The 104,235-nt window shown below is 42.9% G+C and overlaps 2 protein-coding genes and 2 pseudogenes across 3 annotated transcripts; 1 reads left to right on the plus strand and 3 right to left on the minus strand.

The window, feature by feature from the left end:
* Window positions 1-2,092: 2,092 nt before the first annotated feature.
* LOC148151832 (28S ribosomal RNA) lies at window positions 2,093-11,313 on the minus strand (annotated as a pseudogene).
* Window positions 11,314-12,120: 807 nt separating this feature from the next.
* LOC122539701 (5.8S ribosomal RNA) lies at window positions 12,121-12,266 on the minus strand (annotated as a pseudogene).
* Window positions 12,267-27,457: 15,191 nt separating this feature from the next.
* LOC122539500 (ciliary microtubule inner protein 2B-like) lies at window positions 27,458-39,276 on the plus strand. Its single transcript, XM_043674431.2, has 5 exons — window positions 27,458-27,591; window positions 29,578-29,810; window positions 32,586-32,767; window positions 32,852-33,044; window positions 35,951-39,276. The coding sequence occupies exons 1-5, from the start codon at window positions 27,524-27,526 to the stop codon at window positions 36,043-36,045; spliced, it is 771 nt and encodes a 256-aa protein (XP_043530366.1). The 5' UTR covers window positions 27,458-27,523; the 3' UTR covers window positions 36,046-39,276.
* Window positions 39,277-39,382: 106 nt separating this feature from the next.
* LOC122565145 (coiled-coil domain-containing protein 17-like) lies at window positions 39,383-94,604 on the minus strand. Of its 2 annotated transcripts, XM_043720821.2 has the most exons (13): window positions 94,467-94,604; window positions 90,658-90,810; window positions 79,729-79,858; window positions 77,474-77,627; window positions 71,024-71,149; window positions 66,330-66,469; window positions 60,611-60,778; window positions 59,383-59,567; window positions 54,426-54,511; window positions 49,862-50,077; window positions 47,475-47,697; window positions 45,553-45,663; window positions 39,383-41,855 (listed from the first exon to the last, which is right to left on the minus strand). In XM_043720821.2, exons 1-13 carry the CDS (start codon window positions 94,602-94,604, stop codon window positions 41,682-41,684), a joined length of 2,004 nt encoding a protein of 667 aa, XP_043576756.1. In that variant the 3' UTR covers window positions 39,383-41,681. The 2 variants fall into 2 exon arrangements, with proteins under 2 accessions (XP_043576756.1, XP_087851325.1); XM_087995199.1 differs by lacking the exons at window positions 79,729-79,858; window positions 90,658-90,810; window positions 94,467-94,604 and adding an exon at window positions 78,405-78,838 and having other exon boundaries at window positions 77,474-77,606.
* Between the last annotated feature and the right edge of the window lie 9,631 nt (window positions 94,605-104,235).

The raw sequence follows: 104,235 nt of genomic DNA on the forward strand, positions 1-104,235 counted from the left end.
TCTGTGTGAAAAAGTCACCCCTTAGGTCCTTTTTAAATCTTTTCTCTCTCACCTTAAACCTCTGCCCTCTGGTTTAGGACTCTCCTAATCCGGGGAAAAGAGCTTGGCTATTCACCCTATCTATGCCCATCAACGTTTTATAAACCTATACAAGGTCAACCCTCAGCCTCCGATGTTCCAATAAAAATAGTCCCAGCCTATTCAGCTTTTCCCTATTGCTCAACCCCTCCAACCGTGGTAACATCCTTGTAAATCTTTTCTGTACTCTTTCAAGTTTGGCAACATCTTTCCTATAGAAGGGAAACCAGGATTGAATGCAGTTTTCCAAATGTGGCCTAGCCAATATCCTGTGACTCCACCTTGAAGGAACTATGAACCTGCACCCCAAGATCCTTTTGTTGGCAACACTCCCCAGGACCCAGCATTAAGTGTATAAGTCCTACCCTGAATTGCCGAGTACAGAACAAACTCGATTATCCGAATGAGACGGGTGGGAGGTATTTTGTTCGGATAACTGATCAACAGCCAGCATTTTTGTGTTCAGTGTCATCCTGCCTTCAAGACTAATCAAGTATTTTCCCTCCCTCTTCAGCAACCACCCACTCCTTGAAGAGAGAGAGGGAGAGAGTGAAAAAGAGAGAGAGGTGCAAAATACAGAGCCACCTCGATTATCCGAAGGACTCGGGCGGGGAGTATTTCATTCGGTTAATCGAATGATGGATGCCAAGCATCGGGACCTTGCAATTTTGCCAGACAATCTGAAATTCAGATAATTGAATGCCGGATAATCGAGGTTCCTCTGTTCGGGGGGGGGGGGGGGGGGGCACGAGAGAGAAAATAATTTTTCACTGATTTCAGTTTCTGTCCTGTCATCAGTTTTTTTTCAGGGGGTTAATGTTTTCCTCGTGTTTCCTTCCGTCAAGCTTTCCTCCTGTTTATCTCCACGTGTGCTAACTCACTACCATTTGCTCTACCCCATCAAAAAATAGTTACACTGAATTTTCTTTTCAGCTGGAAGATATTGAACTACTTTTTGTTTGGAAAACAAAGAGTCATCATGGGATAACAGGAGAAAGAAGCAAGAAGTGCATTTTTGACAACTCTCTGGAGAATGAGCTGAGGAAAAAAAATTGTTGGGTTTGCAAAATGGAGTGAGTCAATGTTGAGAGGGAATCTGCTGTTAGAGCACACAGCAGAGGCTTGCACATATATTGTTCTTGTGTGTTCACAGTCATAAACCTTTGTCCTCGGGGAGAATAAGTATCAGAGAGCCTTTTTATAAAAAGTATAGGACTTAAATCTAACGTCATGTCTCGAGAATATATTTGAACTTAATTATTCATTAAAGCATACTTGCATCTATATTCCTGTTCAAATTTAGAAAACTATGCATTAAATGGATGAGGAATAGAGTTTTCCTACTTCAATTGAAAACATGCACTTGATTACAGATTTCTAAGTGTCAGCGGTTACTGATTTGCGCTAACCAGAAAATTTGTTGAAATGTCCGTGGTAATTGATTTGTGCTGACCTGAAAATTTTCTAAGTGTCAACAGTGTTCTGAGGGAACTCAGTAACATACTTTCTTCAAAAAGTGGAGAGGGAAGATGGGGAGGAAATGAGTATGCTGCCATGGCTTTGCAGGCACTCGCATTCCTCCTGCTGCATGCCGTGCACCCATGGCCACCTCCGCATACCGGTCTGGTGGCATCGCGTGACTGCTCCTGGCTAGGGAGCCACATGGACAACCGTCAGGTGCTGGCGTGTTGAGGTGGTGTGATGAGAAAGAGTTTTGGAAGACCTCCAACCTCCGTGTGTGTCTCTCTATCCGTCCTGCCGCCCCCCCACCAACACACACGCAGAGCTGCCGCCCTTGATTCCGCACGTCCCATTTCATCCCAAGCCTGACTGCCGTTGCTGCCACTCCCGGGCAGGTACACGCACGAACACCCCCTGGGGCGAGGTGGTGCACCAGTGGGCATGGAACGGTAGGCAAGGCATTGGGTTCGATGTGGGGCCCGAGCAAAAGCCGAGGTAAGGGACCGGTGCGTATGAACGTGCATGGGAGTAAAAGTTTGTGCACACGGTACTGAGAAAAGGTTGGCTCGAGGGATGATTTCTAATAGATTGCAGCGAGGTAGCTGCTTTGCTACTTACAAACCCCTGAGCCAGAATCAGGTCGTCTACAAATGATTTAGCACCAGGTTCCCCATGAACATGATGTGCGATTAAAAGGGAGAGGCGGCACCCATACGGCCGTGCTCCAGACCAGAATCGAACGGCTCTACCCACCAACCGGAATTGGTTATCCCAGGCCAACCAGTGATCCGCGGCACTAGGGAATCATTACATTTAGGCAGGATTCTGATTTAGAGGCATTCAGTCATAATCCCACAGATGGTAGCTTCACACCACTGGCTCCTCAGCGAAGCACATCGAGCAAATGTCTGAATCTGTGATTTCTCTCGTACTGAGCAGGATTACTATTGCAACAACACAACATCAGTCGGTAAAACTAACCGCCACAAGCCAGTTACCCCTGTGGTAACTTTTCTGACGCCTCCTGCTTAAAACCCGAGAGGTCAGAAGGATCACAGTCTGTACTGGAACTGAAAATCAGCATCAAGCGAGCTTTTGCCCTTCTGCTCCATGGGAGGTTTCTGTCATTCCTGAGCTCGCCTTAGGACACCTGCATTACGGTGTGACAGGTGTACCCCCCCCAGTCAAACACCCCACCTGCCACTGTCCCCAGAGCGGGTCGCACCCGGCCGCCCGGGCGCTTCCGACCAGAAGCGACAGTCCCTCAGGGCTCGCCTCCCCCCCTCACCGGGTAAGTGAAAAAACGATAAGAGTAGTGGTATTTCACCGACGGCCAAATCCTCTCACTTATTCTACACCTCTCATGTGTCTTCACAGTGCCAGGTTAGAGTCAAGCTCAACAGGTCTTCTTTCCCCGCAAATTCTGCCAAGCCCGTTCCCTTGGCTGTGGTTTCGCTAGGTAGTAGGTAGGGACAGTGGGATTCTCGTTCATCCATTCATACGTATCACTAATTAGATGACAGGGCATTTGGCTAATTTTGAACACTCAACATCAATTGCATGATTGAGTGTCTATTTCGAGTTTTTACCGTCGCTCGCCAATGAAGAGTAAACCACCATAAAGCTGAAGCAGTCAGATGTTATAGGGACGGGTCATCGTTATTGAGCTTAGCACCAAGCGAGGAGGTGAGCTTAAGTTATGAGACCAACAGGCTAGTTACCTAACTTTGCATCATTTGTGTGTCTTAGTGAAATTTTATTTTATCACTCATTTACCCATCACCTTTACTGTGCATTAAAATTAACACTTTATTACTAAAATTATAAAATATCAATTAGATTTTAAAACATATTATGAGATTGTTAAAAACTAATTTCTAAAAATACTTAGATTTAACTCTGCATATGCTAAAACTTATAATTATAAAAGCTATAACAATAAAACTATGAGAGTTTTTAGGAAGTCCATTATGGATCCATAAACGTTCGAAGAAATTCTAATGTAAGGGAAATTACGAGGTTAGAGGTATCTCGGGCAAATGTCTTAAAATTCAGTACGCCCAAGGATTTCGTCAGCAAATTGTTCTTTTCATATCATTTACCTCTAGCCCCCATTACGAAGCTAAAAAAGGATGCACATGTACCTTGAGTGAGATCCAAAATTTCCTTCTTCAGATGCTAATATTTCAGTTCCTTTTCCATCCAGGCCTGTTCTAACGAATCGTTCTCATTTTCGAAGCGCACTGTAATATCCACCAGCAATGCTTGACCATTCTTAAACAAAATTAAGTCGGGTACCCAGAGGTTCGCATCGGTATCCTTTAGTCGGGGTTCAACGTAAGTAGGCGAAAGTGAGGACTTTCCAGATGCTGGAGATTAGAGTGAAGATTCGAGTGGAAAAGCACAGCAGGTCAGGCGTCATCCGAGGAGCAGGAAAATGACATTTCGGGCAGGAGCCCTTCATCAAGAATCATATAAGTAGTCCTTCCATAATTATTTACAAGTTTAGACAATTTTTCCACTATTCTATTGTGCCTTTTGACTCTCATGTTTTTAACAGAGGGGCACCATCCTGATATATGAGGATTGTTTTGATTGTCATATCGTATCTCTGACATTTTTTATTATTCAAAGGTCTTCCATGAGTCAGAATTGATCTTGTGGGATAAAGATTTGTTTGTAACAGAATTATATTTATAGCTCTAGCTGTTTTCGTATATTAGACGCCTTTCATCCAAGCATTTAAATTTTATCGTTTTAAAGTAATGAATTCCCAATCCTTGGCAAGGTAGTGCCATCCATTTTTTGTAATTCTATATCCCTCCAATTTTTATAATTAATACTTCTATCTTCCAACATTTCCCTTGGGTCACTGTTATCTGGCTGTCTGGAGCTCCCACTGGAGGATTCCGAATTTATGTGAGGATTCCAAATTTCCTGCATATTTTTCCACTGGCTGAATTCGATCAACTTCTCCGAAGTTCCAGAGTTATTAAAAGAAAATGAGGCTTATAAAATTTCATCAGGAGCTTTTTAAAATGCCTCATGCTTATACATGTCGGCAATTGTTATCATGGTAGATAGTTTATTTATTCATAATCCTCCATCACTATAACGTGCTTACAAGATGCCATTGGTTAAAAAATGTCGCAAATGCAGTACCTCTTTTATAAAACCCTTAATTATTAGGTCTAATCTATTTGAATAATTCTGGGCTGCTTCTAAAATAGTGAGGTAATAATAAAGTTTCAAAATAAAATAAGTTTTAAAGAGTTCTACCTTTTGCGTTGGTTGTAATAACGATATTTTTAAATTAACAATCTGATCTCCTAACACCTCTTCCCAGTTGGACATTCCTTCAATATTTCTAGGGTCTCTGTATTGGATCTCATTATTGCTCAGATTCCATTTTTTATTGCACTTATAGATGAATGTTTTATTTTTGTATATAAAATAGATTCCTTTTGTTTTTCTTATGTTTATTTCACAGAATTTCTGTACTATCTTTAAATTATAGGTCATTTTTTCATAAGACCTATTTACTAGGGCAATGTCATCTGCGAAGACTAATGATGCACAATATTTAGTTTCCTGTTCTGGATCCAGATAACTCCCTCTATTACTCTTCTCCAAAGTACTAATGAGGGGATCTCGTGCTATATTAAACAAAATAGGTGACAAGGAATCACCTTGTTTCACCCCTCTTAAAATTTTCATTTTATTTGTTTTACATATATAGCTTTTGATACAGGTACTATTCTCTGAGTATAAATTTGCGATTAATCTAATAAATTCCACTGGAAGAGATAATCTACTCAAAGCTTTAATGATTTGGAGATGCTGGTGTTGGACTGGGGTGTACAAAGTTAAAAATCACACAACACCAGGTTATAGTCTAACAGGTTTAATTGGAAGCACACTAGCCTTCGGAGTGACGCTCCTTCATCAGGTGATAGTGGAGGGCTTGATCGTAACACAGAATTTATAGCAAAAATTTACAGTGTGATGTAACTGATATTATACATTGAAAAATAGATTGTCTGTTAAGCCTTTCATCTGTTAGAATACAATGATAGTTTCACTTCTTTCATGTGTAAATCACAAAACCTTTTTTTTAAAGTTGCATTCTTGGGTTAGCTGTTAACAATGGTGATAGCTAGACAATATGTTGAAGGTGTTGGCCCCCTGTGTTCTTGTCTATGCCATGATGTTTAGATTGATTCTAATCTAAAAAGTGAGATGACAGAGTTTTACATAAATTCATGCAGTTTTTGAGCTCAGAATTCGACATGAATGTATGCAGTTTTTGAGCAAAGTACAATGTAACTCTGCAAGTACAAATTCACCCCACAAAATATATGTGTGCATGTGGGTCTTTGTCTGTCTGTGTGTGTGTCTATCTGGGGTGGGGGTTGTGAGTATGAAAAAGTGTGTGTGCGTGTGTGTAGTGAGTGTAGAGTGTCTTAAGTCTGTGAGGGGGTGCATGTGTGAGTGTGGGAGTGTGTGTGTCTATAAGGATGTGTGTGGATATCTGTGTGCACGTCTGTGTGTACCTGTGTCCGTGTGTATGTGAGAGTGTGTGTGTGTAGGAATATCTGTGTGTGTGTAGTGCAATGGTGATCACCTGTAATGTGACATGAACCCAAGGTCCCGGTTGAGGCCCTCCCTATGGGTACCGAACTTAGCTATCAGCCTCTGCTCGGCCACTTTCCTCTGCTGCCTGTCCCAAAGTCCACCTTGGAGGATGGTCACCCGAAGGTCTGAGGCTGAATGTCCTGGACCACTGAAGTGTTCCCCAACTGGGAGGGAACCCTCCTGTCTGTTGATTGTTGTGCGGTGCCCATTCATCCGTTGTCGTAGCCTTTGCTCGGTTTCCCCAATGTACCATGCCTCCGAGCATCCTTGCCTTCAAAGTATAAGATAGACAACGTTGGCTGAGTCACATGAGTACCTGCTTTAATAATATGTTTGTGACCTACAGAGTTGAATGCTTTCGCTAAATCGATGAATACTATAGCTAATTCTTGTTTTTTTTTTGGATCCTTATAATATTACTTAAAATCTTTATATTCTGGTCACACCCTGAGACTCCAGCAAGGAATCCCTTTTGACGTTTATTTAACTCTAAAACTTCTCTAAGTCTTTTAGCTATTATTTTAGTCAAAATCCTCAATAATATTGGTCCAATTATTATAGGTCTCCAGTTATCAATCTGTTTAATTCCTCAATATCATTTGTTTTGGGTATTAAAGTTGTTTTACTTGTTTTAAGGCAATCGGAGATATTTCCAGTTTTTATCCAGATAGAAAATAATCTTGGAAGTTTCTTATTGTCCACATTATAGATGGCTGTGAGTGTTTTCACGTCCATACCATCTGGTCCGCTGCAGTCTTTGGATTGATCGCCCTTAGGGCTTGATCTACCTCCTCCACAGTTATTGACTGGATTATGGATTGTCTTAGTTGCTTAACTGAACTTGTATACTTTGCAAATTTTGTTATATTGGCTTTATCATTTCAGACAGATAGTTTTTTGGAGAAGAACTCTTGGAGTTCTTTTTTTAAAGTGGACACATACTATTTACCAGTGCGCCCATTATTTCTCGTGCTAGATATTGTTGTTAATTTTAAATAGCATTTGCATTTCTCTAAATTTATTTTTCCTGTGAAAATACCTTTTTCTTGCATTATTAATTGGGGAGCTATTATTCCTTCTTTTTTTTCTAGATTTATCTTCCTTTTCTGATTCTTTTGTTTAGTATTTAGCATATGTGTAGTAATTTCTGCCATTATTTTAATATTTCCAATTCCACTATTTTGTTTACTCTTTACAATATTATCCTTTATGTGATCCAATAGACCCAAGCTTTGTAGCACTGTAACTTCTTCACTGGACTGCACTCCTTGCTTATATTTAGTCTGATCATTTACTTTCTTATTTGTTTTTTGACTTCTCTTTATATTTCTTAAGGTGGTGTATTGTCATGCTTCCCTCGGCCTATTGGCAGTGGAAAGTTTTAAGGGGCAATTTTTGCATTGGAACATCTCATTTAATTCAATTTCTTTCTTTCCTTTGCATTTTGGATAATGACAGGCTACAGCATGGTAGCTACTCTCCCATTCGCATTTACTATACTTTGCCCTAACTGATTTTATACCTCCACAACCAGTTACACATTTTCAAAAATGCCCGAATGTATTGAAAATACTTTGACAATAGTCACAGTTAAACTTATCTAAAGGATATTTTATAATTCAATTAAATTTAGTTTTGGTCTGTTCAGTTGAAGTTGTAACTAACTGCTTTGCTGGGATGGTCACCTCTTTCTCGCTTCCAAGCTTTCGGTATTAGTTTAAAAGGCCCTTCAAAATTAGAATTGAAAAAGGTCTTAGTTTTTAAAAGAACAGGTCTGAGAGGGGCCCTCTCCTTAGACTGTACCAATTCTTTGACTAGATTCTCAACCTCATTTAAATTGAGTTCCCCGTGCTTGGTCTGAGGAACTCTATTGGGAGAATATTGGGAGAATACAGTTCTCTTCTGTCTGGGTGTAGATGGACGACTGAGTCACATTGTGGCCAATACATTTAGCACACGCAGCCACCACTAGCATGTGAGTGGAGCAGTTATTTTCCTCATTGTCCACCAAACTGGAAATGGGAAAGATTGGCGCGAGGGCCATTCTACCCCTTTTTCCTTGTGACTATCCTAAGATAAATGACCCCCGTGGGTCAACATCCATCTCATATTCCTTCTGCGGGCGTATTAGCCGGCCTGGATTGAGTAATGCTCGTGCAATGGCCCAAGAACAAGTTAAAACCATCCCAAGCTGAATAAAATCCAATCAACGGATAAAATCAGCATTAAAACAATTAAACCAGCCATAAACCGTCTAGTTGAGCTTCCTCTACCGGGTCGTTACCAGGGGAACCATATGGAGGTTCGACCGACTCTACAGGCGACAGAATATGTAAGAGCACTGTAGAGGTGACTATGCAAGCAAGCCTTTGGGAGACCCAACCAAATCAATTGTAGTCACATCAACCCCTCATTAGGGAATCATAGTTATTCCTGCTGTTACCCACGCATCATTGAATTTCTTTACTTTGATTTTCAGAGCACTGGGCAGAAATCACACCGCATCTTCACTGACCTGCCGCCTTGGCAATGCTTCGTTTTGATTAAACAGTCGGATTCCCCTAGTCCGCACTAGTTCTAAGTCAGCTGCTAGGCACTGGCCAAGGCCACCCGCTTACCATGGAAGGATGGTGGGCACCGCAGCTTGGGCGATCCACAGGAAGGGCCCAGCACGCGTCCAGAGTCGCCACCAGCTCCCAGGAGGAGTGGCGCCATGTCCAGCCGCGGCGTGTGCCCAGCCCCACTTCGCACCCCAGCCCGACCGATTGACCCAGCCCTTAGAGCCAATCCCTCTCCTGAAGTTACGGATCTGACTTGCCGACTTCCCTTACCTACATTGTTCTAACATGCCAGAGGCTGTTCACCTTGGAGACCTGCTGCGAATATGGGTATGGCCCGACGCGAGATTTACACCATCTCCCTGGATTTTCAAGGGCCAGCGAGAGCTCACTGAACGCCGCCGGAACCGCGACACTTACCAAGGCATGGACCCCTCTCTCGGGTCGAACCCATTCCAGTGTGCCCTGCCCTTCACAAAGATAGGAGAACTCTCCCCAGGGCTCTCACTGGCTTCTCCGGAATCGTTTGCATTACCGCACTGCACGCCGTGAGGCGCCCTTCTCTGCCACTCCAGATCCGGGGATCTGAACCTGACTCCCTTTCAATCAGCTGAGGGCAACGAAGACCAATGCCATGTCCCTCTGGAATGGCACTCGCCTATCTCTGAGGACTGACTGACCCATGTTCAACTGCTGTTCACATGGAACCTGGATCCTTTCTCCACTTTTGCCTTCCAAGTTCTCGTTTGAATATTTGCAACTACCACCAAGATCTGCACCTGCAGCGGCTCCACCTGGGCCCACGCCCTAGGCTTCCATGCTCACCGCAGCAGTCCTCCTACTCGTCGCGACTTAGCCCCCGCGGGCTCTGCATTGCCAGCGACGGCCGGGTATGTGCCCGACGCTCCAGCGCCATCCATTTTCAGGGCTAGTTGATTCGGCAGGTGAGTTGTTACACACTCCTTAGTGGATTCCGACTTCCATGGCCACCGTCCTGCTGTCTATATCAACCAACACCTTTTGTGGGGTCTGATGAGTGTCGGCATCGGGCGCCTTAACCCAGAGTTCCATTCATCCCGCAGCGCCAGTTCTGCTTACCAAAAGTGGGCCACTGGGCACTCACATTCCATGCCTGGCTACACGCCAGCGAGTTGGGCTTCTTATTCATTTAAAGTTTGAGAATAGGTTGAGATCGTTTCAGCCCTAAGACCTCTAATCATTCGCTTTACCGGGTAAAACTGCATGTGGAACGAGCACCAGCTATCCTGAGGGAAACTTCGGAGGGAACCAGCTACTAGATGGTTCGATTAGTCTTTCGCCACTATACCAAGGTCGGGCAACCGATTTGCACGTCAGGACCTCCACCAGAGTTTCCTCTGGCTTTGTCCCTGCCCAGGCATAGTTCACCATCTTTAGGATCCTAACACATGCGCTTGTGCTCCACCTCCCTGATGGTGCGGGTGATACGGGCCCGGGGTAGAAAGGTTCCATGTGAACAGCAGTTGAGCATGGGTCAGTCGGTCCTTAGTGATAGGCGAGTGCCATTCCGAAGGGACGGACGATGGCCTCCGTTGCCCTCAGCTGATCGAACAGGATTCAGGTTCAGATCCCACCTTGGTCGGGTTTCACCATCGGGTTTCGTGAACGCCCTTTGACTCACGCACTCCTTGGTCCGTATTTCAAGACGGGTCGGAAGGGTGACCGACATCGCCGCAAGCCTCTGGACTCTGCTAGGCGTGGCTCGGCCCAACTCGGCAGCAGGACGTGGTTGGGGTGCACTGAGGACAGTTCACCTTGTTTGACAGTCCCACTGGGAGCACGGTGATCTCACTCGCAGTTCCACGCACACCGCTGGGGGGGGCCATGGAGGGAGGGCGTGGCAGCGGTCGCTTCCCTCAACTCCGGGGCCACAGCAAAGGATGGTGCTGGGGGGGGGGCTATAACACTCGCCGCACGGATTGGCGATACATCTTCCAAAGCCACCGGCCTTCCCAGCCAACCTGAAGCTGGTCATGGCGCACCACCAGCAGAGGAAATGCGCCCGGCGACAGCCATCCCTGCGCGGGGAGCGGTTCCAGCAGAGGAGATCCACCAGACCCCGATGCAACTGGCCGGAGCTACCGAGTTGAATCCTCCAGGCGGACTGTGTGGACCCGTTAATGGTTACCTCTTAATGGTTTCACGCCCTCTTAAAGTCTCTCTTCAAAGTTCTTTTTAACTTTCCCTGATGGTACTTGTTGACTATTGGTCCCATGCCAGTATTTAGCCTTAGATGGAGTTTACCACACGCTTTGGGCTGCATTCACAAGCAACCCGACTCCAAGAAGGCACAGTCCCAACAAGCCGTGTGCCACCACCGGCCTCACACCGTCCTTGGGCTAGGCCTCGATCAGGAGGACTTGGGCATCTTGGCATCGTAAGAGAAAGGACTTCTATACGCCACATTTCCCATCAGATGAATCGGCGCTGGGCTCTTCCCTGTTCATTCACAGTTACTAAGGGAACCCTAGACCCAATGGTGGCTTTCTGGCGACTTGTCCACAGCTGACATTCAACCATCCGCCCAATGGTGAGGAGCCCAGGGTGGGGAGAGGATGGTGATGTGGCAGATGTGCCTTTACGACACAAAAGTATGCACCACGCCAGCCCCTCAGTGTCTCCAGGACCAAGGGCAGGCCCGAGTAGAAACATGCGGACTGAACAGGAGAGCCAAAGCCAGTGATCCATGTGGATGCGACCAGCGAAGTCACTGCGTTCGACGAATCCACACCCCTCAGGTAGGCACTCAGCACCAGCAGAGAAGACAGGATCAAACGCCCCACCGGTCACTCAAGGCCAAAGATGAACCACGAGACGGGTGGCGCCCTGCAGCTCCCAGACGCAGTCTGTGCCTCTCAACTCTCTCAATCAATCGATAATCAGTCAGGTCAGCGTGTCGAACCAGCAAGCTCCATGGCGAGGCCGATGGCGCACCAGCCCGGACCTCTGCAACTCCCTTCGCTCCTTCCACTACCGGCTAACCGAAAGACTAACCCGTGTGGACGTGCTGAGCGAAGACAGGCCCCAGGGCGGGGCTCAACACTTCGAGGCAGCAACGTGTCCCAACAACGAGGTGGTCAACATCACCATGTAATCCACCGACAGCCGTGCTGGGACTGGTGACAGCCGTGCTGGCCCCACTGCCACGACACAAATGGATGCCACGCCGAACCCCAGCGGGGGGGGAGGGCGTCGAGCCTGTCGTATGGAATGTGCAGGGTGCGGGGAAGGCCAAGCGCTCTGATGCCGGAGGGGTCCGGAGTCTGAACTTCGGGGGACAAAGAGGATGGGTGCTCTGCGACTCCCCAGCCGTGTTTGCGAGCCAAGATGAGCATGATTGATTACCAAGCGACCCTCAGACAGGCGGGAAGAACCCGGAGCCACAAAGTGTGTTCAAAGTGTCGATGATCAATGTGTCCTGCAATTCACACTAATTCTCGCAGTTAGCTGCATTCTTCATCGACGCACGAGCCAAGTGAACCACCGTTAAGAGTAGCCTAAGTTTTCGGTCTCTCCCTCGCCAGAGGCAAGTGACCCAGAACACACTTACACTCCCCACCAACACAACACCTACCTGCCTGCCCGCAGCGACCAGGCTTTGGCGTGAAGAAAGGAAACATTGATCTTTGAAAAAAAATCAGGGTGCCTGTGAGGCAGCGCATGCCGGGCTCTCGAATCACCGGAGCCTGTAGCCGTGCCGGCACGCACCACAGCAGCAGAGGCAGGATCTCAGCCACCATGTCACCCACTGAGAGTCACGAAACATGCAGCAGCTTGCTCAAGGAAAAGCCGAGGCGGAAACGGACCAGCAATCGGTTCGGCAGCTTCACTGACACGTGCACGTGGTGGAGACTTAGTGAGCGGACGTCTGCAAGGAGTCAGGGACCAGACTGGCCAGAGCGACGGCCACCTGGCCCGCCCACCGCCGAGGTGGACTGGTAACCACGGTAACGGTTTATCCCCCCTGCCCTTCCTCACGACGCAACTTGCCCACAAGCACCCGACCACCGATCGACACCAGGTGCCCCGACCGAGAACATGATCACTCGTTAACCCTCCTGGAAGTTCGCTTGGATGACTCCCTAGGCCTGTGCCCCACAACCTGAGCCAACTCTGGAATTTTAATTTTGTCCCCTTTTAGGGACATAAAACGGTGGGCCCTGTACAGACCGCTGCTGCACACCATCCACCTATTCACCGTCATCCACCACACGGACACACCTTCGCATGCCCATTTACAACCGGGCAGTGGGATCCCCCAGTGGAGGGCTCTCTAAGCGCGGGTCCTCCCCCTTTCTTTCGGGGATCTGGGGTGGAAAGTGTTGCACGCGTCATGTCCCCTGCAATGGCTGATTGCGGTGGTTTATAGACTCCCAGCGCAACTGCTTGTTCTGTAGCACTGTGGAGTCCATGGACCATTTATATATTTGAGATTAGATTACATTACATTACAGCGTGGAAGCAGGCCCTTCGGCCCAACAAGTCCACACCGACCCGCCGAAGCGAAACCCACCCATACCCCTACATTTACCCCTTACCTAACACTACGGGCAATTTAGCGTGGCCAATTCACCTGGCCCTGCACATCTTTGGACTGTGGGAGGAAACCGGAGCACCCGGAGGAAACCCACGCAGACACGGGGAGAACGTGCAAACTCCACACAGTCAGTCGCCTGAGGCGGGAATTGAACCCAGGTCTCTGGCGCTGTGAGGCAGCAGTGCTAACCACTGTGCCACCATGCCGCCCACCATTGGGTGTGGCGCTTGCACTCCCTTTTTAGTTTTCTAGAGAACCTTCTTCTCTGTTTTTGGTTGCATTCAATTCCCACGCTCCTGATCTTTGGGCACCTACTACGGAGGGGGGAGGGCAGGTCTGAAGACCTCCTCATGGGTCTGCTCCTGGGCCTGGCCAAACTGGCCATAAACAGGTCCAGGCAGCGGGCTATGGAGGTGGTCGTTAGGGCCAACTGCCTGCCCCTCTTCAGCGGTTACGTTAGAGCCCGAATGTCTCTGGAAAAGGAGCATGCGGTATCCACCGATACCCTGGAGCTGTTCAGGGAGAGGTGGGCACCACAGGGAATGGAGTGCTTCATTTTCTCCTCCAACTCTAATTTGATTTAAGCCCTGCCCTTCCCTTCACTTTTTTAATCATGCAGCATTGCCCTTTGAGGAAGGCACTGCTTATCACTGGCCACTCGGGTGTTTCCTTTCTTTCTGGTGGTGGGAAATGAAATAAAAACCAGGGTCCTATTCCATTATTCCTAGCTGGAGTACTCAGGCGACCAGTTTGCTTTGAACACTCTAATTTTTTCAAACTAGACATTTCGGACCCCCAGGACAGTGAGCTAAAAGCATCAAGGGAGCGCCGAGAGGCAGGGGCTGAGACAGGCGGACCGCCAGCCCCATCCCAAGATCCAACTACGAGCTTTTTAAATGCAGCAGCATTAATATACGCGACTGGAGCTGGAATTACCGCAGCTGCTGGCACTAGACGTGCCCTCCAATAGATCTTCGTTAAAGGATTTAAAATGTACTCAGTCCATTTACAGGCCTCGAAAGAGTCCTGCATTGTTATTTATCGTCATTACCTCCCTGAGTCGGGAGTGGGTAATTTGTGCATCTGCCATTTTCCTTGGATGTGGTAGCCGTTTCTCAGGCTCCCTCTCCGGAATCGAACCCTGATTCCCCATTACCCGTGGTCATCGTGGTCGGCACAGGAAATACCATCAAAAGTTGTTAGGGCAGACATTCGAATGAACGGTCACTGTCACGAGGACTTGCAATCTGCCCGAGGTTATCTAGATTCACCAAAGCTGCTGGGAAGTACCAAATTGGTCTTGATCTGATAAATGCATGCATCCCCGCGTGGGTCAGTGCTCATTTGCATGTATTAGTCCAGAATTACCACAGTTATCCAAGTAATGTTTGGAGCAATTAAAGGAATCATAACTGATTTAATGAGCCATTCGCAGTTTCACTGTACTGGCCGTGAGTACTTAGACACGCATGGCTTAATCTTTGAGACAGGCATATGCTACTGGCAGGATCCGCCAGGTAGCCCAACCGGCAAACTCTTGCCTGAGCTTCCCCACGGAGGTCATCCTGGTACTGGGTTCAACTCTTTCAAAAGGTAGCCTCTCGCCTGACCCAAAGGTGAGACACCCTGGGACCAACGGTTCAGATGGAGCATCACCCTTGCAGGAGAAAGGCTGAGCACACACAGTTGAGGGGGTTCAAAACATGTGTGTGAGCGCAGAGAGAGAATGGGAGCTGCCTCCCTGGCTCCTTTCCCCGGCTCCTGTCTACCACAGTGCTGAGAGAAATGTAATTCTGAGGGTCGAGACACAAGGAAAACAGAGAGACAGCAAGAGCCCCCGTACCTATGCCTCACTCGAGAAGCAAGGACAGTTCATGGGCAACACATTACTGAAACCACTGGCTCTGCAAACTGTGGCTTCTCGGCCTCACCAGACCACAGGAGAGTCCGTAGCGGAGGCAGAGGGACTGCTGTGGGATTTTGACCCTTTCAAAACAAAAGCAGTTGTCCAGCTGCCAGCGAGGGAGGGAGTGCCGGGGAGGAGCCACTCAGCCTGAAGCACAGGCCCCTAATAGCAAAGCCAGCCCGCCAAGGGTCCTCCCACACCGGACGGGCAGTGCCAGATTGATCGAGGAGAACCGCAGCTAAGTCACCACTTGCAGATCTGGGCGGAAACCTGGGTGACGAGCACCACAGGACGGCAGAGCCATTGCACGGCCAATTAGCAGTGGGTGCCATGAAGACTGGAGGACAGCCACCCACTACCAGAGCCGGTGATGCGCTAAGCGTTCAACAGTTCTGGGCGAACACAGGCAAGGATCAGCCCGCTACTTTCCTTGAAACACCCAAGGGAGCCAGGCAACTTGAACTCTGTCTTTTAATTTTAAAGTGCCTATGGAGGAATGGCTGGAGTTAAAGTTGGTTGCCCGCTGTCCAGAGGTGTCTAGATACCTTCACACAGGCCCCTGTCCAACCTTTGAAACAGACAGAAAGATTTGGGGAAGTCTGACAAAAATTTGACAAAGTATCAAAAATTAGACTTCCGAGAGCTCTTCGGCATGCAGCCAGACCTGCCATTCAAGTGCTCTGCCCAGGGAACCACTTTTCAGATGCCTTTCAAAGTGGTTCCGCGCCATCATGTTGATCTATAAAATTTTGTTCCCGAAAATCTCTGGGTACCCCGTCAACCTGACCATCGGCCAAACCCGATTAGCTCTGAATGGTTCAGGATTCCACATTTGAGTGCTTCGGGCTGGAACTCGATCCTCGCAAAACTGTTTAGATTTTTCCACAGCCAGACTTCAGCTACTAGAGAGAGTTTAAGTTTTCAGGCGACGGACACTTAGCGATGGCAGGACAATGGCTGGACTGAATTCCCTCCGAGTCATGCAGCACCTCGGAACACATTTTCTGAATGAGTTTACAGATTTTTTCGCTGGTAGGGATTTTCCTCCAGTGTTACTTAAAATTTTCACTCTTTTTGGTAAGTTTTCTAAGATTATTTTCCTGGTTACTACTTGACATTTTTAAAACATCTCTCGACGATTTTCAAAACTTCCAAGCTGCCTTTGGGCGCACATTTTCGAGCATTCTTTCCAAGTTTTCCTCACTGTTCCTCGGACATTTTGTCACTAAGTTTGCATGAGTTCCCGAATTCACTCCCTTCCAAAAAAATGAATACTTCCCACCTTTGAAAATCACTCAAACTCAGTCGGAAGTCGGCCTGCACTCTGCCCCAAAAGGGCGCACTGTTTGCAGATCATGCAGACCAAATCCAGTGGTGGTACCCAGCCTTGAAGTATCCAAGTTGGTATGACACCAAGTATTCATTCCCTTCACAAAATGCAGCACTTCCCACCATGAAAAATCGCTCAAACTCAGTCAGAATCCAGACCGCACTCTGCCCCAGAAGGACGCATTGATTTCAGATCCTCCTGATGGAATCTGGCAGTGTTACCCAACCTCGAAGACTGAAAGTCGGTACGAACACATGGATTCACTCCCTTCCCAGATACAGGGCAACCTTGATTATCAGAATGACATGGGCATGGAGTATTTTGTTTGAATAATCCAAAATTCGGAAAATTGATGTTCAGATAACCGAGGTTGTTCTGTGTTCCTAAACCATTTCAATTTCTGGTCAATGGAAACCCCAATGTGGCGGGGGTGGAGTCCATAGAAAGTCAGGATGGAACAGTTACACTCCCTCCTCTTGGGGATGGTCATTGCCTGATACTCCATCTGGCCACTTGTCAGCACAAACTTTGATACTGTCCAGGTTTTGATGCATTTGGCCTTTGACAGCTTCAGTATCTGAGAAATTGTGAATAATATTGAACATTGTTCAGTCATCAGTGAACTGTCCCACTCTGACATTATCATGAAGAGACGGTCATTTATGAGTAATTGAAGATGGTTGGGCCTAAGCCACTACCTTAAGAAATTTCTGCAGAGATTTGAGAAATTGACCTTCAATCACTACAACTATCCTTTTTTGCACCAGGTGTTCCTTCAACTACCAGAGAGTTTGCCACCTGATTCCCATTGATTCCAGTTATGATAGTGCTCCTGGATGCCACAATCGGCCAAATGCAGACTTAACATCAAAGCCTGTCAATTTTACCTCCCTTTTGGAATTCAGCTTTTTTGTCCATTTTTGAACCGAGGCTGTAATGAGGTCAGGAGCTAAGTGGCCCTGGTGGAACCCAAACTCATAATCCGTAATTTGGTTATAGCTGAGTATGTGCTGCTTGATAGCACTGTTGATGACACCTTCCATCACTTCACTGATGATCGACAGTAGATTGATGGGGCAAAAATTGGCCAGGTTGGATTTGTCCTGCTTTTTGTGTACAGGACATACCTGGGCAATTTTCCATATTGATGAGTAGATGCCAATGTTATAGTGGCACAATACTGGTTCTGTTACAGGTCACTATGTTCTCTAGTTTTATTTTCAGAGAAGGGTTATTTGGCCAGGCTCCATCATGTCTGATGTTTGAATAGTTCATTGGGGCTTTCTGTTTATCCTAACCAATAATACCTCCAGTCTAAGACTTTCATGTTTTTTAGAAAAACAGTACAGCAAAGGGGCATGGCCAGCTCTTTAGTTGTGCAGTGCAGTTCCATTTAGAACTTTAGTCAGTTCAGTTGCAGCAGAGGATGTATGAAACCAGGCAGCTGGTCTCTCTCTCTCTCTCTCTCTCTCTCTTTAACTTCAAGTCTGTAAGCTCTAGTTTGTTTCATTTTTACTGTTTGTGCTAAGAGATGTATGTATTGCAGCTTTTGCAAGTATTTTCAGAACAGCATCATTACTTTGGGTTTGGATAGGATAAGTTATCGGTATTCTGTTTTCTCTTCTTTTTGTTTCATTCCATAATTTGGTAAATGAAATTGATTTGCTTAAAACTTAGCAGACAACCCAGCTAATTTATTCCAGGAATATTCACTATGCACATGGCTAAAACAGGTCTGGGCTACCTGCTTAAAAATGTTTTGAGGGGTCTGGCCTAGTCCATAACAATAGCTTTACTGGAAAAGCTTGGCTAAGGCTGTGGCAAATTCTGGAGCACAAGTCTTTAGTATTGTTACCAGAATGTTATCAGGGCCAAAGCCTATGCAGCATCCAGTGCTTCTGACAGTTTGACATGTGTGGTGAAATAATTTGGCTGAAGATTTGTATCCATGATGCTGGGGATCTATGGAAGAGGAGGAGATGGGTCATCCTCTTGACACTTCTGGCTGGAGGTTGTTGCGAATGCCTCAGCCTTATCTTTTGCACAGATGTGCTGGGCTCCCCTACCATTGAGGATGGGGATATTTGTGAGGCTTCCTCCTCCAGTGAGTTGTTCAATTTTCCACCACCATTCACAATTAGATGTCATAGAATCCCTTCAGTGTGGAAACAGGTCTTCGGCACAACACCGACCCTCCGAAGAGTATCCCGCCCAAACCCATTCCCCATTCCTCTATATTTACCCTGATTAATGCACCTAACCTACACATTCCTGAACACTGTGGGTTATTTAGCATGGCCAACTCACCTAACCTGAGCATTTTTTGGATTGTGGGAGTAAACCGGAGCACCCGGAAGAAACCCATGCAGGCAGGGGGACAAGGTGCAAACTCCAATCAGGCAGTTGCCCAAGGGTGGAATCAAACTCTGGTCCCTGGTGCTGTGAGGCAGCAGTGCTAACCACTGAGCTTCCTCCTCCGGTAAGTTGTTTAATTTTCTACTTAGGCAATGGATTGTCTCAATCCATGTTAAGCTTGTCTGCACCTGCAGGGGATTGACAGAGAGAACCTGATTGCTTTTTCTTCGCTTAACAAACAAAAAATCAACTTTAAGAACACTGCCGCACAACAAACACTTTTTGTGCAAAAGTGCAGAAATTTATAAAAGAACAGATTTGCCTTCACTCTAAATCGCAAGGTTGGATTATGTACAGCACCGAAACCAAAGTGTGTTGTCCTAGCAACAGGAAAAAACAGCAAGGGTGAATCTAACAACTGAAATAAGGGAGTGTTTATATAAGTTCTGCTGTGAAAGTTGAAACGTTGAAGTTGTAAATTTGATATAGCTGCAAAAAATGCTGGTAAAGCTCAGCAGGTCTGGCAACATAATTGGAGACAAAAACTAAATCCGTTCCAAAGAATTCTATTCAACTCGAAGCACTAGTTCTCTTTCTCTAGTTCCTGGTGTTTTCTGATTTATATTAAGCATATTCACTGTTGCTTCCAGCTAGTGAATGGCTTGATAAATGCCAATAATGCTGCGCTTGGCTTGTGAGAAAAACGCAGTAAATAGCTATGATTCCTCTTCTACTGACAGCCAAGCTGGTTATTTTAATAAAAGCTGAAAGAACTGCAGATGCTGGAAATCAGAAACAAAAACAGAAATTGCTGGAAAAGCTCAGCAGGTCTGGCTGCATCTATGGAGAACAATCAGAGTTAATGCTTCAGGTCCAGTGACCCTTCATCAGAACTGATGGTAGTTAGAAAAATGTTGTTTTTTATAGGGGGAAGTGGTGGGGAGTAGATGGAGATAGAGCCCAAAGAGATTGAAGAAGAGTTGGACAGACAAAAGAGTGGATAACGATCAGTTTAGGAGAATGCATAGCTACTAATGGGTACAATTAGTGAGTAACGATGGGTTTTGTGGAATAGTAGACTATGTGATAACAAAGTAGACAGGCAGGAGGCTGGAAGAACACAACAAGCCAGGCAGCATCAGGAGGCAGAGAAGTCGAGCCTCCTGCTTGTCGACTTTGGATTCCAGTATCTGCAGTTTTTTTGTCCCTAATCATGTGGTAACAAGGTCTGGTGTGTACGGACATGGGAGAAGGTGCCCCAGGCCCTAAAATTGTTGAAATTGATACAGGGCAACCTTGATTATCCAAACGACACGGCGGGGAGTATTTTGTTTGGATAACTGATCAGGCTCCCTTCGCCACCCCCCCCCCCCCCCCCCCGCTACAAGGTGCCTTACTCCCTTCAGCATGTCACTCACACATTCCCACCAGGGCCTCTGTGCAATTGCAGGCTGCCGGTGGCGGTTTAAAGATCAGGCTCTCGGTTGGGATGCCTGGCATTGATTGGTGGGTCAGTGGCTTGTGGGCAGGCTGCTTTGTTAGGAAGGCAGGAGGGGCAAACTGTTCCTGAGGTCCCCAACCCGCCAGAGCCATGGGTAGGTCGGCCGACCGACCATAGCTTAGGCCAGTGTGGTGCCTGTCACCCTGACTCCTCGCAGACATCTTCTCACGATCTTTCCGCCATGTGTCTGTGATGGGTCAGTGTCGGGGGTTTCAAGTGGCGGGAAGCAGATGCAGGCTGAGCTGTGACTCGATTTGTGCGATTTCCCAAAGGTTCGAATCCGGGACTTCACACCGCATGGGTGACCTCCAAGCCGGCTGGCAACACTGGATTCAGTCCAGTCGTTGATCAAACAGTGTGCCTGAAAGGGACCTTGAGATCGTGTTCCGATAATCCGAAATTCGGATAATTGATGTTCGGATAACCGAGGTTGCCCTTCATTGAGTCCAGAAGGATGGACACTAAGCAGAAAATGAGGTGCTGTTCTTCCAGATTGCACTGAGCTTCACTGGAGCACTGCAGCAGGGCTAAGACAGAGATATTGGTCAGGGACCATGGTGGTGTGTTGAAGTGGCAGGCAACTGGAAGTTCAGGGTCTTTTTCGTGGACAGATGTAGATGTTCTGTGAAGCAGTCGCCCAGTCTACACTTTGTTTCCCTAATGTAGAGGAGGCCACATTGTGAGCAGCGAATGCAGAAGACTAGATTGAGTGACGTGCAGGTAAAGTGCTGCTTCACCTGGAAGGTTTTTTCTCGGGCCCCTAGATACTGAGGAGGGAGGAAGTAAACGGGCAGGTGTAACACCTTCTGTGGTTGCAGGGGAAGGTGCCATGGGGCAGTTGGAGAATGAGTGGGTGTTAGGAGTGAAGAACTATTGGACCAGCATGCCCCAGAGGGAACAGTCTTACAGAAGGCTGACAAGGGTGGGGAGTGGAATATGTGTCTGGTGGTGGTATTCCACTGGAGGCGGTAGACATGGCGGTAGATGCTGGTGGGATGGTAGGTGAGGACAACCCATCATTGTTGTGAAAGCAAAGTGAAGGGTTGAGGACGGAAGTGCAGGAAATAGGTCAGACCTGTTTGAGGGCCCTGTCAATTACAGTGCTAGGGAATCCTCAGTTGAGAAAGAAGGTGGACATTTCAGAACATATACGACAGAGTCAGAGAAACTGGGAGAATGGAATAAAGTCTTTACAGAAAGCAGGAAGCGAGGATGCATAGTCAACATTACTGTGGGAGACAGTGAGTTTGCAGTGGAGATTGATGGCCAGCCTATCCCCAGAAATGGAAACAGAGATGTCGAGAGAGCGGAGGGAGGAGTCAGAAATGGACCAGGTGAAGGTGAGAACGGAGTGGAAATTAGAAGCAAAATTAATCAACTTTTCCAGTTGCGAACGAGAGAGGGAGGCAGCAGTGATGACATCATCAATATACCGGAGAAAGAGTTGTAGGTGGGGATCGGAACATGCAATGTTTCACATACCCCACGAAGAAATAGGCATGACTGGGGCCCATGAGGGTACCCATGGCCACTCCTCTGGCCTGAAGAAAGTGGGAACAGTTAAAACAGAAGTTGTTCAGGGTGAGGATGGGTTCGGCCAGCCAGAGGAGGGTGGTAGTGAATTGGAACAGTTCAGGCCTTTTTTCTAGGAAGAAGCAGAGTGCCCTGAGACCGTCCTAATCGGGGATGGATGTACAAAGGGATTGCACATCCATGGTAAAGAGGAGGTGACTGAAGCCCACGAACTGGAAATTCTGAAACTGACTTAAAGCATCAGAGGAACCACGGATGTAAGCGGGAAGGGACTGGACCAGGGGAGAAAAGACCAAGTCAAGGTAGAAAGAGACGTGTTCTGTGGGGTAGGAGCAGGCAGAAGCAATGGGTCTGTCCGGGCTGTCCTGTTTGTGGATTTTGGGAAGGAGTTAGAAGTGAGCTGTGCAGGGGTTGGGAGACAATCAGCTTCTAGCAGTTGGGGGAGAGATCACCAGATGAAATGAGATTAGCAACCGTGGTGTACACAATGCCCTGATGTTTCATGGTAGAGTCATGGTCCGGAATTGGGGGGGTGAGGTAGGGATTGGAAGGGGGGAGATAGGAAGATATAGCTGAGAGCTAGCACTTAGCCTCTGCAATGTACAGGTCAGTCTGCCAGACAACAACAGCATCACCCTTGTTTGCCAGCTCAATAATCAAGTCAGGGTTGAATCTGACAGCATGGATTGCAGTCAGTTCACAGGGAGATTTGTTGGAATGGATGAGAGGGGACAAAGAAATTGAGGTGACCAATGGCAGGTTGACAGTTCTCAATGAACAAGTCAAGTGTATGTAAAAGGCCAGGGGTCGAGATGGAGGGAGAGTGTTGGAGGTGAGCGAAGGGGTCTGTGAGATTCATGTCCAGATAAATGGGCATGGACACGAAAGCAATGGAGGAAGAGGCCAATGTCACATCCCAACTGAAATTCATTAAGGTGGGATGCAGAGGAATAAAATGGAGACCTTTGCTGAATACAGAACATTCAGCGTTAGAGAGTGGAAGGTCAGGGGGGATAGTGAATACACGACAGGAGGTGGGATTGGGAGAGGGGATGGAGTCAGAGGGAAGGGGAGGGCCATAGATATCTCTGAGTTGTTGCATTTTGTATTCCTTGAGCCTGAAAGGAAAAAGAAACACTTTCATGTTCACAAGTCAAACCAACAGGAAGATGAAGTAGATCTGGAGAGCAGTGCAGCTCTGAGCCAGCGTGAAGTGCTGTTGGAGAGGGAGATCGGGAGTGTGCACATAGTATCATACAGTTATACAGCATGGAAACAGACCTTTCGGTGAAGCCAATCCATGCCAAACATAATCCCAAACTAGTCCCACCTGCCTGGCTCTGGCCTATATCTCTCCAAACCATTCCTATGCATGTACCTATCTAAATGTCCTTTAAATGCTGTAATTGTACCTGCAACCACCACTTATTCAGGAAGTTCATTCCACATGCAAACCACCCTCTGTGTAAAAGATCTGCCTCATGTTTTCTTTAAATCTCTCTCCTCTCACTATAAAAAATGTGCCCCTAGTCTTGAAATCCCTATCCTAGGGAAAAGACAACCACCATTAACTCTATCTATATCTCTCATTATTTTATAAACTTCTATCAGATCGCCTCTCGACTTCCTAAAGAAGCCCCAGCCTATCCAGCATTTCTTTATAACTCAAACATGTTGACACATGCACGGAGTAGATCTCAGGGTGTGGTGAGAGCAGATGTCTAAGAAACATTGAACATTATGGAGGTACCTATAATCCTGGATGGATTCAAAATACACAGGGCAAACCTTGAATTGAAATCGACCATGGGTGCGAGTCTGAGCCAAAGGCAATTACTGAGGAATGTGGTATGGCTGTGGAAACAGGTTTTAGCAAATACCATGTCAAACATCAGGAGCAACAGCAAAATTAATAATGGTGGACAAGAAGACATATTCGAATTGAACATCTATCAGACAGAGGAGCAGAACTTCTTCAAGGTGAACATGGCTAGAAGAGACGTGGCTGTGAGTTAAATAATAAATAAAGACTGAAAGAATTGCAGATACTGGAAATCAGAAACAAAAATAAAAATTGCTGGAAAAGCTCAGCAGGTCTGGCATCATCTGTGGAGAGAAATCAAGAGTTAATGTTTCAGGTCCAGTGACCCTTCCTCAGAACTGATGACAACTACGAAAAAGTAGTTTTTTAGGCAGACGATAGGGTGGGCAGAGGGGGTAAGAAGTAAATGATAGGTGAAGATAGAGCCCAAAGACAGAGAAGAACGGTGGCTCAGTGGTTATCACTATTACCTCACAGCGCTAATTCCAGCCTTGGGCAACTGTCTGCATGGAGTTTGCACTATCTCCCCATGTCTGCATGGGTTTCCTCCGGGTGCTCCCGTTTCCTCTTACAATCCAAAACAAAATGTGCAGGTCAGGTGAATTGGCCATGCTAAATTGCCCAGTGATAGCTGTATTAGTTAGGGGTAAATATAGGGTAGGTGAATGGGTCTGGGTGGGTTACTCTTCAGAGGGTCGATGTGGACATGTTGGGCCAAATGGCCTGTTTCCACACTGTAGGGAATCTACTCTAATCTAACCTAAATCCCACATAGTGTTTAGAGATGTGTAGGTTAGGGGTAAATGTAGAGTAATAGAGTAAGGTAGGTTACTGTTCAGAGGATCAGTGTGGACTTGTTGGGCCAAATGGCTTGTTTCCACAATGTAGGCATTCTATGGTAAGAACAGTTGCACAGTCAAAGGAGTGAATAGTGATCGGTTTGGGAGAATGAATAATTGCTAAGGGGACTATTAGTGGCTAACAATAGCAGATATATGATAACAGTATGGCCTGATGTGTGGGGGTTGGACTAAGGGCATGGGAGAAGGTGACTGAAGCCCTAAAACTGTTGAACTTGGTATTGAGTTCAGAAGGCTGCAGGGTCCGCAAGTTGCAAATGAGGTGCTGTTCTTTCCTGATTGACAGCTTATACTCGAGACATCGATTCACCTGCTCCTCGGATACTGCCTGACTGGCTTTGCTTTTCTAGTACCACACTCTTCGACTGCTGTTGTTTCAGCTTGCACTGAGCTTTGCTGGAGCACCACAACAAACCTCAGTCAGCGATGTTGGCCAGCAAACAGGGTGGGATGTTGAAATGGCAGGCAACTGGAAGCACAGGAATGTAAGTGTTTTGCAAAGAAGTCACTCAGGCTACACTTTGTAGTTCCTCAATGTAGAGAAGGCCAATTGTGAGCAGTGAATGCAGTAAACTAGATAGAGTGAAGTTCAGGTAAAGTGCTGCTTCACCTGGAAGTGTGTTCAGGCCCTTGGATACTGAGGAGGCTTGAGGTAAATGGGCATGTTACCCCTTCTGCAGTAGCATGGGTAGGTGCATGATATCGCAGAGGGGTTTTGGGAATGAAGGGGGAGTGGACCAGGGTGTCCTGGAGGGAATAGTCTTTGCAGAAGGCAGATAAGGAAGGGGAGGAGAAAATGTGACTGATAGTGATAGCTAACTGAAATTGACAGAAATGGCATAGAATGTTCCTCTGGATGTGGATACTGGTGGGATGGTAGGGGAGAAAAGGGGGACCCTATTGTAGTTCTGGGAAGGAAGAGAGGGGATGAAGGCTGAAGTGTGGGAGATGGGTGAGACTCGGCTGAGGGCCCTGCCAACAACGGTGCTGGGGTAATTTTGGTTGAGGAAGAAGGTGAACATTTCGGTGACCCCTTGTTGAAATTGGCATCATCAGAACATATGTGACAGAGATGGAGGAACTGGGAGAATGGGACAGAATCTTTACAGGATGCAGATGTGAGGATGTAAAGATTAGATTACATTACAGTGTGGAAACAGGCCCTTTGGCCCAACAAGTCCACACTGACCCACCGAAGCGCAACCCACCCATACCCTTACATTTACCCCTTACCTAACACTACGGGCAATTTAGCATGGCCATTTCACCTAACCTGCACATCTTTGGATTGTGGGAGGAAACTGGAGCACCCGGAGGAAACCCACGCAAACACAGGGAGAATGTGCAAACTCCACACAGTCAATCGCCTGAGGCGGGAATTGAACCCGGGTCTCTGGCGCTGTGAGGCAACAGTGCTAACCACTGTGCCACCGTGCCGCCCACAACGTCAAGTCAAGTTAATTGTGAGAATTGTTTGGTTTGTAATGGATGTCTCTGGCCTGTCTGTGCCCAGAAATGGAAACAGAGATGTCAAAGAAGTGAAAGGAGGGTCAGAGTTGGACCAGCTGAAGGTCAGAATGAGGTGAAAATTGGAAGTGAAATTGATTGACTTTTCCAATTCTAGGTGAGACAGGGAACCAATGCCAATGATAACATCGATAGACCGGAGAAAGAGTTGTGGGTGGGGGTGGTGGGGACAGAATAGGAATGGAACAAGGAATGTTCCATATACCCTACAAAGAGACAGGCACAAATGGGGCCCATGCTGGTATCCATGGCCACTCCTCTGACCTGAAGGTGAGAGGAGTTAAAAGAGAAGTTGTTCAGGGTAGCCAGGCGGAGGAAGGCAATGGTGAAAGACGATGATTCAGACCTTTATTCCAGGAAGAAACAGAGAGCCCTGAGTCCATCCTGAACGAGGATGGACATGTAAAGGGATTGCATGTCCACGGTGAGCAGGATCAGGTGAAGGTGAGAATAGAGTGGAAACTGGAAGAAAAATCGATCAATGTTTCCAATTCCGGGTGCGACAAAGAAGTAGCACCAATGATACCGTTGATATAGCAGGAGGTGAAAGAGAACTGGAACAAGCAAAGGTAAAGCTGTACTACAGTAAATCTCAGCACAAGCTGGAAGAACAGTACCTCATTTTTCACTTGAGGACTCAATCTCGACCAACCATTTTAGGGCTTGATACACCTTCTCCCATGTCCTTACCCCAATCCCCACACACCAGACCATTACATGGTCTGTTATTACCTAGCGTTAGCCACTAACTCTCCCCATTAGTAGCTATTCATTCTCCTAAGCTGACCTCGTTATCCACTCCTTTGTCACACTGTTCTTTCTATTTGGGCCCTATCTCTTACCTGCCCTTTACTCGTTAATCCCTTTGTCGAGAGTGTGGTGCTGGAAAAGTACAACAGGCCAGGCAGCATCTCAGGAGCAGGAGAACCCGACGTATCGGGTATAAACCCTCCTTCATGGCTTATGCCCAAAAAGTTGATTCACCTGCTTCTGTGATGCTACCCAGCACCACACTCTCGACTCTGAGCTCCAGCATCTGCAGTCCTCACTTCCTCCTCCTTCACCCCTTTTCCCTACCCTATCTTCTGCAACAAAAACAACGTTTTCCCAGCCACCATCAGCTCTGAGGAAGGGTGACTCTGAGTTCTCCCCAGGGATGCTGGCGAACCTGCTGAACCTTTCCGGCGTCTGGTCATTTTAATGTCCTTTTAGCGACAGCGCCTCTGTTGCAGGCTCCCAGTAGGTTTGTGACCAGTCACATGACGCTGATGTTAAAGTAACATTATTCCTCTCCCTGGTTACTGCTACTGTACAACCCAAGGTGCAGATCAAACAGCGGCCGGCGGCTACACCATTATCGCCCAGGATAGGTTGACTTGAAATGCCGTTTACACTACCCCTCAAAACAGAGGATGTATTTAGTACGTTTGATCCGAACTTCATGCCCGGGTAAGATCCAGGAAAAGTTAAATGTGGGAATTCTGTGTTTTGTTGTGATATTAGCATAGGTCTAGCTGACGATGTGTATCTCCCCAGAGGAAACACGGTGTCCAAACCAGCAGCAGTGATGAGCACGGAGTGCTGGAAAAACCAGGGATTTGGGAACACTGAATCCCAGCTCATCCTATTGACTGGCTGGACGATATGCGCTGGCACACGGAACAGAAGGCAAACACAAAAACCCTTCTAAAATGGGAAAATGAGCTATCGAATGCAAGTTCATTTCCCCAAGGTGATTCAGTGACGGTGGTCAGCTCCGGTTTGACCACGAGCTGACCCTTGCTGCAGTGTTGAGGCGGTGCTGAACTGTCCCCAGGGGGAGTTCTAACCGGGCCAAGCCGTCATCATCCCCTCTCCCATTCCCTTGCTGCTTCCCACAGAGCCATCTCCAAGAGCTACAGCAGAACTTAGAGGCATAAGGCATACAGAGAGTCGGTGTGGAGTTGTTGGGCCGAAGGGCCTGTTTCCACACTGTAGGGAATCTAATGTAATCAGATCTACAGCACAGAAAAAATACCCGTTGAGTCCAAACACAACCACCTAACTATTCTACTCCCAGTTTCAGCACTTGACCCATAGCCTTGACGCCTTGATATCACAACAGTATATGAAAATATTGCTCAAATGCTGGGGGCTTAAATCCAGAATGTCAGGTCCTTCTCACTTTACTCCTCTATGCACCTGACCCCACCCTCTGTTCTCCCATGCATCCCTCTTTCACTCCTCCCTGCACCTGACTCCACACTACATCAATGACTAATCTGTGCTGGTCCTCAGTCTCCCTGTTCTCCTGTACCCTAACCCCCTCCCCTTTTTTTCACTATATAGTTAAATAAAGAAAACCGTGAACTGTACACAAAGCTGCCTGGCACATACCCACTTTAAACAAATAGCAAACAAATTGCTGAAGAAACTCAATTGGTCTGGCAGCATCTGTGGAGAGGAAAGCAAGAATAATGTTTCAACTCCATCCTTCATCAGGACTGAAAGCAGCTGGGAAACCGTGGTATTTATGCTGATGGTGGAGGATGGAGTGGGAGGTGGGGTGGAGGGCGAGAAGTCCACTCTGTCTCTCTCCTATCCTCTCAATCTTGCAGAGTTCTCAAGTTAGAAACTGTTCCTGCCACCTCCACCCACAAAGTTAGTGCAAAAGGAGTCAGAAAGTATTTTTATTATTGAATTGAACAGTTGCCTTCAGTAGTGTGCTATTCTATGATTCTATCGATAAGTGAATTTGTACCAGAATGAGTTTGAGCTAAGTTGTGAGCAGATGGTAAGTACAAAGCGTTTGGATTTTCTGAATTAGAGTTGGGGTAATTTATACACAGAAGGAAAATTATATATTTTGCTGAAGTTCAGGGGTAGACTTTTGCATGAGAGAAATCATACTTATGTATAAACAATAATTTTTTTTACTATGAAATGTATATATATGAACGTGAGAAGATCTAAGTGGAACATTAGATATGTTTCTTTCAGAAAATGGGATACAGTATATGGGTAATTTAGGACAGGACATGTGGTAAATGTAGAAAATATGGAAGGAATGGGTGCCTTTTGATCTATTTTTCCAAAAGCTTTCTACTTTTAGGGATTTGTTGTCTCTGGATCCATTGTGATTGACAGAAACTGATTGCTATTAACAATGTTGTGGCATATAACTATGATTGATCAATTTTTATTGATGGAGAGCATTAAGGGTTACAGAAACAAATTGAGTGTGTGGTGTTAAGATACAGATCAGCCATGATCAAATTGAATGGTAGAAGATAATACGCGGAGCAGTTCCTGTACCAGAATAGCAGAAGATTAATTAAGTAGCCATGGTCATTTCCTACAGTAATTCCTATGCCTTGTATCAATTCCCTGTCATATGTTAGAGCTGAAATACCTACATTAAAAAAAGTACAAAAACTCTTTTTGTTCATTTTGTAGGTACGGAGGGTACATTCCAAAGTTAAAAAGCCGGTTAGGAGAGACCTACGGCAATGCTACTCTTGGACTCCTGTCATATGAACCTGGACAGCCCAAGTCACCACGTTTAACTCTGACTCAAACAAAAGCATTGTACAATCCCCAGGTGCCAAGGCATCTGTTGAATAGGACCTATGGTCATCCAGAAATTACCACATATGCGGGGCAGGTGCAGAATACAAACATTAAAAACGGTGATGTTGATTAAGTCTTTGTGATTTGTTGAGGCTTAGAGTCATAGAGTTGTACAGAATAGAAACAGGCCCTTCATTCTAATTTATCCATGCTGACTAGATATCCTAAGTTAATCTAGACTCTTCTGCCAGCGCTTCGCCCATATCCCTCTAAACCCTTTCTATTCATATACTCATCCAGTTGCCTTTTAAATGTTATAGTTGTACCAACCTCCACCACTTCTTCATTCCATAAATGCACCACCCTTTGCGTGAAAAAGTTACCCCATAGGTCCCTCTTAAGTCTTTCCCCACTCACCCTAAACCTATGCCCTCTAGTTCTGGACTCTCCCACTCCGGGGAAAGACCTTGTTGATTTACCCTATCCATGCCCCTTATGATTTTATAAACCTCTAGAAGGTTATCCTTCAGTCTCTGATGCTCCAGGGAAAACAGCCCCAGCCTATTTGGCCTCTCCCTATAGCTGAAACCTTCCAAACCTAGCAATATCCTTATGTCTTTTTTGCACCCTTTCAGGTTTAATAATATCTTTCCTACAGCAGAGAGACCAGAATTGAACACAGTATTCCAAAAGTGGCCTAATCAATGTCCTGTACAGCCACAACATGACATCCCAACTGATATACTCAATGTACTGACCAATAAAGGCAAGAGTACCAAATGCCTTCTTCACTACCCTGCCTACGTGCAATACCCACCTTCAAGAAACTAGGAGCTTGTTTTGTGATAACTCATTGAACCTACCGGATGAATAAAATGTATAATGTTTTGTTCTATGTTTACCCATTTTATGGTATAAAAGAAATAATGTTACAAAAAGATCATAAAATGATGTTGTTTTACCAATTCTAGGAAGAAAATAACTCTGAAACTGATCTCTTATTATGAAAAAAAAATCTTTTTGCTTGCATATACTTGCACGTAATCAGGAGAGGAGTTGAATGTTTTTAGAAATAATACTTGAGATAGAGACATTGCTGACAAGGTCAGCATTTACTGCAGCTGTAGCTTATAGCTGCCTAATCCATTATAAAGATTGTTCTAAAATACTAATGAAGATGTTGTAAAATATTCCTTGAGTTCATAATTGTATAAATATGAGTACTAAAATCTATCAACTACACAAAATATCATATTTGATATTGGTTTTAAAAGGACATTACACGCTGCAGAGTCATCTGCTTCATTTCTGGGTTTTTTTGGGGATTTATTTAAAATTCTCATTCCATGTTCAAATTCTCATGTGCTTTCCTACATTGTAAACTTCTCCAATCATCCAGTCTCCTGCCCTGAACTTTCTATTTATCTGACTTGGAATTCCTATCGATATGTCTCCTTACACTTCCATTACTCCACCATTATCCATTTTTATGGCTCTTCAGTAAACCTACTTCTTTAGTCACATTTTTTTCCCAACCCTGCAGTTATCTCCTTTCATATCATGTCCATTTTTGCTCACTATGTTGTAGTCAATCACCTTAGCAGAAGTTTGTAATTCCAAGTTATACTTTTGATCAATCTGTAAACGACTGAATTTTGTATAAAGGCTGACATGATTCCATGAGTGCCTCACTGGACAAATGGACTGTGTTGTGTGGCACATAAAAATCAGGGAAGGTTTCAGGTTGTATTCCCTGTCAAGGTGATGGATTTACGACAACAGCTGAGGACATTGCTAGACGAGGCAAGAGAGGAAAAAGGAGGAAGGAACATATTTATATAGTCAAAGAGTGTGGTACTGGAAAAGCACAGCTGGTCAGGCAGCATTTGAGGAGCCAGAGAGTTGACGTTTTGAGCATAAGCTATTCATCAGGAATATATAAATGTGTGTGTGTGTTGCCGGGTGGACAGGACTGAGAAATAAATGTGAGGGGGTTGTGGGTGAGGGGAAGGTTGCTGGGAATGCGATAGTTGGATGAAGGTGGGGGGTGATTGTGATAGTCAGGCCCCATCCAACATTCCCAATGAAGATCTTATACTCAAAATGTCAATTGTCTTGATCCTCGGATGCGGCCTGACTGGCTGTGCTTTTCTAGTGCCACACTCTTTCACTCTGGTCTCTAGCATCTGCAGTCCTCATTTTCTCCACTTATGTTATATAGCCTTCTTTTTTAACCTCAGGCTGTCCTGAATTGCTTTATAACCAATGAAGTAATTCTGAGTGAAATCATCATTCGAAAGTAAGCAGCATCAGCAAATTTGAGTGCAGCTAGGTGCCATAAACTGCAATGAGATAATAATATCATCTGTTTCTGTAACTGTGGATGAGGACAAATGTTGGCCAGGCCAAAAGGAGAACTCCATTCTCTGAATAATGGCATGGGCTAGTTAATGTCCATCTAAAAGGGGGCAAACTGAGTCTTGTGAGATAATTTAACGTAGGTGAAAGTCAGCACAGCCTGTAACACTCCTTCACTGAAGTATCAGCCCAGGCTCAGGACTCCAGTCCATGGAGTGAAACATCAACCATGATCTTGGGTATGTTACCATTGAGCCCCAATCAAGCTAATGGTTTTACTGAAACTCTGCTTTTATATTAATGATTATCTAACAATATATGCAAGATGAAATTTGGCTACCAGGGCACAATTAACTACGTGGCAACATAATTATTGTTCAACAGACTGCAGTGGCCTCACAGTTGATGGTACAGTCTTACTGTGTAGTAAGCAATTATTTCCATCTTCCCTTCCCATTGTAAGTTGAGTGAAGAAAGCTTACATATTTTCTCCATACAGTATAAACGACACTAACTGTGTCACTTTTAAATTGCAGGTTACTTCTATCCGAGAGATGGCAAATATCATTTTGCTCTGAAGAGTTGTGTATACGACAACAATCCTGAAGCAACATCTGCCATTCAAACTATAGAAGAATTGAAACAACGCGAAATGATGAAGTGTAACAGGAGTGACCTCATTGCACCAAATATGTCATCAAGGCCTAAATCTGCATTTGTAAGATTCTGAGAATTTTTTTGTGATACTTAGACCTGATATTTGGACTGGTACACAAATCAATTTCATGTTTTATTTCCTCAGGCACCAGATGAAATTAAACCACCAGACAGTTGTGCTTTCATCCCCATGGTTTATGAGCCATTTATTGACCCTTGTCGCCCAAGGCAAATGGATATACCCCCAACACCAGATCAAAAGCCAGTGGAGCAGCATAGCAGGATAATTTATAGACATGATTCTTCACTTCATCCCACCTATAATGGTTTTGTTCCAGGTATGACTATTCTCCCTGTGGCTCTTTTTCTCCCTCTCATATTGATTTGCTTCTTGCAATCCTTGACCAACCTGTATTTTATACATTGTAACTATAAAATTAGTAAGTACAGTACATGTTTGTTGGTAACATTTCCAGAAAAACATATTTATTTTTCAAAGTAAATCTCATAGCATTCCTTATCCGAGAAACATACCTCAGTTAAGCTCTATGTGTTTAAAATTGTACATTTCAGTCTTTATTCCCTTACCTTTTAGGAGTGCACATATACCATTTGATGGAAGAGATTCTGTTTCTTATGAGGTTTTGGCTTGCATTATCTGATAGTGTGATGTGTACTAAGGTTCTTATTCTCTCCCCACTATTCAACGACTGATACTATTAACATCCATTAATAGTTATGAAATCTTAATTACGAGGTAGAAGGTGAGAGGAGAAAAAAATTAAAAGGGACCAAAGGGGCAATCTTTTCACACAGAGGATCGTGTGAGTATAGAATGAATTGCCAGAGAAAGTGGTGGAGGCTGGTACAATTACAACATTTAGGTAAAAATCAACCGACCTTAAATTTACCTGGACCATCTCTGACACCTCCCTCCCCTTCCTAGACCTCTCCATCTCCATTAATGATGACCGACTTGACACTGACATTTTTTACAACCCACCGACTCCCACAGCTACCTGGATTACACATCTTCCCACCCTACCTCTTGCAAAAATGCCATCCCGTATTCCCAATTCCTCCGCCTCCGCTGGATCTGCTCCCAGGAGGACCAGTTCCACCACAGAATACACCAGATGGCCTCCTTCTTTAGAGACCGCAATTTCCCTTCCCACGTGGGTAAAGATGCCCTCCAACCCATCTCATCCACATCCTGCACCTCCACCCTCAGACCCCACCCCTCCAACCGTAACAAGGACAGAACGCCTCTGGTGCTCACCTTCCACCCTACCAACCTTCGCATAAACCAAATCATCTGCCAACATTTCCGCCACCTCCAAAAAGACCCCACCACAAGGGATATATTTCCCTCCCCTTGCTGCCTTCTGCAAAGACCATTTCCTCCGTGACTACCTGGTCAGGTCCACGCCCCCCCTACAACCCATCCTTCCATCCTTGCACCATCCCCTGCCACCGCAGGAAATGCAAAACCTGTGCCCACACCTCCTCCCTCACCTCCATCCAAAGCCCTAAAGGAGCCTTCCACATCCATCAAAGTTTTACCTGCACATCCACCAATATCATTTATTGTATCCATTGCTCCCAATGCGGTCTCCTCTACATTGGAGAGACTGGACACCTCCTAGCGGAGTGTTTAGGGAACATCTCCTAGACACCCGCACCAATCAACCACACCGCTCTTTGGCCCAACATTTCAACTCCCCCTCCCACTCTGCCGAGGACATGGAGGTCCTGGGCCTCCTTCACCGTCGCTCCCTCACCACCAGACGCCTGGAGGAAGAACGCCTCATCTTCCGCCTTGGAACACTTCAACCCCAGGGCATCAATGTGGACTTCAACAGTTTCCTCATTTCCCCTTCCCCCACCTCACCCCAGTTCCAAACTTCCAGCTCAGCACTGTCCCCATGGCTTGTCCTACCTGCTTATCGCCTTTTCCACCTATCCACTCCACCCTCCTCCCTGACCTATCACCTTCATCCCCTCCCCCACTCACCTATTGTACTCTATGCTACTTTCTCCCCACCCCCACCCTCCGCTAGCTTATCTCTCCACGCTTCAGGCTCTCTGCCTTTATTCCTGATGAAGGCTTTTGCCCGAAACGTCGATTTTACTGCTCCTCAGATGCTGCCTGAACTGCTGTGCTCTTCCAGCACCACTAATCCAATTACAACATTTAACAGGCATCTGGATGGGTATATGAATAGGAAGGGTTTAGAGGGATATGGGTCAAATGCTGGCAATTGCAATTAGATTAATTGAGGATATCTGGTCAGCAGAGTTGGACTGAACGGTTTGTTTCTAGGCTGTATAGCCCTGTGACACTATGAGGCCCTACATTTTACAAGGTTTCCTACTTGAAGCTATCAACAGTCCAAATTGTTTTAGTATAGAATTCCCATGGAGTAAAATTTGGGAATTGCTGGGTTTTGATGAAGGTCTCCTCAGTGGCACAATTGCCCTCTTCCTTAACTCTCACCATTTTGCAGTGTGAGAAAATTCCCTAAATCGATCACCATGGGTCCTCAAAAAGCTGCTGCTCAGCACTAAATCCCTTCAAAAACCCACTCGTTAAGGTTCTGTCTTAGTACTAAACCCCTTTAAAAAATACTGGTACCTTATCAATAAGTGTCCACTTCAACAATAGAACTACTTAAGGTGCCTTCCCCTCATAACCAAACCTTCTCAAAAATTACCTACTTCAGCAATAAATCCCTCCCCCTCCATTCCACAAGTGCTCTTCCCCCTAATACTTCAGTAAAAGTCTAAACCAAACAATAATAATTGTTAAGCAGGACCTCAAAGATGATAATCTCATGATTACTCTCAGTGTCACACACTGGTGAGTACAAGGATTGGAGAATTGCTATGATGTGAAATCCTGGATAAAGTGTTGGAGGGTGCCAATCATAAAACTAGAGATATTCAAGGAACAACCTTAATGCAAGAAGGTAGTGGATATCTGTAACTCTGTCTCTCTCCCAAAAGGCTGTAGTTGCTAGAACCTTGACAATTTAAAGGTTACGACAGTATTTTATTCATTAATAATATTGACGATTGTTAGAGATAACGTGCATAAATGAACTGATGTACAGGTCAGGCTAAGATCAAAATGAATTGTGGAATAGCCTACATATCCCTAATTTCCCTCACGGATTCATTTGTTATCAGTTAATTCCAGTTGTTATGATTTACAAACCAACATATTATCTTTATTACCTTACAGGTCAGCAGTTTAAGATCGGAAAGAACTGGGGACACAGTACTTTCAACGCACGGGGCATAGGTGAGGAGAAATCACAGCCACCGTGTCCCACTTGATTTGGGAAAAGCCTTCTCGAAAGCTGAATTCAGGGCTGTATTGCCTTTAGTTAGAATGTCAATAAATTTGAGAGTGTAGACGGAGAATCTGATTGTCCTACAATCAAAGCAATTGTTAAGTTGACTATGTTTGCTGAATGCCAAAAAATCAAAGTTGGAATTCACTCTTTAACACAATAAATGATGTGTACAAAACAATCAAAAAGACTGCAGTTACATGACAGCATTTGAAAAATCAGAATTTATTATCTAGAGAGTATAATATTTTACAAGGTTCATATAATTATTTCTCATCTCTCAATTTTGGAGGATGAGACATTCGATATAAAACTGGTATGTGCAAAAAGCTGGTACATTTGCAGAAATCTGGATGAGATGGTATTAGTTTGAGGAATAACAGTAATCCCAGTATTCAGGTAAACATTTATACCAACAACGTAACCCAACAACTGATCATTTTGCTCTGAAGAGTTGTGTATATGACAATAATCCTGAAGCAACATCTGCCAACAACTGATCAGGATCTGGATTACCTCCACAAGAGCTCTTCCAAAAACAATAGCTAACATTCAGCGGTTGTTGATCAAGTATTCACATCCCAATCAGCGCAGATTCATGTCGCTGGCGGAGCATGGGACACAGGCAGCTCAGTCAGGAATGTTCGAACTGACGGGTGGGCAGACTGGATATCTCCACATGATCTGGTATGACCCATCAATTGGCTCTTGGTCAATACAATAGAAATACTCCAAATGGATCCAAGTGTACTTGTTGTAGCACGATGGCATGATTCAGTGGAGTGCTCCTAACTGGGTAATTCCCAGTTTGGGACAAACTTCTCATTGTTGCCAGCTTTTGAAAGCTCTCAAGGGAGCTGGTAACTCACAAATTGCAAAGACTACCTTTCCCCCCGAACACAGTCATTCCATTTTGCATGGAGGGGTTTCTTATGTATGCTGCTCTTACACATCTGCCACTTCGTCAGCCTTACCTGCCATTTGGACATACTGTGGTACTGAGAGCTCTCCAAATAGGAACCTTCCTTTGACAAGGAGAGTATTGCATGGGGCAGTCAGTGAATGTGACCGATTGTTCAGACTGTTCCCAGATTGTTTAGGCAACCTGTAATTTTTGTGGCCTACAGGGGTTTTGTTTCATACTCATGTGAGAGGTTTGCAGTACCTCTTCCATCCTGGTCACACTTCACATTCTGGCTGCACTAGTCACTCACTCTGTACTTTTAGCTGACCATCACAGAGGGGAGCAGGCAGATTGGAAGGTCTATCTATAGGAGTGTTGCCTAGTTTGGCCGAGGCAGACATGTTCAGGTACAGGTGATGGATGTTCAAGGGGATCATTTGTTGTGGCTGCCTGCCTCCATTCTACAGCTCTCTTCAACACTAGTTATCGCATGAGAGTGAGCTTTTCATATCTACTAGTGGTCAATGAAGGATCTGGGATACATCATCAACTATGGAAATGTCATGAAATAAACTCTCCCAATTATTTTTGTATCTTCTGCAAATTTGACTATCGTATCTTCCAGCTCTGTATCAAATTCATTAATACAAATTATAAACAGTTAGGAGACAAAGACCAAACCCTGTGGCACATCCCACTAAACAGAAACACAACTAATTTATCTCTGCTTTTTGTTGGTTAGCCATTCCTCTATCCATAAATTACCCCAAATCACATGTGCCCTTACCTTCTGTATTAACCTTTTTTTGCAGCACCTTATCAAATGCCTTCTGGAAGTCCAGATATACATCTATGAGATTCTAATTATCCACATAGCTTGTTACATCTTCGAAGAACTCCAGCAAATTAGTCAAACACAATTTATCCTTCATAAAACAATACTGACTCTGATGGATAGCATTTTGACTTTTCAAATGTCCTGTTATTACTGCCCTAATAATGAATTCTGACATTTTCCCAAAAACAGATGTTAAACTAATCAGTCAATAGTTTCCTACTTTTCACTTCCCATTCTTTTTGAATAAGGATGTTACTTTGCATTTTTCCAATCGACTGGATCCTTCCCCGCATCCAGGGAATTTTGGGATATTGTAACCAGTGGTTCCACCATCTTTGCTACCATTTCCTTTAACAGACTAGGATCTATGTCATCAGGCCCTGGGGACCTGATGATTCGAATAGTTTGCTCAGTACTTTTTCCCTAGTGATGATGATTGTTCAAAGTTCCACCTTTTCTAAAGCCTCTGCAATACCAATTAATATTGGGATGGTACTAGTGTCCTCCACTATCAAAACTGAGGCAAAATATTGATTTAGTGTTTCTGACATTTCTGTGTACCCCACTATTACCTCTCTAGTTCACCCTCCAATAGACCAACATTTACTTTAGATACTCTTTTCCCTTTTATATGCATATGGCTGCTTTTGCTATATGTTTTTATATTTTGGGCTAGTTTTCTTTTGTAATTTACTTTTGCTCTTTGTATTACTTTTTAAATAATCCTTTGTTGATCTTTAAACTTTTTCCAGCCTGTCACTGGCCTTTGTACTATGCCTTAGTTTTTGTCTTTATTTTATCTTTATCTTCCTTGCTTAGCCATTGGTGTTTATGCGCCCTTTTCAATTTTTCTTCCTCCCTGGAATATATTTAATCTGACTATATCCTCATAAAACATTCAAAACACACAATCCGCTCCTTGGCTCAGTCAACAATGCCTGTTGAATTAAATCCATTAGTAAGCTTGGGAATTCAGTCATGTAGATAATAGAATGACATTGTTCAGTGGAATAAATAAACTCTACAGATCTCAATACAAGTCTGACCGGACGCCCAACCACTTACTCCCATTTTTTCAAAAGCTCAAATGATTATCAAAGTCTAGCATCTATAGTTTTGTTTAATGTCTCTGCAGATCTCTGGACTTGACTGTAAAGTCCAAATTACTGTGTCCACATACCCATTTATATCAGAATCCCAAAACAGTTGAATATATAAGTAGTCTATAAGTATATGTACATTTACAGGAAACATTGTTGATCAACTTAATGGCCACCTACCATTAAAGACAGAACTGCATACATAATCAATGCATTTAGAACATTCTTCATGATCATACAACAGTTCATTACAATATTTAAAGCTGGCAAGACTTTAAGACTTATTTAGGAGAAAGTGTGGATTGCAGATGCTGGAGATCAGAGTCAACAGCATGGTGCTGGAAAAGCACAGCAGGTCAGGCAGCATCTGAGTAGGAGAATTGACATTTCTGACATAAACCCTTCATCAGGGCTGATGAAGGGCTTATGCCCAAAACGTCGATTCTCCTGCTCTTCGAATGCTGCCTGACCTGCTGTGCTTTTCCAGCACCATGCTCTCAACTTTACGACTTATTTTTCAACTCTGATTCCACAACAGGTTCCCCCAAGACTCATGAATTAACTGACTGAGCAAGTTTCCACAGTCTTCAGAAACCCATTCATTTCATTGAAAATACCAAGTCATGGAAAATTGCATTTACACCATTTAAATGGCAGCGCCAGTTTTGACTTGGGCATCAGGTGACCTGTCACATTTCGTGCCCCAGAGAAGGTGGTATCTGTTGGGAATGGCCAGGTCAAGTTAGAATTTGCAGGCCCAGACACTATCAGTTTGGGGCTTCTGACATGGGTCTGATCAATGTCAGAAACAGAAAATCCAGCTCGTTGTCTTTTATTTGTGATATCAAATGAAGGCCTTTTTGGCTGAACACAAAGGATCCTGTCGCAATATTCAAAGATGGGAAAAGGCACAGTGCCAAGTATTTTCATCAATATTTTATCTTTAACCAGTACAAAAAGATGATATGCCTTTTATGACATTTTGAGAGATCTTACTGAGCTACTGCAGAGTGACTACTCTTCAAAAGTATTGCTTTGGGATTTTCTAAGGTTATGAATGTTGTTACATAAATTAACAAAACCATTCACTATGTCTTATTCCTATCAACTGGCCCACTGTCCAGCATTTCTGACATTTTAACATTCTAACAAGATATACCACAAACCTAACAGGAATCTACTTTAAAAACTACTGCAGCTATGTACTCCCATTGATGACCATCAGTAGAGTAACTATTTAAGTAAATCTTGGAAATCTATTTAAGATGTTCAGAAAAAAATTGCAACAATTTTGCCAGAGTTGGAGGATTTGAGCTATAGAGAGCACTGAACAGGCTGGGGCTGTTTTCCCTGGAGCATTGCAGGCTATTGGATAAACTTGTAGAGGTCTATAAGATCATGAGGGGAATAAATAGGGTAAATAGATATGGTCTTTTCCTTGGGGTGAGGATTCCAGAACTAGACAGCATAGGTTTAAGGTGAGAGGGGAAAGATTTAAAAGGGACCAAAGGTGCACGTTTTCACACAGAGAGTGGTGCATGTATGGAATGAGCTGCCATAGGAAGTAGTGGAGGCTGGTACAATTACAACATTTAAAAGGCATCTGGATGGGTAAACGAATAGGAAGCATTTACAGGGATATGGGCCAAGTGCTGATAAATGGGACTAGATTAACTTAGGATATCTGGTCGACATGGATGAGTTGGACCAAAGGGTCTGTTCCTGTGCTATACATCTCTATGACTCTACGTATTGCTTTAATCCAATTTTCATCTATTGTCCCCTGTTGCAGTTCATTTTCTCTCATTAATAGGGTTATAATAATTCATATGTCCTGATTTTGATTGGAATGAAACAAAATGCAATATTGTTTGACATTTTACTATTTTAAAGATGTTTTTAACATACATCAAAACTTGAGGGTATTGGTTTAAGGTGAGAGGGGAAGAATGTAAAAAGTAACTGAGGGGTAACCTTTTCAACCAGAAAGTGGTGCATGTATGGAACAAGCTGCCAGAGTTGGTGGTGGAGACGGGTACAATTACAACATTTAAAAGGCATCTGATATATGAATGGGAAGTGTTTATAGGGATATGGGCCAAGTGCTGGCAAATGGAGTTAGGTTTGGTTGGCGCAGAGGAGTTGGACTGAAGGATCTGTTTCTGTACTGTATGACTCTATGACTCTCCTACAGAATGTGACAATTTTCTTTTCAATGGGGTCACACTCTGTGATATCTATTGCAAATGACCATTCAACACACAGCAGTTTGGGTTACCAGTTTTGTGCCCTGGTCAGCTGTTCAGATTGCAGTTAATGAGGCAGGTTTTATCATGCAGAATCCACATATCTGCAGTTTCAATGAATTGGTCACATTGGATGAGATCCTGTTGCAAGATTATCTACATAGGTTCACTTATTTTCTTTTAATATGAGTATTTTGGCTTAAGTACAGAACTGTATTGGTGGGGACAGAAGATCCAACTCTAATTGGTCTATAAGATGTTATATTGAACACATGCACATTAATTACTTTAAAAGCCCTGTGTGTAGCACATTTCTTGCAAATATTCCATTTCTTATCAAAGTTTTGACATCACACTTCTACAAAATCTCTGACTAGTCATGAGCATTGCCCCAGAACCTCTTACTAGCATCACCAATGGAAGTTCTGTACAGTTTTCACAATTTTTGCTGTTTAATATCATTCAACAGTGGAATACTGTTTTGCATTATGAATTTTGCTTTGTCTTGGGGCTGGTGAGTTTGAATCATGGTTATTGAGTTCTGGCTGAGGGAGAACACTGAAGTACCATCATATCAGCAGAAGGAGGTGGAGGGTCCACAGTCTCACCAAAAGAGGGTTGGACCATTTGCACGGTTGGGTAATGGTAAGACGAACAATAAGACGAGAGTGGAGCATCAATGGGAATAGTAGTGCGTACTGATGCCTGAAACAAAACAGGATAATATTTAATCCAAGTAATTAATAACTTCCTTATACCATCCTGACTTCAATTCAGACCACTTATGCTGTATATTAGATTAGATTCTCTGCAGTATGGAAACAGGCCCTATGGCCCAACAAGTCCACACCGCCCCTCTGAAGAGAAACCCACCCAAACCCTTTCCCCTACCCTATATTTACCCCTGACTAATGCACCTAACGGAAACAATTTCCTAGCATCCACCCTTTCCAAGCCATGTATTATCTTGTAAGTTTCTATTAGATCTCCCCTTAATCTTCTAAACTCCAATGAATACAATCCCAGGATCCTCAGCCGTTCCTCATATGTTAGACCTACCATTCCAGGGATCATCCGTGTGAATCTCCGCTGGATACGCTCCAGTGCCAGTATGTCCTTCCTGAGGCGTGGGGACTAAAACTGGACACAGTACTCCAAATGGGGCCTAACCAGAGCTTTATAAAGTCTCAGTAGCACAACAGTACTTTTATATTCCAACCCCCTTGAGATAATTGACAACATTGCATTCGCTTTCTTAATCACGGACTCAACCTGCATGTTTACCTTTACAGAATCCTCAACTAGCACTCCCAGATCCCTCTGTACTTTGGCTTTACGAATTTTCTCACCGTTTAGAAAGTAATCCATACTTCTATTCTTTTTCCCAAAGTGCAAGACCTCGCATTTGCTCACATTGAATTCCATCAACCATTTCCTGGACCACTCCTCCAAACTGTCTAGATCCTTCTGCAGCCTCCCCATTTCCTCAGTACTACCTGCCTGTCCACCTAACTTTGTATCGTTGGCAAACTTCGCTAGAATGCCCCCAGTCCCTTCATCCAGATCATTAATATATAATGTGAACAGCTGCGGCCCCAACACTGAACCCTGCGGGACACCGCTTGTCACCGGCTGTCATTCCGAAAAAGAACCTTTTATCCCAACTCTCTGCCTCCTGTCAGACAACCAATCCTCTATCCATACCAGTAGCTCACCTCGAACACCATGGGCCCTCACCTTGCTCAGCAGCCTCCCATGTGGTACCTTATCAAAGGCCTTTTGGAAGTCTAGGTAGATGACATCCACTGGGTTTCCCCGGTCTAACCTACTTGTCACCTCTTCAAAAAACTCCAACAGGTTTGTCAGGCACATGCTCCCTTTACTAAATCCATGTTGACATGTTCTAATCCGACCCTGCTCTTCCAAGAATTTAGAAACCTCATCCTTAATGATGGATTCTAGAATTTTACCAACAACCGAGGTTAGGCTAATTGGCCTATAATTTTCCATCTTTTGCCTTGATCCTTTCTTGAACAAGGGGGTTACAACAGCGATCTTCCAATCATCTGGGACTTTCCCGGACTCCAGTGACTTTTGAAAGATCTCAACCAACGCCTCTGCTATTTCCTCAGCCACCTCCCTCAGAACTCTAGGATGTATCCCATCAGGGCCAGTTGATTTATCAATTTTAAGATCTTTTAGTTTTTCTAGCACTTTCTCTTTTGTAATGGCAACCATACTCAACTCAGCCCCCTGACTCCCTTTAATTGTTGGGATATTACTCATGTCTTCCACTGTGAAAACTGATGCAAAGTACTTATTAAGTTCTCCTGCTATTTCCTTATCTCCCATCACTAGGCTTCCAGCATCAGTTTGAAGTGGCCCAATGTCTACTCTTGCCTGTCGTTTGTTTCTTATGTATTGAAAGAAACTTTTACTATCATTTCTAATATTACTGGCTAGCGTACCTTCATATTTGATCCTCTCCTTCCTTATTTCTCTCTTTGTTATCCTCTGTTTGTTTTTGTAGCCTTCCCAATCTTCTGATTTCCCAGTGCTCTTGGCCACTTTATAGTGGAAATTTTATTTTCTTGACAATGTGTTTCGTGAATACATACACAAATACCAAATCACAAGCTGTGAGGTAGTGCGAACTTGTCCCGAATAGTCTTTGTCAGAACCTGCAGTTCTGCAGGTAAAACATCTAATAGTAAAACATCCCAAGGCAGTCATGCATTCAAATTGGAACAGAGCCAAGGACAGCTGACAAAAGCTTTATTATCGAGATAGGTTATGAGGGACTCCTTAAATTACAATATAAAGAGAGGCAGAGAGGTTTGTTAATATCATTCAAGATGAATGGAGCTATACACTCCATGCAGCTGGAGGCATGTGAGTCATGTTGAACAGTGTGTACCTCTGTGGGCTTCACGCAAATTTGGATTTGCCTTGAATGCTCACTGCAGGTTCTGACAAAGACTATTCGGGACAAGCTCGCCTTGATATGGGCTTCCACACTGTCGGGATTCTAAGTGCAAATTTGTGTTGCTGTGAGCATTTGCACAATGATCAGGATTGTTTCTTCTTTCGAGGCAGAAGGGAATTCATATCAAACTGAAGCTGAGATCAATCACTATTTACAGTCTGAATTTGGCACATTTATGATCAATAAGCTCAATTCAACACTGGCAATGTACTCCAAATAAGCCACTAAAGAATGCTGCCTTTAGTCAAAAGGTCTTCAGCCTGAAAGAATACTTTATATTCCTCTTTCCACAGACGCTGCCTCCCAGTTGGGAATTTCTAACATTTTGAGTTGTTACTTTGGATTTGAGTAATATTCAGGTCCGATTTATTTTTCACCTATTTAATGTATTCCATTTCTCTCTGAATAGAATAGAACATGACCATCTCTCTGAAGAAAACAAACAGTCCTGTCTTAGATATAATGCAATCAATATGAATTTACAGAGAACTGGGACTGGTGCCTTCAAATACAAATGGGACAGACTTCCTCTAGAAGATAATACTTTAGAATGAAAGGTTGGGTAGGCTGGGACTTTTTTCATTGAGCCGTAGAAGGTTGAGAGACAAGCTGATGGAAGTTTATAAAACATTAAGAGGTATTGATACAGTTAATGGAAGTTGTCTTTTCCCTAGGATAGGGATTTCAAGATTATGGAGCACATTTTTAAGAGGAGAGGAACGAGATTTAAAAAAGACATGAGGGGCAATTTTGTTTTTTTACAGAGGGTGATTCATGTGTGGATATAAACTTCCTGACCAAGTGGTAAATGTAAGTACTATTACAAAGTTTAAAAGACATTTGGATAGATATCCCAAATAGGAAATGATTTGGAGATGCCAGTGTTGGACTGGGGTGTACAAAGTTAAAAATCACCTGGTGTTGTGTAATTTTTACCCAATAGGAAAGGTTTGGAGGAATATGGGCCGGGAGCAGGCAGGTGGGACTAGTTTAGTTTGGGATTATGTTTGGCACGGAATGGTTAGGCCTAAGTGCCTGTTTCCGTGCTCTATGACTCCAAGACTCTATTAGAGCATATGACTAATTTGACAAAGGACATGTACTAAGTGTAGCATGCTAAGGAAGAACAATTGATTTTGAACCCAGAATCCAAAATGTTCCATCAATGGAGTTTTATATTTATCATGTCCAGTGCTTTTTGCACCGAATTAATACAGATTGATTGCAATGATTATTCAACAATTCTATTATCATAGTATCATGTTGCTTACTAAGATGGTCAAAGATGAATCAGATGAGACTTGGTCCTCTCTATGGCCACAATTCCTATGTTTCCATGCACTGCAAAGACTGGTGTTTATGTACGCATGGAAGTGAACAGACTAACATTTAAAATTGCGAAGAAACCTTACGTACCAGTGGTGGATATTTATACAAGCTCGCATTATTGCAATCAATGGCCGCAGTTGTCTGGACACTTGCATCTCTTGCATTGACTAAACGAAGGTATAATTCCACATTTTCCAACTACAAAGAAAAGACAAAATAAACTGGCAGCAAATTAATTTATCACATTGTAATTTTGATTTATACATTCCGAGATAATCTTAATAATCCTCTGAAGAAAGGTCACTGGACCTGAAACATTAACTCAGCTTTCTCTCCACAGTTGCTGCATTTCTCTAGCAATTTCCAACAGTGGCAGTTCTTTGGTTTTCTTATTTTCTTAGTTAATGAAGTTGACTATAACATCATACACCTCCTTAAACAAAAGTTCCTCTGAATTCACAATTGGTGCATTGGAATTATTATGATTCAGTGGCACGAGAGAACCCTATCTCCTGTGCCATTTTATACTCTTTTAGTTCAACTACAGTACGTCATTTGATCTACAGAACAATTCAAAGCATTTTTGAACACAAACAATTTTAAATTAACAGTGATGGACTACTTAACAACATCAGCAATTACGTAGTGCCTTTAAGGTAGATAAGGTTCACACAATTCTTCACTGATATGCAACCAGACCAACATGGTGGTATATAAACAGAAACTGCTGTAAAAGCTCAGCAGATCTGGCAGCATCTGAGGAGAGAAATCAGAGTTAACGATTCTGAGGAAGGGTCACTAGACATGAAACGTTAACTCTGATTTCTCTCCACAGATGCTGCCAGACCTGCTGAGCTTTTTCAGCAATTTCTGTCTTTGTTTCCGACTTGCAGCATCCGCAGTTCTTTTGGTTTTTACATGGTGACAATACGAGAAACAGCAGTTAATAGAAGCTTTTTTTTTAAAAAAAAATTAATATTAATGTTGTGGGATGTGGGCATTTCTGACTGGGTGGCACTTAATTGCATGTTGCTGATTGTCTTTGAGAGAATAGTGCCAAGCTGCCCGAAGCCTCCTCTTTCTTAATGACTTCCAGTACTTATTAAGGAGACCTTGTGAAGCATTCATTATCTGTTTTCAATGTTAACAACAGCAAAAAAGAACAAACAAAATGTACACAACTGCATTTGGACACTAGGAGAAAGTGGGGACTGCAGATGCTAGAGATCAGAGTCGAGAATGTGGTGCTGAAAAAAGCACAGCAGGTCAGGCAGCATCCAAGGAGCAGGAGAATCGACGTTTTGGGCATAAGGTTGATGAAGGGCTTATGCCCGAAATGTCAATTTTCCTGCTCCTCGGATGCTGCCTGACCTGCTGTGCTTTCCCAGCACCACACACTCGACTCCACACTTGGACACTGCTGTGGTAATTGTGACTAGTCTACCAGACCTGATACAAACACAGGTGGGTTTCTTTCATGTGATTGATTGTAGCAGCTTGACTAATACATGAATATAAGAAAAAATGAAGTGGTAACAAAAAAAAAATGTGAAGACAACTAAGCAATAGTTAATCCATGGAGAATGCTTAAACACGGTGAGAAAAAGAGGGTGATCAATTCATGAACTCCACTTCTGGTTCCCCAGGGCAAATAAATATGATTCCAGCAGATGGTGGGATCTAAAATTTACTCATATTCACAGCTAACTTGTAACAGTATAACTGAAGTGTCCTCTCCTCTCAGGAGATTGTCAGCCCCCTTTTAAAGGACCCCAGTAACTCCTTCCTGCAGCACTTCAAACTCAGCTTCTCTGCATCTACTCTTGTCAAGTCCTTCTATCATTCTAAACAACACATTTGGGTATTTTCATTAACTTACTAAAATCACATATTTGATGCAAAGTACTAACCCTGTCAATGATTTTCATCATCAGTCAGCTTAAACACAGTTCAATTTAAATTCTCACCTAAATCATCAATGACTTTCACCATTATCCAAACTATTTTACCTGAGGTACTCCATTCAATTCACCGGTAGTCATGGATGGTTTAACTGGTAGAACTCGAACTGGAACTTTCCATCGGCCACTGATCACACGATTCTGGGAGTCAAAAGTATCAATCTTGATCCAGCCTCGTGAAATGAGACGGTTGATGTCTTGCCCATAAGGATCAAAGCCCCCAGAAGCTTGTAGCTCGATTATAAGACTAATTCCTGGAGATGGACGGACCCTGACATTTAACAAACCAATTAAATTAAATACATGGAATAAGATGACTGTTTTAATATGCTCAAATCATGCAATATTAGCACCTACTTTTCCATTATCTTCTTTTATTTTCTGGTCTCTAATGTTGTTATCTGATGGAATGGCTTGGCACACACTCATAGACCTCAACTTAAGACACAGTTTTATAGGTTCTTGTCCTTGGCTCAGTGCTAATATTCATACTTTTCATTTAGAAGATTGCACATTCAAACACCAGTCTTGAGACTTGAGCACATAATCTAGGTTGACATTCCAGTGCAGTACTGAGGGAGCTTGGACTATCAAAAATGCTACGGGCAAAAGCCTTTCATTAGGAAAGTCCTTCCTGATGAAGGGCTTTTGCCTGAAACGTTGATTTTCCTGCTCCTCGGATGCTGCCTGACCTGCTGTGCTTTTCCAACACCACTCTAATCTAGACTCTGGTTTCCAGCATCTGCAGTCCTCACTTTTGCCTATCAAAAATGCTACTTGTACTGAGCATTAAACCAGGAGTCCATCTGCCCTTTCAGATGGTTGCAAAAACATTCCATAGCACTACTTAAAGAGGAGTGGACTTATCCCAATGTCCTGACTAACTTTTGGTCGCCAACTAACTTAATGAAAACAATGATTATTTGATCATTTATCTCATTTCTGTTAATGGGACCTTGTTTTATGTAAATTGACTGTGACAGTTTTACATTACAGGAGTGACTACATGTCAAAAAGATTTCATTGGTTGTAAAGTACTTTGGAATCCCATGAAGTCATGCAAGGAATTTAAATGCTTTCTTTTTCATTTCTGTGTTATTCTACTCCCATAAATAAGAGCAAACGAGGTGCTGAATTGATCCACAGTGCTGCTGTTGAGGTCCCCGAGTTCAAAAGGCAGTTCAGCAGTCTCATCTTCCTTTGAAAACGATGGATGGCTTTTGGGGAAAAAATTGGTTAAAAAGCTTCATGTTTTATGGGAAAAAGAAACCAAAATGCACTGTTTGCAGGACCATTGTGACGGGAAAATCTTTTGACTATTTCTGCAATTGCCTAGTAGGATTATTTGTAAAGCACTGTTGCATCCATATTAAAAGGTTTCAAAAGTACGGACTTGTAAAAGTTTTATTTATTCTTATTTTAGTGTGCACCCATGCCCATTACTTTCCATTATTTTCATGATAACGAAATGCAATTAACCAATCAGCAATCGCCAGTCAACTAGTAAAACCTCTAACCTGCCTGCCCCTCTTCCGCGGTTACGTTAGAGCCCGGGTGTCCTTGGAGAAGGAGCACGCGGTGTCGACCAACACCCTGGAGTTGTTCAGGGAGAGGTGGGCGCCGCAGGGAGTGGAGTGCATTATTTCTCCCTCCAATTCTATTTTGATTTAGTCCCTACCCTCCCCTTCACTGTTTTGATCACACAGCACTGCCCTTTGATGTGAAGGGCAGTGCTTGTCACTGGCCACCCGGGTGTTTTCCTATCTTCCTGGTGGTGGAATTTGAATAAAGATTGGTGCACTTTGTGTCTTCCACTGTGTCTCACACGTATACACACACACCATGGGTGCTGGGGGAAAAATTAAGCACTACCGCACTTAGGTGGTAGTGTGGGGGTTAAAAGAACAAAAAAAAAGAAAGAAGAGGAAAAAAAAACAGGAGTATCATTGCCCTTTGATGTGAAGGGCAGTGTTTGTCACTGGCCACCCGGGTGTTTGCCTAATTTGAGTGTATGTGCAAGGACTCTCCTTGAAGGCGACTATCCCTAGACCAGCTGCCAAAAAAGAAAAAAAAAACACCTCTAACCAGCCAGCCAACAATATGACCAACCATAAGCTCAAAACACACAGAAGAATTAGGCCATTCAACCCATCAGATCAGCTCTGCTATTTGATCATGGTTGATATGTTTCTCTCCTGCATTCTCTTGCCTTTTCTCTGTAGACCCAGTTTACCAGTCTTCTATCAGCTAACCACACAAATACCTTAAACAGTTGATGAAGCATTATTTCATTACTGCAGTGAGAATTGAAATTTGATCCTTTCCTAACTACAAAAAGTAAGTTTTAAATGGCAGGCTGTCTAATAGAATAGTTCATTTATGATGCATTATTTATAAACTAAATAGGTGACTTGTTATGTCGAAATAATAAGCACCTCGGCACAACTTGCTTGACTGCCAGGATTGCTCTGTTGCCTCCACCAGATTCTGGAAAATAGTTTGGTAAGTTGTCAATATCGCAGTAGACAGCTGGAAGTGGAGAGGGATCACCCATTTCCTGCCCGCCATGGTAAAGGCCCACCACCAGGCGGCAAACCCGGTACGTAGCATCCAATCCCAGGAGAAAATCATAGAAAACCACAAAACCAGCTCTGAAAGGAAATCAGTCAAGGTGTGGTTAGAACTTTACAACTTTAACATCTTGTCCAAAATATCAAAATTTAGCACAATATCACATTCTTAAAGTCTACTTTTCACAGAAAGTTCTGAGGCTGAATTCCCACCGTCCAACTTCACTGGGACTGTGGAAGTATACATGTCAATAACGAAAGGGGCAGTACTCCATTAGGAGGACATAGAAAGCTTTTTCTGACATTGGAATGTTATTGGAATAAACTATTTCTATTACTTGCACAAGTTGTTATTATCATTAATTTCATTGGACAGTTCTAGTCTAAACCTTGTTGCAGCCACCATTATGGAATCAAGACAAAAATTGTCCATGATGCTGCTATGTAACTAATTTATAACTGAAATATTCAACATCCAACTTCAATATAATTCTAAATTCCTGAAATAGTATTTCTATTGTTACATATACAGAGTGTAAATAGCTATTAATGAATGTACAGTTTCTTGAGACATCACTTTAGCACGTTACCTTAACTTTTACACTGATATATTTGTCAAGTATATAGGTCATTCAGTCCCTCAAGTCTGCTTTGCCATTCAATTAGATCAGGGCTGATTTGTAACTCAACCCCATTCACCTTTGATCTGCAGTCCTTGACTTCATTATTATGAAATATCTCATTCTTGTGAATTCCAATTGATCCATCATCCACAGCCTTTTTTACAAACTTTTATATATTTCCAGACTCCCCCCACCATAAGATATTGTTTCTGTCCAACTATCTTTAACCAAAGTAGTTTAAAATATTAAACATCTCAATTATTAATAACATTCCAATTGCTGTAACAGTAAGAGAACAAATACAAAGGAGATCTAGAGACATTAAATAAAATGAATAGTTCATCCAAATATACGATCTAAAAAATGAAATGTTATCTTCGGTTTATGGATGAGCAATTGGAATCTTGAAATTGTTGCATTTCCTGCATCATGTGGATTGCAGGATACCTCTTGTTTGATTGGGGATCACTTGTTTAGGAAGCAATCAGGATTTCAAAGGTTGGCGGTGGTGGGGGTGGGGGTAGAGCCGAAGTCACTGCAGTGCATAAGAACTCCTAAATCATCCAATCCAGGAGCTGCTACCTTCACTGGCAGGGAGAGTTCAGGCAAGCAGATGGATGGCCATCAGGTAGAGGAGGAAGCAGGTGCAAGTGCAGGAGTCGGCTAGATGTTTGCCACTCTCAAACCTGTACTCGGCACAGGAGGGTTTGCATGATGACAGACCTGCTGAGTTTCTCCAGCATTCTCAGTTTTTATTTAACACTGGAGACTGCTGGGATGGAGGAAACTTTGAAGACATGCTATATGGGGCACAAACAGCCAAGGGGCTGCACAGTGCGGAACTGCAAAGAGTAGAGATACAGCCATTACAAGACATTCCATAAGTCAGAGGCTCACTTCCCTCTAAGTTGGGTGCCTGCATGGTCACATACTTGAATATTAAGACTGCTTGCAAGGCAAGTGGACAGTATTCTGCTGTCTTGTCAATCAATGCTTCATGAGATTGTGAAGCCACACAGGATTGGATTTCCACTGGGGGCTCATCCTGCTTGATGTAGTCAGCCAGGCCACAAGGAAACAGTTGATTAACTGGAAGCTTTCCCAATGCAGTGAGAGGAAGGAATGAGCCTATTCCAGAAGGAAGAGATGCTGAAGGAAAGGAAACTCCATTTGTGGAGTCTGTCTGACTTGCTGCAAACAGGTGAGCGAGTGGCTTCCAAATGACTGAGAGCTCTGTGGGCACAGATGTTTCAGAGGAGAAATCTTTAGTTTGATTGGCGTTATCCAAGCAAAGCAGCAATGACTCACATTGACAGGTACGGATCCAGTGTGGACCAGCAGCGCAAGGATTTACAGAAGCGATTGTGCTCAGGAGAGGCGACAAGTGGGAGGTGTCAGGAGGGAAATGACGATTCAGGAGAGACAGTAAGTGAAAGCAGGGTAAGAGTTAGTAACAGGCACTAAGAGTTATGCAGAGGACTTGTGCATCAGTTAATTTCAAGGCAGCCAATATTAAAAATACAGCTCAAGGTTGTAGTTGATCCTTATCAATGTTTTATCATGTGAAAATGATTTCCAATTAGCACGCTACTTTTTAAGACTCATATCAGAAGTGCAAAAGAGAGGGATGGTTATGCCTCACTAATTTTGAGGCACCTTGGGACATCCTGAGATGGTGAAAGACAGAGTTTAAATTTAAGCTTTTTCCTTACATCGATTCTCTGGAAATGCTCATATCTTCAAAACACTTCAGTAGATTTGTACTAATTAACGTGCTGGCTGACAAAAATTAAAAGTGCTAGATATTCTCAGCAGCTCAGGCAGCATCTGTGGAGTGGATCAATGTTAACTTTTCAGATTAATGATCTTTCATCAGAACAAAGAAAAAAAATGTGAGCTTTTATGCCAGTGGAAGAGGCAATGGGTCACTAGAACAGAGGGAGGATCTGCAATAGGGTGGAGGGCTTGGGAGGTAAAACAGGATGAAGATTTCAGGGAGGCAAGCTTGTTCATTAGTGTGGCAAAGACACAGATGAGTCAGTGAGGGGTGAATGGCTGTGGAGATTTCTGACTGTGACATGAAGGCATAAAGAATGAAACAAGATAAGTTTATAAGTTTTTTTTATTTCACTGTTGGTGTAAATCCAAACTTGGCGTTGATGCTGTTCATGGAACAAAAAACACCTCACATGTGGATGGGAAAGAATTAGAAAGAACATTATTCAAGGAGTCAGACAGTCATTTCCATAACTGTCATCACAATTCCGGTGTGGTATGTTGCCTCTTTGGGGATTACAGTGAGGGTGCAGGAGGAAGGAAGTTATCTAGAAGTTGTATATACATTATAAAGAGAAAGGGCAGGCACTGGGGTCCTACAGTCTGATTTTCAAGAGCTGGGGAGGAAGTAGGACTTCACAGTTAGTAATCTGATATCACAAGCTACTAAGAGAAGAAATGGAAAGGTAGGAAAGGGCAAAATGAGGAGCAAGGCATGTTACAGGAAGGAGGACTGCAGATCTTTGGGAGAATGGGATCTTTGGGAGAATGGTGAAGGAAGCAAGTATTCAAAAAGGGACAGTTTGCACATCAACAGGATCAGATCCAATAGACTTGCAGGGAATTCATTAATGGAATTAGGAACTTCTCAACTAAATTAACAGAGGGGTGAGCACCAATATGTCAAAATAGAAAACTGGAATAAGCTGCTTAAAGGAATGAGTGACAGATAGTTTGAGAGAAAGAAAGAGAGCCATATGATACAGGACTGGCTGCTTGTAAGAACTACAGATTGGTGCTATTGGGGGACTTTAATTACCCTAATATTGTGGGGATGATGTAGGGTAAGGAGGGGCAGAAATATCTGAAGAGCGTTTTCTTGCTCAGTATTTCTCTGCCCAACTAGAGAGGAGGCATTGCTGGATTTCATACTAGGGAATTAAATCGGGCTAAGAGTTTTCAGGGATAACTTGGATAAGACTGATCATGGGATCTTGGCTTTGATTAGTATTGGAGAAGATTAAAGAACAAACAAAAGTAGATTTAACCCTCTAAACCAGAATAGGGATAATTTCAATATGATAAGATTCGATCTAGGCAGTAAAATTGAATCAAGTTTGACAGGAAAAACAGTAATAGAACCATGGTTGATCTTTATGTAAGAGTTGGATCAGCTACAGCTGTGTACATTCTAATGAGGCTGAGAGGGAAGAAAAACCTCATTCAAACTGGAAACAAAGAGAAATAGAATGTGATGACAAAATGTTGTATGATGCACGGAATATCTTCTTGTGAGTAACAGGCTATAGTTAATAAGTTGTGAGGGGAAATTAAGAGAAAAATGTGACTGACAAAGCAAAATTAAAATGCAAGTTACTATCAATGTAAACTGTATGTGGATAGCAAGAGGTGAATTGGGGCCCAATAGTGAGAAATGATAGAGACAACAGAAACAAAAACAAAAACAGAAGTTGCTGGAAAAGCTCAGCAGGTCTGAGGAAGGGTCACCGGATCTGAAACGTTAACACTGACTTTCTTTACAAATGCTGCCTGTCGAGCTTTTCCAGCAACTTCTGTTTTTGTTTCTGATTCACAGCACCTGCAGCGTTTCCTTTCAATAGAAACGTACATAATTCAAGACTTTTTTTAATGAAAATACCCAATAGAATATTCTACCAAAAAATAAACCAGAATTCCCACCTACAATCAACTTGTTTGTTAAACATATTAAAAGGAAGAATTTGCAGTCAATTAATTTTGTTTGATTATATTGTTTTGTGACACTTTAAGATCCCACTGAATGGACTCACACTGGATCATAGGGTGCAGGTCCCAAGCCCTCACTGGAATCTAGAAAATGTTTAGCAAGAGTTGGAGTTTGAGGTCTGGCATCCTCCTAAATCAACGAAATACAAAACAGAGGGTTTAACTGTTTGACTTACCAAATACATGCTATACATTCAGAACACATGCAACTTCAATGTAATATACTGTAACATCGAATTCTGTATTGTTGTAGATGATTTTTCTTTATCTTTATAGAAAAGCCATGCACCCATTCGGACATGTGAAATATTTAGCACTTAGTAAATCTGATTTTCTATTTGCAAACACTCTTCACTGTTCCTTACAAAAAATCCTTTTACTCTTGGTTAGGTCAGGCTCCGAATGGTCAAGGACCTAAATCAAATTGCTGAAATTCATTTGGAACTTGGAGGGCAAATTTACTTCATTGCTTAAATGATTTTTGATGCCCAACATATAAATATCCACTCCAGCAGTGACACTGTCTGAGATTGGGATGCCCTGTGTCAGTGTCTACACTGGTGCTGTTCACAATTGTTTTGTCCAGAAATTGGTGAACTCACCACAAAACTTGGGCTCAGTTAAACCAGCTACCTAATATATTTTCAACTCTGGCTTATACACTAAGATTCATTGGATCTTAGTGTATAAGCCATGATAAAGTAACAATGACATTGATCACTCTTCCATGATGTCACAATCTACCCACTTTTATCCCAAATGAGCATAAAGTATGATGTTAGATGTTGACTTGCTCCATAGCACAATACCATGGTTAAATATGGACTTGGTCCAACTTCACTCGCAGAAGATTAGTCAGACCATTTTTTTTTGTCATTATTAGTACTCAAATTAAAGCTCTCAAATCTTATTTTACTGTCCTTCCCCCTTATTTTAAATACTAACTCATTCCTTCTAAATAATGTTTATGCTTGCTTCGCCATGGATGCTAACTGATTCAATGTTCTCGTATCCTTGTGAATAAAATATTCTGTGGATTCTTCCATCAATTGTCCTGAGTTTAAAGGTTGTACTTTATCTCTCATGAAAGAAAAGATTGAGGGATGAGCCAACAGAGATCTTCATTATGAAAGATTTGGATAGCGTGGATTCATTGAGAACACATCCACTTGGAGGAAGAGTGTAACTCGAGGCCTTCACAATAGGATTGTCACCAAGAAATCCAATATGGCAATCAGTAAAAAAATTCTCGCTCACTGGTTTAAGGGAGGCTGAACAAACATACAAGGCAGAAGAGAATAGTCAGTTACCATTGCAGATTTAGATGAGAAATAAAGGAAGAAAACTCAAGTGGAGCGTAAACATCTGTAAAGACAACTTGAGTTGAATACTCAGTTTCTCGCCATTTTAATACTGTATATCCTATTTAATGTTCACTCAATGATGAAATAGTGAAACAAAGTCACTATTAACACTCTTTTAAGCCAAATATTTCTATTAGGTGTTTTCTAAATCTTCCTGACCTTTCAGTGAAAAAGTTCTTGCATATAGTCCAGAACTTAGTTCAATATTCCAAGTGTGCTATGTCTGATGATTTCTTTTGAAAAGGCTTCATTATAAAAGTTGCATTGCTCCTGGAATTCTATTGATCTGGGACTGATGTGCCATTTTCTTTCTATTTTCTTTCATTTTAATGAGCTGTAGATACTTGAAAATATAATCTCAGCTGACATTTGGTGTAGTATTGCACGGAGTTGCCATCTTTCAGGAGAGATGTTAAGCCGAGGTCCCTTTTGTTGTCTCAAGTGGTTGTAAAAGTCCTCACTGATCTATTTTGAAGGGAAGAGGAGTACTTGCCTATACTTATCCAATATTCCTAAAAGAGAGTTTAACATCTGTTTAACACTTGTGGGCCCTTGCTGCAACCAAATTAGCTACAGTTTGTCATATATTATAACAAAGGCTCTACTAAAAGTGTATTTTATTGCCTGTAGAATGCTTCAGGATATTTCAAGATTGTGAACGGTGCTGTATAAACGCAAATATTTTCTTTCATTCCAAAACTGTTTCTGTTCTACCCCAATTGCAACCTTGGAGCAGCAGCCCTGCTATACCAGTCCAATTGATCATCCTTCAGAATGAGGTTAGTAAGTAGCCAGCTTTGTGCTGTGGGCCTGTACTCAACAGGAGCTGAGCTGAGAAGTATTCATTCTCATGGGATTCCAGAGTATTAGGTGCAGTTTTGGGCCCCATATCTCAGGAACGATGTACTGGCCCTGCAGCGTGTTCAGAGGAGGTTCTCAAGAATGGTCCCAGGAATGAAAAGCTTACCATATGAGGAATGTCTGAGGACTTTGGGTCTATACTCGAAGTTTAAAAGGATGAGGGGGATTGAACTGAAACATACAGATTACTGAATGGCCTGGACATAGTAAATGTCGGGAAGATGTTTTCATTGGTAGGACAGACTAGGACTCGAGGTCACAGCCTTAGGGTAAAGAGAAGACCCTTTTAGAACGGACATAGGGAGAAACTTCTTCAGCCAGAGAATGGTGAATCTATGGAATTCCCTGCCACAGAAGGCTGTGGAGGCCAGATCTTACATTGAGTATATTCAAGATCGAGATAGATAAGTTCTTGATTGTCAAGGGGATTAAGGGTTACTGAGAGAAAGTGGAAGAATAAGGTTGAGAAACTAATCAGCCATGATGGAATGGCGGAGCAGACTTGGTGGGCCGAATGGCCTAATTTCTGCTCCTTTGTCTTATGGCCTTATGGAGAAGGAACAGAATTCCATTCCGTTAGTCTCATGTTAGAAGTGGAAATAGGATGTTAAGCCTTATGTTTGACTCCACGATCAATTTTCAACCATTTAAAGCCCAACCTCATCTCCTCCTCTTTCCATCAATTTCACCAATGAATGACCCATTTTGATGTAAAGTTAAACATCAGCAACAGGCAAATCGCCATTCTTCATGTTTGAATAATGAAGGCATTTAATAAGATCCCCCATGGTAGGCTTGTTCAGCAGGTCAGGAGGAATGGGATACAGGGAAATTTAGCTGTCGGGATACAGGGAAATTTAGCTGTCTGGATACAGAATTCGCTGGTCGGCAGAAGACAGTGAGTGGTAGCGGAAGGAAAGTATTCTGCCTGGAGGTCAGTGGTGAGTGATGTTCCACAGGGCTCTGTTCTTGGGCCTCTACTCTTTGTAATTTTTATTAATGACTTGGGTGAGGAGATTGAAGGATGTGTTAGCAAGTTTGCAGACGACACAAAGGTTGGAGGTGTTGTTGACAGTATAGAGGACTGTTGTAGGCTGCAGCGTGACATTGACAGGATACAGAGATGGGCTGAGAGGTGGCAGATGGAGCTCAACCTGGATAAATGCGAAGTGATGCATTTTGGAAGGTCAAACTTGAAAGTTGAGTACAAGATTAAAGACAGGATTCTTGGCAGTGTGGAGGAACAGTGGGGTTTTGGTGTGCAGATACATAGATCCCTTAAAATTGCCACCCAAGTGGACAGGGTTGTTAAGAAAGCATATGGTGTTTTGGTTTTCATTAACAGGGGGATTGAGTTTAAGAGCTGTGAGATCTTGTTGCAGCTCTATAAAACTTTGGTTAGACTGCACTTGGAATACTGTGTCCAGTTCTGGTCGCCCTATTATAGGAAAGATGTGGATGCTTTGGAGAGGGTTCAGAGGAGATTTACCAGGATGTTGCCTGGAATGGAGGGCTTATCTTACGAAGAGAGGTTGACTGAGCTCGGACTTTTGTCATTGGAAAAAAGGAAGAGAGAGGACCTAAATGAGGTGTACAAGATAATGAGAGGCATAGATAGAGTTGATAACCAGAGACTTTTTCCCAGGGCAGAAATTGTTAACACGAGGGGTGATAGTTTTAAGCTATTTGGCGGAAAGTATAGAGGAGATGTCAGAGGCAGGTTCTTTACGCAGAGAGTTGAGAGAGCATGGAATGCGTTGCCAGCAGCAGTTGTGGAAGCGAGGTCATTGGAGATATTTAAGAGACTGCTGGACATGTATATGGTCACAGAAATTTGAGGGTTCGTACATTAGGTTTACCTTGCATGAGGATCAATGGTCGGCACAACATTGTGGGTTGAAGGGCCTGTTCTGTGCTGTACTGTTCTATGTTCTATTTGCTATGAAAGTTGGCAGGTTAACCTGCCCATGGAGACATCATATCCGAACCTCTACTCTCCCTCCCTGTCCACAAACATTTACTATCCTTTAAAACACAAAAATCTGTAAAGTATATATGAAAGCTGAATAGGAATATATAGATATACAACATATGAACACGCCATTCAGCCAAGTCAGCCTGTGTCTGCATTTCCTCTCCAGATACGAACAGTCCGAATGACTAATATCCACTCTGTTCCTATCTAGCCAGTTGATTTGATAATAAAAGACATTATTTTTGCCTAAACGGCTAATCCTGGAAATGAATTCCACAGCTTCACATCTTTTTGTTACTTCACCTTGTATCTATGTGTCCTTGATATAAATCCAAATTCTTCCTAATTAGGGCAGCCCAGTGGCTCAGTGGTTAGCACTGTTGCCTCACAGCACCAGGGACCTGAATTTGAATCCAGCCTCAGGTTACTGCCTGTGTGGACTCTGCATGTTCTCCCCATGTCTGTATGGGTTTCCTCTGGGTGCTCCAGTTTCCTCCCACAGTCCAATTATGTGCAGGTTAGGTGGATTAGCCATGCTGAGTTGCCCATAGTGTCTAGGGATGTGCAGGCTAGGTGGGTTAGCCATGGGCAACGCAGGGTCACAGGGATGGGGTTGGTCTGGGTGGCATGCCCTTCGAAGGGTCGGTGTGGACTCAATGAGCGGAATGGCCTGCTTCCACACTGCAGGGATTCTACGATTCTAGTGGAAACCATCTTCGTCAATCCATATGTCTTTCATGTTCTGAACCATTCAAGTGAGTAAATCCTTTTGATGCCCAAATATGCAACAGTTTCTCTTACCATTGGCAGAAATGAAGAAGTTCGCTCAGTAACATTGGGAAGGTCCCTGGTCTTTGAGTTCCTCATGTGACGCTGAAGGCGCTGGATCTCCACTTCTTGTTTCAAGAGATCAATCTCTGTCTTCAGAGCCCTCATTTTCTGGTAACTATCTTTCCTGATCAGTTGATCACTTTCATCTCCATATACTGGAAATGAAATTTTAATCATTAATTAGGATGTTTTTTCCCTGTCTTGAAACAAAGTGTGTTAGTGTTTGGGAACAGAAGCCTTTTATCATAAATATCAGTGTGGAACATTTGGCAATCAATGTAAAGTTCCCTCTTCTCTGCCTCAATAATATGGTTCAACCGCAATGTTCACTAACCTGCACATCTTGCAACAATGTGGAACTTAACTTGCTGCATCAGATAATCTAGAATCTTCTTAAATACCTAGCTGTAAGAGCAAGTCCATTCATTATTCAACTGTAGCTCAGCAACTGGCACTCTCACCTGAGTCAGACGACTGCGTGTGGAAGTCCCATTAGAGGACTTGAATAGACGAGTAAAGGCTAACACTTTCATGAGGCACTGAGGGAGTGCCACACTGTGGAAAGTTCAGTTGAGGTGTTAAATGGAAGCACCACATGCCCTCTCAGGGGTACAAGTGAATTTCACAGCACTGAACAAGAACTGTGGCATTCTCACTGGGGTCCCACTACCAACAGCACAATAAAAATTGACAATGTCGTATCACAGTTTATTGGTTTTGGCTGCATGTTGGCACCACGCTTTCCACATAATGACAGTGACTACATTTCAAAAGTATTCATTAGCTACAAAGCACTTTGCTACATCCCAAGATTGTGAAATGTGGAATACAAGTGCAAGTTCTTTGTTTAAAAATACAAAGTAGAATGCTATTTGTTCATTTTTAAATTAAAAATCCAATCAAATAAAATCAAGAGCATATCCTCACAACATTATGGTACACCTAATAACAGTAAAGGATTTTAAAGAACAGTCATATTGAACTCAAAATATTAATGCCATTTCTCTCTCCACAGATTTGCTGAGTTTCTCCAACATTCTGTTGTTATTGATAACACACCTGTATACAGATATCAATGCTAAAGACAAGTTAGATTTGTTGTCTGTCTTGCTCTGTTGCAAATACAGAACTGTATTGTACATGGTTGTTAGAATCCAGTAAGGGGAATGAAGGCTGATGAATACTTTGAGAAGCTTACGTGATAACGTTAGCCTTTGACCAATGGAAGTCTTCAGTGCTTTTTGACTTTTGCGATTCCTTTGTTGCTTGAGCTGCAGTTTGAGAATTTCCTCTTCGAGTTGCTGATTTTCCACCTCCAGAGAGATCAGCTCTGAATCCAAATTGCGTTTGGATGTTTCATGTTCCCCTGTTAATCAAGATGGAATCTATTCAAATACATGTTTCAATAAATGTTATTTAAATATACAAGCTGGGCTTCTCCCACTTAGGGTAAAGGTGGAAGATTGTAAGCATACAATTTAGAAACCCTGGGAATGTGGAAGTCCTACCAAATATAAGGTCAGGACCCTCAACATAGTTTGTTGTACAGTCAGAAAGGGTAGTCATAGAAGATGCAATCCAAAATGATTATGAATACATGACAATGTGAATATTAGGAGTAGGTGCTACCACTCAGGCCCCTCAAGCCTGCTCTGCCATTCTCTCAATTCAGGGTGGCATGGTGCCTCTGTGGTTAGCACTACGGCCTCACAGCAGCAGGGACCTGGGTTTGATTCCACCCCTGGGTGACTGTCCATGTATAGTTTGCACATTCTCCCCATGTCTGCGTGGGTTTCCTCCCACAGCCCAAAAATGTGCAGGTTGAGTGAATTGGCCATGCTAAATTTCCCAAAGTGTGTAGGTTTGGTGCATTAGGCAGAAGTGGGTACTGCAGATGCTGGAAATTAGAGTCTAGATTAGAGTGGTGCTGGAAAAGCACGACAGGTCAGGCAGCATCCAAGGAGCAGGAAAATCGATGTTTCAGAAGAGCTTTTGGCTGAAATGTCGATTTTCCTGCTGTTCGGATGTTGCCTGACCTGCTGTGCTTTTCCAGCACCACTCTAATCTAGGTTAGGTGCATTAGTCAGGGGAAATATACAGTAATAGGGTAGGGGAGCAAGCTTGGGTGGGTTTCTCTTTGGAGGGTCAGTGTTGACTTATTGGACCAGATGGCATGTTTCTGCACTGTAGCGATTCTATGATTCTACGGCTGATCTGATTTCTCCAGATTCCCACCTATCCCTAATGATCTTTCACGCCATTGCTTATTAGGAATCTACCTACCTCTGTCTTCAACATATTGGAAGACTCTGTTTCCACTAGACTTTGATGAAAGAATCAAAAATTCATGACTGTCTGTAAGAAAACTATTGTCCTATCTTTGTCTTATTTTTTATGAAGTAATTCTCAGTTTTAGATACTGCGACAAATGAAAACATCCTCTGCACATCCACCCTATCAAATATTTCAATTAAGCTGCATCATACTCTTCTAAACTTCAGCAGTTACAAGCCTAGCCGGTTCAACCTTACCTCATTAGACAAGCCACCCATTCCTGGTATTAGTCTAGCACACTTCTCCAAATTGTCTTCGCCCAAAGGTGTGGTCTCACCAATGTCCTATTTAACTGAAGCATAACCCTCTTTATAACCTCCCTCCCCCAATACTTTTATATTCAATTCCCCTTGCAATAAATGATACCAGATTCTGAATTAGTGGTGCTGGAAGAGCACAGCAGTTCAGGTAGCATCCAAGGAGCAGTGAAATCGACATTTCGTGCAAAAGCCCTTTATTTATTCCTGATGAATGGCTTTTGCCTGAAGCGTCGATTTCACTGCTCCTTGGATGCTGCCTGAACTGCTGTGCTCTTCTAGCACCACTAATCCAGAATCTGGTTTCCAACATCTGCAGTCACCGTTTTTACCTACCTAATAAATGATACCATTATATTAGCTTTCTGAATTGCTGTCCCTGCATATTAACCTTCTGCAATTCACACTCACGGACGCAGATCTCAATGTATCTCAGTGCTCAATGATCTCTCACTATTTAGAAAACACCTTTTTTATTCTTCTTGCCAACATGGTTTCAGATTTTCCCACATTATACTCCAGTTGCCAGACTTTTGACAACTAACCAAACCTGTGTTTCTTTGTAGCATCCTTATGCCTTTTTCACAACGTAACTTTCCAATATAGTTTTGGGTCATCAGTAAATTTGTCAATCATACCTTTTTTGCGCCTTTATTTAAGTCTTCTCTATAAATTATAAAAGGTTGAGGCACGAGCACTGAATCCTGTACCAAACCATTTTTTACAACTGTTGTCAACCAGAAAATAATAAATGTATGCCTATTCTGTTTCTTGTCAGCTAACCAAACTTTTAATCCATGCCAATATGATACTCCCCATACTATGAGGCTTAATTTTCTGCAATTTCCTTTGATGTTACACCTTATCAAATGACTTCTGGAAATCTAACTGCAGTACATTTACCAATGCATAGAAAGTGAGGACTGCAGATGCTGGAGATCAGAGTCAAAGAGTGTGGTGCTGGAAAAGCACAGGAGGTCAGGCAGCATCTGAGGAGCAGGAGAATCGACATTTCAGGCATAAGCCTGAATGAAGGGCTTATGCCTGAAACGTCGATTCTCCTGCTCCTTGGATGCTGCCTGACCGGCTGTGCTTTTCCAGCACCACACTCTTCAACAATTATCAATGCTCCTTTTTCCACTGCAGCATATGTTACATCCTCAAAAGAACTTTAAAAAGTTGTTTAAACTTGCTTTCCCTTTCACAAAACTATGTCGGCCCTGTCTGAATACCTGGTTATATTTTTCTATCATCTTCCCGAATACAGAACAACTGACCTGTAGTTTCCTGCTTTCCTCTATTTTCCTTTTTGAATATCAAGTTAGATTTATTAATTTTCAAACTAATGGAACTGCCCTGAATCTAGGGAAATTTGGACAAACTGAAATCAAGGCATCAGTTATCTTGCTAGTCACTTCTTTTCAGATTATATAATTAAAACCATCAGATTCCGTCAGCTCTAATAAGGTTGCTCAATACCACATCGCTGATGATTGTGATTTTCCTGAGCTCCTCCATTTCTTCACATTTCCTGATCTACAACTATTTTTGCAATGTTGATCGTACATTCCGAAATGAAAACTGATGCAACATCACCGTTCAAATCATCCACCAGCCCTTATTTTCCATTACTAATTCTCCAGATTTACTTTCCACATAATCAATACTCTCAAAGTTTTTTTTTAACATCTACAGAAAGCCCTTACGATATATTTACATCATTTATCACTAGCTTTCTTCCATACTGTAGTATTTCTTTTTTAATATTTTTGTCATTCTTTGCTGTTTTTAGTCTTCTGATCTCACCAATTTTAGTATGTTTATATGCTCTCACTTTACTTTTGATGCTAACATAGCTTTTTTTAGTTAACCACAAATAGTAAGTCCACCCTTTGGAATTTTGTTTTTTATTGGAATGTATTCTGTTCTAAAATATAACCTTAAACATCTGCTCCTGGGTCTCTATCGGACTATCCCTTTATCTTGTTTGCCAGTTTGCTTTTGCTTGCTCTAGGAATTGTTTGCTAGTAATTGTTTACTTCTATTTGTATTGTCAATTCATCTGCTTTCTTTCCAAATGCTACATGTATTTAGATACAGGGTCTTTCGTTTGTTAATCCACACATTCATAAAAATGATCTTGGGTTTGCATGGGACATAGGGAACACAGTGACAATTGAGAGAGACTAATCACAGGGTGAAGAGGGCTGAGTGGTGGATTGCAAGGCGGGCAGACTGGGACTGTGGGCTGGTGGTGGAAGGTAATCAAATCACAGCTCGGAAGAAAGGCAAAGGTTTTGCTCTGGAGTTGATGGTGGGGACCATAAACGAGGTTCTGTAAATCACCTACATCTATAGGCAACTGCTCCCTTCTTCATTATCCATGGAGTCCTGGGAGACATAGCCACTGTTACATTTAAACTAAGCTCCCAAATGTACTGCACAATCCGAATGATTGGCTTGCTTAGGGTTAACCATATTTATGGGAGTCTGGTGTCACGTGTACTTTCCCAGCTATTTCGTGCTGCGAAAGACAAAAGACTGCAGATGCTGGAATCTAAAGTAGACAAGCAGGAAGCTGGAAGAAGGCTTATACCTGAAACACTGACATCTCCAACTCCTGATGCTGCCTGGTTTGCTGTGTTCTTCCAGCCTCCTGCTTGTCTAGTCTTGTGCTGTGAAGCAGCTTCTATATTGCAGTATCCAACAGTGAGCTTGCATTAAAGGATCATTTGTAGCTGAACAATGTACCTTCCTCTGTTTTCTGATGCAGATGTCTGATGCCTAGGTTAAAATTATTTTTCTTTCATATTCAACTCACTTCTGTCTGCGCGTGAGGAGAACAAATTGAGAAAGGGCAATAAGGAAAAGAAAGGGCCGAATGATGATCTAAAAATAATAGCCTGTTGTTTTTCGGTTGTTTGGACCTCGGTGTTGATCGGATGTGGTTACACATTGACTGATGTAGAGAGGAATCTCAATTATCTGAATGAGATGGGCGGGCACTATTTCTTTCGGATAATTGATTATTCGGTTAATTGATTTCCTCTGGGGCTCAGAGTTTTCTGTGATGTCCACACCCCGTTCAGGAGACTAGGCAGCAGCACATCATGAGTGAGCCCCCGACCCCTGCCCGCCCTCAATCCAGACAACGTTGCCCCCCCACAACCCGTCCCCCCACAACTATGCCCCCCCGCCTAGCCCCAAACCCGCCCACACCCACCCTCGCCTGCCCCCTAACCTCCCCCTAACCAACGCAGCCCTACCCACCTGCCCCCTTGCCCGCCACCCCCCCAACCCCGTCCAATACAGCCCCTCTGCCCACACCTACCCCTAAGCCCAGCCTACACCACCCCTCTGTCCACACCCACTCCTGCCCCCACCCACCCAACTCCGTCCAACACCTCCCCCGCCTACCCCTCAACCCTCTCCAACACCACCCCTGCCCACCCCAACACCTATCCATCCAGCCCGCCCCACAACCCCATCCGACACGGCCCTCTACCCACACCCCACTTCCCCGCCCGCCCCCACCCCAACTCCAACCCTGTTACACACACACGCAACTTTTTGACAGGTTCTACCTTTGCCCTATACAGGACGATGTTGGAGAGATTATCTGGGTAGGGGGATTTAGGGTACACCCCTGTGTAGAATTCCAGGGAAAATGTGTGTGTGGGGGGGTGGGGGGGGGGGGGGGGGGGGAGAAGAGAGTGAGAGAGAGAGAGCGGGAGGTCAGTCATTTGGAGGCGGTGCCTGGGCTCCCATCAGTCCAGGACTGTTCTCGGCAGCACTTCAGGAAGCGGAGTTCACTTTGAATCACTGTAAACAGCAGACGCGTTCAGCGTCTGACACACAACTTTGACATAATGTTTCTGTTGGGACCTTGAGATCTCCTTTGGAGAATCTGATCTTCGGATAATCGAAGTTCCTCTGTGGGCAGCACGGTGGCACAGTGGTTAGCACTGCTGCCTCACAGCGCCAGAGACCCAGGTTCAATTCCCACCTCAGGCGACTGACTGTGTGGAGTTTACACATTCTCCCTGTGTCTGCGTGGGTTTCCTCCGGGTGTTCCGGTTTCCTCCCACAATCCAAAAATGTGCAGGTTAGGTGAATTGGTCATGCTAAATTGTCCGTAGTGTTAGGTAAGGGGTAAATGTAGGGGCATGGGTGGTTTGCGCTTCGGCGGGTCGGTGTGGACTTGTTGGGCCGAAGGGCCTGTTTCCACACTGTAAAGTAATCTAATCTTAGCACAACAAACTGGCTACGTTCCTCACAAATTTGAATGCCTTTCCTATCACTAAACAAACTTCTACACAACCATACTGTAGCTCCTCTCCTTCCGTTGAGTTTTTGGTTGCTTCACCCTCTGTTCCAGTTGCATAGCTTCAGCCAAGAGGTCGTGCAGCTGGATGAGGATCAATTGATCATTGCCGCCATTCTGTAGGTAGGAAAGTCGCAAGGCACTGCAGAAGAAATTCAGTTACAATTAATCATTCAAATAAATCACATAGGGAGTATAATTAATCAAATCTGCTGAAAAATAGTCTGAACAACTTTTGCCTGCTATTCCCAACACCACACACTTGCCAACTCTGGATAAGCAGAGCAGGAAAATCAGAGAGACAATGGTAACATGCCTGAATTGGAAACCTAGGGGTTCTGCCAACCAGATTTCAAATCTTGCGGTAACTTATGGAATCTAATTTCAGTTAAGATATCTGGAATTAAAAGCTAAGATCTGGATCATTGTTAAAAGCCCATACATTACACTAATGCCTTTAGGGAAGAAAGTCTGCCAACCTTTTCTGTTCTGGTCCACGAGTGATTCCAGACACACAGCAGCATAGGTAACGCTTAAATGGCTGAGCAAGATATTCTGATGTATCAAGTCCTGACTAAAGCTGGATGGTCAACTCAACATTGACCTCAGCACCAAAAGCAGTAATGGACACTTTGCCCAGTTGATGGAGCAAACTGTACAGTCAGGTGGGTGATGCCTCCTGCCAACTCTTTTATTCCCCCATCAGTAGCTCCCTGCAGGAAATACAGCAGCTTCTAGTGGATGCTGATGGCTTGGGTCTCTCAGAACTTGTATCACTGGAACAATATCCTCCACGGTGGAACAGCCCTTAGCATTTATTCAGAATGGAACACCTCAACTTTAACCAAACCTAATGAGTACCCAATCCAGCCTTATCTTTACTGGAGAATTTCCAAAATCTTGGGATAGTTCTTCAGTATGCATTTAATTTTAAATGACTACCAAAATTTTGGATTCCTGATGAAGGGATTTTGCCCGAAACGTCGATTTTCCTGCTCCTCGGATGCTGCCTGAACTGCTGTGCTTTTCCAGCTCCACTCTGATCTAAACTACCAAACTTTTGTGCCAGACAACCTGTTTAGACTTATAGACTCAGCTGCTAAATCAGAATTAACAGAGGCTCAGCCCAGTTACAATCAGGTTTTGCATATTTGTTGATTTCACCTCCAAACCCTGAAACCTCTTTTGCGATTTAATTAAATTCCAGCTGATCTCCAGTTAATTCGCCAATCCAACTCCATATCCATGATGCCTTTGCCAAGCAAAACTTTTGTCTTATTCTTGAGAGCTCCATTTGTTCCAACACGCACAAATATTTAAGGGAGAAAATTTCAGATTTCACCCATTATTTGCTTTGAAGAACTGCTTCCTTATTCCTTCCTGAATGGTCTAACTCTAAGAGCAGGGGAGTTATTCCTGGTGTTCGGGATATTATCTATCTCTCAGTCAGCACCATTAAAAAAAATGAGATTTTCCGGGCATTATTATATTGTTGTTTGTGGAACTTTGCTGAGCTCAAGCAGCTGCAGTGTTCTTAGGTTAGAAAAGTGACTGCACTTCAAAAATATTTCATTGGATGTCTTAAAACACTTTATAACCAATGATCATAAGAAATGATAAATAAATGCAAGTCTATTTTTGTTCCTAATCTAACCCCCCGGAGAAAAAGGACATATTTGTCTTTTCATCTTCTACTAGTTTTAAATGATTTATGTACTTGGAGTTCCAAATAACTTTGTTCGTTTCTACATTCTTCATCACTTAGAAAGTGATCCAGTTTAATATTTTAGGTCTGAAGTAAATAACGTTAAATTCCATCTGCCCCAAATTATCGACTGACTTAATGTTAATAAAAAAAGTCAAAATATCAGAGGCTTATGGGACTGTCCATCAAGAACAACAGCATGAGAGGTCAGAGGTGTGACATTGAAAAGTTGCTGCTGTGGATTACTGCTCCACCATTAGTTTTGTGAAAACTCCATCCCTACAATCTGGATTTTCATTCAAATATTGCTGCACAGCATGAAGATCCTGTGCCCATGCAGTAGATACAAAGGTAAACTAATGTGGTTAAAATGATCATTTCAAGGCTAATCCTTATTTAAATGATGCGGTACATGTTAATAGCTACCAGTCAACCCCTTTGATACTGAAAATTAATTATAACAAGTATGAAATCTCGTTCCTTTCGCTGCTCATGAAAATTCTGCTTTAAAGATTGAAGGCAATGTTTACTTTCTCTTTCAGTCCCCTTTCTTTCTGTCTCTAAATCCAGTCTTTCTTTCTTTAATGAGTGCGCTTTTGGATTTACTTTGAATTCACCAATTAATTATATTTGGTAGGTGTCTTTTCACCAGGATGGAGGATTTTAAGATTAAATATGCCCTTTAATTGCACAGTGGCTCAGTGGTTAGCAGTGCTGCCTCACAGTGTCAGGGACCTGGGTTTGATTCCACTGTCTGTGTGGAGTTTACACTTTCTCCCGGTGTCTGCGTGGGTTTCCTCTGGTGCTCCAATTTCCTCCCACAGTCCAAAGATATGCAGGTTAGCTGAATTGGTCATGCTAAGTGGCCTGCAGTGTTCAGGGATGTGTAGGTTAGGTGCATTAGTCAGGGGTAAATATAAGGTAGGGGGAAATGGGTCTGAGTGGGTTACTCTTTGGAGGGTCGGTATGGACACATTGGGCTGAAGGGCCTGTTTCCATACTGCAGTGTTCTATGATTAATTCTATCTAATTCAAGAATCAGATTTTTTAAGAAGGTACAGAGTTGCTTGCCTTGTTTACTCAGACCGCAAACTTTTGCCTGACACTTCCAGCAACTTGTAGAGCAAAATATTGTTGGCAGTAAACAGATAAGGGCAAATTTAAGTAATAGTTGTTGTTCTATCACAGCAACATTCAGGCCAATTAATCTCTTTGCATCATGGGACAATTGAAAAGAACAGACACCTTTGAGCTCACTGCTGTAAAATTTACATACATTGGCAAGCCTCTGTGTTTCTTCATTGAAATAGAGTCCAATTTCCCTGCAAGTACAGGGAACGGTTTACTCACCTCACAGGGTGTGAAATCCTTGCCTTCCCAATTCTGCATATTTCCCAGTACCTCCCTTTACAGGTACCTCACTACACCAGGTACCCCTGCAGTTTGAATTTCTATTTTCTGTTTTGATTTCTTTTTCAGTTATCATTGCTGTTCAAAAGTAGAGCCCAACTAACTCAAAACCTTTTTATCGCCCCATTGGTTGCCAGTGCCAAGATATTGTATACATCCCAACTCAAAAAAATTAATAACAGAAAGATAATGGGCAGAATCTTATAGCAGCGTGTATGATGTGGGCTATGGTGAGAAATGTGCTAGAATCCCATGAGAAATCTAGCGAGATCTTGACAATGAGGGCAATGTGCTACATTTTTTATTACGTTTTGGGTACCTAAGCAGATTCACATTAGGTAGTGCCAGGTTTCTGATTATAGGGGATTATTGCAAGTTAACCACATTATTAACTGCACGTCTTAGCTCATTCATATGCAGCTTCCTATCCTACCATCTGCCATGAGGAAACTATATTCTCAACATGGAAGTCAGAACAGGAACCTGGTGACTTCAGCTGGCTTCAAAAAGCCTCCATGTTGCTCAGCATGCAACAGCGTCTCAGGGCATGATCCATAAGCATCAGCTATATGCATTCACTGACCTTAGCACCTGATAATCACCTACATTTCAGGGTCCTTAAGACACCTCTCTATTCCACTTGCAAGACGCTTAGGAAGTACAGACCTGAATTTCAGGACACACCAGCAACAAGCATTGCAAAGACAATGTGCGCAGATGTAAGCACCTAGCTGATAGATTGGACCATGTTCTATCTTAGGGTTGTTCACCTGCTCACTTAGTGTTTGCTCACTCAGCACCTACCCGCATGCTCATTGTATCCATTCCTTGCCATGCCTGTTATCAAGTGGGAACTTCAGCAAGAGCTTATTGGATATCAAAGCTGCCTATTGACATGTTCTCTTGCACAGCTTCCCTTTACTACATCAAATTCAACCCTGCATTAACTCAGGCTCATCCAAAACTTTCCTAAAATCCCATTCATCAATCGCCATCATACTCACTGATTAATGCTGTCTTCTAGTTTTTTTAAAACTTTTTAATGAGATGCGAGCATCACTAAGAAGGTCAGCATTTGTTGCCTGGCTCTAACTGCTCTTGAGGAAGTAATGGTGTGCCACTTCCCTTATCTGCTGCTGTTCATTTGGCACCCAGCTACCTGAATCCCTAATGCCTCAGTAATAATGCTATCCTTGCATTTGAATCCTTTCCCGGTCTTGTCTTCCCTCATCTTTGTAAACTCCTCCAGTCCTGCAACTTGGAAAACCTCACCATGCCTTCAACGCTGTCCTCTTGATGGACCCTATGCCCTGTGCTGTACGATTGCAGCCACACCTTCAGAAGGAGGTGTTGGCTTTGTAATTCCCTCCATGACCCTCTCCATGTTCTCCATCCTCCATTTGGACTCTTGATTAAACCCATTTCTTTGAACAAAGTCATGGTCACCCATTCCAATTTGATCAGCATCGAGTAAAAGGCATAACATGACAATTATCAATGGGAGCTGTGTTTAAAAGCTTTGCTTAAACTCTGTCATATCACAGTCCATCATTAACTGGATTTAGTTCGAGAAAGAATTACCTGATTTCAGATGACAGGCTTCCTCCACCATAGAAAGGAAGAAATGTCTGCAGCTGCTGAACCTTCTCCTTTTTCTTTGATAAATGTGACTGTGAAGTATGGTGTCTGCTTGCAACCTTGTTTTGTCTATATTAATAAGAGTGTAAGAATTATTCTTTCCAAACTCCTTGCTAACGGCTTTTTTCTGACATTTGAAAACCTTCCCAATAATTAGCCCTATCCCTCATGGCTTTTAAAGAGTAATTAACAATGTCACTTCAGCAGCATTATTGAGAAGAAACCTTGAATGAACTTTGTCAATAAAGATTTGTTTGCACTAAGGTATAATGTGATGTGCACAATCTGCCAACAACACTTCAGCATCATTATTGGAAAGAAACTCTGAATGAAATTTGTCTATAAAGACTTGTTTGCACGATAGCATGAAGTGAAGTGCACAAATCTCCAAACAATAGGGTAGATGGACAGTCTACTTGTATTCCAAAATCAAATATATGCAGAATAAGCAGGCATTAACTACTCTCTTGAAATGCAGTAGTAGTGTCCATGCCCTGGACTAGGAGGCTGGGGTTCAGGTTCCATCTGCTCCAGTGGTGTGTAATAACATCTCTGAACAGGTTGATTAGAAAGATAGATTACATAAAAAAGAATAAAATAAACAGATATTGGAAATTGAAAAAAATACAATAGTCCATCTAATTAATCTATCATCCTGCTAGCCACATGATAATTGGCAATTCTAATTCGTTTGTCAGCATATCTCTTTGCACACACAGAATTATTGCATCAACGTTGCCCAATTGCAGAGTCCTACCTAATGTTAGACATTGTGTTATAAGCTTTGAAAGCACAGACTGCTTAGATGTTGTCAGTACCTTAATTGTGATGAACAGGAGAAGGGATATGCCATCTGAGATGATCTGCCAGTCTATGGGGCATACAGCTTATATAATTTACAACGTACCTGCACTGAAATTCAGATACCACTTTACTCATTTGTTTTAGGTACACTTGCAAAACTCACAGCACAGAATCTAACATGAGATGCAATTCTGCAATTGGACATTTGCTAAATAATCCTCAGCACAAGAGTTATGTAAATTAGGAGGTCATTTAGACTGACAATGTGACAAATGGTACGTATAGCATGTTGCATCCATACAGCCTGTTCTTTGGAGTCAGAAGTAACACGCACACCTCTTTCAACTCAACAAAAAAGGTGACAGCCATTCTCTGATTCATTTCACTGAACAATGCCTAGATTTGAATTTAAACAAAGATCAGCAGTTAACTCTCAGTCATCATTAACTGGTTCATTCTTCATGTCAGAGTTGACCTGCCAAAAAATCAGCAATCTCCTCTCATATAATATGAATGTTATCTTCCCATTAAATTGGCAATCTTGTAAATTGTCCTGATGAACAACAAGACAAAAGCTTTGACAAACTATTTATTTTGTTCAGCACTGTAAGGGCAGATCCAGCATAAAGCAATGAAGTAGTAAAGTAGTAAAGACCTTTGGAAACGCAGCTAATTCTCTGCTTTCTTTTTGTCTTCTCTTGAACAAATAAGTGACTCGAGGCTGCTCAAGAACTTAATCTCAATTCCATGCACTATGTTAACAAATTAGCTGCACTCGAGCTGAATGACTTTTAGAGTGAGTCTAGTATTTATTTCCAACAGCTGGGCAAAGGAGCTGGGAAGACAGCAACTCAATTAGATCCAGGCAGTGAAGCAAGGGTCTCTTTAGTCTTGACTGCTTCCAGCATTTTCTATTCATAAAAGAACATATGAATTAGGAGTTGGCGATTCAGCCAGCCGAGCCTGCTCCACCATTCAATACGATCATGGTTGATCTCATCTTTACTCATCTCCACTTCCTTCCAGTCTCCATAACCCATCCACTCATTTCTCAACTAAAATCTGCCTACCTCCTCTTTAAATGTAATCAATGCGCCAGCATCCACCACATAGGAATGGGTTGCTCTTCGGAGGGTCGGTATAGACTTGTTGGACCGAAGGGCCTGTTTCCATGCTGTAAGTAATCTAATCTAATCTAATCCTGGTGCAGCGAATTCCACAGATTTGCAACACTTTCAGAGAAGTAATTTTTCTGATCTCTGTTTTAAATCTGGTACCCACTAACCTAAAGATGTGCCGTCTCATTCTAGATTGCCCCACATGGAGAAACATGCTCTCTATGTCTACTTTGTCAATCCCCTTTAGCATTTTATATAACTCAATTAGATCGCCTCTCATTCTTCTAAACTCCACAGAATATAGACCTAAGCTGTTCAATCTCCCTTCCCAAACACCCAACCTATCCCTATCCATTTGTGAATTCCTTATTTCTTTGTTGCAACTTACTCTCTCATCTGTAATGTCATATGCAAATTTGAGTTTAGTACTTTCTATCCCACATTCAAATCATTAAGACAGATTGTAAGTTGTTGATTTGATTCTAGTGATCATTGAAAATTTGTAGCTCGACTGATTTAAATCTTCCACCCTGGTGCAAGGTTATAAATTCTTTGCACACTGGGATGAGAGTATTTTAAGGATAGTCAGTCAGCTGTCCGAGCAAGAGTGGGAATAAAGTAGCAGTGGGAAGCTGGGGGGAATGAGAGAGCACTGCAAGAACAACAGGAGTAAAGTAACAGCTGAAAGAGAGAGAACAATGTGAGGCTAGTAAGGGTGTTTGGCACATAAATGAACTATTTGTGATCTATCACCAAACTGAGAGACTGACTCCACTTAGAGAGAATAAATTGTGAATAATGATACAGGTGAAGGAGTTACGCGAGTATATTCGTAAACATTTAACCTTACCTAAATTGAATAACCACAGAGTAAAACTAGACTGATTAATTAGTATAAAAACTAAAATAAGACTGCTAATTATCAGCAGTGCTAAATTGGGATGGAGATAGTAGTGCAGTGGTAATGTCACTGGACTAGTGATTCAGAGGCGTAGGTTAATGCTGTAGGAATGTAGGTTCAAATGGCAACTGGTGGAATTGAAATTCAAATAATAAAATTTGGAGTTAAATATTAGTCATAGTAATGGTGACTATGTCACCATGAACTGTTGCAGAATACACCTGGTACATGTGACTTTGGACCTACAGTAATGTGATAGACTCTTGATTACCCTTTGAAATGGCCTAGCAAGTCATTCAGTTCAAGGGCCTTAGGGTTGGACAACAAATGCTAGCCTGGCTGGAGATGCCAATCTCACAAAACAATAAATGAAATAAATGCAAAGCTAAGGGATTCAAAAAATGTAGCAAGGAACAGTCATACTAAAGAGGTCTGAATATTGCAGTTAATTAAAATCTGAGGTGCATCAGTAATAGGAATTAAGCAAAACATTTACAATAACTTTCAATATGATAAATTATCATCAATACAGGAGAAGGAGCTGATTGGTGAGTTGCTGGCTCTTAATTCATTTAAGTATTAAGTTTAAACATTTAATTAATGCAGATATGGCAGGTCAGCATTAACACGTGGAGTGAGAATCCTGTCCCATGAGGGGATTCGAGGGTGCTTCATATGTCCACAGATGCCGAAAGTCCTGTCAGCTGTAGCAGCTCAAGCTCTGGGTTTTGGGACTTTTCCAGTAGCTGCTGTCACTGTTTCACATCCACAGAGATGCAGGAGGACATCACCAATCCACAGCTTAAACATTTATGGGCAGAGAGGGAACGGCTGGCCATCAGACAGTCAAGAAGGACCAGGCAGATAGCGCAACCACATGATTGCTGTCCAACCAATATTCATTCCAAATGCTCACAGCCAAATCCATAGCCGCAGAGATGGCTCAGATATACAGGTGGCATAAGGAAGATTGACAAAGCAACAGTGATTGGGAATTTGATAGATAAGTAACAGACTGGCATCTGCAGTTTCAAACATGATTACGTTTTCTCTGTTGTGTCAGCTCAAATATATCACTGAGTTGAGCACTCGAAGTGGAAGGTGAACAGCTAGGGCTTGTGCCCCATATTAGTATCAATTACACAGATAGAAAGGGAATGGGGTCCTGCAGTCAGAGGTTAGAGAATTTGGGGGAAAAAAAACTAGCAAAGTGGACCCCAAAAAGGCAGATGGGCAGAGTTTAAATTAACTTGGTTAGGTATGGGAACTAGCTGTTATTGCTATAGCAAGCAAAGGTGCGCAGAGAAATGGCAGATAAAAATAGCACAGGAATGCGAAACAATCAGATATTAGTGAGATCAGATTAAAAAGAAATGTAGTAAAGATCTAAATTAGATTTGAGGTGCATGAATCTGAACGTGCTGACCTTAGTAAAAGGTTACGAAGCAACAATCGGGGAGGGCTCAGTCAGAGAGGCCTATTTGCAACTACGATGTGACAATAATGGAGGCTTGGCTTAAAAACTTGAAAGACTGGAAAGGTCACATAGTACGCAGAGGATTGATTGGGAAGGGGAGGGAGGAGTGACAGCAGTGTTGATTAAAATAATCATGAAGTGCTAGAGAGAGAGGATATCTTTGCAGATTAAGGACAAGATCTATTTAGTTGGAGTTAAGATATAATAGAGATACCATAAGATATCGAATTTCTACAGACAACCAAGTAATGGGGAAGATGTAATGGAACAAAACTGCAAGAAAATTAAAGCAACATTCAAGAATCCTATAGTAGGTTTAATTAGGAACCTCAATCATCAATGTACATAAGAGTAAAGTATGAAGGTGACAGAGGAGCACAAGTTTCTGGACAGTATTCAGGAGAATTTTATTGAAGTGTGTTTCCAGATCAACAAGGGGCATTGGTCAATGCAGTTCTGGAGAATGCAGAGAATCAAATGGATCAAGTATTAGCAAAGGAACATTTAAGGAACTGTAATCATTGTATAACATCTGGGTTAATTAAGGAAAAGATAAGACACAAACTAGGGTAAAAATAGTGAATTGCGAGAGACCCTGCTTCAGCTGGCTGAGAACCAATCCAGTCCAAGTAAATTGCCATCAAAGACTGGCAGACAACATCCCATTAAAACAACAGATTGCCTAAAAATAGGAGATTGCACAGGTGAAGTCCCTTAAGGAGGAAAAGTAGGGTGGACAAATCCAGATTTTCAATCATCAGCATGGTGGCATGGTGGCTCAGTTGTTAGCGCTGCTGCCTCACACTGCCAGGGATCCAGGTTCAATTCCCATCTTGGGTGACTGTCTGTGTGGAGTTTGCATATTCTCCCTGTGTCTGTGTGGGTTTGCTCTAGTTTCCTCCCACAGCCCAAAGATGTGCTGGCCAGGTGAATTGGCTAAATTGCCCATAGTGTTAGGTGCATTAGTCAGGTTTAAATGTAGGGTCTGGTTGAGTTACTCTTCGGAGGGTCAGTGTGGACTTGTTGGGCCGAAGAGCCTGATTCCATGCTGTAGGGAATCTAATCTCATCTCATTTTCCTAGATGACAAAGGAGAAACAGTAAGATGGAACTGAAAAAAGGTGCACAGGACAGACATCGATGGTAAATATCAGAGTGTGGGATGGGGCTTGAGTGCAGCAAGTACAACTAACCTTAACCCTAAACCCTCACAGTACTGAGGGGATAATTAATACATTGAATCTATACTTTTACTAGTTAATCTACTTGGTGACAACAGTCGATTGATATTTCTAATTTTGAAACCCAATTAGTTAACTTAAATCCAATAAAAATGATAATGCAGTTAGTGTGTTGCTACTGTAGTATATGAGTACTGGTGAACATTAAGTGTCTGCAGCTCAAGGAGGTTTAGCTCTGGATTAATGAATTGGACATTTCAATGTAACAGGAGAGGTAAAGTTACCTAAATGCTTTGATCCAGGAGGAAGTCACACCCCTTAGGCTAGGTGCTTCAGTTATGGACTGTGGTCAGAGAGGGTGTGACTGTGGATGAGGCAAGCATGGGAATCAGTAATAAAGTGTGCAACCTCAACCCTTGTAATTAACCTAATAGGTTTGAAGTTCTTGCAGTTTCCGGGGACAAGAGTAGGGACTTCAGAGTGGATGAGGAAATTGACTTCAGCACTATATAACTCTCGAGTGAGGGATGGAAGGGGATGGGGTCAAAAGGAACATAGTTGCAGTAGGGGACACAATAGTGAGAAGAATGGATTCTACTCCCTGCAACACATCGCATGAATCCCAATGGCTATATTGTCTGCTGGCTACCAAAGTTCAGGACGTTTCCTGAAGGCTGGAAAGGAATTCTGGTGTGAGGGGCAGGGATCAGTTGTAAATCCATATGAATATTAACGACATGGACAGGACTAAGAGGCTGTTCTAAGAGCATATGAGCAATTAAATTAAAAGCACAGCCACAAGAGAATCCTTGGATTACCCTTGAGCCAGGAGCAAACTGGTATAGAGTTCAAAGTTAGAAACCAGGTTCCTCGATGCTTGCTCTTTCCCTGTGATGTAGTTAAGTGTACTCACATGGTTTCCAGCTGTAGAATCTCCAGCTGTTGCTTCATAGACTCCAGAAGTAGCTCATTCTTGTATTCTTGAGCTTTGAGCTCTGCCAACATATTCTCCACTTGCGAAGTGATTTTACCTTTCTGAGACAAGTCTTTTAATTTTTTCACAACCTCTGTAGTAAAATTACAAATACTAAATACCTGTCATGATCTCCATAAAGCTACCTACAAGAAAAGATACTTTATCAAAAGCCAAAATTATGCACATGACCTAATGATTAGCCATTTTGTTTCAGTGGCAACCCTGCCTGAGGTATTGTGGTTTTAACTGAGAAGTTTACAGGTTCAAGCCACACTCCAAACTGTGGAGGACACACTCACAAATGACTCTTCAGTCCAGTACTGAAGAGTTGGTACTTCACCAAGGGTGCAGTTTTTTACCACAATCATAAACTCAAGGCCCAATTTGACTTCACAGGGAGCTGACAAAGGTCCCTCAATACAGGATGGGCATAGGAATTATTGTAGTGATCAGATTAAAATATATCATACAAATTATCATTAAAAACCTGTTACCTAGCTGTTTGTAGCTGCTGCTTGCAGGCCCTTGTTGTGTTCAAATTAGGTACCACATTTCCCAATAACACAGCAGTGCCTACACTTAAAATGTACCTCATATACTGGGAACATTTTGGAATAACCAAGAGATCAAGAAAGGCACAACATAATGCTTGGTGTTTCTTGATGTGTTTTTTGAGTTAGGGGCAAGGTGTACCAGATTACGAATACAGAGAAATGGTTGAGTGTTTTGCAATTGAAGAATGAATTCTTTGTCCTGTACATACTGAACAAAGCTTCATTTGATGATGGAGTCATGCCTTGTTTGCAAGAGGCTATACAGCCCATAATACTAGAAAGTGACTGCAGAAACCAGCAGTACATTTACTAACCTCTTACTGATAGTAATGTATGGCTCAGGACAAGAGTTCTAGAATGATCCAGATGCCTGTAGAACAAAGTCATCTGATGACATGGCACCAGGGGTAATCATTACAAACACACAACAGAATATAATGTCAAATAATTTTGACAGAAAAGACAGGTTGAATAACAAACTTAAGATGTTACTGCTGACATACAATGAGACAAAAGACTGAAATTAGAAAAATGTTTTATTTCCCTTTCAGGGTTATATCAAGTAAGGCATTTGCCAATAATCTCTAGTGAAGGCAAAGGAAATAATTCAATATTTACTTATTAGCTTGAATTTGTTATGAATGCAAAGCTGTGTTACGTATTAAACTATCCTAGAATGGAAAATGGTGAATTTGTACCAAAAATATTCCAAGAGACAGGCCCTTATAATTTGGTAGGTAAAAGTGAGGACTGCAGATGCTGGAAATCAGAGTCTAGATTATAGTGGTGCTGGAAAAGCACAGCAGGTCAGGCAGCATTGCCACAGGAGCAGAGACTGAGGTTGAAATTTGTGGAAGTGGCAGTTTTCAGACCTTCGTACAAAAGGAGGGCAGCTGGTTTGGCTGGACACAGACACTGGGTCTCAATCAGACAGTGATCTGGAGATGAAGACCCTGTACGAAAATGCAGAACCTGTAAATATTTAAACACCCAGGAACTTCAAGATACTGGGATTCAATTTGATTATACTTATGTAATTTAGTGAAGAGACTTTTGAAAGGACTCTAGAAGACTCAGACTGACAGAACAAGAAAATGAAGCTTTTTGAACTGATGGAAGGAATTTGGCTACATATCTGCTGAGCGTGTGAAACAACATGTAAACACAGCATGGAACTTTCAGTTGTGTTAACTAATGGGCAAGTATATTTTCTATAGTTTGATGTATTAATTGTCCACTAAGTAATATTACATCAATGTGGATTTTAGCATGTTTGCTCCAGTAAAATATTGTCATGTAGTTAGTTCTATCAACAGCTGAGATACTCATATCGCTTTTTAAAGTTATCAGTCTCTAAGGAGATTGCAATAAAATATGTAAAAACTCTGTATTAAATGTGAAATGATCCTTGATGCATTTTGATGATTTTCCAGTGACATGTATACAGAGCAACCTCAATTATCCGAACATTAATTATTCGAATTTCGGATTATCTGAACAAGATCTCAAGGTCTCAATGCTTGGGTAAACTGTATTACCCTAACATTCAATTTTCTGAACAAAATACTCCCCGTCCGTGTCGCTCAGATAATCATGGTTACCCTGTGGTAGCAAATTTGGCTGAATCTCAGGATTTACCTGTTCGCTGTTCCTCTAATTCCTTGTTACGAGATATTAGAGCAGTGACGTGGTTTCCATGAGCTTGGGCCAGGTTTTGCAACTGATTTTTGTGTTCCCGAAACCACTGCTGCCTCAGGTTTGGGCCATCCTGACAATTAAGAAGCAAGGCATTAAAAAAAGAGTGAAATGTTAATAGATACTTATTCTGACACAAATGGTAACCTGTCATCATTATCAAAAATATGTTGGAGTTAGGAAATGGTTGATTGTAGCTTTGGATCCTCAGACACTAAATGATCAATGTCTTCTGGCACTATTCCTGTAGACAATGACGATTTAAAGATCTATGCCAAAGGCTCGGCAATCTTCTCCTTGGCTTCCCAGAGGATCCTAGGATAAATCCCATCTGGCCCAGGGGACTTATCTATTTTCACACTCTGTAGGATTTCTAATACCTCTTCCTTGTGAACCTCAATCACACCTAGTCTAGTAGCCTGTATCTCAGTATTCTCCTCGACAACATTGTCATTTTCTAGAGTGAATACTGTTGAAAAATATTCATTTAGTGCTTCCCCTATCTCCTCTGACTCCACACACAACTTCCCACTACTATCCTTGATTGGTCCTAATCTTACTCTTGTCATTCTTTTATTCCTTAAATACCTATAGAAAGCCTTAGGGTTTACCCTGATCCTATCCACCAACAACTTCTCATGTCTCCTCCTGGCTCTTCTGAGCTCTCCCTTTAGGTCTTTCCTGGCTACCTTGTAATCCTCAAGTACCCTAACTGAGCCTTCACATCTCATCCTAACATAAGCCTTCTTCTTCCTCTTGACCAGAGATTCCACTTCCTTCGTAAACCACGGCTCCCGCGCTCTACAGCTTCCTCACTGCCTGACAGGTACATACTTATCTAGGACACACAGTAGCTTTTCCTTGAATAAGCTCCACATTTCTAATGTGCCTATCCCCTGCAGTTTCCTTCCCCATCCTATGTTTCCTAAATCTTGCCTAATCGCATCGTAATTGCCTTTCCCCCAGGTGTAACTCTTGCCCAGTGGTATACACCTATCCCTTTCTATCACTAAAGTAAGTATAACAGAATTGTGATCGCTATCACCAAAGTGCTTAACTACTTCCAAGTCTAACACCTGGTTGGGATCATTACCCAGTACCAAATCTAATGTGGCTTCACCCCTTGTTTCCCTGTTTACGTATGTGTCAGGAAGCCCTCCTGCACACACTGGACAAAAACTGACCCATCTATAGTACTCATACTATAGTATTCCCAGTCAATATTTGGAAAGTTGAAGTCCCCCATGACAACTACCCTGTCTCTCTCACTCCTATCGAGAATCATCTTTGCTATCCTTTCCTCTACATCTCTGGAACTATTTGGAGGCCTATAGAAAACCCCCAACAGGGTGACCTCTCCTTTCCTGTTTCTAACTTCAGCCCATACTACCTCAGTTGTCGAGTCCCCACACATCATTTCTGCAACTGTAATACTGTCCTTGACCAACAATGCCACACCTCCCCCTCTTTTATCATCTTTCTTCAGTGTCAGGGCTCTTCCTATGACCACTGGAATTGCCACAACATTGACCAACAAGGACAGGCCATCCATACATCAAAAGAGAAGCTACTTGTCCTAAATTCCCAATAACTGGGGAATCTAGAGCCTGGGGTCATGGTTTGAGAATACAGGTAGGCCATTTAGGATTGAGATGAAGAGAAATCTTTTCACCCAGAGCGCGGTGAGCTTGAGAAATTCTCTGCCACAGAAAGGGGTTGAGATGTTGAGGCCAAAACATTGCATGTTTTCAAGAAGGAGTTCATATCGGGATCAAAGTACACAGGGAGAAAGCAGGAACAGGATGTTGGATGATCAGCTGTGGTCAGATTGAATGGTGAAACAGGCTTGAAGGACTGAATGGCCTACTCCTGTTGCTATTTTCTCTATTACGATGACACAAGAATGGTTGAATCAATTGGATAGTGCAGCCAGAGAACAGGGGTCTAAAGTTGTGGAGTTTTCTAACAGTAGAAAGTAATTGTAATAATTTGAAACTGCCGTCTCCTTTTGCAACACCAGCTGCATTACCACCAAGACTTCTGAAGAGCTGCCTACATTGAAACTGAAACAAACCTTTTTTTCTCCCCCCAAGGGATGAATGTTTCCTCCAATCAAAAGAAAAATATCAATCTCTGACCTTTCCAAACTGGATCCTAACACACAACTGTTTACCTTGCTTGCTAAAACTCCTCCCACTGTAAACAAAAACCTATTATTCTCTGCAAAGTCTTTCCCTTACACTGTGTTTTAAAAGAGGTCATCATGGCTACAAAAATACTCTAAAGTTAATCATCAAACCCCTTCGGATACGTGGAAAACCAGTTCAAACTCAAAAATCCAAACTGAAAATAAATGTTATTAAAATATATATAAATCACACACCTCACATCATAATTGTCATTGGGCTCTAATGGAAATCAACCATTGAACTTATTCAATCATAAGAGGATCTAATTCTGGAATGAGCAATCCCAATAGCAGTAAATACAGGGCTAGGGAATTGTTCAAGAATCAGCAATTCCAATTATTGCAGAATATTTTGCAGAACATGTTGACTACTTAAGGCACAATATAATATCTGATCAGAATCGACAGACATATGACCCAAAAAATATAGAGGAAAGGTGGTGGCATATTGATAACATCACTGGATTAATTACTTCAATTCAAATCCCATCTGGCAGATGGCACTATCAGAATTCAACAAACATGTGGAATAAAAAGCCAGCCTAATAGTGACCACATAACCATGATTGATTGTTTAAAAATTCATCTGGTTCATTTAGAGGAAATTCAATCATCCCCTTACCTGGTCTGGCCTACATGTATGTTCAGACTTAAAGCAGTGTGGTTAACTCGTAAATGTAACTAGGGATGGGTAATAAATGTCCATCTAGCCACTGATGCTCACATCTCATGAACAATTTTTTAAAAAAACACATCAACATGACACACTAAGCAATCCAATGCTGTTAAATTTTGTCACAGGTGTGGTGTGAATCATCACATCAACAAAGACACAACTGTCCATCTTTCTGCCAAAAATATACTTGTAATAGTAAAAGTGGTCATTTATCAAAGATTTGCTATTGTCTAAAACTATAAATACTAAGCAACAAATTAAATCACTCTCAAAACAACTTGTATGTTCAAGCCTTGGAAGAATTGTGAAGAACAGGTCAACACTGCCAGGGAACAAGATTCTTCATGTGATGAACAACAATACATGGATGGACTATCTCAGTTCCCAAAGGGACTAACAACGGTTTCCAGTGGTAGTAAGATACATAACCACATTGTATTTCTCACACACGCAATTATATCACCCAAAGGTCCTTCAGCCAGATTGACTGAATCAGGATGCAGGCCTGCTCGCTGAAGAAGTTTTGAAAGCTTTTGAGACACACTGTGAACCTCGTATTAATGTCATCTATGAAGGGGATGTGATCAACACTGGAACTCATGGAAAGAGGAAGTCTATGACATTGCATTAAATATATCGAGCTGAATCCTGAGAGTTTGGACAACTGAATGATGATCTGTCTTAAGCAAAAGTGATCCTACCATGAGAGCATGTCTGCTGAATGAGCTGAAAATGATTCTCAAGAAATCGATCAACATGAGCTGAAGCTCTGAGATTATCAATCGTCAGACAGTGCATATTAGTAAGAGAATAGATGTGGCACTGAAATTATGCTGAGACACATACCAGGCCAAATGATAACAACACATAGGGAAAGAGGAAGAGATATTTGCAGAAAAGCTAGCAAAAGTTCAAGACCAAAGGACAAGATGTCAATATTGAGAAGGACATCACACAAAAGAACAGAAAGCATATCCAATGTGGAGGGGAGCAACGTTCTAACTGCAAGAAGTGGAATCACTTTGATATATGAATGGTTAGATAGAAATAAGCTAAACAGGCCTGTAATGCTGAACTATTAGAAGGATATGAGCTAAATGCAGGCAAATGGGACTAATTCAGTTCAGGAAACCTAGTTGGCATGGATGCGTTGGACTGAAGGGCCTGTTTCTATGCTATATGAATTTATGACTAAAATTAAAAATGCAAATTCTGATCACTATGCACCAACATTGCCTGCATAGTGATCAGAGTTAACTACAAAATTCAAAAAAAACTCCATGCACTGTTAAAGGTAGATGATCCCTGCAAATTCTTCTTGACATGCAAATGTTGACATGATTTACCACACTATTGTGCTTCAACATCTGCAATAAAGACTGTCCTTATTGACCCATTACTTCAGCCTATGCCTGCTCACTGAACAGATTTCCTCGTAATTTTACTCTTATTCTTTGGTCTCTTCTTGTCCACACAAGTGATTTCACCACAAACCTCTCTGCTCAATGAATCATCCCCCAATATTTCCAGTACCTTCTGTACAATTTCACCACCAAACACATCTTTCCTTATTGTTCCCTTTTATTATCCCTCCACAATACCTCGAGGCACTGCTCAGTTATCCCCAACACTCCTCACTTTCCAACAGCACCGTTCCATGTAAATGCAGGAGATGTAACTACCAGAACTTTTACCTTCTCCCTCCTCATTGCCTAAAGCCCCAAACATTTTTCTGGGTGAATCAATGATTTATTTGTACTTCGTTTAATATGGTACAATGTATTCACTGCTTAGAGGTCTTGAGCTACAGTTGCGAGCATCCCTGACACTAGATCTTCTTCAAAACCCACTCCTGTGTCTGAATGCCATGGAATGTACATACATGACATGGACAGACAGGTTGAGTGTCAATCTGCAAATCCTTCCAACACATGGATATGGGCCAAATGCTGGCAAATGGTACTAGATTAGATTAGGATATCTGGTCAGCATGGATGAGTTGGACAGAAGGGTCTGTTTCCGTGCTGTACATCTCTATGACTCTTTGTCATTAGCAGACATTAAGAGTGGACGAGAATCCCAGTCCACATGATGGAAAGAAATTTGACGTTATGCAATCTGTTAGGAATACATATTTATCTTTCAGGACTATCTGAGGGGAAAAGCAAGGTTCTGGACTATTGGTACATTTTCTGGGTTGAAAAAGAGTTTTTAACCACAATTTCTCAGAAATGAAGCCAGCAGTTTAATGTGCAGTGCCATTTTTATTAAAAATCAAGTGACTCTGGAGGAGAAGCAAAGCAAAGCAATTGAGGAGATAAGAATTAGGGTATGTGGGCTTAATTACTGGGAAGATGTAGCTTTGAGAAGACTTAGGTGCCCTGACATGAATGGTGGTCTTGCAACCCTCTCTGGCTTAGAGTTCAGTTCTACAGACACAGAAGTCAGAATATAATGAGGACACCCCAGAAGTTGCAAGTGTCTTTCTGAAATCCTGTCCTCAGTCGACATTTCTGGAAATCTGATGGCGTTTCTATCTACATAGTGAAGCCTGGAAGGCTGGACTGTCACCACGTTCTAAAGTCTCAAATCCAAGTTGATTGCACTCAAAATTGAATGTCCATCGTCAATCTATAACGGTCAGCAATTCATTAACAAAAAGAAGTGGAAGTGGGAGAAGATCACGTTTAATCCCTTGTTTCCAAACCATAATTTCTTCAGAAACCGGTCTTTTCATGTTGTGAGTGTGCATCTGTGCGTGGGATGAAGGAGATGTAATTTCAATTCCAGATCACAGTTTAGATGTTAATGGGTTGTTGCCACTGACTTTAAGAAAATGCTTTGTTTCTACTCAGTGGACATTTCTTTGATTGTCGATCGTAGTATAAAAAAATTGGAGGTGGCTATTTTTGTAATTGAGTCAACAAATTTATACTAATGGTGTAACTGATGGAGTAATGGAGCTTGATTATCCTCCTGTCACAACAGTCACACACCACAGTTCATATCTCCTAAAAAAAACTGGTGTAAAAGTGTTGTAACAGCGACATGGACTTCGAGTGATGCATACCACCACCAATTGCTGCTTACAATGCTATCTCCAATATATTGCGAAGATCAAATGGAGACCGGGTGACAACTCTGTCTTGAGTCCCTGCCATGTTGCAACACAAATTACCATGGTGGGACTCACATTTAAGATATTTAGAATTAGAATCACTAAACTAATATAAACACAGCTGTAAACCTGGCTGAATTCATCAAGATAAGTCACAAAGGTAGAAGATTCATTTCCCAGCAGCTACTTACAGCAAGATTACATCCAGGTCACCGTGAGTTGCATTTTGAAATATTGGCTCAAGCCAGCCTCTAAAACCACTTCAAAATAATCTAAAATGATGAAAAACCCTCAGATCATCTTATGAAGTGTATCGATTGACAACAATTGCATATTTCTGTCAGCTTTCATTATGCTGAAGCACACAAGATGCACTTGAGTGCACAGACAAGTATAAAACATTAAATCTAATTGTCAACTAAATATTTAATGAAGCATTATAAAAGATTCAATGAATTAAACAATGAAACCTCATCACACCACTGAATGGCATATTTATTTATCCCTTGTCAGTTAGTTACCATTCAGTGTTGGATTTGGCTGATGATCAACAAGAATGTTGGTTATTAATTAAATTGATTTTGAGACAAATTCACTCTATTGCTTGCATCCTGCTTCATTCTTTATTTATGTTCCTACCAGGAGTTAGCTGCAACTATGAAGATCGATTCAGCAAGTTGGAAAAGCGGGTGGCCTGGTAGTTAGCTTTGCTGCCTCACAGTGCTATGGTCCTGGGTTTGATTCTAGCCTCAGGTGACTGTGTGGAGTTTGCACATTCTCCCTGTGTCTATGTGGGTTTCTTCCCACAATCCAAAGATGTGCTGGTTAAGTGAATTAGCTGTGTGAAATTGCCTCATAGTGCTTAGGGATGTGTCGGTTAGATGCATTAGTCAGGAGTAAATATAGGGTGGAAGAACGGGTCTAGGTGGGGTTACTCTTCGGAGGGCCAGTGTGGACTTGTTGGGCCAAAGGGCCTGTTTCCACAGTAGGGATTATAAATGGAAAAAACCATAAAGAGATTTTTTTTTTTAAAAAAGAGGTTCAGTAAGGAGAATGTGGAGAAATGATGCTTGAACAAAAAGGCGTTAATATCAAATTACTAGATCAAATAAAGAATTTGAGGAATTTCATTGAAACAGTGAGGAAAATGTGGAAGTCACTGCTTTGTGTGCTGGTTGAAGCAGATGCCACTGGCATGCATATGGGAGATTTCCTGAATCCAGGCTGGAGAAGTGAAGAGAGTGGTATTGGGGAAGGATGGAAAGACGCTCTTATGCAATCAAAGCATTATCATTGACCAGCTGGGATAAATGGTTGTATCTGCACTGTTAGTTCTGTGTAAACTGGTATTAACTTGCTTATACCATTGGGTTAGCTTAATTGATGTCAATGCTAATGCTGAAGCAATTGGGTGACTATTCTGTGTAAAGCTAATGAGGATGTATGTACATGCAGGCAAATTATGAAAGAAGTGAATGATAGATTAAAGGTGCATTGTTATTTAAAACAAATAAGTGAGAGCTAAACTTGACATCGCATAATCTTTGCTCTGAAATGTATTTTAGAGTTATAGAGTCATAGAGATGTACAGCATGGAAACAGACCCTTCGGTCCAACCTGTCCATGCCGACCAGATATCCCAACCCAATCTAGTCCCACCTGCCAGCACCCAGCCCATATCCCTCCAAACCCTTCCTATTCATATACCCATCCAAATGCCTCTTAAATGCTGCAATTGCATCATCCTCTGGCAGCTCATTCCATACACGTACCACCCTCTGCATGAAAAAGGTGCCCCTTAGGTCTCTTTTATATCTTTCCCCTCTCACCCTAAACCTATGCCCTCTAGTTCTGGACTCCCCGTTCCCAGGGAAAAGACTTTGTCTATTTATTCTATCCATGCCCCTCACAATTTTGTAAACCTCTATAAGGTCACCCCTCAGCCTCTGACGCTCCAGGGAAAACAGCCCCAGCCTGTTCAGCCTCTCCCTATAGCTCAAATCCTCCAACCCTGGCAACATCCTTGTAAATCTTTTCTGAACCCTTTCAACATCTTTCCGATAGGAAGGAGACCAGAATTGCACACAATATTCCAACAATGGCCTAACCAATGTCCTGTACAGCCGCAACATGACCTCCCAACTCCTGTACTCAATACTCTGACCAATAAAGGAAACCATACCAAATGCCTTCTTCACTATCCTATCTATCTGCGACTCCACTTTCAAGGAGCTATGAACCTGCACTCCAAGGTCTCTTTGTTCAGCAACACTCCCTTAAGTGTATAAGTCCAGCTAAGATTTGCTTTCCCAAAATGCAGCACCTCGCATTTATCTGAATTAAACTCCATCTGCCACTTTTCAGCCCATTGGCCCATCTGATCAAGATCCTGTTGTAATCTGAGGTAACCCTCTTCGCTGTCCACTACACCTCCAATTTTGGTGTCATCTGCAAACTTACTAACTGTATCTCTTATGCTCGCATCCAAATCATTTATGTAAATGACAAAAAATAGAGGGCCCAGCACCGATCCTTGTGGCACTCAACTGGTCACAGGCCTCCAGTCTGAAAAACAACCCTCCCCCACCACCACCCTCTGTCTTCTACCTTTGAGCCAGTTCTGTATCCAAATGGCTAGTTCTCCCTGTATTCCATGAGATCTAACCTTTCTAATCAGTCTCCCATGGAGAACCTTGTCGAAAACCTTACTGAAGTCCATATAGATCACATCTACTGCTCTGCCCTCATCAATCTTCTTTGTTACTTCTTCAAAAGACTCAATCAAGTTTGTGAGACATGATTTGCCACGCACAAAACCACGTTGACTATCCCGAATCAGTCCTTGCCTTTCCAAATACATGTACATCCTGTCCCTCAGGATTCCCTCCAACAACTTGCCCACCACCGAGGTCAGGCTCACTGGTCTATAGTTCCCTGGCTTGTCTTTACTGCCCTTCTTAAACAGTGGCACCACGTTTGCAAACCTCCAGTCTTCTGGCACCTCACCTGTGACTATCGATGATACAAATATCTCAGCAAGAGGCCCAGCAATCACTTCTCTAGCTTCCCATAGAGTTCTCGGCTACACCTGATCAGGTCCTGGGGATTTATCCACCTTTACCATTTCAAGACATCCAGCACTTCCTCCTCTGTAACCTGGACATTTTGCAAGATGTCACCATCTATTTCCCTACAGTCTATATCTTCCATATCCTTTTCCACAGTAAATACTGATGCAAAATATTCATTTAGTATCTCCCCCATTTTCTGTGGCTCCACACAAAGGCCGCCTTGCTGATCTTTGAGGGGTAAAAACAATGACTGCAGATGCTGGAAACCAGATTCTGGATTAGTGGTGCTGGAAGAGCACAGCAATTCTGTGATCTTTGAGGGGCCCTATTCTCTCCCTAGTTACCCTTTTGTCCTTAATATATTTGTAAAAGCCCTCTGGATTCTCCTTAATTCTATTTGCCATTCAGTAATATTCTTATGAATAATTGAAAAGGTTCATAACAAATAGATGAGTAATTAAGCAAAAACATATCGGTATATTATCCAAATATTGAGTTGATCCTGGTTAATTCAAGTTTGGCAACTTGTACTAAAGAACTCTTGTTAATGTAAACTGGCAACAACTATGCTGATTTTCAAATTGATCTTCATTTTTGTAGTTGGGGGGATGGATTTTTCTTTTCACACTTACATAGGGTCAAAATGCATCTTTTCCTCCCAATGCCGCATTATCCCAGTGTATTCTTTGGGTCATGGCAAGCTCCATGCATGTTTCCTCGCATTTAATGCAAGTCTGCGCAGATCCCCAGGTAAGTGGAGCACAAAAGAAGAGGCCAAAAAATGAATTAGAAGTCACAGGCTGCAGTTTGAAAGGTATTTCACTAATTATAAAGGCACCAAGGACATAAAAACTCTTCCCAACATCATTCTCTTCTGCATTTTCTACAGAAGAGAATGTGACGATTAATTCTATCCTGAATAGTAGTTTCTCTGATCTCCCTCATCTTTCTTCTCTAAAATCATATAGTAAATGGCAGGAACTATAGAGGAATCATGAAAGTGGCAACACAAATGGATGAGGTGGTAAAGAAAGTGGACGGTGTACTTGGCTTTGTAGGTCAGGGCAGCGAGTATAAAAATTGGGAAATCATGTTGCAACCATTTAAAACTTTAGTTAGGCTATCTTTGGAGTACTGTGTGCAATTCTGGAAGGGTGTGGAGGCTTTGGACAGGATGCAAAAAAGGTTTACCAGGATGTGGCCTCAATTAGAGTGCATTGACTCTTGTGAATCAATCAAACCTCTTATGTGACGATTAATTCTATCCTGAATAGTAGTTTCTCGAAACTTTAAGGTTATTGTTTGTCTCTCTGCAATTTCCACTCTTGCTTCCTTCAATATCCTTACAAGACATCTCATCCAGTCAAGGTGCCTGATTAATTTTAAGTGCCAATGGCTTATCCAACGCCTCCTTCTTACCATTGTTAAGCTGACTGAGTCTCTTCCTCTGTCACCATGGTTTCGGCAGTGTACTCATCCCCTTTGTCTCTTTTCTGATCCACTGTTCTTGCCCCTGACTTTGTAACCCATTTCTTATTCTCCTATCCCTTGTCTTCACCCTCACAATTCTTTACACACCTTTGTAAATCCACCCTCCCCAGCTCCCACTATCCCCTTCACCGTGAAAGATGCAGGAACAGTATCTCCTATGGTCCTAAGTGACACCTTTAAACTGAAAGGGTCTTAGGCCTTTGAGAAATGTTAAGGCCAAACATACAATATTATCTTCTTGTGATATATTTAGTGCACTTTTTGTTAGGATAAAGTTGGAAGTGCTTACTTTGTTAAGATCATGGCTACTTATCTTAGTAGACATTACCTGGGCAAAGTCTTCCTGTTCAGCAGATGTCAAATGATCACACATTAACCTCCTCTCGTTCTCATCCATTTCTTCCAGATTATCTCGCTCCTCCATTTCCCGTTGCTTCCTCTGCTCTTCACGGCGTATCTTATAGTCCTTCAGCTGATTAAGCTGTTATAAGAGACTGAAATTTATAAAACGAACAATATTCTGGTAATACTCAATAGGTCAGGGCACAGAGAGAGACACCAGGTGATGGAAATGGACATTGGCTGCATCGGTGCAGCTGATAGTGAGGGAGATGTGGGCTGATAGGACCCGATGCTCTCTAATGCCTTCTTATCTACCTTTCCTCTGCATCTTAAACTGTTGTTCTTAGTAGTAGCCTCCTACACACTGCTGTTAATGCTGTCATCGGCACAATTCTATTTTCAGATTTCCCTTGATAGTGGCAAGTGCTTAATGACATGATTCTCACAGGCTAAGTTAAACCAAAGGGAATAAAGTGTTCAACTAAATAGATTAGGCAGTACCAAGATCGCGAGTTTAATTGGGGCAGAAACTGGGTTAAGTGTCAGGAAATGGTTCATTTCCCAGAAAACAATGCATCTTCTCAACTGACCTCTATGATGTTGGCTTGGGTGTGCACACCTGCAAAATTTGCAAGAGATGCAAATCGAGGAATTACTGTGAACCATGAGACATGGAGTGACAGGTGTAAACAAATGAAATAGATGGCTGCAAGACAGATGAAATTTAATGCAGCGAAATGTCAAGTAAGACATACTGGTAGGCAGAATGAGGAGAGAAAATAGAAAATAAACAGCATAATTCCAACAGAAAGACCTGGAGGTATGCGTGTACTATTCATTGAAAGTAGCAAAACAGATTCAGAAGGAAATTTTAAAGGAATGAGGAATCCTGGGCTTCATAACTTAAAGCATCGACTACAAATGCAAGGATGTTACAATGAATTTAAAACTTTGAATCTTCTTTAGCTGGAATACTATGTCTAATTCTTAGCACTACATTTGAGGAAGGATGTAAAGACAATAGAGATTGATGAGAATAGTTTTAGGAATGGGGTACTTCAGGTATGTGGATAGAGCTTATGTTTAGATTCTGGAACGCCCTATCTAACAATATTGTGGCGCACCTACGTCACATAGGCTCTCCTCAAAGGGCAATTAAAGATGGACAACAAATGCTGCCTGAGCCAGTGATGTTGTCATGTTGTGAAAGAATAAAACTACAATTGGGCAAGTTTGGGCTGTTCTCCTTCGAGAAGAGGTCACATGGTAAAGGTATTTTAAAAATCGAGAGGTGTCTAGTTACTTCACATAAGGAGAAACTGACCCAGAGCTTCAGAACCAAAGCAGAGCAAACTGGGGTGAATGGGAAAAGGAGAACTACAGCAGGTGATTATGATCTAAAACACACAACTTGAGAATGCAGTGGAGACTGATTCAACACTGGCTTTCAAAAGGAACTTAGATAGGCACCGGAATATTTGTTGGGTTGTGACAGAAGGGTAGGGGAGAGGGATGAAATGAGTTGTTCTTGAGGAGCTGTCACAGATATGACAAGATGCATGCCCCTTTCCGTCACTCATTCTAAGATTCTGTGCAACATAACTGTCAGCTCTTATGCTTACCACTGATCTGCTCTAATTAGAGCTGGGTCCACTTCTGGCTGGACTAGAGACTATTTCATACAAAGGGAAGGTGTTATACAACAATACACAATATATTGAGTAAGTGTGAGCTCTTGGACTAGCTGCAGTGATCTAAAGGGTTAGAGAGTAATGTTGCTGATGCTTTCTCCAATTGGTCAGTTTTTAGTCTAGTTTTCAACTCTCCCAGAAGATTTCAAGGCTTCTTGGTTGGGGTGGGGAGGATTTGTATGTATTGCAGATATTCAGAACAGACTGGTAGCAGCAGTGCGTCTTTTCCTGTCAATGTCATTCTTTGCATGATTGTAAATGTCCTCCCTGGAAAAACGTATCAATTCATACAAGTCTATTCCTGCTATTGCTGTTTGTGGTACTCCTTGCCAGGAGATCTGCAGTCATGGTATGCCACACTGGTCAGACTTGCACCATCCTTTCACAATCAATGTTGCCAATGGTTTGCAACCATTCATCCAACTTAACCTGGGTCAAGCCCTCTTTCTGCTGCACTCTAGAAGGGATCCCTGAGGCTCTTCAGCTCAGATTAACACACAAACATACAAACCAGGAGCAGGAGTAGACGACCATGCATTGAGATCATGGCTGTTCTGATTACTCCACATTCTCACACACCCCACAATGGCCGAAACACTGACTAGGTTCTTTCCAGGATGTCACTTTGAAGAGTTATTTTTGTTCTTGTAATTGCTTCATTTGTGTTATGGTTTGATTATGTTTTTTTTTGGCTAGTGTCTTAGCATCCAATTCCAACTCTTCCAACAACCGAAAGAAGGGTGGATGGTGGAAATCAGAAACAAAACCAGAAACTGTCGGAAAGCTCAGGAGGTTTGTCAGCATCTGTGCAGAGAAATCAGAGCTAATGTTCCAGGCCCGATAACCTTTCCTCTACCCAATTCTGAGGAAGGATAGCTGGGACCCTACAAGTATTAACTCTGATTTCTCTCCACAGAAGTTACCAGACCTGTTGAGCTTTTCCAGCAATTTCTGTTTTTGCTTCTAACTTTTCTATTTTCTTTCACAAATCTTTACGTATTGTCCGAGTTTCTGGGGCACACAGAAAGTGAGCAGAATGCAGCACTGCTCAAGTTTTTTTTTCTTGCTACAAGTTTAAAGTTTGCTTGTTGCTCACACACACTTTCTCACGAAATGACTTCTGGCTATTTCTATAGCCTGGTGAAAACACTGGGATCACTTCAGCGGTAACAATGTGGTTGTGCCTACCAGAGTCGCTCTAAATTTACAGCTGTAAATTTGCGACAAGTGTCATGCCTACGCCCTAGCAACCAGCACTTAGAAACACTATACACACTCGATGAGTTATAATAAACGCATGGTCTTGTTGCTAGGTTTTGAACAATCCATCCATTTCAATCACGGAGCCACAAATACTGGATTGAAATAGCAATGGCGAAAGAAACAAGGAAATAAACGCCAATAATTTAACTTTTTTTTCCCCCAAAAAGAATTCTTATGCAACAGCCCTTGGCTGAGAACATCCAAATGCATGAAACAAAAACATTGTGTGAAACTAAAAGTTAACATTTCCAATACGAAATTAATTTTCAGCTGTCCATTGTTATGTCTGGCGAGATCCAACACAAAGACGTCAGGGCTGATGAAGGGCTTTTGCCCGAAAAGTCGATTCGCGTGCTCTCGGATGCTGCTTGACCTGCTGTGCTTTTCCAGCAACACACTCTCGACTCTAAATCTCCAACATCTGCAGTCCCCACTTTCGCCCAATATAAAGACGCTTAAGTGATAAACGCACGATTTAAATTGAAAAATACATTTTAAATATTAAAACAAAATCAAAAATACCATCAATTAAGAAAAAGGGTCAGCAGTAAACCCATAGAAGGGACATGCATATGAATCATAATGTCGACCATGATAATTCATCACATTTAATTCTTTTCACTTCTGAATGTTGAATCTTTACAAGTTTGCACAGTGAAGTCCTTCCACTGTGTTTGCCACGGAGATAATGCAAATAAGAATTTGCAAAAAGTATACTCATTCTCCAAAATTAAAAGTAGACCTCAGTCACAACACAACTGAGTGCGTCTTGGCAGTGTTGTGCTTGGAAATACAGTCTGTTTTTAAAAGACATTAGAAAAGATATAGAAAAACTTTTCACCATATCTTCAGGGGTTTTAGTTATCAACGCTCTTCCGACCTCAGTCCCGATGCAAAACTTCTCCCGGTGCTTTTCCAGCAAAGACGGAGATTTAAAAGTCATCTTACAACTCAAACAACTCAAGTACCTGGGCGTCATATCGGCTCGGAAAAAGCAACAAAGTGAATTAAACTCCGCAACCAAGGTTTAGATCCAGGGCCATCGGATGGTGCCAGCTAGCGGTGGAAATCGGCGGTACAGGAGCAGATTACTTAGTACTCTCTGAGTTCTGCAAGTTCCAATTGGCTCCCGAGCCTATCAGTTGCTTTCTGAATTGATCACTATTGTTCTCTATTATATTACTTCGCTAAAAAATCACACAACAGGTTATAGTCCAACAGGTTTATTTGGAAGCACTAGCTCTCGAGGCGCTGCCTCTTCATCGGGTGGTTATAGAACATGATCATACAACACAATTAATAGCAAAAAGGGTTACAGTGTCATGGAGTTGTAATGATATACAGTATTAAACAACTTTAGTTAAGAATCACACAACACCAGGCGATAGCTTTTAAACAAATTTAGACTTAGTCTTTCATCTTTTAGAGTGGGATTTGGTGGTTTTGGTTCTTTAATATGTAAATCGCCGAATTACATTCTCAAGGTGGCGTCAGTTTATCTAATAATAGGTGTCATCTCAGCTCAGGCAATGCATTAAATGTGTGAAGGTAAAGTCTGTACCAGTGTTGAGTAAATTCTATTTCCAAAGTGGGGCCCACAGAATCTTACATGGATACATGCAGTTTTTGAGCAAAACAAAATGTAGTTCTGCAATATGACTCTATAAATACAAATTCACCCATAAACTTATATGTGTGTGCATGCAGGAGAGTGGGTGTGTGTATGTGAGTGTGCACGTGTGGGCGTGAGTGCATGTGATAGAGTGTGTATAAGCTTGGTCAAGTACTTGTATGAGTGTGATGGAGTATAAGCCTGTGAGAGAGTGCGTGCGTGGGGGTGAGTGCAGAAGGTGGATTTGTGTGCGCACGAGAGAAAGCTTGTGTATGAGAGAGGGTCTGCATGAGTATGTAGGTGTGTGTGTGTGCACGCGCGCGCGCATGTGAGAGAGAGTGTACAATGCAGTGGGTTCACCTGTAGTGTGACATGAACCCAAGGTCCCAGTTGAGGCCTTCTCCCCGGGAATCCAACTTGGCTATCAGCCTCTGCTCGGCCATTTTGCGCTGTTTTTCGTCGTTTATCTCAGAGGATGCCCTGAGTCTTGGTACATTGGCAAGACTGAACAAACGCTATGACAACGGATGAAAGGACACCGCACAACAATCACCAGACAGGAATGTTCCCTACCAGTCAGAGAACACTTCAGCTGTCTGGGACATTCGGCCTTGGACCACCCGGTGACTATCCTCCAAGGCGGATTTCGGGACAAGTAACAATGCAAAGTGGCCGAGTAGAGGCTGATAGCCAAGTTGGATATCCAGGGGGAATGCGTCAATCGGGACCTTGGGTTTATGTCACACTACAAGTAACCCCACTGCACTATACACTCTCTCATTCACACACACACACCTACATACTCATGCAGACCCTGTCTTTTACACTAGCTTACTCTCATTTGCACACACACACACACACACCCCACAATCACCCTCTCACAAGCTGATACCTATCATACTCATACACATACTTGACCAAGCTATGCAGACACTCTTTCACATGCACTCACGCCCACTCACATACACACACCCACTCTGTCTCTCCTGCTCGTGCACACATACAAGTTTATGAGGTGAATTTATATTTGCAGAATTGCAGTTTTTGAGCAAAACAAAATGTATGTATCAATGCAAGGTTCTGTGGAACCAACTTTGGAAATAGAATTCACTCAACATTGGTACGGACTTTACCTTCACACATTTAATGCATTGTCTGAGCTGAGATGACACCTATTATTAGATAAGCTGATGCCAATTTGAGAATGTAATTCTGGGAATTACATATTAAAGTACCTAATCCACGACATCCCGTTCTAAAAGATGAAAGACTAAGTCTAAAGTTGCTTAAGAACTATAACCTGGTGTTGTGTGATTTTTAACTAAAGTTGTTTAATATATCATTACAACTCCATGACACTGTAACAAATTCTATAAATAATGTGTTGTATGATCATGTTCCACAACCACCCGATGAAGAGGCAGCGTCTTGAAAGCTAGTCTTTCCAAGTAAACCTGTTGGATTATAACCTGGTGTTGTGCGATTTTTAACTTGTCCACCCCAGTCTAACACCGGTACCTTCAAATCATGTTACTTCACGGTAACTTTCAGGTTATTGGCAGAAGGATTTGAGAGGAGATCATTAGAACACATAACACTCAGAGTGTGTGTGGAAGTGAAGGGACTCCTGAACTGAAAGGGTGAGAGAGACAAAATTCATCATGGCATTTATAAAATCATTTGGAAATGTCACCTACAGGGTAAGAATCAAGAACTGCAAAGAGGGATTAAGCTTGGATAGCTCCTTTATTGTCCAGCGAACTCATGAAGAGCTGATAGTGCTCTCCTGTACAACAAGTTGTCAGTTTCTATTTTCCGCAAACACCAAATTAGCAGTTACTTTGTTTGGCTATGTTGGTTGATTGATAAATGAACTCCCTAACTCAACTTCAAACAGTGCTATCTAATATTATCCATCCTCCTGAGAGCGCAGGTAGGGACCTCAATTTTAGTATCTTGCCTACAAAACAGATTAATAATTGCAAAATAATGAGAAATAAATCAACTGTATTACAGCAAAACTCATCACAATTGTGGGAACAGTGACCACAATTCTGTAAGTTTTAGAATACTCTTAGATAAAGAGAGTGGTCTGAAGGGAAGAGTACTAAACTGGGCCAAGGCCAATTATATCAAAATTAGGCAGGAGCTGGGAAATGTGGATTGGACACAGTTATTTGAAGGGAAGTCCACATTTGAGATGTGGGAGGCTTTCAAAGATAGGTTAATGGTAGTGTAGGATAGGCATGTCCCATTGAAGGTAAAGGATAGGAAGGGCAAGATTCATGAACTGTGGATGACAGGAGAAATTGTACAACTAGCCAAGAGGAAAAGGGAAGTGTACATAAGGTCCAGGCAGCTAAGAACAGAACGGGCCCTGGAGGAATATTGGAAGAGTAGGACAAGTCTTAATCAAAGGATCAAGCGGGCAAAAATGGGCCATGAAATAGTTTTAGCAAGCAGAATTAAGGAAAATCCCAAAGCATTTTATTCTTATATAAGAAGCAAGCGGGTAACTAGAGAAAGGATTGGTCCACTAAAAGATAATGAAGGAAGGCTGTGTGCCAAACCTGAGAGAATGGGTGAGATTTTGAATGATTACTTTGCATCAGTGTTCACTGAAAAGAGGAACATGATGAATCTTGAGATTAGAGATAGAAGTTTTATTAGTCTGGGTCACGTTGGCGTAAATAGGGAAGATGTGTTGGGTATGCTAGAGGTTATTAAGGTGGACAAATCCCCAGGACCAGATGGGATCTATCCCAGGCTGCTGAAGGAGGAAAGAGGAAATATCTGGGGTCCTGACAGATATCTTTGTGGCATCCTTATATACAGATGAAGTGCCAGAGGACTAGAAGTTTGCTCATGTTGTCCCCCTATACAAGAAGAGTAGTAGGGATATTTTGGGTAACTACAGACCAGTGAGCCTGATGTTGGTGGTAGGGAAGTTGCTGGAGAGGGTACTGAGAGATAGGATCTATTTATATTTAGAAAAGAATGAGCTTATCAGTAATAGACAACATGGTTTTGTGCAGGGGAGATCGTGCCTTACCAACTTAATAGAGTTCTTTGAGGAAGTGACCAAATTGTTAGACGAAGGAAGGGCTGTTGATGTCATATACATGGACCTTAGTAAGGCATTTGATAAGGTTCCCCATTGTAGATTAATGGAGAAAGTGAAGTCACATGGTATGCAGGGTGTTCTAGCTAGGTGGATAAAGAACTGGTTGAGCAACAGGAGACAGAGTAGTAGTGGAAGGGAGTTTCTCGAAATGGAGAAAGGTGACCAGTGGTGTTCCACAGGGGTCAGTGTTGGGGCTACTGTTGTTTGTAATATACATAAATGATCTGGAAGAGGGCACTGTTGGTATGATCAGCAAGTTTGCAGATGACACAAAGATTGGTGGAGTAGCAGAAAGCATAAGGGACTGTCAGAGAATACAGGAGAACGTAGATAGACTGGAGAGTTGGGCGGAGAGTGGCAGATGGTTTTCAATCCAGACAAATGTGATGTGATGCATTTAGGCAAGACTAATTCTAGAGCAAATTATACAATAAACGGAAGAACCATGGAAACAGTTGATGTATCTGGAGGTTGGTAGGGTGGTAGGTGAGGACCAGTGGGGTTCTGTCCTGGTGGCGATTGGAGAAGCGGGGTTCAAGGGCGGAGGAGCGGGAAGTGGAGGAGATGTGGTGGAGAGCATCGTCAACCACATCTGAGGGGAAATTGCGGTCTTTGAAGAAGGAGGCCATCTGGGTTGTTTGGTAGTAGACAATAGGTGCAGGAGTAGGCCATTCTGCCCTTCGAGCCTGCACCACCATTCAATATGATCATGGCTGATCATCCTTAATCAGTATCTTGTTCCTGCCTTATCTCCATAACCCTTGATTCCACTATCCTTGAGAGCTCTATCCAACTCTTTCTTAAATGAATCCAGAGACTGGGCCTCCACTGCCCTCTGGGGCAGAGCATTCCACACAGCCACCACTCTCTGGGTGATGAAGTTTCTCCTCATCTCTGTCCTAAATGGTCTACCCCAGATTTTTAAGCTGTGTCCTCTGGTTTGGCACTCACCCATCAGCAGAAACATGTTTCCTGCCTCCAGAGTGTCCAATCCTTTAATAATCTTATATGTCTCAATCAGATCCCCTCTCAGTCTTCTCAACACAAGGGTATACAAGCCCAGTCGCTCCAGTCTTTCAGTGTAAGGTAGTACCGCCATTCCAGGAATTGACCTTGTGAACCTACGCTGCACTCCCTCAATAGCCAGAATGTCTTTCCTCAAATTTGGAGACGAGAACTGCACACAGTACTCCAGGTGTGGTCTCACCAGGGCCCTGTACAGCTGCAGAAGAACCTCTTTGCTTCTATACTCAATCCCTCTTGTTATGAAGGCCAGCATGCTATTATCCTTCTTCACTACCTGCTGTACCTGCATGCTTACCTTCATTGGAATTGGTTCTCCTGGAAGCAGATGCGGCAGAGGCAAAGGAATTGGGAATATGGGATGGCGCTTTTACAGGGGGCAGGGTGGGAGGAGGTGTAATCTAGGTAGCTATGGGAGTCGTTTGGTTTATAGTAAATGTCCGTGTTGAGTCGGTCACCCGAGATAGAAATGGAGAGGTCTAGGAAGGGGAGGGAGGAGTCTGAGACGGTCCAGGTAAATTTGAGGTCGGGGTGGAAGGTGTTGGTAAAGTGGATGAACTGTTCAACCTCCTTGTGGGAGCACGAGATAGCACCGATACAGTCATCTATGTAGCGGAGGAAAAGGTGGGGATTGGTGCCAGTGTAGCTGCGGAAGATGGACTGTTCCACATATCCGACGAAGAGGCAGGCATAGCTGGGGCCCATGCAGGTGCTCATGGCTACACCTTTGGTTTGGAGGAAGTGGGAGGATTGGAAAGATGAGTTGTTCAGAGTAAGGACCAGTTCAGTCAGTCGAAGGAGGGTGTCAGTGGAAGGGTACTAGTTGGGTTGGCGGGAAAGGAAGAAGCAGAGGGCTTTGAGGCCTTCATGATGGGGGTGGAGGTGTATAGGGACTGGATGTCCATGGTGAAGATAAGGCGTTGGGGGCCGGGGAAGCGAAAATCATGGAGGTGGAGGGCGTGGGTGGTGTCCCGAATGTAGGTGGCGAGTTCTTGGACTAAGGGGGACAGGACCGTGTCGAGGTATGCAGAGATGTGTTCGGTGGGGCAGGAGCAGGTTGAGACAATGGGTCGGCCGGGGCAGTCAGGTTTGTGGATTTTGGGCAGGAGGTAGAAACGGGCGGTGTGGGTTGTGGGACTATGAGGTTGGAGGCGGTGGATGGGAGATCCCCTGAGGTGATGAGGTTATAGATGGTCTGGGAGATGATGGTTTGGTGGTGGGAGGTGGGGTCATGGTCAAGGGGGCAGTAGGAAGAGGTGTCCGTGAATTGGCGTTTAGCCTCAGCAATGCAAAGATCGGTGTGCCAAACTACCACCGCGCCTCCCTTGTCTGCTGGTATGATAGTGAGATTGGGGTTGGAGCGGAGGCCTGCACGTTGCGAGGGTGAGAGGTTGGAGTGGGTGAGGGGGGTGGACAGGTTGAGGCAGCTAATGTCACGGCGGCAGTTGGCTATGAAGAGATCGAGGGCAGGTAAGAGGCCAACACGGGGTGTCCAGGTGGATGGAGTATGTTGGAGGCGGGAGAAGGGGTCGTCAGAGGGTGGGCGAGAATCCTAGTTGAAGAAGTAGGCGCGGAGGCGAAGGTGGCGGAAGAATTGTTCGATGTCTTGCCGCGTGTTGAACTCGTTAATCCGCAAGTGTAGGGTGATGAAAGTGAGGCCTCTGCTGAGGACTGATCTTTCATCCTCAGAGAGGGGGAGGTCTGGAGGGATAGTGAAACTACGGCAGGGCTGGGAGCTAGGACCTGGTCTGGGGCTAGAGCTGGGAGTAGGGGTGGGGTTAGGTGTGGGGGTGGAGTTGGGCCTGGGGGCGGAGATCGGCGTGGAGGCGGAGATCGGCGTGGAGGCGGAGATCGGCGTGGAGGCGGAGATCGGCGTGGAGGCGGAGATCGGCGTGGAGGCGGAGACGCATGCGGCGGGGTCATTGTGCAGGTGAGTGACGTACTGGGGGCGGAAGTAGTTGCGGCGATGGCAACTCCAGGGGTGGAGGTGGCTGCGGCGACGGCAGAAACGGTGTTGTTCCCGGTGGCTGTGGACCCCGCAGAGGCTGCGAACCTGTCGGCGATGGTCTTCCTGGCGATCGTGGAGGCGGTTGTCTGGGCGGCGATCGCGGAGGTTGCATGGTCAGTGGGGGCAGAAATGACGTCATGGTTCGCGGTGGCGGTTATTGTAGCGGCCGCGTGGGTAATGGCGCCCGAGCGATTCCGGAGGCTGATGGAAGATACTGGAACGGTTGAGGAATCCGGAGTGTGGTGGTAAGTACATGAAAGTTTTTGGTACTTACTATCTTTAATTTCCAATATGGCTAGGAGGAACTGTTTGTTTAGTGTATGGATTCTCCTGAAGATGAAGAACAATAGAGGTCCTTTGCAGGTCTGTGAGTGTTGTCCTGAGCTGGGGTAGGGCTGACTGCAGGGCCTCCTCCATCGCCACGACGCCTGGAGGAAGAGCGCCTCATCTTCCGCCTAGGAACCCTCCAACCACAAGGGATGAATGCAGATTTCTCCAGCTTCCTCATTTCCCCTCCCCCCACCTTATCTCAGTCCCAACCCGTGGACTCAGCACCACCTTCTTGACCTGCAATCTTCTTCCTGACCTCTCTGCCCCCACTCCCTCTCCGGCCTATCACCCTCACCTTAACTTCCTTCCACCTATTGCATTCCCAATGCCCCTCCCCCAAGTCCCTCCTCCCTACCTTTTATCTTAGCCTGCTTGGCACACCTTCCTCATTCCTGAAGAAGGGCTTATACCTGAAACATCGATTCTCCTGCTCCTTGGATGCTGCCTGACCTGCTACGCTTTTCCAGTAATACATTTTTCAGTTCTGATCTCCAGCATCTGCAGTCCTCATTTTCTCCTAGTACATTTGGATTGGCTCAGGTTTGAAGAGCCAAAGGGCCTGTTCCTTGACTGTAAATTTTCTTTGTTCTTTGTACAAACCCCAGTACATCTCACAAACTGATTCTTTTCGGATCTCCACATTTAACATCTAATGAATATTCTAACACTAAATTGAAATTAACTTTATGGTGTATGTTCTTAGCTAAATTGCGAGGACACGATTTAACCAAAAAATACATTTTGAATTTTAAAAATAAGATAATGAATCGAAGAATGAAAGACACCTCATTATGAGCATGCACTTGAATCAGAATTTGCAATTCAATTAGATCTTTAGGTTAATTCTAGGACCCTAAAAAGTAGCTGCAGATCTGATGGATACATTGGTTGTAATTTTCCAAAATTCCTTGGGTCTGGAGAAGTGTAAGGATTGGAAAACTGCTAATGTGGCATCCCTGTTCACAAACTGGGGCTAAAATGTGGGTAGCTATAGGCTGATTAGCCTAACATATGTTGTTGGAAAAGTATTTGAACCCATTATTAAGGATGGAATAGCAGGACATTTGGAAAATCATAATCTAATTGAGCACAGTAATCATGGCTTCATGAAGAGGAAACCACAGCTGATCAGTTTTATTAATTTTTCAAGGAAATTTCAATTAGAGTGGGTACAGGGAAACCAGTAGATGCGTTGTATTTGGAATTCCAGAAGGCATTCTCAAGGTACTGCACCAAAGGTCAAGTAATAAGATAAGTGCCCACAGTGTTGGAGGTAGCATGGATAGAGAATTGGCTAACAGGCAGGAAACAGCAAGGCGGGGGGGGGGGGGGAGTTAAGGAGTTATTTTTCAGGTCAGTGATCTGTAACCAGTGGGGTTTCACAGGTATCAGTGCTGGAACCTCAACTATATACAATATCAAGGACTTGGAGGAAGGAGGTGAATGTGCTGTAACCAAATTTGTAGATGACACAAAAATAGTGGGAAACGCATGCTGTGAAAGGGGTACAAATAGTTTACAGAAAGATGTTGATAGGTTAAGTAGGTGGGCAAATAGAGTATAATACGGAAAAAAGGGAAATGGTTCATTTTGGTTGGACGAGCAGGTCGGCGGCCCAAAGCCAGCAACCAGTGGCTCATTGCAAAGCAGGGTCAATGATCCAGACTGGAGCATGGCAGCAGCCAGCGGTCAGACCATAGAACAATACAGCACAGAACAGGCCCTTCGGCCCACGATGTTGTGCCAAACATTTGTCCTAGCTTAAGCACCCATCCATGTACCTATCCAATTGCCGCTTAAAGGTCGCCAATGATTCTGACTCTGCCACTCCCACAGGCAGCGCATTCCATGCCCCCAATATGGGTGCCTCCTGCACTGGTCTGCTGCAGAGACCCCTTTGAGAGAAACTGCAATGGTTGTCTTTCTAACTTATTTTTATGACCCACGCCGTGTATAACTGTAATTTAACATAGTTTTCATTTCTATTTTGCAACTACCGAATAACCTAGGTACACTGTACCGAAGATAGCACTGTATTGGCGACATTGTTACACTAACTAATCTGTAATGCTGTACCGAGGTACCTTGTACTAGGATGGCACTATAAGTGGCAACTTATAAACTTACCATGGTACTCATTTCAGTACATGACAGTAAAGTTAATTCATTCAAGATCAGAATATTATTTAATAGGCAAAATCTGCAGAAAGCTGCACCACAAAGAGACACTTGGGGGGAGTCATGTACAAACCACAAAAATCTAGCACATAGAGGCAGCAGGAAGGCTAATGGAATGTTGGCCTTTATTTTACTGGGATTGGAGTATAAAAGTCTTACTGCAACTGTACAAGGAGCTGATGAGGCTATATCTGGAAAACCGAGTGCAGCTTTGCTCCCCTTATTTAAGGAAAGATATCATTGTATTGGAGGCAATTTAAAGGTTCAGTAGGATGATGCATGGTTTGGAGGAATTGTCTGATGAGCAAATACTAGGTAGGTTGGGACTCTATTCA

The sequence above is a fragment of the Chiloscyllium plagiosum genome, unplaced genomic scaffold, assembly GCF_037043375.1.
Source record: "Chiloscyllium plagiosum isolate Xiang-an unplaced genomic scaffold, Cpla_swu_hap1 HiC_scaffold_2, whole genome shotgun sequence".
NCBI lineage: Eukaryota > Metazoa > Chordata > Chondrichthyes > Orectolobiformes > Hemiscylliidae > Chiloscyllium > Chiloscyllium plagiosum.

Excerpts from the sequence above, each read along its gene's own strand:
- LOC122539500 (XM_043674431.2), top strand. The coding sequence starts at position 27,524 with ATGCCGTTTACACTACCCCTCAAAACAGAGGATGTATTTAGTACGTTT. Across the intron at positions 27,592-29,577 it reads GATCCGAACTTCATGCCCGG|GTACGGAGGGTACATTCCAA; the intron begins GTAAGATCCAGG and ends TTCATTTTGTAG. Across the intron at positions 33,045-35,950 it reads CTATAATGGTTTTGTTCCAG|GTCAGCAGTTTAAGATCGGA; the intron begins GTATGACTATTC and ends ATTACCTTACAG.
- LOC122565145 (XM_043720821.2), bottom strand. The coding sequence starts at position 94,604 with ATGACGCCCAGGTACTTGAGTTGTTTGAGTTGTAAGATGACTTTTAAA. Across the intron at positions 54,512-59,382 it reads CTTCTTCATTTCTGCCAATG|GAGGATGCCAGACCTCAAAC; the intron begins GTAAGAGAAACT and ends TCGTTGATTTAG. Across the intron at positions 45,664-47,474 it reads AATTGAATGGAGTACCTCAG|TTGGAAAATGTGGAATTATA; the intron begins GTAAAATAGTTT and ends TTTTCTTTGTAG.